General features: G+C 49.4%; 5 protein-coding genes across 48 annotated transcripts; 3 read left to right on the top strand and 2 right to left on the bottom strand.

Annotated features, from left to right (window-relative positions):
- Positions 1-20915: 20915 nt before the first annotated feature.
- Positions 20916-39005, top strand: KCNG4 (potassium voltage-gated channel modifier subfamily G member 4). The gene is made up of 3 exons (XM_003820866.4): positions 20916-21255; positions 23400-24195; positions 37886-39005. Exons 2-3 carry the CDS (start codon positions 23440-23442, stop codon positions 38687-38689), a joined length of 1560 nt encoding a protein of 519 aa, XP_003820914.2. The 5' UTR covers positions 20916-21255; positions 23400-23439; the 3' UTR covers positions 38690-39005.
- A 24764-nt stretch (positions 39006-63769) lies between these two features.
- Positions 63770-70808, bottom strand: ADAD2 (adenosine deaminase domain containing 2). 9 transcript variants are annotated; one of them, XM_055100519.2, is made up of 11 exons: positions 69272-70808; positions 69038-69094; positions 66345-66485; positions 65947-65994; positions 65734-65859; positions 65488-65638; positions 65237-65404; positions 64890-65119; positions 64565-64808; positions 64168-64288; positions 63770-64070 (listed from the first exon to the last, which is right to left on the bottom strand). In XM_055100519.2, exons 1-11 carry the CDS (start codon positions 69681-69683, stop codon positions 63966-63968), a joined length of 1803 nt encoding a protein of 600 aa, XP_054956494.2. In that variant the 5' UTR covers positions 69684-70808; the 3' UTR covers positions 63770-63965. The 9 variants fall into 9 exon arrangements, with proteins under 9 accessions (XP_054956494.2, XP_008972594.4, XP_008972595.4 ...); XM_003820868.6 differs by lacking the exon at positions 69038-69094 and adding an exon at positions 66706-66921 and having other exon boundaries at positions 63774-64070; positions 65488-65668; XM_008974346.4 differs by lacking the exon at positions 69038-69094 and having other exon boundaries at positions 65488-65668.
- A 2966-nt stretch (positions 70809-73774) lies between these two features.
- On the top strand, positions 73775-82539 carry TAF1C (TATA-box binding protein associated factor, RNA polymerase I subunit C). Of its 11 annotated transcripts, none has more exons than XM_055100494.2 (16): positions 73850-74013; positions 75330-75433; positions 75853-76062; positions 77134-77215; positions 77405-77502; positions 77579-77668; positions 77763-77836; positions 78476-78714; positions 78858-78974; positions 79053-79170; positions 79254-79325; positions 79454-79589; positions 79731-79874; positions 80573-80747; positions 80834-80971; positions 81067-82539. In XM_055100494.2, the coding sequence occupies exons 3-16, from the start codon at positions 75925-75927 to the stop codon at positions 81975-81977; spliced, it is 2532 nt and encodes an 843-aa protein (XP_054956469.1). In that variant the 5' UTR covers positions 73850-74013; positions 75330-75433; positions 75853-75924; the 3' UTR covers positions 81978-82539. The 11 variants fall into 11 exon arrangements, with proteins under 11 accessions (XP_003820918.1, XP_054956469.1, XP_063453859.1 ...); XM_063597789.1 differs by having other exon boundaries at positions 73852-74013; positions 75330-75603; XM_003820870.5 differs by lacking the exon at positions 75330-75433 and having other exon boundaries at positions 73775-74013.
- On the bottom strand, positions 81335-115902 carry DNAAF1 (dynein axonemal assembly factor 1). Of its 25 annotated transcripts, none has more exons than XM_055100503.2 (12): positions 115470-115848; positions 111900-112035; positions 110697-110788; positions 106264-106485; positions 105311-105477; positions 101273-101394; positions 95072-95238; positions 90574-91149; positions 88571-88686; positions 86225-86278; positions 84656-85022; positions 81335-82665 (listed from the first exon to the last, which is right to left on the bottom strand). In XM_055100503.2, the coding sequence occupies exons 1-12, from the start codon at positions 115591-115593 to the stop codon at positions 82505-82507; spliced, it is 2304 nt and encodes a 767-aa protein (XP_054956478.2). In that variant the 5' UTR covers positions 115594-115848; the 3' UTR covers positions 81335-82504. The 25 variants fall into 25 exon arrangements, with proteins under 25 accessions (XP_054956478.2, XP_054956477.2, XP_054956484.2 ...); XM_055100502.2 differs by having other exon boundaries at positions 86219-86278; positions 115470-115844; XM_055100510.2 differs by having other exon boundaries at positions 82055-82681; positions 115470-115844.
- HSDL1 (hydroxysteroid dehydrogenase like 1) lies at positions 115828-138551 on the top strand. 2 transcript variants are annotated; one of them, XR_612227.3, is made up of 7 exons: positions 115828-115953; positions 125270-125331; positions 129379-129604; positions 130270-130715; positions 130926-131153; positions 136097-137854; positions 137991-138551. XR_612227.3 is itself a non-coding variant. In XM_003820872.5 (6 exons), the coding sequence occupies exons 3-6, from the start codon at positions 129385-129387 to the stop codon at positions 136193-136195; spliced, it is 993 nt and encodes a 330-aa protein (XP_003820920.1). In that variant the 5' UTR covers positions 115828-115953; positions 125270-125331; positions 129379-129384; the 3' UTR covers positions 136196-138551. The 2 variants fall into 2 exon arrangements, 1 of the variants encoding a protein (XP_003820920.1); XM_003820872.5 differs by having other exon boundaries at positions 136097-138551.
- Positions 138552-139909: the final 1358 nt, after the last annotated feature.

Here is a 139909-nt window from a genome sequence, read left to right as displayed (position 1 = left end):
GGCTGAATGGCTTCTCTTCCTCTCCTGCAGCAGAGCCACAGCACATGCACACCTTACCACAAAGCTCCCGTCTTCACCACTCGCATTCCTGGCCACCAGAGAGGGTCCTGCCCAAGGGCACCCTGCAACATCATCATGCTTCATCGTTGCAAGGGCCACAAGATGCACCAGGGCTGAGATGACAACCAGGAGCAAAGGAGGGCCTGGTGAGGTGTACTCTGACATGGACACAAAGGTGATAAAAGACTGCCTGGTATGCCAGAGAGAGCAGGATACCTGGAAGAGATGGCCATCTGGACTTCCCAGGCCCACAAGTATGCTTAGTTCCATACTTTGAGCATACACTGGACATAGGGGTCTTTTGAATCTACCAGAGCTGTGTTTTCTGCCATGATCATAAAAGACCAGTTCCCAGGATGTACCAGAAAACTCCCCTGGACAGGTGGCATCACTTCTGCCACCTTCTTAGTCACATGGTATAAGCCAGTTAGGAAACACAAATCATCAGGCACCTCTGCACCTGTCAGCAGGCCACCATCCTCTCCTTTCCTTATTAAAAAAAATAAACTTGGCCAGGTGCAGTGGCTCACACCTGTAATACCAGCACTTTGGGAGGCCGAGGCGGGCAGATCACCTGAGGTCAGGAGTTCAAGACCATCTGGGGCAACATGGTGAAACCGTGTCTCTCTACTAAAAATACAAAAATTAGCTGGGTGGGGTGGCAGGTTCCTGTAGTCCCAGCTACTCAAGAGGCTGAGGCAGGAGAATCGCTTGAACTGGTGAGGCAGAGGTTGCGGTGAGCCCAGATCACACCACTGCACTCCAGCCTGTGTAACAGAGCGAGACTGCGTCTCAAAAAAAAAAAAAAAGAGAAAAATTCACATACAAAAAAATGAAAAAAACAAATAATAAATTCACCTTTAAATCACAAAAATATACTTGCATTTTAATTTTGCTAGGTTTATAAAGATGGAGCAGTCCAGTAGAGTATTTAAGAGTGTGGACTTAGAATGCCTGTGCTCAAATCTCACTCACATTCTCCTCACTGCTGTGTGACCTTGGACAAGTTGCTTGACCTCTCTGAGCTTCTGTTTTCTCATCTGTAAAAAGATACTATAAAGCGTCTCTATCTCAAAGTCGCTGGGAGGGCTCATTGAGGTTAAGATGGAAAGGATGCCATCAGCTCTCAACCATTTACTACTCTATGGGTCTGGAAATATGCATGACAAGATGGAAACAGGGATTGTTTGAGATAAGCGTGTGTATTCGAATATCTTCTGTAGACATAAATTTTGTACAAATATTCAAACCAATGGTTATGGACTGAATGCTTGTATTTCTCCCCACCTTCATTTATATGTTCTAATCCTAACCCCCAGTTGGGTGGTAGTAGGATGAAGGGATTTGGGGAGGTAATGAGGTCAGAGGGATGGAACACTCATGAAAGGGATTAGTGCCCTCATAAAAGGGACCCCAGAGAGCCCTCTTGCCCTCTTCCCTCAGGTGAGGTTGAAACACGAAGTTGGCAGTCTGTTGCCTGAAAGCTGGCCTTCACCGGAACCCAACCATGGTGGCGGGTTCCCTGATCTCAGACTTCCAGCCTCTCTAAAACCATGAGAAATACGTTTCTGTTGTTTATAAGCTACCCAGTCTGTGGTACTCTGTTGTACAGCAGCTCAAATTATCTAAGACAACACCACATGCTCATGCAGTGGGTGCACAGACCGGAGGAGGGAAGATGGGGCGACAGAGCGAAACACTCCACTCCGTTTTCATTGTCGTAGTATTTTTGGAGAGCCGGCATTTGGATTTACACATATACATATAAGAACATTGAGAAAATATGGAAGTTATCTGGAAAAAAAATAAATCTTGTTTTCTATAACCTACCACCCTATTCCCAAGAAAGAGATGGTGGGTCAGTAATAAATGCTCTCATTTTTAGCTAGGCAAGCCCTACTTGGAATGTAAAAAAATAAACAAAAAGAGTCCTTTCTGTTGGATTTTAGTCATAGTCTCCAATCTAGTGCCCAGGGGTTTGGAGGGTGTGGGGGTCTAGAAAGTTCCATCATTCAACTCTTCTCAAACTGTCAAGGTCCTTCCCCTGAACGCTCTCAGTTCTGTGTCACAAGGCACCATGACTTCTCCCTTTCAGACCCCCCTCTCTTCTCCTCTTCAAGGACCCTTGACCTCCTTCCCTACCCCAAGGGTTCTCCATTTCTCAGTCCTTCTGGGTCTGTGTGGACCAAAGGGAGGGGCTTCCCATCTGTAGGTGTGTCCGAGTTGGTTCCTTCTGGTGGGTTCGTGGTCTCACTGACGTCAAGAATGAAACCGTGGACCTTCGCGGTGAGTATTATAGCTCTTAAAGGTGGCACGGACCCACAGAGTGAACAGCAGCAGGATTTATTGTTAAGAGGAAAAGAACAAACCTTCCACACCGTGCAAGACGACCCAAGCGGGTTGCCGTTCCTGGCTGGGGGAGGCCAGCTCTTATTCCCTTATTTGTCCCCACCCATGTCCCACTGATTGGTCCATTTTACAGAGTGCTGATTGGTCCATTTTACAGGGTGTTGATTGGTCCATTTTACAGGGTGCTGATTGGTCCATTTTACAAACCTCTAGCTAGTTACAGAGCGCGGATTGGTGTGTGTTTACAGAGCACTGATTGGTGCATTTTACAAACTCTTGTAAGACAGAAAAGTTCTCCAAGTCCCCAATCGACCCAGGAAGTCCAGCTGGCTTCCCCTCTCACAGGGAGTTCACCAACACCACCTTCCAACCGCATTACTGCTAAATGGGGCTCCTCTTAACCCAGCTCTTGGTAATACTTTGCTAAAAGAATTTCTATCTCTTCCAGGCCAAGCACAGTAGCTCATGACTATAATTCCAGAACTTTGGAAGGCTGCGGTGGGTGGATCACTTGAGGCCAGGAATCCAACACCAGCCTGGCCAACATGCTGAAACCCCATCTCCACCAAAAAATACAAAAATTAGCCAGGCGTGGTGGTGGGCACCTGTAGTCCCAGCTGCTAGGAGGCTGAGGCACGAGAATCTCTTGAACTCGGGAGGCAGAGGGTACAGTGAGCCAAGATCGCATCACTGCACTCCAGCCTGGGCGACAGAGTGAGACGCTGTCTAAAAAAAAAAAAAAAAAAAAAAAATTCTATATCTTCCAGCATTTTGTCAAATTAGCAAATATTCTCTTTTTGGAACACGCCAGTATCCTGTGGAAGGGAGGAGGAAAAAATAACACATTCCATAACATTTCTTTTTACATAATTAACCTAGAAATACATTTTTGAATGCCTACTGCACACATTCAGGGAATGTGTTGTGTTGTGCTAGCTAAAAACATTTTCAAACATTTAAAAAATTACGATCTAATGACAGCCAAGAGCGTGCATATGGTTTTCTAACCTAGAGAGCGGGGGAGACTCCCTGAGGGAGAGACAGTGAAGCTGCACACGGTAGGATGAGTAGGAACTGGGGAAGGTGGAGGGTGGGAAGGAAATGACGTTCCAAGCAGTGGGAACAGCATGAGCAGAGATCCACGGGGGGAAAAGGGTGATGCAGTCTAGCAGAACACTCCACTTTGTCTTCTCGGAAGCTCATTTTGATAGTGTTTTGTGAGAGCCAGCATTTGGATTTATACATATACGTAGTTTTTCAAACCAAACAAGATTACACAACATTCTGTGCATGCTTTTTTTGGTCAATAAATTTCATCTTCTCATTCCAGTAAGATTTCACCTCGTCTAATACCCAGACCAAATTCAAATGATCTCAATTTACCCAAAAATGTCTCTCATGGCCAATGTGTCTCAACTGGTATTTAATTATCGAGCAGGCAATTGATAGCTCACAAGAAGATCCAAGACTCAAGACCTTCAGGCAGCCTAGGACAGTGGAAAGAGATCTACCCATTCGAACGTCTGTTCATTCATCCATCCATCCGTCCATCCATCCATCCATCCTTTCATCATCTATTCATCCATCAATCCATTAACCAACCGTCCATCTATCTGTTCATCATCCATCCATCCCTTCATCACTTATTGTATGTTCCTTCCATGCTAGCTCTTACACCAGGTGTATAACTGACAAACTTCCAGCTCTGGCTTAACCCTGACTCCTTAGATCCAGGCCAGCCCTGTTCCCACAGCGTAACACTGCTGGAGGGTCTCAGTCTCCTAGTTTTACTGGGATAAGGAGACCGTAACCCCGACCTCTCCACCACTTTTTGCTCATTCAGACTAAATATACAGTGGATAGTCTTGTCTGTCCTTCCTATTTACTTAGCTAGCAAAAGTGTTATGTGCAAAAGCCTAAATTTTTGCTGACAGCAAAACAAATTTTTAAAAATCCTTTTAGGATAAGAAATATGTTTGTGTTCAGGCAAAGAACAAAACTTCTGCACTTAAAAAAAATCAGGTCAATTATTCTATTGCTTTTAGCTTCTCAATCTTGCCTGATTAAATACTTACTCTAGAAAATTGAGGATCCACGGGAGGACAGCAGACTTTCCTGGTGACCTTCTTGCTCCCCTCTAAGGAAAATCACTGCCCTAGATTTTCAAAGTCATCATAAAAGCCGAGTATGTCTCGAGAAAATAGCTCTTAAAAGGTGTGAAAGCAAATTATGAGATATTTCCAGCAATAAAACCGAGTTTGTGTTTCTGGTAAAACACACAGATTCATTCACACGAAGTGCCATTGTCAAGATATTAGAAACAAGACTCATTTATCTCTTTTAAAACTTATTAATAAAACCACTAAAAATAATCCCTAACCTTGACTGCTTATTTTATGCCAAAAATTATGCGAAGTATTTACATACATAATTTTATTTAATCCTTAAAACAGCCCTTTGAGGTAGAAACTATTGATCTATCATTATCCCCATTTTAGAGATGAGGAAACTGAGTTTTAGAAAATCTAAGTAACTTGCCCAAGGTTAGAAAGCTGGAAATTGAAGGAATGGAGATTTAAACCCAAGGAGTCTGACTTCAGAGCCTACACGCTTAATTTCCATGTGATAGTTGGGCTTCATATAAAAAAGAAAAATACATATATGCAAAAGCAAAATAGAAATTACCTCTAAATCTTCCATTCAGAGATAACCACTTAGCACCTTGATCTATATTCTTCCACTTGATTTTTCCTTTGCTTTCTTCACTTACCAAATGTAGCAAGAACATTCCCTATGCCAACAGGCATATTTTCAGCTGTGTTTTGAGCTCTCTGGAAACACAAATACATTACTGGAAGCTCCACCCCTAAGACTGGAAGAACCAAGAGAAAGAAGATATCACGAATGGATAAAATCTCCAGGGACTCTGGTGGAAACTGGGAACAAAGGTGCAATTTGGAGGGCCGCTCTTTCCTTGGCTTCTGGCAAAGTCTTGTGGTTTATGATGAGATGTGGGTTATTAGGAGCCATCAGAAAGGACCAAAGAGGATGGAAATTGTAGAAGCAGCAGCAGCAACTTTAACATGACCACAGGTTCTTTGACATTCCTCCCACTGAGAAGTGGAGCCTGGGTCCCCTTCCTTTGAGAGTGGGCAGGCTTCTGACTGCTTAGACACAGCAGACATGACACTATGTGACTTTTCAGGCTGGGTCACAAAAAGCCATGCAGCTCCTACCTTACTCACAAGGCACTGACCTGCCATTTTAGAAGTCTCACTACCCATGGAGGCTGCCATGCTGAAGCAGCCACAGAGAGGTGCTCTGAGCAACTGTCCCAGCTGAGCCCAGCCTTCCAGCCATCCCTGCCAATGTGTCAGACACAGGACTAAAAAGAACACCTTAGAAGGGGATCCTCCAGCCACCGCCTCATATACTAGAGTCACCCTCAGCTCTGGGGCTTCTGGCTGAGACCCTAGACATCATGAAGTAGAAAAGCCTTTCTTGTTGTGGCTTGCCCAAAGTCCTGACCCACAGAAGCCAGGATTCTCTCTTTTTTAAAAATTTGTAATAAATAATCATTATTTTATGCCAGTGTTTTCAAGATGGCTTATTGCACAGCAAAAGATCACTGTGACAGAATTTGGCACCTGGAAGTGGGGACTGACCTATACGAACTTGGAGCAGGGCTCAGAGGTTGCTGTGCTTGCATCTGAGGCACCACCACGTGCCATGAGACCAAAAATCTCTCAAAGATCCCAATGATCCCAGTCTCCACCTTCCCTTCCTGGGCCTCCAGGAGATGTGTTCTACTAGGAAAGGGCATCAAAATATAATTTTCAAAACATTTTTTTAAATGGGGCCCAGCATGATCACTCACACCTGTAATCCCAGCACTTTGGGAGGCCGAGGCAAGTGGATTGCTTCAGTCCAGGAGTTTGAGACTGGCCTGGGCAACATGGTGAAACCCTGTCTCTACTAAACAAACAAACAAACAAACAACAAACTTGTCCCATGAATATAGAATGAGTGAATATGTGTCAAAAATCCCTCATTCTCATAAGTGAAAGGACCAAGAACACTAAAGCTGGTGACCATCCTGAGTATTCACAGGCATGGGAGAAGAATGCTGCGACAGGGATTCTGGGTGAGACACAAAACTGGTGAACATTCTTCAGGGCAATAAAACCATGACCTTGGAGGTTTCTTCACTAACAGACAGCAATCAGACTCATTTCTACCAGACAAAAATTTGCAAGTTAACATGTTAACATCAGACTCCGGGGGCCCTACTCAACAGTACAAAAAGAGTCAAACAAAGCCACAATTCCCCCAGAGAATTAAATATAAATAACTCCCGAGCTGGCCTGTTCACAGAAGCTACAGCATGACATTGAAAGGATGCACACGCAGCCGTCTGCTTTGCTCCCAAGTTTTAGATCCTTTTTCCTCAGGAGAGTCCTGGTAGCAGAAACTCTTCCTTGCCCAGGCACATCAGACACAAGGGACCCCAACACCCCTCTGCCAACACTCCTCCAATTCCAACATCCTGAACGTAGATGCCAATCTCTGCCTATGATCCCCTGTCTCTCCACCTTGCCCCTGTCTTCCTGGAGACCTCAGGCTCCCACCCCTCCTGGCTTTCCAAGACCCCCAGACCTCCCTTGACCCCACTAGGCACCCCAAGCCCCCAAGATCCAGGACCGTCAAGCTTCCCAAAGACCTACCAAAAGATGGATGATTCTGAAAACACGCAAAGTTTCCAAATCATGAGGAAAAATAACCTGTTATTAATATTGGTTTTGATATTTAATATATCCATTTGTTCATTAGTCAATTTTGTACACAAAATATTTCATTACATTGAAAAGCCACATGTCAGCTTCCTTGTCACATTGGAAGTGACCTCTCTAAAGCAGGTACAACGTCTGCTGAGGAGTCAGTGCCAGTCATCCATTAAACAAGGTCCTCATAGCCAAAAGATTTGCAAAGCAAAACAATAAATATGTACCCACATCTTTGCAGAGCAAACCAGTTTCTGGATGTGAAAAGCGGGTGCACATAAGAAGGTTGATAGGCTGTGAGGTGAGGCCTTCAGGAGTAAGACCGCCTGAAATGGGCCAGCTGCTCCCCATCACTGTGCCCTACCCCCAAGACTCCTATTCTCATCTCCTGCCATTTGGCCTTCTTGTCCCATCATTGTCACCCCTGAGTAGACTCCACTCCTGTGAACAAGGCTGGTGCAAAACGCCCTGCACCATGCCAAAGACTCCACTACGACCCCAGTGTTGCGCATGATGGACAAAGTGCCTTTTCCATCAACTTCTCAAAGGAGCTGAGCAGTTCCGCAAGAAGGGAACCTGCTTGGCCCTCCTTCCCCCAGACTTACTGGAACAACACTCTTTTCCTTGGATGGCTGGTGTCACTCATACTCAGGAATGGTTCAGCAGATGGCAGGTCATTGAGGACAGACGCACAGCACAAATGTTTCCCAGGAGGGCACCAGGGAGTGGGGGAGAGGAGAAAGATGAAGGGGGTGCGGAGGAAGAAACTAACACCCTCCCCCCCACACACACACACACACTCTTCTGCAGGAAATAATTAGCAACTGACAAGGAATAGTGGAAGGCAGTCTACTGCTCTCAATGCTGCCCCAGTGGGGTCTTCGTGTGCTGGGCTACACAGACTCACCCAGGCTGTTCTTTGGAAACCCTGGGAATCTTTAAAAGGGTCCCTACCCATCACAGTCCATGACACGCCTGGGACCAGCCCATTTCCGTATCCAACAAGACCCAGATCCTGGTTCCTTCCCTGCCTGTCAGCCAGGACCTGGCCTTCTGTGGGAAGTCCTCTTCCCGGGGTTCCCTCCAGGCCTCCCATCTCACAGGGCTGAGGGGAAATTCATTGCTTTCCCCATAGTTTTGCCTTCTGGATTGCCCCTCAATTGCCTGCGTCTCCCTCTTCCCTCTCCACTGGATCCTGCCTCCCCTCACCTCCTGGCCTCCACCCTGTTCCCCCCGCCGACCTCTCACCCTACCTTCCTTTTCATTCATTCACTCCCAAACTTCCAGCTTCCTGGGCTCCCCTCCCCTCCACACTGCAACTTCCCTCTGTTGCCATAGAAACCGCCCTGGAAGGTGACAACTGACCTTCCAATTACCCAGAGTCCTGGGCCGGCTGTGCCTCCCTGTCCATTCTTAGATGAACCCCATTCTGCACAGACCCCCCTTCTCACTGCACCTCTCTGAAGGTGAGTTCTGATCTGGGGACAAAGGTGCTGGGGAGACGCGCCTTTGAACTCCAGCGCTGTGCAATTCTGTGTGCTCCGGACTCCAAATCCCCACATCTCCAGTGATGCCCTGAACCCAGCATGCGCAAGGCCAACATCCTCTGCCCCAACTTCTCCTCCCCCACGGCTTTCTATGTGAGTGGCTGCCCCCTTCATCCACTCTGCCACACAGATGGGAAATCTTGGGGCCACAGCAGCCTCCTCTGGCCCTTCATTCCCTGCAGCCACCCAGTCCCAAGCCCTGTCAACATTTATTCTTCCTGAAACACCCCTGCATTCCTTCCACCACCTCCTTTGTTCAGGTTCTTATCTCACTCACACACTCTTTTTGTGGTCTCTTAACTGGGGTCGCTGTCTTGTCTCTGCCTTCATCTGGTCTTCAAATCCCACCCTAGATGTATCCTCCCCAAGGTACGTCAGATCTGGCCAAGTACTTCTTGAATTCTTTCCGTGATTCTGCGATGCCTTTGGAATAAGATCCAAGAATCCAACCCAGGATTCAGCGCCATCTTTGCTCTAACCCCATTTTCCTTTCTAACCTAATCCCTGGCTGTCCTGTGCCAGCCACACAGACATGCCCCACCCTATACACCTCAACCCTCACTCCTGCATTCCCCTCAGCCCAAATGCCTGCCCATATGTCCATGCCCAGCTCAATGCCCCTTCCTCCAAAAATCTTCCTTGCATTCTCCCAATGCAAACCAATCTCAGTTTTTCCCTGTCCTCCCCAGACTCAATGGTTACACTCCATCCTCATTACTCTAAATCCATCTTTGTTATGACGGACTTGGTTATGAATCTGTCTCCCCATGTGAAGGCCTAAGGCCAGGGATGTGTCTTGTCTTCTTCCTTTTTTCTTTTTTGAGATAGGGTCTCACTCTGTCACCCAGGCTGGAGTACAGTGGTGCAATCATGGCTCACTACAGCCTCAACCTTCCGGGCTCAAGTGATCCTCCCACCTCAGCCTCCTGAGTAGCTGGGACCACAGATGTGCACCACCAAGCTTGGTTAATTTTTGTATTTTTTGTAGAAACAAGGTTTCGCTATGTTGCCCAGGCTAGTACTGAACTCCTGGCCTCAAGCGATCCGCCCACCTTAGCCTCCCAAAGTGTTAGGATTACAGGCATGAGCCACTGCATCCAGCAGAACTGTGTCTTTCTCACCCTGAACACCCCTTGGGCTCCACAATCATGCTCTGTCCATGGCAGAACTCAGCAGGAAGTAGACATCCCGCAAGAGACAGTACCTCCAATGTGATTGTACAGGCCCAATAAACTAGCCAACTGTCCCAGCCATCAAACAATATTTAAAAGGCTATAACTTTATTATAGTTGCCAATATGTCCTATTAAATCATTATGATCATAAGCGGGTTTCAAAATGACACAAAAAGATTAAAAACAGGTTAAATTAAAAGTAAAATTCAGGATCTTAGTAACCTTAAGGTTACCAGTCGCAGCTCAGTCTATACCCCATCTTGTCTCGTGCTTCTTACTCAACCATGAACCCTTTTCCTGGCCTCTGCTGCCTCCTGAGGCAGGAACACAGCCCCAGAAATGTAGTCTTAGTGGAAGTTAAAATATTGGCGACATACAGAAGAATGGTTGGGAGCAGACCACCTGGTTTTGAATCCTGGGTGCCGTGGGCAAGTTCCTTAACTTCTCCAAGCCTCAGTGTCTCCATCTCTAAACTGGGAGAATAATCGGATTGACCTGAAAGCCTGCTGGAAGGGCTAATTAAGATGAGTATGAAGAAGCCAGGCATGGTGGCTCACGCCTGTAACCCCAGCACTTTGGGAGGCTGAGGTGGGCAGATGGCTTGAGGTCAGGAGTTTGAGGCCAGTCTGGACAACATGGCAAAACCCCATCTCTACTAAAGATACAACAATTAACCTGGTGTCGTGGTACACACCTGTAATTCCATTTATTGGGAGGCTGAGGCAGGAGAATCACTTGAACCCGGGAGGTGGAGCTTGCAATGAGCCAAGATCGCGCCACTGCACTCCAGCCTGGGCAACACAGCAAGACCCCATCTCAAAAAAAAAATGAGTATGCAGAAACAATGGGGCCACAAGAAGTGATAGTGATGCTGCACTGGACATTCTTGACACCCAACCTAGCAAAGGACAAACAGAGATGTGTTGTCTCTTGACTATGAGCGCTGGGAGCCAGCATCCTGTGGAGGGCACATTAGCACTCCTAATCCACGTACAAAACCCCCGAGCTCCTGTACCTTCTCCTCCACAGGACCAAAGAATCACGAGATTTAGGGCCAAATATCACCCCCAGCATACTTGCTCAGGGCAAAGAGAAAGCATTCCCTTGCAGTGGTGGCATCTGCTATGACCACCTTAACCCAGCCAGGCACCCAGCCTCACCCAGGGCAGACAGCCAGGCACACTGAGTTCCCAGCGTCTCCACCTAGGAAGCGTTCTTGCCAAAACTGCTGAAATGAAGTGCAGGCAACACTTTAGACCTCATTTCCAGACACAGAGGGGAGAGCGGGGCAGCTGACAGTAATTGGATAAATCCAGAAGGAAGAACAGTCTACCAGACAACTGACCTGATCTCTTTAAAAAGTCAGTGCCATAGGGGAGAGAAAGGAAGGTGCTGGAAAGAACAGAGGAGCGTTTGAGATTAAATGAGCAAAGAAACATAACCCTCAATTAATCCTTAATTGGATCTTTGTTTGTTTGTTTTTAAATAAAAAAAAATAAGAGACCTTTTGGAGACAAGGAAATTTGAATACGGGGTGGGTATGAGATGGTATTAGGGAATTATTGTGAATTGTGTTCAACTTGATGAGGATTTTGTAGTTATGTAGAAAGTCATCATTATTTTTCTGAATTTCCATGGGAAGAATTCAAGGGTAAAATATTAGTGTCTACAACTTACTTTGAAGTGCCTTGAGGAGGAAAAAAAATTATATGTATATCTATATGCATGTTTAAAGTCAACATGGCAAAGTGCTAGTAATGATGAGTCTGGGTACTGAATAGAGATATTCATTGCACTCATCTTATAATTTTTCCACTAGCTTGAAAACATTTCATAATAAATAGATATTAGGATCTGGGGGGCCGAGACCCCAGCCCTTGGTCCGCTTGGTAACCCTCCAATCAGAATCTAAGAATGTCAAGTCTCCTCAGAGAGTCGCCTTGCTCCAAAAGAAAGGACTCTGCCACTGCCAGAGCTTCAGCTGCCTGGCATTTACAGTTTTAACTCAACTACATGTCCCTTTGTAGCAGTGGCTGTCCCTAACAACCCACAACTGCCCGAGGACAGACTTGCTCTCAGAAAGAGCTTACACCTTTCAATGGGGACAATTACATCCTGAGCAATATTTTTAAACAGGAAGCTTACGTGGCTGTAAATGGTCCAACCAGATCCCTCTTGCTTCCCAGAAAAGGAAGACAGAACATGGGCAGAAGGTATCAGGGCCAACCTTGATCTCTGCCTTTCCTACGTCTTCAGGACCTCAGCATTCCACCAGGAAGGGAGGCAGAGGAGGAGGAAGGGCAGTCGCAGGTAAACAGTTGGACACAGAGCTGGGTATAGTTGCAGGCTTCAGTGGTGACTGATTTAAAAAATGGGGTTTCTGGGGTTCAAGAAGCTTTGAAGGCCCAGCCGCTTGGAAGCCACTCACTGTAATACCTGATCATAACCTGCAGCCAAGGCTGAATCAGCCCACTGATATGTCTTATTCCACCCTCCACAAAAAAAAAAAAAAAAACAACAACAACAACAACAACAACAACAAAAACCTTTTGAGTTGAAATATAACATACATACTAAAGTGCACGGATCAGTTGTACAAACTGAACACTGTGTCATCAGCCCCTAAAAACAACATGCCCAGCCCCCAACCCCCGCTCCTGTGTCCCTCCCCGTCATTATTCCCAAGGGAATCATCTTCCTGACTTGTATCACTGAGGAGTAGTTTTGCCTGGTTCTGAACTTCTCATACGTGGAATCAGGCTGGCTGTGCTCTTTTCGGGTCTGGCGTGTTCCCACAGCATGCTGACTGGGAGATGCTTCTGCATTGCTGCAAATGGCTGTGGTGCACACATTCTCATTGCCATGTGATATTCCATGGTGTGGCTCTGCTATGATTAATTTGTCCATTCTCCTGTTGGTGGGCATTCCAATCTGCGGCTGTCATGAAACAGCACTGTGACAAATCTCCTAACTGGTGAGCATATGTGCACGTCTCTCATGGGCATCCACCTAGGAGCAGAATTGTTGAGTCATCAGAAACACACAGGTTCAGCTCCATGGTGCCTTGTAAATTTCGGAGTTGGTTGGTAACGTTTAGAATTTGAGACATTTAGGCAGGGTGTGGTAGCTCATGCCTGCAATCCCAGCACTTTGGGAGGTCAAGGCAGGCGGATCACTTGAACCCAGGAGTTTGAGACCAGCCTGGCCAACATGGTGAAACCCCGTCTCTACTAAAAATACAAAAAAAATTAGCCTGGCATGGTGGCACGAACCTTTAGTCCCAGCTACTTGGGTGGCTGAGGTGGGAGGATTGCTTGAGCCTGGGGGGTGGAGTTTGCAGTGAGCCAAGATCATACCACTGCGCTCCAGCCTGGGTGACAGAGCAAGCCCCTGTCTCGATTACCAGAAAAAAAAAAAAAAAAAGAATTTGAGAGATTTAGCATAAAGATCAAGATAATATCTCTTCTTTCCAAATGGAAAAACATTGCAACACTAGATCCACATTCCACCTTCATGAGTTGGGGGTTTGGGCTCCCCATTTTGCCAAGCCCCAACCCAGCCTGCCTTGTGTCACTTCCGCAGCTCCTGGAGGCATCATGACTTTGGGACTCTCCATGGTAAATGATCTGAGTGTGCTTTTACTTCAAGTCTATAATGAAAATTACTTAGTTTCCCCAGTGAGTCCATTCTGAATGATCCTGGGGGCCCGAGGACTGTGCTCATGTTACTCCAGTGCAGTCTGAGGCCTTGAGCAGGAATCAATTGCCCCTGATGTATGCCGGGCACAGTGGCTCACGCCTGTCATCCCAGCACTTTGGGAGGCTGAGGCAGATGGATCACCTGAGGTCAGGAGTTTGAGACCAGCATGGCCAACATGGCAAGACCCCATCTCTACCAAAAATACAAAAATTAGCCAGACATGGTGGCACACGCTTGTAATCCCAGCTACTTAGCAGGCTGAGACAGGAGAATCACTTGAACCTGGGAGGCAGAGGGTGCAGTGAGCCGAGATTTCTCCACTGCACTCCAGCCTAATTTCCCCTGATGTGGTGTAACAGAAGCTGAAACAGCTGAGGGCAGGTCAGGGACCCCCCGCCCCATCTGATGCTATCTACTCAGTACCTCCTCCACCTTCCTCCTGTTTATTCCAGTTCCTCTCTCAACCTCTAGCCGCACAGATGGCCCCTATTTACACTCTCATCACCTCCAGCCTGGCCTGATACATAATCTCTTTCTTCCAGGCTGTCTCCTTCTCAGGATGCCTTTTAATTTCACTTAAGCAATATAAAACGATACAGAGAGAGAAAAGGAAATTTCCCTCTCACCTCCTCTCCCAAGCCCCTCAGTTTCCCTCCCCAGAGGCAACCACCATTTCTAATTTCTTAACCATTTTTCAGAAATCAAATGAACTCACACACTACCCTTGTCTATTTTGACGCAGGCTGGTGCATACAGTGAGGTCTGTTCTGCAGCTTGCTCTGTGTGTCTTGCTGGCCCTTGACGGTGGTGTGTATAGATTCTCCTGATTCTTTTGAACAGCTGCAGTTTTCTCTTGCCTTTATGACCATCATTTATTTAGCCAGTCCCTTAATGAGGGATATTTTGGTCATTTCCAACCCACCACTATCACAAACAACACCGTAATGTTATATACGTCTTTGTACACATGAGCAAGTATAGCTGCAAAATAAATCCCTAGACCTGTGACTGCAGGTCAGAGGAGGTCTGCATCTCTTACTTTGATCAATCGCGCCAAATTGCCCTTTAAAAGGACTGCACCCATTTACACTGCCTCCAGCAATATCTAAGCAGCTCAAATGAGCTCTTGAAAATGCCTATCTGATCACGATCCTCCTAATTGAAAGCCACCCGTCGCCATCTCTGACTGCACGGCAGAATTCCGAAGAGACATCAAAGCAACCCTATAAGTAAGGCCCCAACCCCTGAGGTTCTGACTGAGTTAAGACGTGGCCCAGTCATTGGAGATTTTTTAAAGCTCCCCAGGTGATTCTAGAATGTTCCAGGGTAGCAAACCACAGCTATAAATTCACTAGGGGTTCCCCATGCCTATTCCCACCACATAAAGTCCACGCTCCTCAGCAAAATAGAGGCCTTTCATTTTCTGATGCCCACCTGCCTCTCTGCCCTTCTTCTTGGTACTTGCCACTTCATGTCCAACTCTCTGGTCCTGCTGAATCTGTTTCAGCTTCCCAGAAGCACCGTGTTCTCCAGCCCATCTGCCTTGACTCAACCTGCCCCTTCTGCCAGTACCTGCTTCTCCACCTTGCTAGCTGCTGCTCACCCCTCAAGGTTTGATTAACCAGGGATTCTACCTTTAGGAGCCTCCGCTGACTTTCTTGGGGAGCAACAGTCACAGTGATGTACTAGGGGCCACAGGCACAGGCTTGCGAGAGCCGATCCTTAGCATCTCTTCCCAACTCCCTGTTCAATGATGCTGTTGTTGGTTCGACACTGGACATGACAGGGGTACTTACGCCACAGCAACTGGCAACCACCACACATCAGGAGCTTTTTTCTTTCCCCGAAAAAGCCAGCTATTATCAATTAATATCACGCAGGTGTTACAAAGCTCCTCTGCATGCTCATGGCGGCCTGGGATTTCATCGACTCCAGCTCCTCTCATGCTGTTATCAGGAGACTTTCAGCCCCTGTAATAATAGATAGCAGTGAAGATGGTGAAAATAATAATGGCTAACACTTACTGAGTATATGTGTTTGCCAGACACTGAAATGAAGGCCTTACGTGCATGTGTTCATTTGCTCCTTACAACAACCCTGAGAGGCGAGGACTATCCTGACCTCTGCTGTCCTGAGGCACAGAGAGGAAAGGTGACTTGCCTGAGGTCACACAGCCAGTGAACAACACAGCCATGACAGTAGATGGTCAATGTATGTCCTGTGGAGGGAGGGATCCTAACTTCTGCAAGCAGGTGCTGGGTGGCCTGGCTAGATAGACAAGGCAGGGCCTTATCCTCAGCAAATTGCAAATATCCTTGATGGTTTGTGACTGGCCTATCCCCTCCTTCAGGCAGGACTGTATTAATTAGTTATGGCTGCTATAATAAAAGCCATCAACTTAGTGGCTTAAAATAATGCAAATTTAATATCTTACAGTTCTGGAGGCCAGAAGTCTAAAATGAGTCTTACGGCGCTAAAATCCAGGTATCTGCAGGGCCATGTTCCCTCCTGGAGGCTCCAGGGGAGAATTTATTTGTTGTCTTTTCCAGCTTTTAGAGGTTACCTGCATTCCCTGGCTCATTGCCCCTTCCTCCATCTTCAAAGCCAGCAGTGTCCGATTGAGTGCTTCCTCACATCACTCTCTCACACTCTCTCTTTTCTGCCTCCCTCTTCCACATTTAAGGACCCATGACGACATTGGGCCCACCTGCTGAATTCAGGATACTCTCACTACTTAAGATCAGCTGATGAGCACCCTTAATTCCATCTGCAACCTTAATTCCCCTTTGCCATGTCAAGTAACACACATGCAGCTTCAGGAACTGGGACATAGACATCTTCTGAGGCTGATATTCTGCCTCTCACAGGGCTCCCCCTTTTCTTGCTCCATTTTGTGGGACAAAGACAACTCCCTCTTCTGAAGGACGCTTCAAGAAAGAGCCAGGCCTTGGTGACATCTGACTAAGAAGGTAAGAGCTAGATGTGACCACAACCACCAATTTGAGACTTGGGGTCCTCCTACCAAAACAGTACAGAAAGATACGCTCAGTCTAATTTTGATGATGATGATGATGATGACGACGACGACGACGACGATGACGACGGTGATGACGACGATGATGACGATGATGATGATGGTTGAGGTAGTAGGTACAGCAGGGCGAGTTCTATGGGCTTTACAGAAGTTAACTCTGGGTCAATGGGAACTCTTCTTCTTCCTGTGGCTTCCTCTGCTACTCCTCCTCACCCATAGTCCAAAGCAGCCACCAGCCCCACTTCTAGATGATGTTACAAGGCCAGCACCCACTACCATGCCAAAGTCTCCATGTCTTTGGGTCCAAATTCTCAGGAGAGAGAGAGAGCAAATTTGATTGGTTCATCTCAGCCTATGGGTGAAGCCCTCTTAGGGTAGGTGTCCTTCCTTTGTCTGATTGGACAAAAAAATCTTGGTTCTATCTGATTTGCTGGGGCCAGGAGGAGGTGTACTGGCTATAAATACATCTGTGATAGGCAGAATAATGCCCCCTCAACCCTGCAAAATGCCCATGCAACCTGTAAATATGGAAATAAGTTCCTTTGCCTGGCAAAAGGGACTTTGCAGTTGTGATTAAGAATCTTAAGACTGGAAGACAATCCCAAATTATCCAGGGGGCTCAATGTAATCACAAGTGTCCTTACAAGGGAAAGAGGAGGAGGAGAATCAGAGATGGAGATAAGAGCACAGAAGCAGAGGTCGGAGCGATGTAACTGCAGGCTTTGAAGATGGAGAAGGGGCTACAAGTCAAGGGATGCAGGAGGCCTCTAGGAGCTGGAGAGGGTACGGAAACACAGTCTGCCCTAGAGCCTCTGGGAAAATCCCAGTCTTGCCAACACCTTGACTTTATCCCTGTAAGACCCCTTTTAGACTTCTGGCCTCCAGAACTGTAAGAGAATACATTTGCTTTTTTTTTTTGAGAGGGAGTCTAGCTCTGTCACCAGGCTGGAGTGCAGTGGCGTGATCTCGGCTCACTGCAACCTCCGCCTCCTGGGTTCAAGCGATTCTCCTGCCTCAGCCTCCCAAGTAGCTGGGATTACAGGCATGCACCGCCACACCCAGCTAATTTTTGTATTTTTAGTAGAGACGAGGTTTCACCATGTTGGCCAGGATAGTCTCGATCTCCTGACCTCATGATCCACCCACCTTGGCCTCCCAAAGTGCTGGGATTACAGGCAGAAACCACCGCACCCAGCCAAATTTGCATTATTTAAAGCTTCTACATTGGTGTTATTTGTTACTGCAGCCATAAGAAGCTCACACGTAGTCACTATGGCTCATCCCTTGATCAGAAAAGTGTGGCAGAAGACATCTGGGTGGGGCATTTCTACGTATGCCTCAAGTTCCAGGCTTCCAGGACGCCAGGAGGATGGGAGATGGGTTACTGGCCCTGATTAGCTGAGCTCAAGTGTTCATACCCGGGAGGGACATTGGGTACAAGAAGACAGTAGCACTAAGCCAAAAGGTGGCTGGGACTTCACAAAGACCTGAAGAAGGGCTGAGTGGATGCCCTGGGGAAAGGGCTGACAGGACTGAACATCAGGCTGAGGGAAATGTCCTACAACCTGGCCAAAGTGTATTGACAGAAGGCACTGAGCTGTGGAAAGAGCACTGGACTGTGAGTCCACACTGAGCCTGGCAGTGCCATCCACTGGCTGGGAGGGCTCAGGCAGGGCTCTCCCCTTCACTGGGTCTGAGTTCCTCTATAGGTAAAATGAGGGACCTGCACTAGGTCAGTAAATCAAGCCTTCTTTTAGAAAAGTTTTTGAACAGCAGACTCCTGTATTTACACTAAATCTTTCTTGGGTAATTTGGAAAAAAAAAATTGCTAAGATGGTAATCATGGCCGGGCACTGTGGCTCACACCTGTAATCCCAGCACTTTGGGAGGCAGAGGCAGGTGGATCACTTGAAGCCAGGAGATCAAGACCAGCCTGGCCAACATGGGGAAATCCTGTCTTTACTAAAAAACCAAAAATTAGCTGGGTATGGTGGCAGGCGCCTGTAATCCCAGCTACTCAGGAGGCTGAGGATCAAGAATTGCTCGAACCCGGAGACAGAGGCTCCAGTGAACCACGATCTTGCCACTTCACTCCAGCCTGGGCAACAGAGCGAGACTCCGTCTCAAAAAAAAAAAAAAAGATAATCATAATAATAGCAAGCATTTGAATAGATAGGACTCACTTTTGTGACAGGCAGTCTTCTAAGAGCCTTATCAATGTAAATTGATTTGTTCAAAACTCACAACAAATCGATAGATGCTGTCATCTTCAGGTCACAGACAAAAAAATTTAAGGCACAGAGAGGTTAAGAAATTTGCTCAAGGTCACCCAGCAGGGAATTGGTAAATTCTTGATTTGAACCCATATACTCAGGATCCAGAGAGAACTGAGAGGAATGGGGATAAGTTAGGGGAGATTTAACCAGAAAGGCTAAATCCAGACAAATAAGAAACAGCTGAGAGAGGTGGGGAGACAGCTGGGGTAGGGGAGGAACCATGAGCTGGAAAGACAATTCTGAAGTCTCTTCTAGGAGCACCATTGGAGCAGCTGTGGGGTCTGAGGAACACGGGAGTCAGTGGAAGGAGGGAAGGAAGCTTCTCCATTACTGGCAGGTGCTCTGGGATCTCTTTGAGTGGCTCTGTGTGGACACTGGACCATGCTGGGCCACAGCCTTTATTGGGGTTACACTTACAGTCTTAGGGAGACAGATCAGAGTGCAGCTGCCATGGCTGAGGTAGCAGGTCCAGGGGTTCATCCTCCCCGTTGTCACTGCCCCAGGCCAGGCCCCTCAATCATTTCTGCAGAGCCCTAAGGCTTCAAGCAATACCATTTGAAAACCGCAATACCAGATGGACCTCCATTCAGTCAGTTCTCTTCTCTGCCTGGATTCGTTCCCATTGCCAAGGCCACAGAGAGCCCACCTAGGCCAGCAGCACCTGTCATCCCCTTGCAGGCAGCTGTGGAAGGCTCACCCTCTAATCTCCCTCACTCCTGGATCCTCCCATCAAAACTCAAGCGTCTGTTAAGTGATGGTTCTTTTTTTTTTTTGAGACAGAGTCTCACTTTGTCACCCAGGCTGGAGTGTAGTGGCGCGACCTCAGCTCACTGCAACCTCCGCCTCCTGGATTCAAGCAATTCTCCTGCCTCAGCCTCCCGAGTAGCTGGGATTACAGGCACCCGCCACCATGCCCAGCTAATTTTTGTATTTTCAGTAGAGACAGGGTTTCAGTACGTTGGCCAGGCTGGTCTCAAACTCCTGACCTTGTGATCTGCCCGCCTCCGCCTCCAAAGTGCTGGGATGACAGCTGTGAGCCACCACACCCGGCCTAAGTGATGGTTCTAACCAGCAAGATGACCTTGAGCAAGCCTCTTCTCAGGGCCTCAACTATCAAATGCAGTGAAGATAACTTAAATTCAGAAGCCAAGAGCCTGGGCTTCAAAACCTCTTAAGAAAGTGAAGAACAGTCAACGTGTAGTGAGCACCTACAAGATGCTGGTTTTACAATTGCAGCCATCGCTGGTTTCACTGTCCTCATTTGACTGAGAAACCCAAGGCCCAGAGAGGTGAAGTGACTGACCAAGAACACACAGCCAGGCAATGCAGAGTCCAAGTTCACACCCAGGCCCTGGACTGATGCCTCTTCCTTTTCACCCACCCAACCATCCAACCAGCACAGGAGCTTGCACTTATGGTTCTGACCTTCTCTGAATCCTCTCTCATTCCCATGTTTTAGAGACAAGACAATTGAGGCTCAGAAGCACTAACTCACCTGCCCAAGGTCACCCAGCCTTTCACATAGGAGCCAGGATCCAGGCATGTGTGTGAATTCCAAGCTCACAGCTCTTCCTATTCCTTTTCTGTAACACAGCCCCCCTGACTCCCACCCAGCGCTCAGAGCCTGGGCTTCTGTCTGAACCTGTCCCAGGCCTGGGCTGGTTAAAAGCAGCAAAAAGTTCCCCCTGCAGCTTCAACTTGAGCCTGTCACCATCATCAGCATACCCCGAGAGACTCTGGGGTGCCTGGGACATGTAGCTGCAGATGCCTCCAGCCCCAAGTTGCCCTCTGCTCCTCCCGAGTTGTGCTCCTCCATGCCAGGGGAGGGAGGACAGCTCCCCTTGCCTCCTAGGCGGTTGGCAGAGTGGCAGCGGCTGCTGCTTCTTCCTGCTACTGGCTGATGGAGAGATTATTTCTAAGCCCTTCCCATTCCACACCCCCCCCACACTGGCTGTCCCCGTGGGACTTGAAGTGCAGAGTCCACTGCTCAACCGGGACAGCTGCCCTGGCTCCCTCCCAGCAAGAACCCCGAGACCCTCATCTCTCATAAGGAAAGGGGCTTCTGGGTCCTTTAAAAAAAAAAAATCCCACCTCAATCCCCCAGGGCTCTCCTGCAGCTGCTGGAGAGAGAGATGCAGAATGAATGAACTTCTGGTTTCTGGAGGAGGCACGGGAAGAAAGATTGGAAACTAACTCTGCTAGAAACTGCTATTTTGGGGATTTTTTTCTTCCCCTTCATCTCCACCAGAAACCTGTCCCTTCCCTGGGCACCAAGAGATGGGCTCCCCTTGCCTGGCAGAGAAACAGCTGGAAACTGGCTCCCTGAGACAAGAAGGTGAGTTAAACTGGAGGGGAAGAGTTACTGCTTGCTGTAGGGCGGGCGGGGGCCAGGGGGGAAGTCAAAGCTGTTAAACATCCTTGGCAAAAGTGCTGGTTTGAGTGAATTCCTTTCCCGTGCTCCAGAAGGAGCTGTTTGCCAGCTGTTTGGAGAGCCGTAGATGGCAAAATTGGGTTTATTCAGTGAATGCAGAAAGGGCAGTTTTCAGGTTCTGGAAGGAGCCCCAGGCTGGGGGACAGAGTGCTGGGTTGGATTCGGATTTGCTGTGTGACCTTGGACAAGTTACTTCCGCTCGCTGGGTCTTGGTTTTTGCACTGGGAAAATGAGGAAGCTTGCAAAGGGTTCCCCGGATTTCAAAATACTCTTCTCTCTGCAGGCTCCTCATCCTCCTCTGGCCATTCCCTGTGAGCAAAGTAATGCATTCAGAGCAACAGAATGTTGTGTAGGGAGCAAGAGTGTGAAATAGGTTACGATTCACTCTCCACTATCCACCGGAATCCAACCGGCTCTGAAATTGAGAGGAACTTTGATTTCCGTTCCACTGCCAAGTTTTTCTCTTGACTGGAGTGGAGTGCATCTGAAAATGTAAACTTATAGATGCTTTGGAAATGGCTTTGGCTAGAATGAATAGCATAAGAAATGGTTGCAGGATCTGAAGGTGAGAAATATTATGGAAAGGACTTTTTAAATATGTGAATTGGCTAAATCTAAAACACTCACACTAAGTCAAGCACCTCATATAGGTCTGAAATGGAGACAGCATTAGAGGCCCCGTCATTTTTTTTTGTTTTTTTCTTTTTGAGATGGAGTCTCGCTCTGTTGCCCAGGCTGGAGTGCAATGGCGCAATCTCGGCTTACTGCAGCCTCCGCCTCCCGGGTTCAAGCGATTCTCCTGCCTCAGCCTCCCGAGTAGCTGGGACTACAGGCACATGCCACCATGCCTAGCTAATTTTTGTATTTTTAGTAGATACAGGGTTTCATTGGCCAGGCTGGTCTCGAACTCCTGACCTCAGATGATCTGCCTGCCTCTGCCTCGCAAAGTGCTGGGATTACAGGCGTGAACCACTGCGGCTGGAGGCCCCTTCATTCTGCAGATAAAAGCCTGCGGGCCCAGAGAGGGGGAGTAACTGGCTGGAGGTCACACAGCAAGGATGGCTGAGGCAAGCACGCAACGAACATGGAGGAGTACTGTGATTGCAAGTATGCAATGCTCCTCTGTCCCCTTAGCAAAGGCCTCCCCGAATGAGGAAGCAACCAAGAGGGATTAAGCGAGACTGGTGGAGTTCCTCCTGAGACCTAGATGCTTGGATGCTCGCTAAGCATAGTCACATTCCTGGGCTACTCGAACCTTTAATAACAGACCCTCGCTGAACCTTCCTGATGTCAGGTGCTTGCTAAACAGTAGGCAAGACACGCAAACCTTCCGTGCATCAGCCTCCTTATCTATAAAGTGGAGCTCTTATGTCTACTTCATGAGGTTGTTGAGGTGAGTTAGGGGAAGCCAGGCATGTCAGAAGCATCTAGAAGTATTATTAATACACACTTTCTTGTATATTACTGCATATAACCCTTGCCATGCCCTATGATGTGGGCACTCAAACTGCCCCAGTCATACAGATAAAGCAAAGGACTCAGAGACACTGAGTAACCCACCTGTGCTGGCAGTCCGTAGGGATCGGTCCCTGCCAGTGAACTTGAGAGCCTACATTCTTAAGCTCTATTTTTACTACCTGTACCTTGCAAGATTAGTATGAGTCTTGTCATTTGAATGAATGATGCTGAGATCAGAGAGGTTAAGCCACATACCTGAGACCACAGAGCCCAGAAGTGGCACCGCTCCGACTTGTCCAGCTCAGGACTGAATTACTCAAGCCCCCATCCATGCAACGTCTATTCTGGAGACATCCTTCTGAGATGTCGGTAGATATTCCACCAGGGAAGGGTTTTGTTCACTGATGTATCCCAAGCACATAGTAGGTGCTCAATAAATATGTGTTGAACTAAAGGTTAAAAGAACAAGCCATGCAGATGCAGTCACAGGAAAGCACACGTAAGAACATCTGCAGTCGTGACATCCAGGACTCTTTGCCCCAAGACTGATTTCCCTTCCTTTTTCTTGCTCTTTGTCCCTTGGGTTTCAGACTGGTAAACCCAGCGCTTCCTACCTGTTGGTCTTCAGCAATGCCCATGCCTTCCAGAGACCGGGGCCTGCATCCCAGACACCACCACTATGGTTCCCACAGCCCTTGGAGTCAGCTCCTGTCCAGCCCCATGGAGACACCATCCATCAAGGGCCTTTACTACCGGAGGGTGCAGAAGGTGGGTGCCCTGGACGCCTCCCCAGTGGACCTGAAGAAGGAGATCCTGATCAACGTGGGGGGCAGGAGGTATCTCCTCCCCTGGAGCACACTGGACCAGTTCCCGCTGAGCCGCCTGAGCAAACTCAGGCTCTGTCGGAGCTACGAGGAGATCGCGCAGCTCTGCGATGATTACGACGAGGACAGCCAGGAGTTCTTCTTCGACAGGAGCCCCAGCGCCTTCGGGGTGATCGTGAGCTTCCTGGCGGCCGGGAAGCTGGTGCTCCTGCAGGAGATGTGCGCGCTGTCCTTCCAGGAGGAGCTGGCCTACTGGGGCATCGAGGAGGCCCACCTGGAGAGGTGCTGCCTGCGGAAGCTACTGAGGAAGCTGGAGGAGCTGGAGGAGCTGGCCAAGCTGCACAGGGAGGACGTACTGAGGCAGCAGAGGGAGACCCGCCGCCCCGCCTCGCACTCCTCGCGCTGGGGCCTGTGCATGAACCGGCTGCGCGAGATGGTTGAAAACCCGCAGTCCGGGCTGCCCGGGAAGGTCTTCGCTTGCCTCTCCATCCTCTTCGTGGCCACCACGGCCGTCAGCCTGTGTGTCAGCACCATGCCCGACCTTAGGGCAGAGGAGGACCAGGTGAGCGGCGTCTGATGGGATTCACGGCTCCATCCCGCAGGGTGCCTGGGCGGAGATGTCTTTTAGGGGCCCAAGAAAATGTCTTCAGATCTTAAAATAAGAAGAAAAAAAATGAATATTATCCAACATGGGTTATATTCATTATTAGGCCATCAGTCATAAAAGATAATTTTCCGTCTTTTTTTTTTTTTTTTTGGAGTCCTGCAAAGGCAAAACTGCCTAAGGCTCACCATGAAAGTCATTACGTGGCCCTCAGCCATGCGTGGACTCAGTGGGCCAGACAGACACAGTGTCACCTCTCCCAGCTCTCCCGACTCTGTGACTACAGGCAAATCACTCCACCTCCTCTCTGAGCCTATCTCCCCCTCCATGAAATGGGTAACATCACCTCGAAGGTTTACTCACCCAGTGAACTCAACATGTGTTTACTGAACAGCACTCTGTGCTAAGCCCTAGAGCAGGTCAAAAACATAAAATCCCTGCCTTCTTGAGCTAACATTCTCCTGGGCATCCCCACTCCATTTTCAGATGAGGAAACTGAGGCACAGGCCATTTATTTTCCTCGGAGCTCCACAGTAAGGACGCCAATGATGCAAAGGTCCCCAGCCTCAGTTTCCCTGCAGTGCTCAGTGTCTGGGCCCGTCCCACTGGATGGGAAACTCACAGATGAGCTGATCTGTAAGTCACTCTGCCCCAGGAGGCCAGAGTAAAAAGTGCTGCTTGCCCACACCTTCGTCCCCTTTGCAGGGAGTTACAGGAGACCCCGAGACACCCTCCCTCCACTCGGGGGCCAGATGGTCTGAGAAGTGAAATAAGAACCTAGCATTTGGTTGAGAGGGTTATTGGAAAGCTTCAAACAGAGAATTAGATTGTTTCCTGATTTAAAAAATCACTCCTCTCCAGCACCGAGCTCCCCCAGGGCTGCCCATCATCTTAACGTTTGGAGCTTACCTTGTAATCAACAGAGAGAGAAACTAAACACATACGTAAGATGGTGCTTGCTCTATTTGGCTCCTAACAGTTACCAGCCCACCTAAGTTCTCTTCGCTTAAAGATATGTCCCAGGGCAAGACAACAGGATCAGAGAACTTGCCAGATAGAAAAGACTTAAATGGAGAACCAGCCCATGCCTCACAGACAGTAGGATCCCAGTAAATATGGGTTGAATAAAATGTGTCTTGTCTAACCTACAAAAGTTTGGCCCTAAAAAAACCCACAAAATATTTGGACCTTTAAACAGCTTGTTTTCCCACGGAGAAGATGACAATGCCAATCATAGGCATTTTTTTATTCTACAGCATAAAAGCACGAGATTTAAGAGCCTGCTTGTTCACATAAATATTTATGTGTGGACTCTGCAGTACAAAGATTAAGACAAAACAAGCGGCCTCCCTACCCCATTTCTTAAGGGTGCCCTGATCCCAGTTAATAAAGAAAGGCCCCTGGATGCTCACAAGGCTGTTCCTCTTAGAGATTTCCAGAGAAGGGAGAAATTGGGTAGGAGCCAGGATTTCGGTTGCGCAGAGGGCCAAGATCTTTTCAAAATCTAATGCTTTGAAAATTAGGCAGGGTATGAACCCAGGCCTGGCTTAACAGTGACTCAGGAAATCAAATTAGAGGGGAGAGGTGGGCCCGCAGACCCGCGCAGCCGAAGTTTCAGCCGAGGATCAGGCAGCCACGTCTGCTCCTGGGACAAGAGAGATTTATGCCCGGGCCCAGCCACAATATCTTTATGCTTTCTCCTTAGTGAAAGCGCCTTTGTGTGTGTGCCCAGAGACAGGCTGAGGTGCTGCCCGGAGAGTGTCTGTGTTTCCGTTTAGATAATAATTCAGAGAGCAGGGAGGCTGAGGACGGGACAGTCTTTGTTCTCCCAAGACGGTGACCTTACATTTACGTAAAAGGATGGTGCCCTCTTCCTGGACACACGTGCTTTGTATTCCTTATTTGCCCTCAGGGAATGTCAGTCTGAGAGGGACCAGCTGCTTCTGGGGACAGGCAGTGCCCATTGAGTGTGGGGCCAGTGTCCTGTAAATTGACCCTGATACCATCCACGCTGAAGAATTAATGTCACGATGGGGGGGGGAACAGACCCCAGGGCTATAACCCACAGAACTCTTCCATCAGAAACAGAAACAATGGATGGACATTTGCTGTAAGCAGTTTTCTGTTTTTCTGCCTTCTCATAGCAACGTCCGTTGGCATAAACCTGACAGTGGGGTAAAAGGTCTGTGCCAGAGATTGCAAATTACAATGGAGGCTGGGTGCAGTGGCTCACGCCTGTAAGCTCAGCACTCTGGGAGGCCGAGGTGGGTGGATCTCCTGAGGTCAGGAGTTCAAGACCAGCCTGGCCAACACGGTAAAACTCCATCTCTACTAACAAAAAAACAAAAAAAATTAGCCAGGTGTGGTGGCATGTGCCTGTAATCCCAGCTACTTTGGAGGCCGAGGCAGGAAAATCACTTGAACCCTCAGGCAGAGGTTGCAGTGAGCCAAGATTGTGCCACTGCACTCCAGCCTGGGCAACAAGAGCAAAACTCCATCTCAAAAAAAATTACAATGGAGAAGGGAAGAGGCAGTGTAGACAGGAAGGACCAAGCCAGCACCTGAGCTCTTCTAAGGGGCACCGGATTTTAAAGTTCTGGATTTCCCAGGGGGGTCTCTTCCCCAAAAGGATGAAAGAACCGATGCCTCCTAAGTGCTGCTCGTGAGGCTGGCATTTGACACCATGGACTGATTTCATCCCTGTGGCAGCATGGGGAAGTGAATACCACTTCTACCCCCATTTTACAGATGAGGAAACCGAGGCTCAGAGAGGTTTTATCACTTTCTTAAGCTCACAGTAAGTGGCAGAGCTAAGATTTGAACTCACCTCTGATTGGCTCTAAAATCTGACCCCCTGTGACTACACAACACTGATACCATCTTTCTTTCCTTTCCTTTTCTTTTGTTTTCTTTCTTCCTAACTTCATTTTCTTTTTCTTCCCTTCTTTCCTTCTCTTTCTTTCTCTGTCTCTTTCTTTTTTTAAATTTGAGACAGGGTCTCACTTTATCACCAGGCTAGTGTGCAGTGGCATGATCTTGGCAGCTCACTACAGCCTGCATCTCCTGGGCTCAAGTGATCCTCCCACCTCAACCCCCCAAGTAGCTGGGACTACAGGTGTGTGTCACCACACCCAGCTAATTTTTTGTATTTTTTGTAAAGACAGGGTTTCCCCATGTTGTCCAGGCTGGTCTCACACTCCTGAGTTCAAGCGATCTGCCTGCCTTGGCCTCTCAAACTGCCAGGATTACAAGCATGAACCACTGTGCCCAGCCCTAAGTTTCAATTCTGGGCCACTTCGCCTCTAGTCTAGAACCTCAGCCTCAGGGGCCTTTTGTGCTTCTAAGGCAGCCAGACTTTGTAAAACAGCTCTCAGGCCAGCATAATGGTGCGAAGGCCAGATGCCCTGGGTTTCAATCTTGGCCTCACCCATGACTAACCCAGTGATCTTGGGAAAGTCACTTAACCTCCTTGAGCCTCAGTTTCCTCCTCTATGAAATGGGGGTGCTCTAAGCACTTCCCTCAAGGGGTCATGTGGTGCATAAAGCAGCTGGGACAGTGCCGACACACAGAGGTGCTCAGCGAAAGTCCGTCATACTGATCATCATTCATTCATTCATTCATTCAGTAGTAAACAGGAAACCCAACATTCATCCTTTACCATCCTTCAACAACAGTCATTGACTGCCTACTAAAGTCCATTCTTCTGGGTGCTGGAGAGAAGACAAATTTCTTATTTCCTTGGAGCTTAGATTCTGAGCAGCCCTGCTCTATTTTTTTTTTTTTTTTGACAGGGTTTCACTCTGTCACCCACGCTGGAGTACAGTGGCACAATCTCAGCTCACTGCAGCCTCTGACTCACAGGTTCAAGCAATCCTCCCGCCTCAGCCTCCTGAGCAGCTGGGACCACAGGCAGGCATCATCACGCCTGGCTAGTTTTTGTACATTTTGTAGAGATGGGTTTCACCATGTTGGCCAGGCTGGTCTCAAACTCCTGAGCTCAAGTGATTCTCCCACCTCGGCCTCCCAAAGCGTTGGGATTATAGGCGTGAGCCACCACACCCCAGCCCCCTGCTTCATTTTTCTGAGTTGACATTTACATAACATGAAATTGAGCACCTTAAAGGGAACAATTTAGTGGCATTTAGTACAATCACAATCTTCTGCAGCCACCATCACCTCTGTCTAGTTCCAAAGCTTTTTCTCAGCATTCCAAAAGAAAACCCTGTCCCAACTAGGCAGTCTCTCCTCCTTCCTCTCCCACAAGCCCCTGGCAACCACCCATCTGCTTTCTATCTCCATGAATTAGCCTATTCTGGACATTTCATAGAAATAGAATCATGCCAGGTGTGGTCTTCTGTGACTGGCTTCCTGCTCCAGCATCATGTCTTCAAGGTCCATGCACTGTGCCATGTGTCAGACCTTCATTCCTCTTCATGGCCGAATACTATTCCACTGTATGTATATGCCACTATTGCTTAATCCATCCAGCACTGATGGCCTGCTCCATGTTGATAGCTGAAGATAGAAAGACACATTCCAAAGACCGACCCCCACCTCCAAGGAACAAGATGGGTTTGAGACATGAAGCCAAGATTCTGTTCCCACAGCTGCCACAAAGACCCCTTTCAATAGGCAGGATTCGAGATCTAGTCCTGACCCTTTTTTTTTTTTTTTGAGGTGGAGTTTTGCTTTTGTCACCCAGGTTGGAGTGCAGTGGTGTGATCTCAGCTCACTGCAACCTCCTCCTCCCGGGTTCAAGCAATTCTCCTGCCTCAGCCTCCCACGTAGCTGGGATTATAGGCACCCGACACCATCCCCAGCTAATTTTTGTATTTTTAGTAGAGATGAAGTTTCACCATGTTGCCCAGTCTGGTCTCGAACTCCTGACCTCAGGTGATCCACCCTCCTCTGCCTCCCAAAGTGCTGAGATTACAAGCTTGAGCCACCACGCCCGACCCCGACTCTCACTTGAATGCACTGGGAGATCCAGGGCAGGTCATGTCTACCCCTGGACCTCAACCTTCTGCTGGTAAAATGATGGTCTGGACTTGTCATTTTACAGGCTGACTGGTCCCTAGTGTCCTTCCAGCCCTGGGCACCTGCAGCCTCATGTCCTGGTCTGTTTGCTGCAGTTTCCCAGGTTCTTCCTTTCCCTCTGCCTTCATTGTCCTCCCTGCCATGCATCCCTCGCACCCTCTCCATGTGGCCTCAGCCCTGGCCGGGCAGCTCTGCCTTTCCCTCCCTCCTGGAAGCCTGAACACCACTGGCCACCTGCAGTGGACCGTCTGTCTTCCTCTTTCCTGCTACTAAGACATCCCAACCACTGCAGATAGTATCAGGTCATGGTAAGGGCCAGCATCTTTAGTTTGCTCGTCCTGGGTCGAGTTCCAGCTCTCCCACTCCCTGGCTCTGCCCTTGGACAAGTCCTTTTCTTTCTCTGTGCCTCTGTTTCCTCACCCAGCAAAGAGGACAATCATAACACTATTCAGAGGGCAGTGCTGAGGACTGAACGAGAGCCTGTATATCAGGGGCCAGCACAGAGTGGACGCTTGTTGTTCTGCTCCCCCTTGGGGCTGGGCTCACACCCCTGCACCTGCTCTGCTGCTCTGCTCACCAGCCTCCATCCCTGGCTACCTCCAACCTAATAGCAATGGCCAAGTCAGGGGCCGGTGGCTCCAATGTCCTCTCCATCGCCTTCCAGTGTGTGCCCTCATTCCTCCTCTGCTCCAGCTGTCGGCGCGTCTTTTCTGAGAGCCTGCTCTGGCTGGAGACCCGGTGAGAGAAGCAGGCGAACTCCCCACGCTCAGGACCAGCCCTGCCGGCCTTCCCACTGTTCTCCTCCCATCTTGGGTGCTACGCCTGCCCCACAGCATTGCCTGGGGCTTTCAGGGATACTGTCAGAGGGACATGCACACCCTATGGCGACCGAGTAAGGTGCCCTTGGTGATGTCTCTGCAGAACCATGGTGGGCTTAGGGAGCAGAACTGCACGGGCTCTTTGGTCCTCGCCTTCCCTCTCATCCTGGACTGTAGACATTTCAGTGTCTTACTAAGGTGGAGGGCAGGGGAAGGAAGGCACAGAGAGAGTTTTGTTTGTTTGTTTTGAGACGGAGTCTTGCTCTGTCACCCAGGCTGGAGTGCAGTGGTGAGATCTCGGCTCACTGTAAGCTCTGCCCCCCGGGTTCATGCCATTCTCCTGCCTCAGCCTCCCGAGTAGCTGGGACTACAGGCGCCCACCACCATGCCTGGCTTTTTTTTTTTTTTTTTTTTTTTTTGAGATGAAGTCTCACTGTCACCCAGGCTGGAGTGCAGTGGCGCGATATCAACTTACTGCCACGTCTGCCTCCTGAGTTCAAGCGATTCTCCTGCCTCAGCCTCCCGAGTAGCTGGAACTACAGGCGCCCACCACCATGCCCAGCTAATTTTTGTATTTTTAGTATAGACAGGGTTTCGCCATGTTGGCCAGGCTGGTTTCGAACTCCTGACCTCAGGTGATCCACTAGCCTTCGCCTCCCAAAGTGCTGGGATTATAGGCCTGAGCCACTGTGCCTGGCCCACAGAGAGAGATTTTTCAAAGACCAGGCGGGACTCCTGGGGCCTCCTCCCTGGGATGCAGCTCACCTTTTGGGGTGCCATTTCCACCTCCCTGCCTCCTCACCCTTTAGTAAGAGGCCCTGTACAAGAGCCAGCTCCTGCCTCCTCATCTGTCCCTTTCTCGGACCATGAATCAGCTTCCTAAAGAACTGGCCTGCTCTCTGGAGCTTCTCTGTGCTTGGTGGCATTTGGTAATTGCTCTAGCGAATGCTTCTTATCCTAGTTTTGTTGCTTTTGTTTTTTTCCTGCAGCTGTGCCTCTCCCTATATCCCAGCCAAGAAGCAATATTCCCTGTTTCCTGGCCTGGGGCCTCCTTGATGCTCTGCAGGTGACACTGTTTCCTCTGCCTCCTCACAGTCCCCCCACCTCTGCAGGTCCAACTCCAGCCCCCTCAAACGCCCCATGCAGACGCCACCACCCACACTTATTCACGAGTCGTTCAGGAAGGGCCCCTGGAGGCCGGGCCTGTGCTGGACACTGGGAGAGTCCCTAGGTCTCTCCTTCAGTGACTGCTGAGGGGACACCAGCACAGAGGCGATGGGATGGCGGCCCGCCTTCCCCACACGGGGAGAACCACTGTGAGATTCAGAGTCAGTGGATACTTCTTAGACCCCTGCTGGGCTCCTGGCCCCGTGCTAGTCACTTCCCTGTTTCCTAATTTAATCCTCACCACAACCCCATTCTACAGATCAGAAAACTGGGTCTCAAGAAGTTATGCAACTTGCCTGACAGCAGCTAAGCTAGTAATGCTCCCTCAGTGGCAGCTGCTTTTTTTTTTCTTTTTTTTTGAGACAGGGTCTTGCTCTGTTGCCCAGGCTGGAGTGCAATGGTACAATCTCGGCTCTCCTCCAACCTCCTGGGTTCAAGTGATTCTCGTGCCTCAGCCTCCCGAGTAATGGATTACAGGTGTGCACCACCATGCCAGGCTAATTTTTGTGTTTTTAGTAGAGACAGGGCTTCCACACACTGGCCAGGCTGGTCTCAAACTCCCTTGCCTCAAGTGATCTGCCCACTTCAGCCTCCCGAAGTGCTGGGATTACAGGCGTGAGCCACCATGCCCAGCCCAGTGGCAGCTGCTTTCTAGTAAGAATTTGCTGGAACCTCTAGAAGAGAAGTCAGCCATCCAACCCGCCCAAGGTGAAGGCCGTGGAGAGCCCGTGATGGATCAGCCACAGGGCGTGAACCGGGGGGCAGCAGCGGGAGAGGACTGAGGAGAAAGAGAAGCAGCGTAGATTTGGGAAGCTCCTACACCGCAGCATCCCTGAGCAGGTCTCCCCGGTGCCCACAATCGCCCTGTGGGATGAGAGTTACCTTCCCCACTTCACAGAAGGGAAGACGCCTTCAGAGAGATGACTCATGGGCCAGGTCCCATGGTGGGGCTGACCCCGTCCGGTTGGTTCCAGCACTCTCAGAGCCCTTGTGTCCCAGGGTTGGGAAGTGGGGACAGCTGCTAGAAAGAGTGGGCGGGGGGGGAGTGGGGGGGAGACCTGGGGAGGAGGGATTGCGGCTCAGGGTGAGTAGTGCCTGGGGGGAGGCCCACGGGAGCGGAGTAAAGGAGGGGAGGGTAGCGGAGGGCACGGCTGGCTGAGAGAAAAGTGGCTAAAGGAGTGGGCAGAGGAGTGAGTCAGCACATCCAGGCCCCAGGAGAGCCTCAGAGGAAACAGCTCAGGGCCTCGGGCCAGGGCCAAAGGCACAAATGGTGAACTCACAGCAGGAGGGAGGGGAGGCCGAGCTGCAGAATGGACCAGCCCTGACTAAGGAGCTGCAGAAGTGAGAGGTGGCCACGTTCTGAAGTGGGGCTGGCAGGATTTTGCTGGGAGGGACAGAGGGGGCGAGGAAGTCTCCAAGGTCAAGACTGTGGGCCCTGAGCCCCTCCCAGATGGAGCTTCCAGAACTGGCCCTCATTGCATCTGCAGGGCCCCCAGGGCAGCGGCTTTGCCCTCAGGAAGCCCTGCTCTGCTGCTGCATGAAACAGGTGCGGGCCAGGCTGTGGGACCCCCACTACTTCCACTTCCTGCCTCCCCCAGGGGTGTTCAACCAGCTCAGACTCAGACGATAACTCCCATACCACAATATTGGCCCTTTTAAAGTGCACAGTTCGGTGGTCTTTAGTATGATCGTGGAGCTGTGCAGCCATCACTGCTACCCTCCTCCTCCATCCAGCCCCGGACACCCACCCCTCTGCTTTCTGTCTCTGTGGATTTGCCTGCTCTGGACATCTCACATAAGTGGAATCACCCAACATGTGGTGTCTGTGTCTGGCTTCTTTTCACTCAGCATCGTGTTTTCAGGGTGCATCCATGTTGTAGCACGATTTAACCCTTCATTCCTTTTCATGGCTGACTACTATTCCATTGTATGAATAGGCCGCATTTTATGTATTCAGTCATCAGTTTATGGATGTTTAAGTTGTCTCAACTTTGGGGCTATTATGAATAATACTACCATGGACTTTTGTGTACAAGTTTTTTTGGGTTTTGTTTTGTTTTGTTTTTTTCTGAGACAGAGTCTAGCTCTGTCGCCCAGGCTGCAGTGCAGTGGCACAAGCTTGGCTCCCTGCAACCTCCACCTCCTGAGTTCAAGTGATTCTCCTGCCTCAGCCTCCCGAGTAGCTAGGATCACAGGCGCCCGCCACCATGCCTGGCTAATTTTTGTATTTTCAGTAGAGATGGGGTTTTACCATGTTGGCCAGGCTGGTTTTAAACTCCTGACCCCAGGTGATCCACCCGCCTCGGCTTCCCAAAGTGCCAGGATTACAGGCGTGAGCCACCACACCCGGCCTGTGTACAAGTTTTTGTGTGGACATGTGTTTTCATTTGTCTGAGCTATACACCTAGGAGTCGAACAGCTGGGTTGCATGGTAATTCTGTTTAACCTTTTGAGGACCTGCCAAACTGTTTCCACTGCCGCTGCCCCATTTTACATCCCCACCAGCAGTGATGGGTTCCAGTTTCTGCACAATCTCACTGACACTTGGCTGTTGTCTGTCTTTATGATTTTAGTCATCCTAGTGGATGTCAATTTGTGTCTTATTGTGGTTTTGATTATCCTTTTTTTTTTTTAACTTTTCATCATGGAGAACTTCAGACATTTACAAGGTAAATAGAATAATATAAGGAACTTCTGGGAAACCATGACTCCATGACTTAGCTACACACAATGGTCAATATTCTGCCGCTTTTGTGTATGTTTGTCTTTGAGACGGAGTCTCGCTCTATCGCCCAGGCTGCAGTGCAGTGGTGCAATCTTGGCTCACTGCAACCTCCGCCTACCAGGTCCAAGCCATTCTCCTGCCTCAGCCCGCCAAGTAGCTGGGATTACAGGCATGTGTCACCATGCCTGGCTAATTTTTGTATTTTTAGTAGCGACAAGGTTTCACCATATTGGTCAGGCTGGTCTCGAACTCCTGACCTCAGGTGATCCACCCACCTTGCCCTCCCAAAGTGCTGGGATTACAGGCGTGAGCCATTGTGCCCAGCCAATATTCTGCTATTTTGTTTCCTCTCTTTCCATCCCCTCTCCACCTGAAATCACTTATCATCATTTGTTACTATTTTTCTTTTACAGTTTTACAGGTGAAATGTACATACACTGAAATGCACAAATCTTAGGTGTAGAATTTAATAAATAGATGCACCGGTGTCAGCCTCTCCCCTGTGAGTATAGAATATTTCTGTGACCCCAGAAAGCTCCCTCATGGCCCTTCACAGGCCATCCCTACACTACCCAGAGGCAGCCACTGTTCTGATCACTTTGTGCACCCTAGATGAGGCTGCCTGTTCTCGAGCTTCCCGCAAATGGAAACACACACCCGGCTTGCTTTGCTCCACCTCATGCCTGTGGGATTCATCGGTGTTGTTTCATCATTCACACCCTGGGCCTTCTCCGGGCTGACGCTTGCTCTTCTTCATTGCAGGAAGGAGCCAGAACACACCTCGCTCTGCCTGTGACAAGGGCTAGGAATAGGGTGACCAACCATCCCGGTGTGCCCAGGGCCCAGGGGGTTCCTAGGACCTGGAACTTTCTGGGTTTAAGCACAGAACTTCCACAAAGGGAGAAAGGAAAACTTTTTTCTTTCCTTCTTTCCCCTTTTTTTCTTTTCTTCGAATGTTTGCTAAGCTGGGAGTTATTTCCTCTGCCCACACTCCATAAACACCCCCTGCCCCAATGCCAGCATTTCTGAGGAACCAGTGCTGGGAGGCTGGATTTAGGATGCACAGCAGAGCCTGATGCAGGTGCAGTGACGCGGCAGAGCAGAGCCCTTGCTGCAGTCCGGAGAGGTGGCCAGAGGGCCAGGCCGTGGGAGGGCAGGAGCCGGTGTGCATGGCTTGAGTGTCCAAATGCCAGCCCCACAGGCAGGAGGAGGACCTGGCAGCGCCTTCTCGGCCTCTCAGGAGTCACCTTCCTGAGCTATCGGGTCATCAGTATGGAAAAGTTATTCCCAGGCTATAAGTATTTTAAGCCTAGGGAGAAACTCCAAGGATGTCTGCAAAGAGAGAGGCCTTGTAGGCAGAATCTAGCTCAGAGTCTGAAAACTTTCCAGGTGCCTCAGAGTGAATGGGGGGCAGTTACCAAAATGTAAATTCCCGGGCCCCACCCTAAGGTTTGGATTTTGTGATGGGGTCCCAAGAATCTGCATTTACAACTAGCACCCTGGGGGCTTCTGGGGCCAGGGTTTCCAAATCAGCTTTCAGAAATACCAATTCTGTTCCAAACTCTGCATTGGAAACTGAAGCACAGAGAGGGCCAGTGGCCGCTGCAAAGTCACACAGCAAGTTTGTAGCAGGGCTGGGGAATCAGAACCCAAAACTTCTGAGCCCTTCAGGATCCTGAAGCAAACCCTGGGCAGTCATGGCAAAGACCTCTCGGTGGGCTGGAGAATCCCCTCATCTTCCTGTAATATCCAGCAACAGGAAGAAGGTATTGCTACCCTTACACTGACCAGGAGACTGTGGTCCATGACCAGTGTATGATTGGGTTAAAATGGCTACAGTGCATCCTGTGCCTGCTGGGTGCACGGTCCTGTTAATGGCTTTATATGCATTATTTCCATTCATCATGACAGCCCTCCAGAGGTTAGACAACTGAAAGTACAGAGGATACAAGTGATTTGCCCAAGTAAGTGGAAGAGATGGGATTTGAAACTGCGCTAGGCTCTGAGAGTATTGTAACTAGACAAGCAGACATGGTTTCTGGGGGGCTTGAAGGCCGGTAGGGCACAGAAAGTTCCTGATTCTCCAGTCTTGCTAAAAACTTGCTGTGTGGCTTCGCAGTGGCCACTGACCCTCTCTGCGCTTCAGTTTCCAAAGAAGAGGCTGGAACACTCTGGACTCCACCCCTTGGCAGTGCTGCCTCTGACTCCCACCCCTGCAATAGTCCACACAGAAGTCCAGCCAGAAAGGTGCCCTGCCCTGGACAGGCAAATAGAGACTGGCGTGGTTCAGTCTCTTTCTCTTTCTCCAGCAGCCAGGCATAAAGAACATTTCAATTTATGATTTCTGTGGACACTGGAAATAATTTCTTTTTCCACTTCAGAGCATTTTAATCCAGAGAAAACTGTGGTTGTCAACACCTTGCCTTTTACACAGAGAAGTTGCTTTGGCCATTCATCCATTCATCCATCAAGTATACATATCTGTGTGTGTGTGTGTGTGTGTGTGTGTGTGTGTGTAAATATGTATAGCAAAGTTTTCTACCCTGGCTCCACATTTGAATTATCCATGGGGGTTCTGGAAAATTCTACTGCGCAGCTCAAACCTAGATTAATTAAATTAGAATCTTGGGAGGACCCTGCCCAAGCAACAGAATGTTTCAAGGAAACCCCAGGTGATTCCAACATGCAGCCAAGGTTGAGAACCACACACTAGAACAGTGCCTGTCAAACTTCAGTTTGCATGAGTCACCTGGAGACCTTGTTAACTGCAGAATATGATTCCGTGGTACGGGGTGGGGCCTGAGATGCTGTGTTTCTAACAAGCTCCTCGGGGAGGCTGATGCTTTTGGCTCAAGGTCCACACTTCGAGTGGCAGAAGGGCTGGTGGAACTACCCTGAACTACTGGGGAGGAAGAACAAAATACAGAACTCAGAACGGCCCCCACCCAGCTGGAACTGCTGAGCTAGAATCCCGCATGTCGAAGGCAGCAATCACACATCCCAAGGGCTGTCTTGGGGATTCGGGAACCCTCTCTGCCCCACCAGCCTTCAAGCCATCAGAAACGATATCTGTTTGTCTAGTCACAGAATGCCCGGGGTTAGCACCATGCCTGGCACAAAGTGGGCCCTCCATACATTTCTGTTAGCTAAATGAATGAGGGGTGGTAAACAACAAAGTTACAAAATAGCCAACAGTGGCTAAGAGACCCTGGTACCGCCTCCTATGTATGTGAGCTCAGGCGAGTCACTTCACTGCTGTGACCAACTTCCTGGGCCATCAAATGGGGTCACACTGCCTGCTCATAACATTGCTATGTGGCTTCAGTGACAGCAGGAGAGCAGTGCGTGGTCCCCCAAGGTACTTAACGTCACTAAGGTAGAGGCTGGCAGCTATAACAAAGAGACCCCAAACTAGAATAGTTTTAAGCCAAATTTTTCTCTTGTGCAATAGTCCCAAGGTGAGGGATGTAGGTGAGTATCGACAACTCTTATTCCAGATTCTCCCGCCTTGATGTTCCCTCCTCCCCTGGGGCGCTGGTCCAGTCCTCTCTTCTTAGCTGGGTTGCAGGCCCATCTGTGCTGTCCCGGCTCACAGGAAGGATGGAAAGAGTGTGCAAGAGTTAGATCCAGAGGTGGTTTGCATCACTTCTGTTTCCAGTCCGGAGGTGAGGACTTAGTCATATTTGGCCACACCTAGCGGCAAGGGAAGCCAGAAAGAACAGTCTCTGACCTAGCCGATCTGCTGTGTACCCAGCCACAACTGGAAAACTGTGTAAAAGAAGGTTCTAGTGGACGACTAAGTTTACAGCACAAAGCTCATGGGCATGAAGTCGTCCCCCGATTTCCAGCACTGTTGCGGGTCCACTCTCTACCCCGCGTTGTTGCCTCTTCTCCCCGCAGGGCGAATGCTCTCGGAAGTGCTACTATATTTTCATCGTGGAGACCATCTGCGTGGCCTGGTTCTCCCTGGAGTTCTGCCTGAGGTTTGTCCAGGCCCAAGACAAGTGTCAGTTCTTCCAGGGGCCCCTGAACATCATCGACATCCTGGCCATCTCCCCATACTACGTGTCGCTGGCGGTGTCTGAGGAGCCCCCGGAGGACAGCGAGAAGCCGAGTGGGAGCTCCTACCTGGAGAAGGTGGGGCTGGTCCTGCGTGTGCTGCGGGCGCTGCGCATCCTCTACGTGATGCGCCTGGCTCGCCACTCGCTGGGGCTGCAGACGCTGGGGCTCACCGTGCGCCGTTGCACACGTGAGTTCGGCCTGCTCCTTCTCTTCCTGGCCGTGGCCGTCACCCTCTTCTCCCCTTTGGTCTACGTGGCCGAGAAGGAGTCCGGGCGGGTGCTGGAGTTCACCAGCATCCCCGCCTCCTATTGGTGGGCCATCATCTCCATGACAACAGTGGGCTATGGGGACATGGTGCCCCGCAGTGTGCCAGGCCAGATGGTGGCCCTCAGCAGCATCCTGAGCGGGATCCTCATCATGGCCTTCCCGGCCACGTCTATCTTCCACACCTTCTCCCACTCCTACCTGGAGCTCAAGAAGGAGCAGGAGCAGCTTCAGGCCCGCCTCCGCCACCTCCAAAACACTAGTCCGGCCAGTGAATGTGAACTCCTGGACCCCCATGTGGCCAGTGAACATGAGCTCATGAACGATGTCAATGACCTAATCCTGGAGGGCCCAGCCTTGCCTATCATGCACATGTAACTCAGCACCCCCCATGACTACATGGTAACCTCAACCCATCACCCTGCCTGAAACACACTCAAGGGTACCCCGCATAGACCACCTGGTGGTGTTTCTAGAGCCCAGGGAAGACTTTCAAAGCTGGAGGGGCATAAGGCCACAGAGGCTGTGTGTCTGTGATCCTTGTCCCTCAGGGCCCCGATGTCCCAGGCTGACTGTGTCCAGCCTGCTTGCCTTTTCCGCTCTCTGCCCATCTACTGAGCATGTCCAATCTTGCTGGAGTAGCTCAGTCTCCTTTCATTCTCTTTTCCTTCCCAGCAGAGGCTTTAACATCCCAGGCTGGGTTCTGGATGCCCACAGAACTGGTAACCATTGGTATTTGCATACTGAGCCTATGGAATTTCATGATTTCCCTAAGACCCTCCTTCCTGGGCCATGCCCCTACTGGAAATCAAAGGTCCAGTCGCTGCAAACCCCTCTAATCAGATCTCCCCACCCAACCTTTCCACGGGTTCCAGAGGGATCAATATGTTCTCCTTCTGCTCACCACCACCAGTGATATTTCCCTAATGCTGCTACCTCCCACCAGCTCTGAACACTTGTAGCTAAGAAGGCAGAATCAGCCTTTTTGCAGTAAATCCCATGTTGAGGCTGACGCCCCCAAGCCTGCCATCCCTTACCTGGAGCTCAAGAAGGAGCAGGCATCCCCAGGCATGCCTGGGATCTGGGACCTGGGACCTGGGACCTGGGCAGAAACTCCACTTGCCAGCACAGCCAGGCCCTCCCTAGCCGCCTGGACTCTTGGTGTGGTGTTCTCCAGTTATCCAGTCCTTAGCCTTGACAGAGACAAACTCTTTCAGGGTCCATGTTGTCCCTTGAGAGGATCGTTCCTGCTGCTGGTTGCTCCCACACTGCAGGGGACCTTGGCTTTTCAACCACAGCTGAGCCCCCATGGACTCAATGTAGCTTTGGCATAGAAACAAGGGGTATTGTAGGTGCTGTCCCTTGCTGGCTTCCCAGACTAGTCATCTCCATGCTGGAAGATAGACATTCTTAGCTCACATTTCAATGTATTCATTTCTCCATTCATCTGTGAACAGGGTCTGTCCTTTGCATCCAGGGGAGGAGGCAGATGGAGGTCTGAGTCACTGGAGATAAACCAGCATATTCTGAGAGCAGGCAGGAAGGAGCAATGACTTCCAAGCAGTGGGCTCCCAAAGGCCTCACAGAGACATGGGCAGGGCTGGAGAGTAGAGGTGTATTTTAGGAGATGAAGCTGAACAGCTGGGTTGGGATGAGAAGGCGTGGGCCTTGAATGCTTTATGGAGGGCAGAGTGATGTGCACAGGCTGTGGGTTAGGGAGATGATGAGGCTGGATTGGGTGTGAGAAGCCCAGTTTGGGATGAGGAGCCACTGAGCCATTCAGGCAAGACAGCCCTCCCTCTTTCACGGGTTTAATCCTGCAAGATTCTGTCAAATCCTGGCTTCTCCCAGCAGGACACACCTTGGAGACATCCTGATGGCACTTCCCCAGAGTGGCATGGCCCACACAGGAGTTTGCTGTTGGCTCTAGGACTCCTGAAGAAAGTGCACAAGATCAAAACAGGTTGACAGTGAAGTGGTTTCGGCCCTGCCAATCTGATATCGTGTACGTATGAGAGTGGTCAGCATTTTACCACTGGTAACAAGTTCCTTGCTGTTCATTCATTCTGCTAATATTTTGCGATTTCCCGCTGTGTGCCAGGCATAGTCCTCCACTGATGGCAATGCCAGACAGCAGCGTGGCAGAGGGCTCTGGCCCAGGAAGCACCCTGCACCAGCATCTAGTGTCCAGGGAGCCTTGGCCTCCTGGGGAGTCCGCCTTTCCTTGGAGTCCTCCAGGTGTCCCCCCAGCTGATACGGGCACATGTCCCCATTTTTTTAGACCCTAATCTTTCCCAAGCTGACATGTCACCAGGTCACATAGTGGTCCAGTGGCCATGACACAAGGAAAGCCCCTGCACCCTATAAAATCCCCAGCCTGGATGGCCACTCCACTCCACAAAGTGACAGGCAGATTCCCATAAGCGCTGGCTAGAAATTCCATGTCACAGGCACGTTGGACAGTAGCCACAGAAGTGTTTCTGTTCCAGACTAACATTTATTTATTATTTATTTATGTATTTATTGACAGAGTCTTGCTCTGTCTGCCAGGCTGGAGTGCAGTGGCTTGATCTCAGCTCACTGAAACCTCCGCCTCCCGGGTTCAAGCAATTCTCCTGCCTCAGCCTCCCAAATAGCTGGGATTACAGGCACCCACCACCTGTAATCTCAGCTATTTGGGGATCAAATGCTCAGCTAATTTGATATTTTTAGTAGAGACAAGGTTTCACCACGTGGCCGGGCTGGTCTTGAACTCCTGATGTCAGGTGATCCGCCTGCCTCGGCCTCCCAAAGTGCTGGAATTATAGGCACGAGCCACCACGCCCGGCCCAGACAAACATTATTTATTTATTTTTTTTTTTTGAGACAGAGTCTCGCTCTGTCACCCAGGCTGGAGTGCAGTGGTTCAATCTCGGCTCACTGCAAGCTCCGCCTCCTGGGTTCATGCCATTCTCCTGCCTCAGCCTCCTGAGTAGCTGGGACTACAGGTGCCACCACCACGCCTGGCTAATTTTTTGTATTTTTAGTAGAGACGGGGTTTCACCATGTTAGCCAGGATGGTCTCCATCTCCTGACCTCGTGATCCGCCCGCCTCGGCCTCCCAAAGTGCTGGGATTACAGGCGTGAGCCACCATGCCCAACCCTGACTAGCATTTTAATAACTACTCTTAGGCAAAATAGTAAAAGGACAAAGTCTCCCACTTACTCTCTTTCTGGGGGCTGACTGGCTTGGGCGCTGGCTGAAACCCAGTGTCTTCACTCCCTGTGTGACCTCGGGCAGGCCCCTTCCCCCTCAGTTAGCTGCAGGCAGGTGTTGGACTAGATCTGTGGTTTTCTGACCTGGGTTCCACAAAGCAAGCTCAGGGACTGTCCTGTGCATGAGGAAGACCAGCAGCAAAGCAGGCAGAGCTCTGCCTCCTGGGGCAAAACATTTGCAATTAATGACACTGAAAAGAATGTGCAAATCCCCAGTCTCCTCTCCTTCCAGTCAGTGTCCAGCCCAGCCCTTTGAACTGAGTGGTAAACTCATTCTGGAACCAGAGACAAAGCCTAAACAGCCACTGGAAGGTCTGGGACCCACATCAGCCCCCACATCTGCCCTGCCTTCTCATTGAAGACATATTTTGTGCTGCATGCCTGGTGCAAAACTTCTTAATGACAGCTCTGCCCATCCCTGTAACGGGCTTTTACCCAGGCATGTCCCTTCTCCTCTGCTTCACCTACCAGACCTCTTCACCAAAGTGTGCCAGCACTAAAAGAAACATTTAAAATCAAAATTAGGTGAAGCACCACCACCATTATGAGATTCTATAGTGTCTGAATGTTCACCCAGTTGAGACTCTCCGCTAAATTAGACATGGAAAATTGGAATTGATTGCTCGCATGTGGGGCTTAATTAAACGCTCTATTTTTTCTCCCTGGTAATGTCCCAGGAGACGCGTCTAAATTGTTTTAGTCTAGCCTTGCCGAACCGCCTTTCCTTCGTGCTGATTGAATGGGGTGGAAGTCACAAGCAAGTTACCGGCAGTTTCTTCACCGCTGTTGGCTGAAAGGTCCCTTATGTTACCTAGAAGCACTTGTTTTCTCTGAGGCCAGTGGGCATGACTGTAGCCAAAGGTGGACATCTTCCAGCTGAAGGCAAAGAGAAAACGGCCCTTTACGGCGAGCCATTTTCGTGTTGTATTGTCGACGTGGTTGCCAGAGGTAACTGGGAAACTTTGACTCAGCGTGTCCTAGCCAGACAGAGTTGAGCCCAAGAAGTGAGACGGAGAAGGGTGAGTTAATTCTTCATAGCATGAAAGGGATGCAAGACTGTACTGGGGACCCGTTGACTCTGTTTCGATGGTTTTAGGACTTTAGAATATGGTAACTGGAAGTCTCATTGGAAGACAGTCAATCCGAGCAGGGAGTTTCCACGAGGGTCCCGTGCACCTCTGCAGATGACGTGCATGTCACAGTGCAAAGTGTCCAGTGATTCCATCGGATTCTCAAGGGAATCAATGACCCCTCCAGAAGGACAACAAATTCTTAAGTAAATCAACTCCCTCATTTTAAAATGGAGAGATGAAGCCCCGCCCAGTGGCTCATGCCTGTAATCGCAACACTGTGGGAGGCCAAGGTGGACAGATCACTTGAGCCAAGGAGCGCAAGACCAGCCTGGGCAATATGGCAAAAGCCAGTCTCCACAAAAAATACAAACATTAGCAGGCTGTGGTGGCACGTGCCTGTAGTCCCAGCTACTCAGGAGGCTGAGGTGGGAGGATCACCTGAGCCTGGGAGGTCGAGGCTGCAGTGAGTTATGATGGCACCAATGCACTCCAGCCTGGGCGATGGAGTTAGACCCAGCCTCAAAAAAAAAAAAAAAAAAAAAGATGGAGAGATTAAGGCTCAGAGAGGGAGGGCCACCAACCCAAGGCCACACAGCCAGTTCATCTAGTTAGATCCAAGTATCTCAATTTCCAGCAGAACACTCTGTCATGCTGCTGCTCTTAGGCTCATGTAAAACAGCGTCCAAGCCCTCAAAGAAAAGATTGAAGATGAGATGGTAACAACACTTTGCCACGCTGTCCTGAGCAGATGTCTTCGGGTGTCCCATGTACTTTGTGTTACACAAAAGTTACACAAATCAGTTTTACCAGACTTTCATTTTCTCATTTATCCCAGGGAAAGTTTAGATGAGAGGATTAAAGTCCTTCCCAGTTTGGGCAGTCTATGACTCTGGGAAGTAGGGCTCATTGCCACAGTTGATACTACGGAGAGGGGCAGATAAGAACACGGAGAGAGGTGAGAAAGAAAAACAGACTCTGTCCCTTGACTATCCACAAAATTGCTCCCTTGGCAAAAATTGGCAAGTAGTCCAAGTTTGAATGTAAGTTCACTGAGATCTCTTTCCACTTCCCGCCCACCACATCAGGGCACCTCACCCACCATGAGGCCTCATTCTGGAAGCACCTGGCTACCTGGCTACACACACTCAGTGGCCTGCCTTTCTCCAGCAGCGTATAAAACTCCCTGCCTCCTCTTCCTCACAGTGACATGCTAATCCTGGGGATCACCTAATGAAAGGTTACTAGTCACCAAGCAATTGATTTTTTAACATTTTACTTGGATAATATGTCAAACCCACAAAAAAGTTGCAAGAACAAAAATAGCGCATAAAACACCTCAACACCACTTTTTTTTGTTTGTTTGTTTTTGCATTTTGTCCATCTGCTTTCTCCTTTGCTCCATCTTTTTTTTTTTTTTTTTTTTTTTTTGAGACGGAGTCTCGCTCTGCTGCCCAGGCTAGAGTGCAGTGGTGCCATCTCGGCTCACTGCAAGCTCCGCCTCCCGGGTTCAAGTGATTCCCGTGCCTCAACCTCCCGAGTAGCTGGGACTACAGGTGCCCACCACCACACCTGGCTAACTTTTTGTATTTTTAGTAGAGACAGGGTTTCACCGTGTTAGCCAGGATGGTCTCGATCTCCTGACCTTGTGATCTGCCCGCCTCGGCCTCCCAAAGTACTGGGATTACAGGCATGAGCCACCGCGCCTGGCCTGCTCCATCTATATTTTTGTCATACCTACATGGTATTGTTAATAATATGTTTATTGAACCATTTGAAAGTAAGTTCCCCACATCATGGCCCTCAGCTTTCTAGGTGCACCTTTATTTTTGATTAATTGATTTTTTTTTTTTTTTGAGACAGGATCTTGCTCTGTTGCCCAGGCTGGAGTGCAGTGGTGCAATCGTAACTCACTGCAGACTTGACCTCCTGGGCTGAAGCAATCCTCCTGCCTCAGCCTCCCGAGTAGCTGGGACCACAGGTATGCACCACCGTGCCTGGCTAATTTTTTTATTTTTTGTAGAAATGGGATCTCACTATGTTGCCCAGGCTGACCTCAAACTTCTGGGCTCAAACAATCCTATTGCCTCAACCTCCCAAAGTGTTCAGATTACAGGTGTGAGCCCACCATGACCAGCCTAGATGTCACTTTAGAATGTGGTGACCAGAAGGCTTAGCAGAAGACTCTCAGCCCCAGGAGGCTTAGCTGGGAGTTTCCATGAGGTTCCAGAGGTCTATGAGCCTCTGGGGCTTAGGTGCACTTTGAAGTGTTAAGTGTCCAACAATTTCATCAGCTTCTCAAAGGAATCCTTGACTCCTCTCCCTGCCCCTGCAAAAGGGTAGGAAGCTCTAAAGTAAACCAGTTGCCTCATTTTAGGATGGAAAGCCCAAGGAGACCCTAAACACATCGGTGTATAGATACTTAGAAGAAGGAGATTCTTACAGAACCACAGTTCAGTTCTCAACTTCAGCACAATTAACTTCCATGCACTACTTTAATCTAATCTACTGTCAGTTCCAATTTTGTCGGCTGACCTAACAATATCCTTTGTAGCATTTTTTCCTCCAGTACAGGGTCCAGCCTAGGATGGGATATACCAGATATATGTACGGATCCTATCTCTGTAGTCTCCTGTAATCTGGACAATTTCCCCAGCTTTTGACTTAGATGGCATTGAAATTATGAGTCAAATATATCATGCACACAAGGACGCTCATTTTGTGTTTGTCCGCTGTCTCCTGGTGCTTTGAGGCCATGCATTCCTGGCCAGGACATTACATAAGTGAGGCTGTGTCCCTCTCAGGGCATTGTGTCTGGGAGTGCCATGTCCTACGAGTCGTTTATTTAGGAGGTGAGCCCAGGAGTATTGGGGAAGTGACCCCAGGACATGCTCGCGGGGGAGTGGAGATTGAGAGAGGGGAGGAAAGGGGGACTGGGGGAGTGCCAGCCTGGCCTAACGACATTCAAATAAAAAATGAAATTAATGTGCCTGCCCCTACTCCAGCAGGCAGATAGAATGTGACAGCAGGCCAGGTATGTGCCAGCCATCCAGACCATCTCTGAGGAGGACAGCATGACAGCATGTCCCCCTTGCAGATGAACAAGTCCCCAAGGCTCAGAGCACACATCATCTCTCTCCAGCTGTGACAAGGAGGGGACCCTCCGTTGTCCCTCCGGACCCTGGCCAGCTTAGGCACGACCTGCCTCACACATTCTTAGAGCTAAAAGGACCTTAACGGTCACCGGCTCCATCCTGCCCGTTTTACAGGTGTGGGTGTGGAGGCCCAGGGAGGAGGCATAATTTGGCAAGCCACACAGCCAGGGGTGGCCATGCCAAGACTCAAAACCCAGTCTCTGAACACCTAGCCTGGTGTTCTCAGCTCCGTGCCACCCAACCCCCGCCCAGCGCCAGCCTCTATCCAGGGCTGAGGGCCGTACTTGATGTCTAAGCAAGGGGCACCTCCAGGAATCTAATGTTTGTTAAAAATAAAGCAAAGGGAAGCCTCTGTCCCCGCGGGCCCTATGGCCTCCTTGTCATCCACAGCTGTCCGTTCTGAGGCGGACTTTGCTGAGTTGAGCAGAGCACAGCCCTGCCTCCACGGCAGCCTACTTCTAGATGACACTTGGAGAGCCATGGAGTCAGTGACTCCGCTGCTGCACGACTTTCGTAACTCACCTTTGCCATAAGGGGAACAAAGCCGAGGGGAACACTGGGGTCCATGTGACGTGCATTGGAATGAATTCAGGTGCCCTGAGCTAAAATTAGCCAATCTTGCCGCTTCCAAAGGCTTCCATTGTACTTGGCCAATGACCAGCCTGAAATAAGATCCCCTTTGGGAAGTTCAGAGCTTCACCTTGCACCTTCCTAACTAAGCATTCAGGGCCCCCACCTCCCTGCAAATCTCAGAGAAACATTAAACGATATTAAGAAGTGATGCTGTGGCATCTCTGGTATACTGAGGTGGGGCCACTCATGAGGCCTGCTGGGGTTGACCTTGAGGATGTGAGAGATTCTTCCTAGAAAGGGGGTGGCAGGGGCCAGCTATCACTCACCTCAACCCACCACCAAGACTTGAGTCAAAAGTTGGGCCTATAGGCCGAGCACAGTGGCTCACGCCTGTAATCCCAGCACTTTGGGAGGCCGAGGCGGGCGGATCACGAGGTAAGGAGATCAAGACCATCCAGGCCAACGTGGTGAAACTCTGTCTCTACTAAAAATACAAAAAAAAATTAACTGAGCGTGGTGGTGCATGCCTGTAGTCCCAGCTACTCAGGAGGCGGAGGCAGGAGAATTACTTGAACCCGGGAGGCGGAAGTTGCAGTGAGCCGAGATCACGCCACTGCACTCCAGCCTAGTGACAGAGCAAGACCCTGTCTCAAAAAAATAAAAATAAAAATAAAAAAGTTGGGCCTATAATCCCTATAATCCTAGCACTTCAGGAGGCCAAGGCAGGAGGATCACCTGGGCCCAGGAGTTTGAGACCAGCCTGGGCAACACAGCAAGACCCCCCTCTACAAAAAAAAAGTTATTTCTAATTAGCTGGGCATAGTGGTGCCCAGCTGTACCTGCAGGCCCTGTGGCCTCCTTGTCATAGTCCTAGCTACTCAAGAGACTGAGGTGGGAGGATCACTTGAGCCCAGGAGTTTGAAGCTGTAGTGAGCTGTGATCATGCCACTGCACTCCAATCTGGACGACAGAAAGAGACCTTGTCTCAAACAAAAAAAAAAGGTTGGTGGGGCAATGGTTGGTTTCTGGGGTAGTATCTCTTAAGTACCCACCATGCGCCAGATATTCTCACACTTTGGAGACCATAGTGAGCAAGACAGATGCCTGTGTGGACCTCGGGTGGCAGATGGAAGGGAGGTAGGAAGGCAGGGCACAAATACATAAAGAAGGCAATGGCTGGACGAAGTGACTCACACCTGTAAGCACTTTAGGAGGCCGAGGCAGGAGGATCACTTTAGCCCAGGAGTTGGAGACCCACCTGGGCAACATAGCAAGACTCATCTCTATTTTTAAAAATCTTTTTTTTTTTATTTTAAAAAAGGCAATAAACAAGACAAGCAGCCAGGCATAGTGGTTCACGCCTGTAATCCCAGCACTTTGGAAGGTCGAGGACGGATCATGAGGTCAGGAGTTCGAGACCAGCCTGGCCAACATGGTGAAACCCCGTCTCTACTAAAGATGCAAAAATTAGCTGGGCATAGTGGCATGCACCTGTAACCCCAGCTACTTGGGAGGCTGAGGCAGGAGAATCGCTTCTTGAGCCCAGGAGGTGGAGGTTGCAGTAAGCTGAGATCACACCATTGCACTCTAGCCTGGGTGACAGGGCGAGACTCTGTCTCAAAAAAAAAAAAAAGACAAGCATAACTAGTGACAAGTCCTAGGAAGAAAGGAGGCCAAGTGATTAGGCAGAGTCATCATTTGTGGGGGCACAGGATTGCCACATTCGCACGGGCTCCTGAGGAGGTGCTTCTTGGTTCTCCCAGATCTTGGGGTTCCCCAAGAGGCAGACCCTGGGGCAAGGATTTGAGTGCAGGCATTTCACCTGAAGATGATCCCAGGAAACACTAGTAGGGGAGAGGGAACTGAGCCAGGTGTGGTAGTCTGTTCTCACATGAGACATACCTGCTAATGAAGACATACCTGAGACTGGGTAATTTATGAAGGAAAGAGGTTTAATTGACTCACAGTTCAGCATGGCTGGGGAAGCCTCAGGAAACTTACAATCATAGCAGAAGGGGAAGCAAACACATCGTTCTTCACATGGAGGCAGCAAGGAGAAGTGCCAAGCAAAAGGGGGAAAAGCCTCTTATAAAACCATCAGATCTGGTGAGAACTCACTCACTATCATGAGAATAGCATGAGGGTAACTGCCCCCATGATTCAATTACCTCCCACCAGGTCCCTCCCACAACACATAGGGATTATGGGGACTATAATTCAAGATACGATTTGGGTGGGAACTTAGCCAAACTGTGTCAACAGGGCAAGGAAGGCAGTCAGGACACAAGGGGTGTGATCAACCCTGTAGACCACATGCGCAACTACAGTTCAAGCTCCTGTGAGGACTCTGGGAGACAGAATACACAGGAGAAATGCCAAGGGCTTGTGGCACAAAAGTAAATTTCACTCTCATACAAGACTCCCATTCCGACGTCCAAGGGTAATAGCTCTAAGAACTTTATTTCTAAAATACACCTGTAAATATCACTTAGGAATGATTTGTTTCCAGGTTGAAGAAACTCTATTCAGACTTCATTAAACAAACAAATGAACAAACAAACAAAAGAATTATTGGCTCTTGTAACTGAACATCCACATGGGAGTTCAGGTGTGGTTTAATCCAGGAGTTCAGCCAATGTCATCAATGTCAAACAAGCGAGCTTAGATTTGCCTCTTTCCCCTGCCTCCCTGGGTGTGTCAGCTTCACCCCCAGTTTCTCCTCATGGCCACAAGATCACTACACAAGCTCCAAGTCTCACAATCTCACTCCACAAACACTTCTGGGAAGAGAAAGTCTCTCTTTCCAAGAATTCCAAGCATGTGATTTTGGCCTGATTGGTTCTGCAGTGGGTTACGAATACATCCTTGAACCAACCACTGTTGCTACACTGATTGATTTCTGGGAGTCAGCATTCACCCTGGAGCAGGAAACAGCTTCAATCCCACCTAAACCCTGTGGTTAAGGATGGAGAGGGTGAGGCTGGGCGTGGTGGCTCACACCTGTAATCCCAGCACTTTGGGAGGCTGCGGCCGGTGGATCCCCTGAGGTCAGGAGTTCGAGACCAGCCTGGCCAACATGGTAAAACTCCGATTGTACTAAAAATACAAAAATTAGCCAGGCGTGGTGTTTCACGCCTGTAATCCCAGCTACTTGGGAGGCTGAGGTGGGAGAATCACTTGAACCTGGGAGGCAGAGGTTGCAGTGAGCTGAGATTGCACCACTGCACTCCAGTCCAGGTGACAGAGCGAGACTCTGTCTCAAAAAAAAAAAAAAAAAAAAGGAGAGAAATGGAGAAGGTGAAGTTTCCCAGTGGAAAATCGAGACATTGTCCCAAAAGAGACGGAAACGTGCAGGGCAGCAACCCGGGGCGATGATCACAGAATCTGTGGAGCGCTGGCGGCATGTTGGGCCCTGTCTCATGGCTTCACAAGCATCACTTAATCCTACCAGCACCCGTCTGAGGAAGGTACTATTATCCCCACTTTACAGATGAAGAAACAGACACAGGCAGTTTAGGTAACTATCCCAAGGTCACCTGGCTGTCAGTGATGGATTCAGGATTCAAACCCAGCCTGTCTGGCCCCACACTCCCCACTCTTAACCTCTACTTCCTACTCCCTTTCAGAACCCCCCACCTCATCCACCTGTACTCCCCAGCGGGCTCTTTGGGGTTCTATCTCTCACTACAAAAATGATGTTAAGATTGGCCAGGCGTGGTGGTTCATGCCTAATCCCAGCAGGCAGGCGGATCACCTTAGGTCAGGAGTCCAAGACCAGCCTGGCTAACATGGTGAAACCCATCTCCAATACAAATGGAAAAATTAGCCAGGCATGGTAGTGCACACCTGTAATCCCAGCTCAGGAGGCTGAGGCAGGAGAATCGCTTGAATCTGGGAGACAGAGGTTGCAGTGAGCCGAGATCCCGCCACCGCACCCCAGCCTGGGTGAGAGACTGAGACTCTCTCAAAAAAAAAAAAATCCACCAGCCCAAAGGCATTGAAAACTTCTATCCACACTAAACGTTGCACGCAGATGTTTATAGCAGCTTTCTTCGTAATTGCCAAACTTGGGAACAAGGATCCTTTCGGTTGGAAGGATGTTCTTCGGTCGGTGATGGATTTAAAAACTGTGGCACATCCAGACAGTGGAATATTACTCAGCAATAAAAAGAAATAAGCTATCAAGCCTGAGAAGACATGGAGGAAACAAAAATGTGTTAAAAGATAAACTTGGGCACGTTAAAATTTTCATGTGTGTATTTGAGGAGACAATGATTCAGGAATCAGGCAGTTCCAGACCCCAGGTGGCTCAGGGCTCTGCCCAGGGGGCGCTGTGGGTAGGAAATTTTTTAGAGATGTTCACAGAAGCAAAACAAAGAAAATATTTGATTGGCTAAAGTGGAAAGTCCTTAGTTAGAGGTTACTTGGAGGCATCTGATTGGTAAAATCTCCAGTTAGAGGCTAATTGGTGGTTTCTTATTAGTTAGGCCTGAGTTTCATTTTACTGTTTCCATTGAGTCAGGGTTTGGTTTGTTTATGTAGGAACCCCAAGCGCTGGAGCTGACTCGGCCTAGTGGCCTCACAATTAATTATTTTGACAAATGTGTTTTACCAAGTGAAAGAAGCCACTCTGAAAAGGCTACTACTGTATGATTCCAACTACAGGGCATTCTGGAAAAGGCAAAACTATGGCAACAGTAAAAAGGTCAGTGTTGGGCCAGGCCCAGTGGCTCATGCCTATAATCCCAGCTTTGGGAGGCCAAGGCAGGTGGATCACCTGAGGTCAGGAGTTTAAGACCAGCCTGGCCAACGTGGTGAAACCCCGTCTCTACTAAAAATACAAAAAATTAGCTGGGCGTGGTGTGTGCCTGTAATCCCAGCTACTCAGGAGGCTGAGGCAGGAGGATCGCTTGAACCTGGGAGGCGGAGGATGCAGTGAGCGAGACTCTGTCTCAAAAAAACAAAAGGTCAGCGTTGCCAGGGGTTGGTAGGAGGAAGGATGCATAGGCAGAGCACAGAGGGTTTTAGGCAGTGGAACTGCTCTGGAGGACACTATAATGGTGGGTCCATGTCTGTAGGTATTTATCCAAACCCATAGAAGGTACAACACCAGGAGTGAACCCAATCTCTGGGTAACAATGATATGTCAATGTAGGTTCATGGATTGTGACAAATGTACCACCATGGTATGGGGGTATATGGGAAATCTCTATACCTGCCTGTCAGTTTTGCTGTGGACCTAACACTGCTCCTATAAAGTCTTTTTTAAAAATGACCAATCTCTGAGAGTCTCCCATGCATAAAGCCCCAACACAAGACCTTTCACACGTTATTTCATTTCATCCACAAAGCAACTCTTCAAGGGAGGCCCTCATTTTACAAATGAGAAAATCGAGGCACAAAATGTTCCACCGATAGTAAGAGAAAAGTCAGGTTTCGAACCATGTTTGCTGGTTCCAGGGCCTGTCCTCTTGTTATCAAACTGCACTGATGTATTAGCCCGTTTTCACATTGCCGATAAAGACATACCCGAGACTGGGTAATTTATAAAGAAAAAGAGGCTTAATGGACTTACAGTTCCACGTGGCTGGGGAGGCCTCACCATCATGGCGGAAAGCAAAAGGCACGTCTTACGTGGCAGCAGGCAAGAGAGAGAATGAGAACCAAGCGCAAGGGGAAACCCCTTATAAAACCATCAGATCTCATGAGACTTACTCACTACCATGAGAACAGTATGAGGGAAACCGCCCCCATGATTCAATTATCTCCCACCAGGTCCCTCCCACAACCCATGGGAATTATGGGAGCTATAATTCAAGATGAGAGTTGGGTGGGGACACAGCCAAACTGTATCAACTGCTATACACTGTGAGGCTGTTCTCTTCCCTTCCTGGTGGCAGAGACTGCAATGGGTTTGCCAATACCTGGTTCTTCTTCCTCTGTCCCATCCACTGGGCCACGGTTCCAGCCTCCCTGCAGGTAGGGGTTCTGGTCAGTGGGGTGTGTGGAAAGGGCACAGGGCACTGCCAGGTCTGGCCGCAAACATCTCTTGCGTGACCCTCAGCCCTCTTCCTCCCCTCCACACCCCTTAGCTCAATGTAGAAGATCCCCCCCAAATGCTCCAAAGCCCTAAGGCAGAGAGAGGTCAGCAAACTACCTCCCATCTGCAACCTGTTTTTATAAATACATCTTTCTTGAAACACAGCCAGGCTCTTCATTTGGGTATTGTCTCTGGCTGTGTTTGCACTCCATTGGCAGAGCTGAGCAGTCACAACTTAGAGTCTTGCAGCCTGCGCTGCAAGCTGAAAATCTTTACTCTCTGGTCCTTTACAGAAACATCTGTGGGCCTGCCCTAAGGGAGGAGGGCTGCAAGAGGGAGGCAGCAGCCCCGCTGCTGATCCCCTGCACTGGTAGGTGGCCTGAGCAAGACGACACCTGTAGTAAGTCCCTGAAACTGTGGGCTGTCTGCTCCAGCAGCTGGTCCACCCTGACTAGCATGACCCTGCATGTCATGGATAAAGAGCTCACGTCCCACAGAGGCTCCAGGTGCTCCCAAACCAAAGCAAGGGTTGGGCTGATTACTTCTCGTGGCCCAATAACGAGATGCAGATGAACTGGAAGAGAAGGGAATTTTTATTTCTGTCACTGATCACAGGAAGAAGGCCTGGAAATTATCGCCATACCAACTCAAAATTACAGTTCCCAGAGCTTATGTACCTTCGAAGCTATATGTCTTTGTGTATGTGCATTCGTCTAAAGACATAAGTGATGAACTTCTTTTCATTATAACTAAGATCTGAGTCCTGAAGCTCTTCCTCTGGAGCCTCAGTAAGTTCACTTAATCTAAATGGGCCCAGGTGCTGGGGTGATTACCCTTATCTTTCCTGCTAGATCATGGAGGTTTGGGTAGTTCATTTAGTCCCCAGGAAGCCTTGTTTGTGGAGGCCTGGGGAGCTAATTCAGACCCGCAGTAAAACTTGCTTGAATCTAAATGGGTCCCGTTAAGAATTCCTTCATGATCCTGTCATGCTTCAAGGCCCAGGCAAAACTCTTCGTGGGCTTTTGTGACATTCCAGCCTTTGCAAAAGGGCACTGGCTCTCTCAGCTTTTAATATTTCACTGAACCACTCGGTCAGTGCTGAAACCGTTGTTATGGAGGCCTGCGTTAGTGAGACCCGGCCTGCCACACAGAGGCATCCAGACCAGCACTGGCTTCTGGCCCTGGTGGGGGTGAGGAGCTTGGTCTTTCCAGCTGCCTTGGCCGGCCCTGCTGGTCTGCCCTTCTGGGAGGGAGAATCTGCACCCAAAGTGCATTAGCAAATACTCACAGGGAGAAACACACACTCAGACCCAGTCACCACCTCACCCTGACATCCACATTTGATGTCTTCTCAGCCAACACCTCCTCTGCTATGCAGTGAAACGTCTCCTTTTCGTAGTGACCTTGGGAATCATTGTTCAGCCCTATGTGTGTGTCCTAAAGCCTTCTCCCTTCAGGGCCCGATGTGCATGAGGTGTGCTGTGAATGTGAGTGCCCATCCCTTCCCTGGAGCGGTACCCGCTTCCCTCATCTTGCCAAGTGCCACTGTGCACCAGCCCCGTGGTCAGCAGCAGGGACAAGACAGGGAACAGGGGAATGGACACAGTCTCGCTCACAAGGAGTGTTTGGCCCCTGCCTTCCTACCCACCTGCCTAGGAAGCCTCACACATGCTCTTGCGTGCTGGATACCTGTGTTTGAGTTGGAGACCCTGGGATCTTTGGAAAATGAATGAGCCAGCTCCAGGGTCCCTGGGAGAGTGTCAGGACTAGCTGGCAAGAGGACTCCAGATTGGGAAGAGGATACTGGGCATGGGTGAGGCTGCAGAAAGTGGCTGGGGTGCCAGGCTGTGGCCACTGGGCTGCAGCATTCCCGGAACTGCTGGCTGGCATTGCTCCCAAACATATTCTGCATTCGTTCACTCAGAGTCTTCAGTGTGCCAGACACGGTTCCAGGCCCTGGGTGGTCCGGCCAGGAACAGAAGAGACAAGTAACCATGAGGAAGAAAGCAGGGACACGTGGGGGTTGCTAAGGAGAGGTTGCAATTTTGCAGAGGGTGACCCTGGAAAGCCTCACTGAGCCATGACATTCAAGAATTCCTGGAGGAGGGAGGGCAGTGAGGTGTGGGGGCCTCTGGAGGACACACTTTGGAGAAGGAGGAACAGCACATGCAAAGGTTCAGAGGCAGGAACGTACTTGGTCATGGCGGCCATTGTGTCTGGAGTAGAGAAAGTGACAGAGCAGAGTAAGGAGATGAGGTCAGGGCAGGAGGGGATAGAGGGTGGCACTCCCCAGGGTGACGCTGGGCATGCGGCCGGGGTCCGTGCAGCCAGAGGGCTCTCTTGCCATGGCGAGGCCTTTCTCCGGGGTCCAGCAGGGTAGGGCCTGGCAGTCCTTCCCAGCACCCTGTGAGAAAGACCACTGACCCTGCCAACACCATTCCCCAACACCCTGCACGGTCCTGTTAATAATGAAACGTACGGAGCTGCAGTTAGACTCATTTCCCAGCCACCTCTGCGGCGAGGTATGGCCTGTGACTAAGTCTGGACCAACGGGAAAGTGAACAAGGGGGGATGAGGAACCTGTGGTCAGCTATAAGAGGAAGCCACCTCCTCTCAAGGTGATGGCGGCAGATACCCGTCCAGTCCCAGGCCGTCTACTCCGGACTGCCTTGTGGGGAATAAACTCCTATGAGAGCCGCAGCACCTGGCTTTTGTTGCCATAGCATCCGAGCATGCACCCAAGGCAGGCACAAGGACATCAGGAAGATCAGGTCTTTTTTCAATTTGAGACAGAGTCTCACTCGCTCTTTTGCCCAGGCTGGAGTGCAGTGGTGTGATCCTGATTCACTGCAACCTCCGTCTCTCAAGTTCAGGTGATTCTCCTTCCTCAGTCCCCAAGTAGCTGGGACTAAAGGGACGTGTCACCACACCTGGCTAATTTTTGTACTTTTAGTAGAGATGGGGTTTCGCCACGTTGGCCAGGCTGATCTCAGGTGATCTGCCCACCTCGGCCTCCCAAAAGTGCCAGGATTACATGCGTGAGCCACTGCACCTGGCCAAGATCAGGTCTTTCAAGACAGCAATGGGTGGTAGTAGGAACCCTGGCTTTCAAGAAAATGGAATTTTAAGATGTTTTACATAACCACTTTACTGAGATATAATTCATATACCATTCACCCAAGTGTACAAATCAATGGTTTGTTGTTGTTTGAGATGGAGTCTCGCTATGTCACCCAGGCTGGAGTGCAGTGGCATGATCTCAGTTCACTGCAACCTCCACCTCCCAGGTTCAAGTGATTCTCCTGCCTTAGGCTTCCGAGTAGCTGGGATTATAGGCACCTGCAACTGAGAGGTGACAGCGTGCTGGCAGTCCTCACAGCCCTCGCTCACTCTCGGCTCCTTCTCTGCCTGCGCTCCCACTTTCGCGGCACGTAAGGAGGCCTTCAGCCCACCGCTACACTGTGGGAGCCCCTTTCTGGGCTGGCCAAGGCCGGAACCGGCTCCCTCAGCTTGCAGGGAGGTGTGGAGGGAGAGGCGCGAGCGGGAACCGGAGCTGCACCCGGCGCTTGCGGACCAGCTGGAGTTCCGCGTAGGCGTGGGCTTGGCGGGCCCCAGGCAATGAGGGGCTTAGCACCCAGGCCAGCGGCTGCGGAGGGTGTACGAGGTCCCCCAGCAGTGCCAGCCCACCGGCGCTGCACTCGATTTCTCACCGGGCCTTAGATGCCTTCCCGCGGGGCAGGGCTCAGGACCTGCAGCCCACCATGCCTGAGCCTCCCACCCCCTCCATGGGATCCTGTGCTGCCGGAGCCTCCCCGATGAGCACCACCCCCTGCTCCACGGCGCCCAGTCCCATGGACCACCCAAGGGCTGAGGAGTGAGGGCGCATGGCACGGGACTGGCAGGCAGCTCCACCTGCAGCCCCAGTGCGGGATCCACCAGGTGAAGCCAGCGAGGCTCCTGAGTCTGGTGAGGACGTGGAGAACCTTTATGTCTAGCTCAAGGATTGTAAATACACCAATCGACACTCTGTATCTAGCTACTCTGGTGGGGCCTTGGAGAACCTTTATGTCTAGCTCAGGGATTGCAAATACACCAATCGGCACTCTGTATCTAGCTCAAGGTTTGTAAACACACCAATCAGCACCCTGTGTCTCGCTCAAGGTTTGTGAATGCACCAATCAACACTCTGTCTAGCTACTCTGGTAGGGCCTTGGAGAACCTTTGTGTCCACACTCTGTATCTAGCTTATCTGGTAAGGACGTGGAGAACCTTTGGGTCTAGCTCAGGGATTGTAAACGCACCAATCAGCGCCCTGTCAAAACAGACCACTGGGCTCTACCAATCAGCAGGATGTAGGTGGGGCCAGATAAGATAATAAAAGCAGGCTGCCCCAGCCAGCAGTGGCTGCCCACTCAGGTCCCCTTGTGCACTGTGGAAGCTTTGTTCTTTCGCTCTTTGCAATAAATCTTGCTACTGCTCACTCTTTAGGTCCACACTGCTTTTATGAGCTGTAACACTCACCACGAAGGTCTGCAGCTTCACTCCTGAAGCCAGCGAGCCCAGGAGCCCACCAGGAGGAACAAACAACTCCAGATGCGCCACCTTAAGAACTGTAACACTCACTGCGAAGGTCTGCAGCTTCACTCCTAAGCCAGCGAGACCACGAACCCACCAGAAGGAAGAAACTCCGAACACATCCGAACATCAGAAGGAACAAACTCCAGACGCGCCACTTTAAAAGCTGTAACACTCACCGCGAAGGTCCGCGGCCTCATTCTTGAAGTCAGTAAGACCAAGAACCCACCAATTCCGGACACACAACCATGCCCAGCTAATTTTTGTTTTTGTTTGTTGTGTTTTGAGATGGAGTCTTGCTCTCTCAGCAGTTTGGAGTGCAATGGCACAATCTCGGTTCACTGCAACCTCCACCTCCTGGGTTCAAGCGATTCTCCTGCCTCAGCCTCCCAGGTAGCTGGGATTACAGGTTCGTGCCACCACACCCAGCTAATTTTTGTATTTTTAGTAGAGATGGGGTTTTACCATGTTGGCTAGGATGGTCTCGATCTCTTGACTTCATGGTCCATCCGCCTTGGCCTCCCAAAGTGCTAGGATTACAGGTGCGAGCCACTGCGCCCGGCCTGTTTGTTTTTCGAGACAGAGTCTTGCTCTGTCACCCAGGCTGGAGTGCAGTGGTGCAATCTTGGCTCACTGCAACCTCTGCCTCTCAGGTTCAAGCTAATCTTGTGCCTCAGCCTCCTGAGTAGCTGGGACTACAGGCGTGTGCCACCACACCTGGCTAGTTTTTTTTGTATTTTTAGCAGAGATGGGGTTTCACCATATTGGCCAGGCTAGTCTCCAACTCCTGACCTTGTGGTGCGCCCGCCTTGGCCTCCCAAAGTTCTGGGGGTTACAGGTGTGAGCCACCATGCCAGGCCAATTTTTGTATTTTTTAGTAAAGACGGAGTTTCTCCATGTTGGTCTGGCGGGTCTTGAACTCCAGGTCAATGGTTTTTGCATATTCAGAGAGTTGTGCAGCCATCACCATGTTCAATTTTAGAACATTTTTCATTACTCTAAAAAGAAATCCCAGATCCATTAGCAGACACACACACACCATTCTTCCATTCCCCCCAGACCTAGGCCACCACAAATCTGTCTACTCTGAATATTGTATGTAAATGAAATCATCTAATACATCGCCTTTTGTGTCTGGCTTTCTTCACTCAGCATGAAGTTTCCAAGGTTGACCCGTGTTGTAGCATGTGTCACTATTTCATTCCTTTTATGACTGGATAGTTTCCATGATATGGATGAACCGCATCTCCTTTTATCCGTTCATCAGTTGATGGCACTTGAATTGTTTCCATTTGAGGGCTATTATGAATAGTGCTTCTGTGAATTCTGGTGTATAGATCTGTGAGTGGACATATATTTTATTCTCTTGGGTTTACACCTAACAGCGGAATGGCTGGGTCACATATTAACTATGTTTGATCATTTGAAAAACTGCCTAAGTCGGCCGGGCACGGTGGCTCACGCCTGTAATCCCAGCACTCTGGGAGGCCGAGGCGGGCGGATCACGAGGTCAGGAGATCAAGACCATCCTGGCTAACACGGTGAAACTCCGTCTCTACTAAAAATACAAAAAATTAGCCGGGTGAGGTGGCAGGCGCCTGTAGTCCCAGCTACTCGGGAGGCTGAGGCAGGAGAATGGCGTGAACCCCCAGGGGGCGGAGCCTGCAATGAGCCGAGATCACGCCACTGCACTCCAACCTGGGCAACAGCGAGACTCCGTCTCAAAAAAAAAAAAAAAAAAAAAAAACTGCCTAAGTGTTCTGCAGAGGCTGCCGCATTTTGCATTCCTACTAGCAGTGCACGAAGATTGTAATTTCTCCATATCTTTACCAACACTTGCTATTATCTGCCTTTTTTATTATAGCCATCCTAGTGGGGGTAAAGTGATACCACATTTTATTTAAGACAGGAGGTCACTTTGTCACCCAGGCTGGAGTACGGGGTGACAGAATCATAGCTCACCGCAGCCTTGACCCCCTGGGCTCAAGTGATCCTCCTGTCTCAGCCTCTCATGTAGCTGGGACCACATGTGCACACCAACACCCCCAGCTGTCATTAGCATGGTGATGTGCATTTCCCTGATGGCTAATGGTGCTGAGCGTCTTTGCATGTGTTTTATTGCCATTTGAGTATCTTCTTTGTTAATATTATTTGTTTTTGAGATGGAATGTTGCTCTTGTCACCCAGGCTAGAGTGCAGTGGCACGATCTCGGGTCTCTGCAACCTCTGCCTCCCAGGTTCAAGCGATTCTCCTGCCTCAGCCTCCCAAGTAGCTGGGTTTACAGGCACCTGCCACCATGCCAGGCTAATTTTTTCTTGTATCTTTAGTAGAGATGGGGTTTCACCAAGTTGGCCAGGCTGGTCTCGAACTCCTGACCTCAGGTGATCCACCTGCCTTGGCCTCCCAAAGTGCTGGGGTTACAAACCCGAGCCACCATGCCTGGCCTCAGTATCTTCTTTAGAGAAATGTCCATTCATATCCTTTGCCCATTCATTGGGCTGAATTTATTACTGAGCTGTAAGAGTTATTTATATATTGTAGGTATATGCCCCTTATCAGATATATGATTTGCAAGTATATCCTCCCATTCTGTGAGTTTTCTTTTCACTTTGTTGATGGTACCCTTTGAAACACCAAGGGTTTTATTTCGATGGAGTCCCAATTTCTCTATTTTTTCATTTATCATGATGCTTTTGATGACATATCTAAGAAAGTTTTGCCTAACTCAAGGTCATAAAATTTTACTATTATGTTTTCTTCTGAGAGTTTCGCAGTTTTGGCTCTTGCGTTAGGTGTGTGATCCAATTTGAGTTAATGTTTGTGCATGGCACAGAGGGAAGGGTACGTCATCCTGCTGCCTCTGGATACCCAGGAAAATCGATTTTAAAAATATCTTTTAGGTCGGGCGCGGTGGCATATGCCTGTATTCCCAGCACTTTGGGAGGCCGAGGTGGGTGGATCACTTGAGGCCAGGAGCTTGAGACCAGCCTGGCCTACATGGTGAAAACCCATCTCTACTAAAAATACAAAAATTAGTCAGATATGGTGGCGGGCACCTGTAGTCCCAGCTACTCAGGAGGCTGAAGTAGGAGAATCACTTGAACCCGGGAGGCTGAGATTGCAGTGAGACGAGATCGTTCCATTGTACCCCAGCCTGGGCGACAGATAGATAGATAAATCTCAAATATATATGTATCTTTTAAAACTATAATTTTTAAAAAGGTAATTTCACCACTAAACCATGAGGCAAGGTAACAATTTACTTTCCTCTAGACTCTCACTAATTTTTCTCTAGGTTCTCACTGACTGCTCCAGGGCATAGGAAAAGGGCTCAGAGCACAATGGAAATTTTCAAAGTGTCTTCTACAGGGTTTTGAGGACAGGGTTTCTGGTCTCTCTCTATACAGGGGTAGGTTACACTCCTGCAAGTGATCCTCTAACTAATTTTCCATTCAGTGCTTGTTTGTTGGGCACCTTCTATGTGGGAGACCCCCCCCAGGAGGAGATGGAGGTAAATGCACAAGGCCCCATGCTGGGAGATGATGGCAGATAGGCCTGATGACAGTCACTGCTGAGGGCTGCCGAGAGAGCCACGAACAGTGCCAGGCACGCTTCCCCCCTCATCTCACCATGGCCCTGCAGGCTGCATGTCTGTGATCCTGTCTCAGTTGGCAAGTGGGGAAGCTGAGGACTGGGGAGGCAGAGTGGCGCCTTGGCCTCCCAGAGACTTCCCAGGTCCACACTTCCACTCGGCACACTCTGTCCTGGAGTGAAGACAACACATGGGTCAGCACAGAACAGAGGGTGCCCTGAGCTGCAGGAGGAAGGATGGAGTGACGGGATGGCACTCGGAGGAGGCAGCACTTGTGCCAGGTGAGATTACATCACTTCCCAATTCAAATATGCTACTGTTGGTAAAACTTACACCCAGAGGAGATACGGCCAACTAGACATCAACAGATCCGCATTTCAAAAGTAGCTCTCATCATCACCCCGCAGTAATGAACAAGCTGAGTCAAAAGAACTGAGCGGCTCTGATGTCATGAAAAGACTGTCTTGGGAGGAAAGCATTGGCCAAGCAGATGTATGCAACGTGGGATATTACTGATTTGGCAGAACACAACAGAGTTAATGTCGATTTGAAAAACTTGTTTACCCAGTGATTATGTGATTAATGAACACCAAAAGGCTCATTGCATCAAACTGAAATTGGAAATGGCTGGTATATTTCCGGATTTGGTTGTAGTTACTACTGCAGTACAAAAAGTAAATCAATTTAAACTATTTCTTGGGGAAAACAATGTGTAATACACAGGCTAATAGGCTTGGGTGTTTTTAAACCCCCGCTCCATCCCTGAAAAAAAAGAGCCATGAGAAATCATTATTTCAAGGTTGGCCTGAGAAGTGTTTTCTGTTTTTTTGTTTTTTAAAAAAGCAAAAACTAAAGGTAAAAATCCTTGTCTTCTCAAACAAGAAATCGGTGCTTTCCTGGCTTTCCCGGCCCCGCGGACCCTTCCTGCTGGTGCAAACGCCTCTCTCTGTAGTCCTCCTCCCTTAGCAAGGGCTCACCTCCTGTCCTTTGCACACGTGAATTGCAGCTCCTCCTGCCTCTCAGCTCCCCTCTCCGGCCCTCCCGCCTGCCATTTTCCCAGCCTGATGCCCCCAGCTCCAGCCTCGCCTCCCCGCAGCCTGCCAGCTTGCAGCTCTTCCCTGTAATAGCATTGGGCATCCTCCTGACCTCCTGCAGCAGTCGGGATAGAGCAGAGCAGAGAACGCGAGGGAACCTTAGGAAGGATATCACCTAGTCCTTGTTTTATAAATGAGCAAACTGGGGCTCAGAGAGGTTCAGAGTTTCATCCAAGGTCATTTAAGGAAATCCAGCTGCAGCCCTGGGTGGTGGCTGCAATTGAAGGGCTTGGAAGCCTGGCGGCCTGCACATTACCACAGCTCCAGCCCACCTCAGGTGCTGGGTGTTCTAGAAGTTACCTAACTGCACCTTGCCAGTTTCCTCACCTGTACACTGAGGCAATGATCGCATCTATCATGGCGAGCTGTGGGAGGTTAAAACAGAACAGATACACCACGCTTCAGGCATGCTGGAGTTGTCTAATCTGTCCACTGGTGCTGTTTCCTCTACCCCACCTCCCTCAGATTCTCCCATTTCATCGTTACTGTGGGGAAAGGAGACAGCATGAGCCCAGCGAAAGCAGACGGAAAGCCCAGGCCTGCAGACGGGCAGGCTGGCCAAGAACATACCCCTGGGACCAGCCCTCTGATTATTTCTCTAGATGAGTCAACCCACAAGCACGGAGGTTAAGTGGCTGGCTATGGCCACGGCCACACACACGCAGTGGCAGAGACAAAAGGGGGTTGGAGGGAGAGGACCCAATCTCACGACTTCAACATTAGGCCTGGCCCTGAGTGACAGCTCTGGAGTGAGCTGTCTGCATTGGTCAGGGTTCTCCAGAGAAACAGAACCAACAGGATATATAGAGATGTATTGCGAGGCATTGACCCACACGATACGGAGTCGAAGCAGTCCCACCATTTGCTGTGTGAGTGCTGGGGGCCCACGTGGTGGCGTTCTAGTCCAAACTCGAAGGCCTGAGAACTGGGAGAACCAATGGCGTGAGTCCTGGTCCAAGTCTGAAGGCCAGAGACCCAGGAGTTGTGATGTCCCAGCTCAAGGGGAGAGAGCGAATTCACCTACCTCTGCTTGCTTGTTCTTTGCAGGCCCTCAGTGGATTGGATGGTGCCTGCCCGCACTGGGGAGCGCAATCTTCTTACTCAGCCCCATGATTAGATGTTAATCCCTCCCAGAGGCACCCCACATGGGAGAGCAGCCTGTGGTTCTGAACCCTGCAACTGCTAGGGATGCAGGGAGGGAGTCACAGGGTGGGGGTCATAGGGCTGGCCATGGTCCTCTACTGTCCCTGGCCCCAGGTCCCTGGACTCCAAAGCTGTTGTGCTCCTGGCTCAACGGCTATAGTGCCCATGCTGGCGAGGTTCCAGGTGTGTGTGTGTGTGTGCATGCGTGCACGTGTGGGTGTGCGAGTGTGTGTGCATGCATGCTTTTAGTGTTACCATCTTCTCTCCCCATCCAGAGTCAACAGAGTGCCTGATTGCCATATGGGCTTACTATGCTATCCTGGGGGAAACTGAGAGAGAACTGCCGAGCCCACACCGGGCAGGAGCACTGTCCCTCTCCATGGTGGAAGACGCAGGCTCTAGCGGTCCAATGCCTCGCCCAGGTCCAACAGCCGGGCGGCCCAGGGATAGCACTGATGCTGCTCATGCCCTCCCCACGCCCTTCAACATGGGGCTGCCCAGACCCCACAGCACCCTCGAGGGCCAGGGCAGCTGAAGCTCTGACCAGCGAAGGGTGTTCTCTGCCCTCCCACACATCCTAGGGGCCCAGAAAGGCAAGGATTTGGAGCCCCAATAGCGGCCAGAGGACAAAATGCTCACACACCCAAGCAGCCTGCCCTCCCACCCTTTACAACACCCGCAACCCATGGCCTCCGTGGTCTCCTCCAGCACACAGGCTGGAAAACAGGAGGAACCAGGGGAGGTCACCTCCCCTCCTAAACCTGCCTCCAGCCCTGTTAACAGGGGCTGGGGTGACAATTCAGTGGCTCAGTGAGAGGATCCAGATGGGAACCCAGTGAACACATGGCTTCCCAAAGGAGGAGGGGCTCTCCCCGCAAACAAAGGGCCCCTGGCCACCCCAACACATAAACACACACACACACACACACACACACACACACACACAGCCAACTACACACACAGGAACCAGAAATACTTCTTTATTCAAGCCCAAACGTGCAGCAGCCGCCTCCCAACCACAGCAGGCTCCTCCTTCCCTCCAGCCCCAGTTTCACCCCGCACAACCCATGTTCTCCCCACAACGCTCCTCAGATAGGGCACTCCCCAAGCAGGGGTACAGCTTGGCTCCGGGACCGTGGTCCCGCGGAGGCCGGCTTCAGTTTCTGAATTTGCCCACCAGTGGCTTCGAGGGCCAAGCCCCCAGGCCCTGCTGGTCCAGGAGAAGAGACAGCTGCCGGCGAGCCTCCTGGTAGGGCCCAGCCTAGGGCGGGAGATGAGAGGTGGGGTGAGAGGAGGTACCTGCAGGGGGCAGGGACTGCAGGGCTGGAGAGGGACCGGGATCGGGGAGGGGGACCGACCTTGGCAGCCTCGTAGGTCTTCAAGGCCAGGAGGTAGGGCTTCCCCACAGCCCTGGCCGCCTGGTGAAAGGCCCGGAGAAAGGAGGCCTTGCAGAGACGGGAGGGAGGCCCCAGGGCGGCACTGGATGAAGAGAGGATGCCACTGAGATCAGAGAGATACAAGCTGGACCAGCAGGCCTGCTACACACCTCACACTACCTCCTCTCACACTGTGACAATGTCACAGGACTCACAGGGCAGGCAGAGGTGTGGCCACCACTACGGAGCTAGTAAGGGGTTAAGCGAAGGGGTTGAGCTAAGGGGTTGCGCTGGGATTAGACTGAGGTGAGGAAGCTCATGCATGAGCCCTCCATCACCAGGACCGCTCCACAGCCCGGCCCCAGGGGGCCCTTCTCACTTGGCCTTCACACGCCCGGTGGCCACATCCACAACCTCGATGCCAGGGTCCCCCAGGCTCCAGTTGAGGCTCAGGCCACGGCAGGTGTCAGGGGTGGGTTCGGAAGGGGCCACCGGGGGCCCTGCAAACAGGTGCAGGGCAGTCCGGACGTAGGGAGGTGGCAGGCATGGCCCCAGGACACTGTCCAGGCAAGGCCGGGTGTGGATGGCCCTGCTCAGAGTTGGAGGGTCATGGCATGAGTCAGCTGCAGGGCAGAAGGGACAGGACAAGGTGAGTGACCTCCCTGCCCTCCCTTCTCACCCCCCAACCCTCACCACGTGCTCACCGAGGATGAGGCTGGTGCTGTAGAGTGGAGACACCAGGTGGGCCAGCAGGGCACCACCCAGCCCCAGCACGGCCCAGCGTGCCAGCTTGTCGCTGGCTGACAGGCAGCCCACGTGGGTGTCACAGAGCGAGGGCGCCACGTAGCACACAGGCTTCAGCTGCCCGAGCACATGGGCCTGCAGGCGCATGGGTGGGCTGTGCGGGAGGCCACCTTCCGAGGTGGGGGGCAGGCTGCGGGCCGGGTGGGGACAGACATCAGCGTCAGGGCCGCTCTTCTGACCCCGGCCCCCACCCAGCAGCCCAACCGAGGGAGCCCCATCCCCCGCCTGCCCCAGGGGCCCTGCATACTAGATGTCACGGGCCGCGCCCTTGGGGGTGTTGCTGATGTAGAGGTGCAGGAAGACGCGGGGCTTGAGGGTGAATGGGGGTCCGGGCCCTGGCTGGGGGGCCAGCACGGACTGCTCCTTGCCCTTGGGGCCCCCCTGTGTGGCCAGCAGGAGCTGCCGGAACAAGAACCTAGGAACGACAGGCATAGGGTGGTTGGGAAGACCTTGTCCTGGCGAAGGCTGCTATCAGGCGCCCACCCCACTGCCCCTCACCTCAGCAGGGCCCTGCGGGCGATGACCAGGCCATGGCAGTCGTGGAGCTGCTGGCCCGAGAACTCCAGCCAGCCAGCACAGCAGCTGCTGCCAGTACCCAGAGCCACCAGCTTGTAGATCTCCTTCACGTGGCCCCTGGCACGCGGGATCTCTGTGCAGGAAGGGGCAGAGACGGCCCAGCCTAAGGCAAGGAGCTTGAGGGGGCCCTTCCCAGGGGGCCAGGGTCAGGGCTAGGGCGATCCTTACCCCTCTCCAGGATGACTCCAGCCACAGTCCCCTTACAGGCCCAGTATGGCGAGCGCTCATCCAACAGGAGGTCAAAGCCAGCGCTCACCAACGCTGCGCAGCGCTGCTCATGGGTCAGGATGTTCTCTGCGCCAGGGCGAGAGAGTGCAGGTAGAAGGGGGCCCACGCCTCTCCCCTCAACACTACAGCCTGGGTCCGTGAATGCTCACCTACCTATGCTCAGGGGGGCCAGTGGAGGCTGGCTGGAGGTCTGGGGGGACTCTGAAAGAGGCAAGGAGGGCAGGCTGGTGTGGGTGCCAAGGCCCACCCTCCATCCCTCAGGAAGCCAAGGAGGTGGGGAGAGGAAGTTTTCATCTTCCAGACACCGGACATTACACGAGCTGCTCTTCTAGCAGTCCCTACACCCGGTGTCCCCAGAGGACATGAAAGCAGGGACCGGCACATGTACCCCGCCCCAGCTCCCTGCAGGTGATGTCCTGATGCTCAGATGGTTCGTGCAGCAACCCACCTCCTGCTCACACGCACAGCCACTTCCGCCTCCCCACAGGACTGCCAGCCTCAGGCCTCTTGTCCCCAGCTGCGGCTCAGCTGCCTGGCCCTCCCTCCATTACCTGGGTTCTCCAGCTGACTCCGGATGTAGCAGAGGGCAGACAGCGCTGCCTGCTGTTTGGCCTCTGTCTTGCTATTCGCAGTGCCCGCAGGGCAGACCACACCATCCAGTTCCACGCTCACAGAGAAGGGGAAGCAGGGACCTGGGGAAGGAGCCAGGTGAGGAAGCAGCTCCCTGGCCTTCGCCCTGTGACAGGTACCACCTCTGCCTCCTCCTGACACCTGACATCGAGGACGGCCAGAATAATGAGACCCTGACTGCCCTTCCCTTCCTCCACCAGGCTCCATCGCCACCCCATGCTGCGCACACCCTTGAGTGCCTCTGCAGGCTGTGACCCATCGCTGATTCAACCAAGTCCTCACCCAACTCCTCCACAACAGGGATGCGTGACTCCATTTCACAGATGAGCAGAAACGGCAGGCGGTTTGCCCAACTTGTGTCAGGACCCAAATCCAGGTCCCCTCTCCAGAGCCCACGCCACCCTGTTCTCAGGAGGAAGGCTCTGAGCACTTCCACCTGCCACAGACACAGTGCTTTCAATTTCTCTCCTCCAGGGGCTCTATATTTGAACACTTTTTCTATGAAACAGTATCATTTTGGGTGTTACTTATAACACAAAAGAGAGATGAAAAATCTGGAACTGGGATCACATGGTCAAAGGTGCAGGGTTAATTTCACAGTACTTGCTGCTAAATTGTTTCTCCCAAGGACTGCCCCTCTGGGGGTTTCCCTTTTGGAAGGGAACCCATTTCAGCACTCCCCACTGCGCTGAGATCTGTCTGCTCTAAACAGGCATCAAAACCAGCAACCACAGACAGACGTGGAAGGGATGTTGGCCTTAGAAAGCCAGCACGTGGCTGCCATCCTAACAGCGACGGAATCTGGGGAGAACCATCAAAGCATGATTTTCTAAAACCACAAGTGACAATGTTATAGGGACAGGATATCTACATGATCTCCAAATGCCTCCCCTGGATGACTTATTCAGCACAAAGGAGAAAGTGAAGACACCTGGTAGATGCCACCCTAGTCAAATCCCCACAGCTCGCATCGCCAGGGGACAAAGCAAGATCGCACACTTCCTGGTGAGATGCGTGCCAAAGACTCGACATCACTTCAATAACACATCACCTGAACTCAGTTCTGAGGAAACAGACAAACCCAAGCTGAAGGACATTTGCAAAACTACTGGCCCTTACTCTTCAAAGACATCAATGTTGTGAAAGACAAAGACAGGAACTGTTTCAGGTAAGAGATTAAAAAGGCATGACAGCTAACTGTAATGTCATACTGGGGTGGGAAACAATGGCCATGAGGTCATTACTGGGACAACTGGCAAAATTTGAATGTGAATAGAAATTAGAAGACGGTATTATATCAATGTTAAATTTCCAGGATTTGATAATTGTATTGTAGTTACATAAGAGATGCCCTTGTTTTTAAGAAATATAGATGAGGCGGGGCACAGTGGCTCACTCCTGTAATCCCAGCACTTTGTGGGGCTGAGGACAGGAATTCAAGACCAGCATGGCCAACACGGTGAAACCCCATCTCTACTAAAACACAAAAAAATTAGCTGGGCATGGGGGCACAAGTCTGTCATTCCAGCTACTCGGCAGGCTGAGGCGCAAGAATCGTTTGAATTTGAAAGGCAAAGGTTGCAGTGAGTTGAGATCTCACCACTGCACTCCAGCCTGGGCCACAGAGCGAGACTCTGTCTCTAAGAAAAAAAAAAAAAGGGCTGGGCAAGGTGGCTCTAACCTATAATCCCAGCACTTTGGGAGGCCCAGGCGGGTGGATCACCAGAGGTCAGGAGTTTGAGACCAGCCTGGCCAACATGGTGAAACCCCATCTCTACTAAAAATACAAAAATAAATTAGCCGGGCTTGGTGTGGACACCTGTAATCCCAGCTACTCGGGAGGCTGAGGTAGGAGAATCACTTGAACTTGGGAGGCAGAGGTTGCAGTGGGCTGAGATAGTGCCACTGAACTCCAGCCTGGGCCACAAGAGTGAAACTCCATCTCAAAAAGAAAGAAAAAAGAAAAACAAACAAACAAACAAAAAACACGTGAATATATTTACAGGTAAGGAGCATAATGTCTGCAATTAACTTTTAAATTAAAACTCTGGGCCAAGTGTGGTGGCTCACACCTGTATTCTCAGCACTTTGGAGGCCCAGGAGGTCAGATAGCTGGAGCCCAGGACTTCAAGAACAATCTTGGCAACATGGTAAAACCACATAATCTCTACAAAAAAAATACAAAAATTAGCCAGGTGTAGTGGAGTCCACCTGTAGTCCCAGCTCCTCGGGAGGCTGAGGCGAGAGTATCACTTGAGCCCAGGAGGCGGACGCTGCAGTGAGGCAAGCTTGTTCCACCGCATTCCAGTCTGGGCAACAGAGTAAGACCCTGTCTCAAAAAAAATCCAAAACACAAAACAACCACTCTGAGTTAAGGGATTTGAGGGGTATTATTGAAGAAGAGGAAATAACGGTTTACCTCTGTATCATGTACACGGTATTACCCTTACCAAACTGTGCTTAATAACGTCTTTAAGTCAGGGGAGTGGCTCCCATTCCGGTATCTCCAATGGTAGCATGGCAACTTAAATTGCATGTAAGTGGCTCTAAAAACGTATGCAGAAATACCAAGGGGCCTTAACCTCCCTGGAAGTCAGGTGGGAAGAATGTTCACCTGTCATGACTCTTTCACAGTTGAGCATCTGGTGTGGCTGGTGATCCTTGGAGATCGCTGCTCACAGCAGGGTCCACCCCAAGGTCCCAAGCTCAGGCCAGGTCCTGCTCTGGCGGTGTCTCTGAGCATAGGGACCAAGGTCCACCTTCCCCAGACCCCCTCCTCCCCACGTCCTGGGACCCAGCCCTCCGTGGCTCTGCCCTCTGGCACACCCATGCCCCGGCCCGGCCTCACCTGGTGGCTGGTCCTCCCGGAAGAGCAGGAAGATGCCCAGGCTGGCCGCGTACTCCGTGAGCAAGGACACGGCCTGGCTGGCAGGTGGGTCTTTGAGCGGCAGGCTGAGCCCTGCTGGGGGCACAGGGACCCTCGGGGCCTTCCCCATCTGTTCCCCCAAGTTTTCCCACGCCCGGGCTGCCCCCAGTTCCCCGACTCCGGCCCCTGTCCCAGGCCCACTGTCCCTCAACACCGAGACCTGGGGCCACCCGCCCTCCGCGCGATACGGCGCGGGCGCGGGCTCCCAGGCACTTTGGGCCTGGGCGGGTAGCGGTCGCCAAGGGCGGGGCTGGGGGCTGATCTGCAACGATGCAGCCAGGCGGGGCTTCCTACGACTGCCGTCGTCGTCAGCGCCCTGAGAAGCCGAAGCCATGGCCGCCAACGAAGATCTGAGACGCTAGGCCCTATCTCGCGCTGCTCTCGCCCTTTCACACGCGCAGGGCGGGTGCCTTCACGTGGGGAGCACGCGGACAAAGCGTGGGGAGCTCCACCCCTGCCATACGATGGCCAATGAGAGCCCTGAGATCTGTGATGGACAGTGCACCCTGCCAATGGGAAGGCCAGTCTCCCAACGATGGCGGCTTGGATGCTTATGGCTGAGGCCAACGTCCCACTGCCTGGACGGAAGTTCCGGCTGAGACCAACGTCCCATGGCCTGGAGGGAAGTTCCGGTGGGTGGGTGAGGGGTTGCTCTAGCAGCTGCTTCTTTAACCGTGGGTGGTCGCGGAGCCTGCAAGGCGGGGGAGGAGGATCTGGGGGCGTCAGGTCCAGTTTCACACTCTAGCTCCTGCCCTAGGCCCCTAGGCACCTCCACATCACAGGCTGCTCAGCTGCTTCACTGGCTGAGCCTGGAGACTTCAACACAGGAATTAGGGGTTCACACTGTCAGCAGGATCATTGGATATAAAATTTCACTGCAGGCCTTTCTGAAGCCAAACATAAGTGTTCCCCAGCCAAGAATTAGCCATTTGATGCAAAATGTAGCTGGGCGTGGTGGCGCACACCTGTAGTCCCAGCTACTCAGGAGGCTGAGGCAGGAGAATCGCTTGAACCTGGGAGGAGGAGGCTGCAGTGAGCTGAGATTGTGCCACTGCACTCCAGCCTGGGCAACAGAGCGAGACTCTGCCTCAAAAAATAAATAAATAATTTTAAAAAAAATAGCCATTTGATACTCTGCCTTTTTCCCCCCTAAGAAGGGATTTTGAGTTAATTCATACAAATACTACAAGATAACAATTGTTTAAAGTGAAGAGCTAGAGATCAAGAGACATAGGAAAAATAAGATAAAGACAGGGATGAAGACAATTTACACAAGGCTTACTGTGATGCAACGCGTATTTGCTTGAAGGAGGCTGCAAGTTTAACGGAGTCTTAAAGTAGCCACTAACTTGGGAAAGCATGACCAGTGTCTGTAAGATTTGTCACAGTGCTTGCTGCTGCTGCTGCTGAAGCTGGGCCTGGCAGCGCTCTCCAGGATTGTGACAGTGAGGATGCTGGGGCATATGAGGACCAGGTGGTGGAGTCCTCCCAGAACCTTTGACTTGGAAGAAGCAGGTGTGGTGGGCTGGGTAGTCAGCCTCCCCAACATGTCAAGGATTGACATCAGGAAGAACAATTCCATTTTGTGTGTGTGTGCAGCCCAGAGAGTGGGATGAGGCCCAGGAGAGTGAAGGGACAGCACAGCAGATGTCCAGAAATGGACTGAGGGCTGCACATATCCACAGAGAGGCTTCCACAAAGTCATCAAACCCAGTAACGCCCCAAACGCTCACCAACAGGAGGTTGCGTGAGCAAATCAATGGTATATTCATACAATGGAACACGACTCACTAATTTAAAAAGGAACCAACAGCTGCGTACACAACACAGGTGAATCTATTAGGCACATGGCGTGGAAGAAGCCAGACACATCCTCTCCATGATTCCACTTATGTAAAGTTCTTGAACTGGCAAAACTAATCTATGGTGATAAGAGTCCAAATAGTGGTTCCTTCTTGAAGGAAGTATTGACTGGAAAGTGGCACCAGGGAATTTTCTTTTTAGAAAAAAATTTTGTAGAGATGGGGGTTTTGCTCTGTTGACCAGTCTGGTCTTGAACTCCTGGACTCAAGCAACCCTCCCACCTCGGCCTCCCAAAGTGCTGGAATTATAGGCATGAGCCACTGTGCCTGGCTGGAACTTTCTTGAGTGATAGAAATGTTCTCTGTCTTGATCTGGGTGGTGTTCATGTGGGTTTCTATGTATGAATAAAAATTCAATGAGCTGTACATTTAAGACTTGTGTGCTTTACTGCATGTTAAGTATATGTCAGTTACAAAAGCAAATTGATAATGGCTTATTCAGAGAAAGGAGGAAAGGAAGAAATGGAACTGGCCTCGCAGTGCCAAAGCTGGATAGGCGTTTTACAAGGGTAATGTAGAATATTAGTGTGGTAGGCAAAATAATGGTTCCCCCAAAGATGTCTACAGCCTAATCCCCAGAACCTATGAGTATATTATTTGGCAAGGGGGCATTAAGGTTGCAGGTGGAAGTAAGGTTGCTAATCAGCTGCCTTTAAAATAGGGCTCTCACCTATAACCCCAGCACTTTGGGAGGCCGAGGTGGGAAGGTAGCTTGAGCCCAGGAGTTAGAGACCAACTTGGGCAACATGATGAAATCCCATCTCTACAAAAACTACAAAAATTAGGCCGGGCGTGGTGGCTCATGCCTGTAATCCCAGCACTTTGGGAGGCCAAGGCGGGTGGATCACATGGTCAGGAGTTCAAGACCAGCCTGGCCAATATGGTGAAACCCCGTCCCTACTACAAATACAAAAATTAGCTGGGTGTGGTGGCAGGCACCTGTAGTCTCAGCTACTCGGGAGGCTGAGGCAGGAAAATCATTTGAACCTGGAAGGTGGAGGTTGTAGTGAGCCAAGATCACGCCACTGCACTCCAGCCTGGGTGACAGAGTGAAACTCTGTCTCAAAATAAAAAAAAAAAAAGAAAATTAGCCAGGCATGGTGGTGCTTGCCTGTAATCCCAGCTACTCGAGAGACTGAGGTGGGAGAATCATCTCAGCCTGGGAAGTTGAGGCTGCAGTGAGCCATGATGGTACACTGCACCCTAGCCTGGGCGACAGAGTGAGACCCTGTCTCAAAAAAATAAATAAAACAAATAAAATAGGGAGATTATCCTGGATTACCTGGGCTGGCCCACTATAATCACATGGGTCCTTACATGGGAAAGAGGGAGACAGAAGAGTCAAAACCAGAGAGATGGCCTCATGAGAAGAATCCGACTGGCATTGCTGGCTTTGAAGATGGAAAGGGGTCATGAGCCAAGGAATGCAGGCAGCTTCCAGAAGCCAGAAAAGACAAGACAGTGGACTCTTCCTTAGAGCCTCTCAAAAGGAACACAGCCCTGCTGGCACTTTTAGTCCAGGTAAAAACTTCCAGATAAAAACAATATAGGCCAGCCGTGGTGGCTCATCCTGTAATCCCAGCACTTTGGGAGGCCTAGGCAGGCGGATCACTTGAGGTCAGGAGTTCAAGACTCAGCCTGACCAACATGGTGAAACCCCGTCTCTACTAAAAATACAAAAATTAGCCGGGCATGGTGGCGCAGGCCTGTAATCCCAGCTACTCGGGAGGCTGAGGCAGAAGAATTGCTTGAACCCAAAAGGCGGAGGTTGCAGTGAGCCGAGATTGTGCCACTGCACTCTAGCCTCCATCTCAAAAAAATAAATAAATAAAGACATAGATGACAGCTGAGAATTTGGAAATTGATTCTTTAAAGCAACAGTTCTCAAAGTATGGCCCCTGGACCAGCGTCATCTGGGAACTTGCTAGAAATGCAGACTCTTGGGCCACATCCCAGATCTACTGAATCAGCAACTCGGGGCGCAGAGGTAGGGTGGAGCCTAGCAAACTTGTAACAAGCCCCCCAGGTAGTTCTAAGGCTCACTGAAGTTTGAGAAGTACTATGTTAGGATAACGGTAAGGTTTATGACTGGACGGTGGTTCTTAAAGTATGGCCCCCAGATAAGCAGTATCAGCATCACCTGGGAACTTAGGCAAATCATCAGGCCCCACCCCAGACTCACCGAATTGGAGACTGTGTTTTAACTAGCCCCCCAGGTGCTACTGCTGACGCACGCTAGCTAGAGTTTGAGGACCACTGCCTAAAGCTCTCCCTGCCTGACCACCCCTGGAAAAGCTTCACTCTCAGTAGGTATTTGTACCCTTATTTGTGAAGCCCGATTCTTGGAATTTAAGGACAATCAGTAGGATACCTACTGACCAATACAGGTCTGGCTTATAGTAGGTGTTCTGTGGGAGTTCGTTAAATGATAAATTTAATACAACTCTGAGGAAATTGGTGAAGTGGATGTGGGATTCGAACTTAAGTCCACCCGGCCTCCACTATTGGGACTCAAGGGAGCTTTATTTCCGCTGCCCACGCGCCGCCTGCACGCCCGTTCCCTCTCCTCCCGGGAGGGGGCGCGCCAGGACCCTAAGAGGCCTGGCTGGGAGGTGGGACTTCCTGCCTCACCAGGAGGCACTTCCGGTCCAAACCGGAAGACCGTGGGTAGCTGCGGCGGGGCTGACCCGTCCCGAGTGCCAAAGCTGGGGTTCTGCTTGAGATTTCCCTCGTGGTGCCAGGGTCCGGCGAGCGTCACGCCGAGGCCCATTTTCCAGACGACCACGACGACGCCGGGGTCACGTAAGTGCACGCATGCGCCCCCTCCGCGCGGACTGGGCCTGTTCGAGGAGTGGACCCGCAGATGTAGGAGGGGAGGGACGCCCCCAATCCCCAGTCCCCGCGGCAGGCTCACGTTTCGCAGTCCCCAGCCTGTCGTTATTGCGGATCCGACTGAGTTCTGTAGCCTTGGAGGTCTAAAGGGTCCTGGAGAGCCCGCAGCGAGGGCGGGAAGCCGGCCGGGGAAGTCGAGGCTGCCTTGTCTGAGGGCTTTTGTGGGGTCGTGCTCTCCACCAGCGCCCTCCGCCTGTCTAGGATCGTTTCAGGTTATGCGGTTCCAAGAGAAAATATTTTTGTTTCTATTTTATTTTTGAGATAGAGCCTTGCTCTGTCACCCGGGCTGGAGTGCTGTGGCATGATCTTGGCTCGCTGCAATTTCTGCCTCCCAGATTCAAGCGATTTTCGTGCCCAGCCTCCTCGGTAGCTGTGATTACAGGTGCACACCACCACGCCCGGCTAATTTTTGTATTTTTAGTAGAGACAGGGTTTCACGGTATTGGCCGGACTGGTCTCAAACTTCTGGCCTCAGGTGATCCGCCCGCCTTGGCCTCCCAAAGTGCTGGGATTACAGGCGGGAGCCACCGCACCCGGCCAAAGGGAAACGATTTTTGTTTAGCGAGACTCTAATGCTAGCGTTTGCATTTCGGTGCATGCGAGAGCAGTGGTTCAGAGCTCTGCCTCTGAATCGGATGGGAATCAAGTCTTGGCTGTGGCAGCTAAGAGCTGTTTGACTAAAGTTCTTGCTGAGCCTTCGTTTCCTGAACTCCGTAACAGGGACGGCGATAGAAGAGTGCAGCATTTGGCATGCGCCTGGCAGATAGATGCTGGCGCTTGGTCAGTGAGCGCTGCTGTTATTTTTGCCCCTGTTATTTTTGTTAATTAAAAAGGAGGGATGCTATGGCTGCTCATACTTCTAGAGGACTGTATTTACCAAAGCCTTGTGATGTAATTTTTTTTTTCTTGAGATGGAGTTTCGCTCTTGTTGCCCAGGCTACAGTGCAATGGCGCGATCTCAGCTCACCGCAACCTCCGCCTCCCGGCTTCAAGGAATTCTCCTGTCTCAGCCTCCCGAGTAGCTGGGATTACAGGCATGCGTCACCACACCCGGCTAATTTTGTATTTTTAGTAGAGACCGGGTTTCTCCACATTGGTCAGGCCAGTCTCGAACTCCCGACCTCAGGTGATCCGCCTGTCTCGGCCTCCCAAAGTACTAGGATTACCGGCGTGAGCCACCGCGCCCGGCCCCTTGTGATAGAAATTTATTTTTATTCAACCCCTAGTGCATTTTCTGGGAGGCACTGTGCTTGACAGTAGGAAGACGATGCTGAGATGCAGTCCCTGGCTGTGGAGTAATTTGAGCGTCTTGGGGGTGTAGTCTGTAAATGTATGATGACGGTACTTACGAGCTGGGAGAGAGGCTGCCCCTTGCCGTCTTTCTGACTCCATCTCCACCGCTCTCCACCTCGCTCACTCTGGCTGCCTCATTTTCTCACACACTTCACTGCTCTAGGATTTTCACAGTTGTTGACCGTTCCGCCTGGAACCCTCTTCCCAGTTGCGTACATGGTTCTCTCCTTCACCAGGTTCAGGCTGTGCTCAAATGCCACCTTCTCAACGAGGCTTTTCCTGGCTGGCTTTGCTGAAACCATGCCCTCAGCCCATTACCAGATCCCCTTCTCCTGGACGGGTGGTTGGCTTTAATACAGTTCTCATTACTGCTTGGCCTTGGGCTACATATTTGTTTTTTGTTATCTGCTTCCTCAAAGAACATATGCTTCCCGTAGTGCACTTTTCACTCCTCAGGAACTCTGGCGCCCCTTACCAGCTTCCAGTCTCTCGAGGTGGCCTGTGTGGTGCTTGGTGCTTGTTTCCAGGATGGACTTCCCCGGCTCCCTCCGCCCTGCGTTGTTTCTGACCGGCCCCCTTGGTCTGAGCGACATCCCTGACCTCTCTTTCATGTGCAGCTGGCAGGACGCGCTGACTCTGCCAGAGGCCCAGCCCCAGAACTCAGAGGTGAGGATGGAGGCAGGGGCCCTGGCAGCTCCAGGGACATCCCTTCCCTGGGTCCCCCGTCTCACATTCACATCAGTTGACAAGGCCACAGAGTGGTGGCATTCACACGAGTCTGCTGAGACACAGGCTCTGCCACCTCCTCTGGGGTACATGGGCTACCCTGCCATCCCTAGACGGATGCCCCCACTATGCCGGGTCCCTTATGAGACCCTGAGAATGCTGCCTGAATCAGTCGGTTGACCCCTCCCTTCCTGGAACGGAGAGCTGAGTTGAGCGAGAATAAACAAGTGAACTTTATCCAATGGATAAGGTGTTTACAAAATGTGATCAGAGCTTGGAATGAAACCAGAAGGATGCTGAAACAGCATAGTAGGGTTGGGAGAGGGGAGGATAGACCTGCAGGGTTTCTGCTGCCTCTGGAGGGACACTGGCCCTTTGCTTGGAACCCTCAGCCGCCTAGTTCCCCTTGGAAACACCCTGTCTGGGAATGAAGCCTGGCAGAGGCAAGTGGGTGAGCAAATAAAAAGAGAGACAGTGGAGCAGAGGCTTGGGGAACGGGGGTCAGGGATGGCCTCCTTACGAGGGAGGGTCTGGCATCAAATTGGTGCTCCTCTGGGAGTCTGGTTTCCTAGCTCTTTTGTCCCCTGAATGTCTGGGCCGAAACATCTCAGGCCAGCCCAGCAAAGGGAGGTGGAGCCGCCTGCCGGGCTCCCAGAGTGACTGCAAGGTCTCCTGAATGGAAGTGAGGTTACGTGAGATGTGGACCAGCCACTGGTGGCATGAGGGGCTTCCTTCTTTGAGAGCCAGCACAGGTGGAGGTCGGAAACAGGAGCTCTAGGGTCAGGCTGCCTGGGTTCACATCCCAGCTCTTCTCTTTACCGGCTCTGTCTTCTGGGGCAAGTGGCAGTGTGCCTCAGTTTCTTCAGCAGTAAAATGACAATGCCAGTCATCCCAACTTCGCAGGATTGTTGTGAGGATTGGATGAGTTGATAAGAGATGAATGCCTGTGCACAGCCTGGCCCAGGGAGGGCATTCATCATGATACTGTCCTTGCGATTGTCCTCCCTTCAGAATGGGGCACTGCATGTGACCAAGGACCTGCTGTGGGAGCCGGCAACCCCTGGGCCTCTCCCCATGCTGCCTCCCCTCATCGGTAAGGGTCTCATTCCCCCGGGCTCACTCCACACTGCTCCACCTATTCTTCCCACTGCTCCCGCTCCTGAGACCTTCCTCTCCCTGCTAAGCCTGTGCCTGCTCAGGACCCTTGGATACCTCCAGTCGCCCAGGGCATCTGGCCGCACTCCTGTGCCCTCCCCAGCCCTTTCCGTAACCTCCTTCTCAGATCCCTGGGACCCTGGCCTGACTGCCCGGGACCTGCTTTTCCGCGGAGGGTACCGGTATCGGAAGCGGCCCCGAGTCGTGCTGGATGTTACTGAGCAGGTGAGTGGGCCCACGGGGGACAGTGCTGCGTAGCCTGGAGACTGTGCTTAGTGACCTGGCCTCCTCTTCTCCCCAGATCAGCCGGTTCCTCTTGGATCATGGAGACGTAGCCTTTGCGCCCCTGGGGAAGCTGATGCTGGAGAATTTCAAGCTGGAGGGAGTGGGGGTGAGTGGCCCGTGACTCCAGGGGTGGGGACTCCCTGCTGTCCTTCAGGGGTGAACTCGAGGGTGTGTGAGCCTGACAAGGCCTTTCCATGCAGAGCCGCACTAAGAAGAAGACAGTGGTCAGTGTGAAGAAGCTGCTCCAGGACCTCGGTGGACACCAGCCCTGGGGGCAAGTGGCTGATGAGAAAGGAGGAGATGGATAGGCATAGCTAGCTGGTGGTGGGGATGTAGGAGGTGCTAGGACGCACATACAGCTTTCCGTCATACCCACTTCCCCCCTGCTCCATGCAGTCTGAGCTGTACTTTCTTACACCAGACTTCCAACTCCAAATCATCTCAGGGGAAAGCAAGATTTACATTTGTGGACTTAAGGCACAGCTGCATCCAGATGTTCAAATAATGTTCATAGAGCTGTGTCTCTCTTTCCTGTCTCGTCCACTTGCCTCTCCCTGCACAGTTCCTAGACAGGCTGTCTCTAGGTAGCAGCGAGATGGCTTGTGATCTAAGGAAAGAGCCAGTGTCCTTCCTGTGGCACCAGAAGTCCCAGAAAGGACTTTGGTTGGCTTGGCTTGGGTCTCACACCCATCTGTGAACCAGTCACTGTGGCAAGGGCAATGGAATATTGTTGGTGGCCAGGGCTGGGTCACATGATTGCTTCCGGGGCATGCGAACAGGATGGGGTGGTTTCCCAAAGGAAGAAATTCTAGGTAAATAAGAAATGTGTCCACTGCACTTGGCCTCCTTGGGATGGGACCTGTCCTCCCCTGAGTGCCACTGAGTGATCCTCCTGCTGTTCTCTGGTCCCCAGGTGTCCCTGGGCTTACCTCAGCAACCGACAGCGCCGCTTCTCTATCCTCGGGGGCCCCATCCTGGGCACGTCGGTGGCGAGCCACTTGGCAGAGCTGCTGCACGAGGAGCTGGTGCTGCGGTGGGAGCAGCTGCTTCTGGATGAGGCCTGCACTGGGGGCGCGCTGGCCTGGGTTCCTGGAAGGACACCCCAGTTCGGGCAGCTGGTCTACCCTGCTGGAGGCGCCCAGGACAGGCTGCGTATCCTTTCTTGCGAGACAGGAGATTCCAGCGGGCTCGCCTCTGGTAGAGGAGGTGCTCTTGGCATGGTCCAGAGAAGGGCAGGAATTTGGGGGGCTTGCAGTGACCATAGCTCGTGCACTGATCCTTAGTGAGAGGCCCAGATTTCCAAGAGGTCGTTCTGACCCCAGGTGACAATCCCCAATTCCTTGGGAAACCTGGACGCATCCAGCTCCAGGGACCTGTCCGGCAAGTGGTGACAAGCACCGTCCAGGGAGAAAGTAAGGCCCTTACATACACTTTCCTCCCTCAGTGGCTGACCTGCTACCTGACCCCTGACCCTTTCCATCCCTCCTCAGCTCTGCTGGCCGTCCGCTCTGACTACCACTGTGCCGTGTGGAAGTTTGGTAAACAGTGGCAGCCAACCCTTCTGCAGGCAATGCAGGTGGAGAAAGGGGCCACAGGGATCAGCCTCAGGTGAGGGGGAGTCAGGTTGGTCAGTGAGGAGGGGCTGGGGGCAGGGGTGAGCAGCCCGATGTGAATGCATTCCTGCCCTGTAGCCCTCACCTGCCCGGGGAGCTGGCCATCTGCAGCCGCTCAGGAGCCGTCTGCCTGTGGAGCCCTGAGGATGGGTATTGCCGCTTCCCGTGAAACCCCCCACCCTAACCAACTGAACTCCGCCCTGTTTAGCATGTCACGACCCTTGAGCCCCTTCCCCATCAGCCTGTCCCCCTGCCCATGGCTTGCCTGTCTCCCCAAGGCTGCAGCAAATCTACAAGGACCCTGAGACCCTCGTGTTCCGGGACTCCTCTTCGTGGCGTTGGGCAGACTTCACTGCGCACCCTCGGGTGCTGACCGTGGGCGACCGCACCGGAGTGAAGATGCTCGACACTCAGGTATGGGCTGGCGACAGAGGACCCACCCCGACTGCGGGAGCGGCCGCAGAGCGGTGAGTCCCAGGCTGGCTGCGGCCTGGGCGAGGACAGCGTCACGGGCCTGGGACTGTGGGGAGGGCTGACCCTGTGTTTATCTTCCAGGGCCCGCCGGGCTGTGGTCTGTTGCTTTTTCGTTTGGGGGCAGAGGCTTCGTGCCAGAAAGGGGAACGTGTCCTGCTTACCCAGTACCTGGGGCACTCCAGCCCCAAATGCCTCCCCCCTACTCTTCATCTCGTCTGTACCCAGGTGAGTGGCACACAACACCGCCCCGCCCCACCTCTGCTCTGTCTCAGATGGTCACTAGAGGCTGCTGCTTACCAGCGGCTCTGCTGGGCCCAGACAACCACCCAGCAAACCAAACTCAACCCTGGATGAATCTGTGGCCCAAACACGCAGTGGATCCCACAGTGGGTGCTAACAGGCAGGTGGGGAAGCTCTCCCAGGGCCTCCCCTTAGTAGAGCTTCGAGGTGCAGCCAGGGGTGGAGCAGGGGAGGAGGGGCCTCGGGGTGGGGCTTCCGTGCAGAGCTGGAGAGTTTCTGCTGTGCAGGAGGCGGGGGCTCTGAGGAAGCAGGTCTGTCCTCCACCTGCCCTCCCGGGGACATTCGTAGGCGTGCCTCGAGCACAGGCTCCCAGGTCAGGAGAGTGGGGGTGGCTGCGGGAAGGCCAGGCAGGTTTCTGCTGGCAAGGCTCCCCCACACCTCTTCTGAGCACCCCTTTCCCACTTGTTCTGTCTGTCCACCGGACTGTCGGTCAGAATTGGTGAAGGAAGCGGCACCTGTTCAGGGCTGGCAGGTGAGGTCTGAGAGGCACGTGGAGGCTGATGGGAGATGCTGCTGCCCCTCAGGGCTCTGCACTCACCTGGAGAGCCACATGGGGCCTGGAGGGCCACTCCACAGCTCAGCTCCCAAGTTCGGCCACATCCCCCTTCTTTCTCGGGCCCCAGTTCTCTCTCTACCTAGTGGACGAGCGCCTTCCCCTGGTGCCGATGCTGAAGTGGAACCATGGCCTCCCCTCCCCGCTCCTGCTGGCCCGACTGCTGCCTCCGCCCCGGCCCAGCTGCGTGCAGCCCCTGCTCCTCGGAGGCCAGGGTGGGCAGCTCCAGCTGCTGCACCTGGCAGGTGAGGGTCCAGGCCAGGGTGGGCGGCGTGTGGGAGATGGGGCGGTCGGGGCCTGGACAGGGCCTCAGCTGTCTGTCCTTCCTCAGGAGAAGGGGCGTCGGTGCCCCGCCTGGCAGGCCCCCCCCAGTCTCTTCCTTCCAGGATCGACTCCCTCCCTGCATTTCCTCTGCTGGAGCCTAAGATCCAGTGGCGGCTGCAGGAGCGCCTGAAAGCACCGACCATAGGTGTGCTGGGGTGGGGGAGTGAGCTTGGGGGGCGCAGTGGAAAACATCCCCTCCCCCCGCTAGGCCCTGGAGGTCACTGTCATTCCCGTCACCAGGTCTGGCTGCCGTCGTCCCGCCCTTGCCCTCAGCGCCCACACCAGGCCTGGTGCTCTTCCAGCTCTCGGCGGCGGGAGATGTCTTCTACCAGCAGCTCCGCCCCCAGGTGGACTCCAGCCTCCGCAGAGATGCTGGGCCTCCTGGCGACACCCAACCTGACTGCCATGCCCCCACAGCTTCCTGGACCTCCCAGGACACTGCCGGCTGCAGCCAGTGGCTGAAGGCCCTGCTAAAAGTGCCCCTGGCTCCTCCTGTGTGGACAGCACCCACCTTCCCCCACCACCAGATGCTGGGCAGCACAGAGCTGCGGAGGGAGGAAGAGGAAGGGCAGCGGCTGGGTGTGCTCCGCAAGGCCATGGCCCGAGGGCGGCTCCTGCTGCAGAGAGACCTGGGCTCCCTCCCTGCGGCAGAGCCACCCCCTGCACCCGAGTCAGGCCTAGAGGACAAGCTCAGTGAGCGCCTGGGGGAAGCCTGGGCAGGCCGAGGGGCTGCCTGGTGGGAGAGGCAGCAGGGCAGGACCTCGGAGCCCGGGAGACAGACCAGGCGGCCCAAGCGCCGGACCCAGCTGTCCAGCAGCTTTTCGCTCAGTGGCCATGTGGATCCCTCAGAGGACACCAGCCCCCCTCATAGCCCTGAGTGGCCACCTGCTGATGCTCTGCCCCTGCCCCCCATGACCCCGCCCTCCCAGGAGTTGACTCCGGATGCATGCGCCCAGGGCGTCCCATCAGAGCAGAGGCAGATGCTCCGTGACTACATGGCCAAGCTACCACCCCAGAGGGACACCCCAGGCTGTGCCACCACACCTCCCCACTCCCAGGCCTCCAGCGTCCGGGCCACTCGCTCCCAGCAGCACACACCCGTCCTCTCTAGCTCTCAGCCCCTCCGGAAGAAGCCTCGAATGGGCTTCTGAGGACACAAGGTGGGCTGCCCTCAAGCCCCAGAGAGCCCCTCATCCTTCCTCCGGGACCAGATGTGCCTTCCACAGTTGAAACTTGAGAAGCAGAGCTCGCCACCTTCTGGAGGCCACTGTGATGATGAGCCAAGCAATTTGGAGCCAAGTTGAAGGGACAGGGCAACAAAATACAGTAGTAGTTTCTTTTGTATTTTGTATATTCGCCTGAAGATCATCCCGCAAGGCAGGCTGGAGGTGCCGGTGGGCCTGTGTTGCTGGGATTTTAGTCTGTGCTGGGAGGCAGGGCTCCGCTGCGCCTCAGCTGTGGGGGCCTCAGGCAGGTCCCTCAGTTCTCACGCCTTCCTGTCCAGTGGAATGGGGGCCAGTAGTGCTGGCTCCTCGTGTTTGGTGAGGGTGGAGTGAGGCCCCTGCAGAGCTGCTGATGAGGTGGGCACAGCGGCCGTTGGCAGCTGCTGTTTTGGGTTGCTTTGTCAATCTCTGCCCCGGTCTGATGTTTTCTACAGGGAGATGCCTTGGATCCAGGTTCAGGGATGAAATAAACTTGTCAGCTGAAGATGAATTGGAATGGTCACATTTTTTAGGCTGGACAGCGTCCCACCACAGCAACTATCTGACACTGAGCTCATGCAGAGAGATGATGGCTGATGTTCCTTCTCCCTTGGGACATGGGTCTGGCACCTGTGGGCTGTCGATAGTGCCCTCTGAGCAGAGGGTCACGGTCATGTCAGTTTGGGGGAATTCTCTGTGGTGCCTCACAGACTCCCCCCTTTCTTTCCTCCCTCCCCTTCTCATTTTGATGTCTAAAGCATCAAGTCCCTCTTCCTCGGAGTTTCTCTAGCTGCAGTGGAAGATTCTGTTTTCCTGTAGGGAAAATGCTCACTTGAGATTTTGCAGGGACCCGGGTCTGTCTGGTTTCTGATGACATAGTAAGAGAAAGGTCTTTTTTCAGGTTGGCTGGTGAAAGGAATTGCATGTGACTCACACAAACAGGAGCTAGCCCAATCATACACTGACTCACGTGGGTGTTAAAATGTTTATCATGCCTAAGGGAGACATTTATAATTAAACCATTTATGCTACATATAACTGGGGAAAACTATGATGCTTTCGGTGCTGGGAATGCAGTGAGGTCCCACGTGGGCAGAGCTTGGCTGGGCTGGGCAACTCCGACACACGTCTCTGGGGGTGTGGCGGTGCTCTCAGTCGGCACTGTGGAAGGAAGGGTGACCTGTGCTTTCTCCCTGTCACTGTGACTCCAAGGACAGGGGGGCAGCCTTGGGGTTCAGTCCAGGCCAAATTCAGTGTCCTCAACTGGGCGTGGTGGCTCACACCTGTAATCCTCAACGGGGCGTGGTGGCTCACACCTGTAATCCCAGCACTTTGGGAGGCCGAGGCAAACAGATCACCTGAGGTCAGGAGTTGGAGACCAGCCTGGTCAGCATGGTGAAACCCCATCTCTACTAAAAATACAAAGATTAGCTGGGCGTGGTGGCAGGCCCCTATAATCCCAGCTACTGGGGAGGCTGAGGCAGGAAAATCCCTTGACGGGTGCCTGTAATCCCAGCTACTTCAGAGGCGGAGGCAGGAGAATTGCTTGAACCTAGGAGGCAGAGGTTGCAGTGAGCCAAGATCACATGACTACATTCCAGCCTAGGCCACAGTGCGAGACTGTCTCAAAAAAACAAAACAAACAAAAACAAATTATTCAATGTCCTCCAGGCCTGCCCCCGCCCGAGGCTGCACGGGCTCCAGCCCAGACTGCACTTTTCTGTGCTGGTTCCTAGAGAGGAAGAGAAGGCCACTCAGTGTTCCTGGGAAATGCACTCAGGCCGCTCCCTGCTTCCTGCCTGCAAGTCTGGAGTCAGCCAGGCAGCTGTCTTCAGAAAAAAGCCTGGCCACCGATGCGTGCTGGATGAGAGTAGCACGGTCTGGGCTCCACACAGCCCCCAATTTGGGAGTGCACCTGAAGGCAGATGCTGAATGAAAAAACAGTCCCAGCTTGCTTGTTCTCAGCACTAACCAGCTGCTCCCCAAAACCGCATCTGCCAGGCACATGTGCCAGCCTGCAGTATGAGGGGAGGCCCCGGTACATTCAGCATGTTTTTCTGGGTCTTCTGCAGCCAGGCCTCTGGCTGCCATCCCTGCCTGGTGCCCCTTTGCCCCTTTGCCTTCCCTGCCTTGAAGGCCACTAGGACTGGCCTGTGATTCACCCGGGCCTGGGTCACTGTGGAGCAGCCACACCCTTGTGTGGCTGTCACCTCGCTTGCCCCACACTCCCCAGCAGTGGTGTTGGTGGTCCCCTCCAAAAGCCCTGGTCTAGAAAGGCTGAGGCCAGGGATGGTGAGGAGGGGGTGGAAATGCACGGTCATTAGGCCCCCGCCCCAGGAGATCTGCATGACCACAGGGGGCTTGTGACCCCCACACACAGTCAGACTCGGCTGCCCAAGAGGAGGCTGGCTCGGTGGCTTCCTGGCCCAGGCTGGCTACCAGCAAGTGGCAGCTTCAGAGCCGTGAACTCAGGAATGGGACCTTCAGAGGATCTGCGTGGTCTGTCCTGGGTGACCCCTCCAGCAACATGAAAGCTCAGGGTAAGGCTGAGTGACTGCCCTGCCCCACCCATCCCAGGCCGGGGAGCCAACATTGTCTCCACTGTGCTCTCGGCCCCATGCTCTTACCCGGAGAAGAGGCTGCAAGGAAGTCGCTGTCCCTGTCTCCACTGGAAGTGAGTGGTGCAGCATCTCTTTGGCAGGTGGGGGGCATCAGTGGCTGGCCAGAGGGGTCCTCGTCGCTGAGCTCCTGGATCAGGGGTCTTGGGGACTTGGTGTCTTGTTTTCGGATTTCCAAGTTCCTCTTAGCTTCTTTTTTAAAGATGTCTGTGAAGGGCACCCGAGCCGCCTTTGAGGTGTCTTTAGAGACTGCAAATATATTTGACAGAGTGTCTGTGGGCAGGTTTTCCAGCACAGGGAGTGACGTGTAGTCCAGTTCAGGGTCACTGTCATCACTCAAGCTCGAGATGACCTCAATCTTCGGAAAGCACATATTCTATTTACAGAAGAAAAGGTGTCTGAAAGTTTCTGTTTTCACAACAGAATCGCTCTACAATGCACCACGCCAGTTCTGCTTTTTCACCCAATGTCACAAAGTATTCTGTTGCCACATCCAAGAAAGGCCCAAGGGAACACAGGACTCTGAAAGTTAGGCCTGGGGGTGGCCACTCCCTGGGCACAGCTCATGTCTATGCCCTTCTCTCTGCCCTCTGCTCCCCCAGCCACTGGCTATTCCTCACCCTCCTGGTACCTGAGAGGGCGCACCCCTGAGCTCTGCTTGGCATGCCCCTGAACCCCGTTTCCTTCACAGACTCTCTGGGACTTAGCTCCTTGGACAGCAGCCCCCCCACAGTAACTGTGTCTGTTTTCTTTGCTGCTGAGCTCGTGCACAGAGATGATGGCTGATGCCTCCTTCTCCCTCAGGGTACGGGTCTGGCACGTGTGGGCTCCTGGTAATGCCAGTAATGGCCTCTGGGTAGAGTAGGGTCACGTCACTCTGAGAGAATTCCCCATTGTGCCTCACAGACTCACCCCTTTCTTTCCCCTCTCCTGTTTTCATTTCCTTCCCCTATATTCAGACAGACATTCATAGGATGGACATAGAAATACATCTTAATGACAGAAAGTACTTTCAGGTAACTATGCACTGTACTCAGCTGTTACAAACCAGCAACAGATTTTCAAGTGGTTCATCATAAAATCTTAAAGACATTGAACAAGAACAAATGGCATTTCCTTCAGTAAGGTGAAAATATGGGGGATGTGGGCTGGGTGCGGTGGCTTACGCCTGTAATCCCAGCACTTTGGGAGGCTGAGGCGGGTGGATCACTTGAGGTCAGGAGTTCGAGACCAGCCTGGCCAACATGGAGAAACCCCATCTCTACTAAAAATACAAAAATTAGCTGGGCATGGTGGCACATGCCTGTAATCCCAGCTACTTGGGAGGCTGAGACAGGAGAATTGCTTGAACCCAGGAGGTGGAGGTTGCAGTGAGCCAAGAACACACTATTGCACTGCAGCCTGGGTGACAGAGCCAGACTCTGCCTGAAAAGAAAAGAAAAGAAAAAGAATATGGGGGATTCAATGCTTTATGCACAGGGAACATTTTACTTTCAAGTTTAGGAGAGAAACTGTAAACGACAAGAACGAAGGTGGAATTAAGCTGCCTGTGGGAAAATGGTTTCTAATGACCTTAACCTGGTCTTCCAGAGATTTGCCTGTTTCATCATCATCTTCCAAGTCAGGTAGGTCCTGAAAGAGCAAGTGAGCCGCACATCACCAGGGAGGTACACGCACTGTCAACGTTCTGATAGGCACGATAAAGGCAAACACGCAGTCAACCCAGCCTTAGTTACAGTTACTCAAATCACTCAGGTGACTCCCCTGCCTGTTCCCCACCAAAAGGAACTCTAGATACACACAAAACAAGCGTTGCCACCTCAGGTGTCTGGATCTAATAAATGAAAGGGAACTTGCAAGGTGTGACATGTTTAAAGAATTTCCGCATCTTTTTTCTGCTTTTTTATTAAGAGACACAGCCAGTTCATCTTGGGGGAAATAATGGGACCCAAACCAAATGCACCTCTGTACAAACTAGTCCGAAAATTCTATGTGGTATAAAAGTAATATATTTTGTACCTCCCCAAAACTTGTAGGACTTTTTTGTTTTGTATTGTGGGTGTTTGTTCGGTATCTTTGTCCATAACAACCAGTGCGTGGTTGGGGAGGCAGCATAGTGTGTGGTTGGATGCATGAACTGGAGCCACAGTGCCTAGGTTGTTACTCCCCCACCACCATTTTCTAGCTGTCTGGCTTTGGGCAAGTTGCCTAACTTCTCTGTTTCTCATTTTCCTCATCTGGGAAATTGGGATGATAATAGTATGTACTGCTTAGAGTTGTAGGAAGGGTTACATCAATCAATACAAGTCATGCTTAGAATGGTGTCACCCATATAATAAGAAACCAATTAATATTAGCTATTAGTGTTGTAGTTATCTATATGGTCAGTTCTCAAATGTGAGAGATAAATTGCCCAATTATGTCTCTTTCTTTTTCTTTTTTTTGAGACAGAGTCTCGCTGTGTTGCCCAGGCTGGAGTGCAGTGGTGAGATCTTGGCTCACTGCAACCTCCGCCTCCCAGGTTCAAGCAGTTCTCCTGCCTCAGCCTCCCGAGTAGCTGGGATTATAGGCACCTGCCACCACGCCCAGCTAATTTTATTTTTTTTATTTTTTATGTTTTTGTATTTTTAGTAGAGGTGGGGTTTCACCATGTTGGCCAGGCTGGTCTCAAACTCCTGACTTCATGCGATCCACCCACCTTGGCCTCCCAAAGTGCTGGGATTACAGGTGTAAGCCTCCACACCTGGCCTTTGTTTCTTTTTTTTACATAGCTCCAGAAAACTAGAAACCCACTGTGAATTCTGACCGTGATCACTTTAACTCTTTTTTTCTTTTTTGAGATGGAGTCTCGCTCTGTCGCCCAGGTTGGAGTGCAGTGGCGTGATCTCGGCTCACTGCAAGCTCCACCTCCCAGGTTCCTGCCATTCTCCTGCCTCAGCCTCCCACGTAGCTGGGACTACAGGTGCCCATCACCACACCTGGCTAATTTTTTTCTATTTTTAGTAGAGATGGGTTTTCACCATGTTAGCCAGGATGGTCTCGATCTCCTGACCTCGTGATCCACCCACCTCGGCCTCCCAAAGTGCTGGGATTACAGGCGTAAGCCACCATGCCTGGCCAATCACTTTAACTCCTACTGGGCCATGTGAAATTCTGAAGTTTGAACATTAGAAACACCAGTTTAGAAGAAGTTTAACAAGGAAGTGGGCAGGGGGCCACCTCTCCAAGGTATAAGGTCAGAGGTACCCAGAAATGCCTCTCCTATTCGTGCCCCATCAAAGGACAGTTCTTGGGGGGTTGTGAGACAATGTGTGAATTCCCATGGTACCATTCTTGTGGGCCTAAGCATTTGAAACTGTCATCAAAATGGGAAGAGCTTCAGGGAAGAGTGACAGGCAAGGCTGCGATCAAACATTCACTCAAGGGGATGGGACACTGAACCGTCACACCTCCATGAGCCAGAAGGCCAGTGAGAGCCTAAGCTACCTGCTGGGCGGTGTCCACGGAGGGGGGAAAAGATACAATGTATAAAGATACAATGTAACTGATGATACAATGTAACTCTCACCACAAATTTGGATAAGGCAACTAGTCAGAACCACTTAGCAAGATAGCTTCTTTGGCAAAAAGGAATCAAGAGTTTGGTAGACATGGTTCAAGGGTAGCGATTTGGGTCAGGGCTCCCCAAACTTGAGCATGCATGTGTACGAATCACCTAGGGCGTGCATGAAAGTTGGATTCTAATCAGTGGGCCTGGGGTGAGGCCTGGGAGTCTGCATTTCTAACCAGCGCCCCAGCAATGCCAGGCCTGCCGGCCCAAGGACCACACTTGGGGTATCGAGGGTCTCCAAAGTCTGCATCTGATTACCTATTTTACTAACAGTAAAACTGATACTTATCTCCAAGATTAAATACTTCACGTACATCAATGCAGAATGTCTCCTTTGTCTCCAGTCTAATGGTTTCTAAATCTTCCTTTCTCGTTCCATCAAGTTCTGTAACGAATACACCCTCAGTGGCCACAGCCTGGGGAGTCGGTTCTAAAGAGCAACAAGAAGTCTTGGAGTTAGTTTAACACACAGCGGGCAGATGGACGAGCCTACGGTGAAGATGGGCTCCCAAGGGCCAGGCTCGGTGGCTCATGCCTATAATCCCAACACTTTGGGGGGCCAAGGTGGGCGGATCACAAGGTCAGAAGTTTGAGTCCAGCCTGGCCAACACAGTGAAACCCCCATGTCTATTAAAAATGCAAAAATTAGCCAGGTGTGGTGGCGGGCACCTGTAGTCTCAGCTACTTGGGAGGCTGAGGCAGGAGAATAGCTTGAACCTGGGAGAGGGAGGCTGCAATGAGCCGAGATTGTGCCACTGCACTCCAGCCTGGGTGATAGAGCGAGACTTCATCTCAAAAAAAAAAAAAAGACAAAAGCCCTCCTCAGGGCCCAAAGGCCAGCCTCCATGACAAACACGGCAGCTCACCACAGGCTTCTGTCTGCTGGAAAAAGAACAGAACGGCTACCCTTTTCTGTAATCTGGAGGCGAATCCCATGAGATGAAGAGCACCGGCCAGGAGTCAAAGCAGCAGCCGCAGGAATCTTGGAAATGGCAGCCGACTGCAGGGTGACAAGGGATGCCAGCAGGGGCGACTCGCTCAGAGACGGAGGGGCAGGCTTCACAGCCCACCGCCAGCCTGTCCCTCAGCCAGGCACACGCCCCTCCTGCTGCACCAGGGTCAGGGCTTGTGCAGTTTCATAACTGTGAGATCGCCTGAGGAATGCGGAATTGCGAGGAGCCCCTTCCTCATCCAGGCCCTACTTTTCCTTTTTATTTACTTATTTTTATTTTGTTGATACAGGGTCTCACTCTGTCACCCCGGCTGGAGTGCAGTGGTGCAATCTCAGCTCACTGCAGCCTCGACCTCCCATCCCCTTCCCCTCCCACTTCAGCCTCCCAAGTAGCTGGGACTACAAGTGGTCACCACTATGCCTAGCTAATTTATTGTTTTTTTGTAGAGGCTTGGGGGTTGCGGGGAAGGGGGCTTCTCACTATGTCGGCCAGGCTGGTCTCGAACTCCTAGCCTCAAGCAATCTGCCTGCCTCGGCCTCCCACAGTGCTGGGATTACATGTGTGAGCCACCTCGCAAGGCCTGCCCCTACTTTTCCCCCGGGCTGTATCCTTGGGTCCTGTGCTCTGATCCCTCCATTGCTCTCGGGGCTTCGTTTATGTCAGAGATGAATGGCCTACCTTTCACCAGTAAAAAGTTACCGTTCAGCCATGTCAAATACATACTGGATTTTGATGACTTAATTTTTGAAAAAAGTAAAATAGCTCATTGATAATTTTTATATTGATTCCATGTTAACGTGATTATATTTTTTATATATTGCGTTAAACATGTCATTAATAGTTTTACTTTTTAATTTTTAATTAATTTATTAATTTATTTATTTTTTGAGGGAGGGTCTCACTCTGTCACCCAGGCTGGAGTGCAGTGGCGCAATCTTGGCTCACTGCAGCCTCAACCTCTGGGGCTCAAGCAATCCTCTTGCCTCAGCCTCCTGAGTAGCTGGGACTACAGGGGCATACCACCATTCCCAGCTAATTTTTGTAGTTTTGGTAGGGATGAGGTCTCACTATATTTCTGAGGCTGGTCTGAAACTCCTGGCCTCAATCAATCCTTCTGCCTTGGCCTCCCAAAGTTCCTTTTACTTTTTTAAATAGAGCTATTAGAGAATCTAGTAGTGGCTCCTGTTCCATTTCTGTTGGGCAGCCCTGTTCTAGAAAACAAGATAACTAGTGTCCATTATCTTCTAGAAACAGCAATACAGAAGAAGTGAAACTCAGGCCCCAGGTCCCACAGAGACGTGAGTCGAAGGCTGGGGCTCCCTGAGAGGTGTGTGTGTCTGTGTGTGTTTCTCCGCTCACATTACCTTCCCTGGAAGCTCCCAGGGGCGGTGGTGGTGGGGCCTCAGCTGGGAGGGTCCCCTCTGGCTCTTGATCTCCATCCTCTCCTTTAACCTTCACAGGCGGTGACAGTAGCAGGGTCTCAGCTGGGAGGGTCCCCTCTGGCTGTCGACCTCCATCCTCTCCTTGAGCCTCCACAGGCGGCAACAGTGGAGGGGCCTCAGCTGGGAGGGTCCCCTCTGGCTCTTGATCTCCGTCCTCTCCTTTAACCTCCACAGGTGGCGGGGGTGGTGGGGCCTCAGCTGGGAGGGTCCCCTCTGGCTCTCCATCTCCGTCCTCTCCTTTAACCTCCACAGGTGACGACAGTAGCAGGGTCTCAGCTGGGAGGGTCCCCTCTGGCTCTCGACCTCCATCCTCTCCTTTAGCCTCCACAGGCGGCTCCTCTCCACTTGGCTTTTCCGGGCAGAGCTCGTCCTTGGCCTCAAAGCTTTCCTTAACAAATAGCTCCATCTTCTGCCTTGTTTCTCTGTCCCCGGGAGGCTCCTCCTTGCCTTCCGCACTGGCGGGCACGTTCTCACCATCATCTGAAGATGTCATTTCCCCTAATGGCGGAAAATGCAAAGGTGAATGTGGGAGTGTCCTGGGAGGACAAGGGTGTTTGTGGGTACATCAAGGGCTCACAGCAAACTTCTGAGACCAGGGAAAAGGTCAGGAACACAGTTAAAAAAGTGTTCTCAAGGGGCTGGGCGCGGTGGCTCGTGCCTGTAATCCCAGCACTTTGGGAGGCCGAGGAGGGTGGATCACTTGAGGCCAGGAGTTCAAAACCAGGCTGGCCAACATGACGAAACCCCATCTCCACTAAAAATACAAAAAATTAGCAGGATGTGGTGGCACGCGCCTGTAGCCCCAGCTACTCAAGAGGCTGAGGCAGGAGAATCGCTTGAACCTGGGAGGTGGAGGCTGCAGTGAGCCGAGATCGCGCCACTGCACTCCAGCCTGGGAGACAGAGCGAGACTCTGTCTCCAAAAAAAATAATAAATAAATAAGGAACATAGTTTAAAAAGTGTCCTCGAGGGGCTGGGCATGGTAGCTCATGCTTGTAATCCCAGCATTTTGGGAGGCCCAGGCAGGTGGATCATTTGACATCAGGAGTTCAAAACCAGCCTGACAAACATGGTGAAACCTCATCTCTACTGAAAAAAAAAAAAAATACAAAAAAATAATAATAGCTGGGCGGGGTGGCACATGCCTATAATCCCAGCTACTAGAGAGACTGAGGCAGGAGAAGCACTTGAACCCAGGAGACAGAGGTTGCAGTGAGTCACCGCATTGTAGTCTGGGTGATGAAGCGAGACTCTCTAAAAAAAAAAAAAAAAAAAAAAAAAAAAAAAGTATCCTTGAGGGATGTTCATTAGTGTTGTTTATAATGGATAATAATGGGAGCCAATTGCCCACGGAAGGCACTGCCAAGCACAGCCCTTTAATGGAACAGGTCACAGCCATCAAGAAAATAGAACGCAGGCAGTTCTTAGGAGATGCACGCTGAAGCACTGGGGGTTTAAGGGCTGTGACGTTTGCCTTTATCTTCAAATGGTTCAGGGGAAAAGCAGTGTGCGTGTGTGTGTGTGTGTGTGTGTGTGTATGTGGCAAATGTGTAGCAAATTATGAAAAACCACAGAATCTATTAATAAATGCAGACATACAGCTATCCGTTTTACTATTCTTTCAGCTTTTCTGAAAATTTTTAACATTTCAAAACAAAAAGTTAGGAAAAGACAAAATATATGTAGTAAGAAAATGTCTACTGTATGGAAAATAGTTATAGTATGCTAATTCAAAAGACTAGACAGGAAGCAACATATTTCTGCCATTTTTATATAAAATGGCATATATAAAAATGTATGTGTGGCCAGGTGCAGTGGCTCACGTCTGTAATCCCAGCACTTTGGGAGGCCGAGGCGGGAGGACTGCTTGAGGCAAGGAGTTTGAGACCAGCTTGGCCAACATAGCAAGGCCCTGTCTCTAAAAAATAAAAATAAAAATATTAGTCAAAGGTGTTCACACCTTAATCTCAGAATATGAATATGTTACCTTACACGGACAAAGAAACTGTGCAGATGTGATTAGGATCTAGAACCCTGAGATCAGGAAATTGTCCTGGGTTATCCAGGCAGGTTCAAAAGAATCACAATAGCCCTCAGAATAGGGAGGCAGGAGTGTCAGAGTCAGAACGAGGCTGGAAGATGCCGCACTGCTGGCATGGAAGTTGGAAGAAGGGGCCACGAGCCAGGGAACGCAGGCGGCCTCTAGGAGGTGAGAAAGGCAAGGAAGCGGGTTCTCCCCTGGGGCCCCCAGAAGGAGCACAACCCTGAGACACCTCAATTTTAGCTCAGTGAAACCCATTTTGGGCTTCTGACCCACAGAGCTGCAATAGGGTAAAACAGATTTGTGGGTTTTTTTTTTTTTTTTTTTGAGATGGAGTTTCGCTCTTGTCACCCAGGCTGGAGTGCGATGGTGCAATCTCGGCTCGCCGCAACCTCTGCCTCCCGGGTTCAAGCAATTCTCCTGCCTCAGCCTCCCAAGTAGCTGGGATTATAGGCATGTGCTACCACGCCCAGCTAATTTTTTCTATTTTTAGTAGAGACGGGGTTTCTCCATGTTGTTCAGGCTGGTCTCCAACTCCTTACCTCAGGTGATCCACCCGCCTCAGCCTCCCAAAGTGCTGGGATTACAGGCATGAGCCACCACACCCGGCCAGATTTGTATTCTTTTAAGACACTAATTTTGTGGTAATTTGTTGTGGCAGCTGTGAAATTACAAGATACATAGATCTCTGAAACAGAGCTCCTAAAACCCCTGTACATAGGGGTGCTAGGAGGCTCTTTTGTTCTAATATTTGGTCTTCAACCCCAGTTTCCTGACACAGAGCTCCTAAGACCTGCATCCAGAGTGACAGGCACATCTTTTGTTCGAATGGGGCGTCTCTTGGGGGTGGGGTGGCTTCTGGAGCACAGAGACCAAGCCATGATGAGAGGCTTGGAGCTTTCAGCTGGGGCTTCAGAGAGGGCAGAGGGGCTGGAAATGGAGTTAATGATCCATCATGCCCACGTGCTGGAGCTTCTGGAAAACCCCCTAAACTGTGGGGTTCAGAGAGCTTCCAAGTTGCTGAACACTGGAGGTACCTGGAGCGGGGTGTGGCCAGAGAGGGTATGAAGCTCCGCCCCTTCCCTCAGACCCTTCCCTAAGCTCCACTTCATCTTGCTGTTCATCTGCATCCCTTATTTTATCCTTTATTAATATAATAACCCAGAAAATATAAGTGTTCTCTGGAGTTCTGTGAGCCATCATAGCAAATTATCAAACCCAAAGAGAGGGTCGTGGGAACCCTAATTTTATAGCCATTCTGTTAGAAGTATAGGCGACACCCTGAGACTCGTGGTTGGCATTGGAAGTGGAGAGTAATCTTGCGGGACCGTTGCCCATCACTTGTGGGGTTAGTGTCAGGATTGAAATGAATTGTAGGACAGCCGGCTGGTGTCAGAGAATTGGTGGGTGTGGGGACACCCTGCACATTTCATGACCACAAGTGTGCTGAGTGTTGAGTGTGGTAGAAGATAACAACCTATTTGAGTTTTCCTACTTTCAGCAGCCGCAGAAAACTAATACATCATTTATTTTGAAAAACTGTTCCATCAGTAAAAGTGGTTTGAAACAGCTCATGACTGTTTGAGGTTCTCACTGGTGCTGGCAGGTGGGTGAGGCCAACTGCAGATGGATCTGCAGGTTGTGAGGAAATGGTTTTAAAAAAATCCCTGGCCAGGTGCAGCAGCTCATGCCTATAATCCCAGCACTTTGGGAAGCCAAGGTGGGTGGAGCACTTGAGACCAGGAGTTTGAGACCAGTGTGGGCAACATAGTAAGACCCCATCTCTACAGAAATTTTTTTTTTAATTAGCTAAGCATGGTGGTGCACACCTGTAGTCCCAGCCACTTAGGAAGCTGAGGTGAGAGGATTACTTGAGGCAGAGGTTGCAGTGAGCCAAGATTGTGCCACTGCACTCTAGCCTGGGCAACAGAGTGAGATCCTGTCCCAACCAAAAAAAAAAGAAGAAAGAAAAAAAGAAAATCCAAGGCTGGGCACAGTGGCTCACACCTGTAATCCCAGCACTTTGGGAAGCCAAGGCAGGCAGATCACTTGAAGCCAGGAGTTCGAGACGAGCCTGGACAACATGGCGAAATCCCATCTCTACTAAAAATACAAAAACTAGCCAGGCATGGTGGTGCGTGCCTGTAATCCCAGCTCTGGGGAGGCTGAGGCACGAGAATTGCTTGAACCCGGGAGACAGAAGTTGCAGTGAGCCAAGATCACACTGCTGCACTCCAACCTTGCAACCTCAGTGACAGGGCGAGACTCTCTCTAAAAAAAAAAAAAAAAAATTCCCAAGATTAAAGACTGGGTTTGACAGCTTAGACTCGCCTAATCTCAAAGGAACTCTGGGGCTGTTGTCTTTGGCCGAGCGCATACCTCTCTCTTGACTCTCTCTCTGTCTTTTCCTCTCCTCTGCCCGCTGCTTGATCATGGCCAAGGCTTCAATGCTGTCCGTGATCTTCTTCCGCTCCCTGCTCTCCCACTGCTGTCTCTCCTCCTTTTCAGCTGCGTACCCTCCCCTAGCCCAGGCCTCCGCACAAGCTCTGTTTAAAAAAACAAAGAAACATAAATAGGGGAGGTGAACTCCAAACATACACTGTCTGATCAACTTGCTCATTTTCTTCAAAATCAAAGCAAAGTGAGCATCAGACATGTGACTGCAAGGATAAAAGTTCCACATGTAAATTTTATTATTTAAGGTGGAACAGTCTGCAAAGCCTTCTTAGACATGGCACCAAAAGCACAGTGACAAGAGAAAAAATAGAGAAATCGGACTCCATCAAAATTAAAAATTTTTGTCATGCAAAGTATACCATAAATAAAGTATTATTTAAAAAAACCAGCAGGGCACAGTGGCTCACGCCTGTAATCCTAGCACTTTGGAGGCCAAAGTGGGAGGACCACTTGAGCCCAGGAGTTCGAGATCAGCCTGGGCAACATAGCAAAACCCTGTCTCTACTGAAAAAAAGTAAAAAGACAACTCAAAGAATGTGAGAAGATACTTGCAAATCATATATTTGATAAGGGTCTTGTACCTGGAAAATATAAATAAGCCTCACAACTCATTAATAAAAAGATGACACAATTTCAAAATGAGCAAAGTTTTAAAAAATGAAAAGGCAGGCTACAGAGTGGGAGAAAATATTTGCAAAAAAAGATAACAGGGAAAGGGCTTGGATCCAAAACATACAAAGAACTTTTAAAATTCAAAGATAAGGAAACAACCCAATAAAAAACTGGGCAAATGATCAGGATACCTCACCAAAAAAGATACACAGATGGCAAATAAGCCTGTGAAAAGATGCTCCACATCACGTGTCCTCAGGGAAATGCAAATTAGAACAATAAGATAACATGATATGGCTACAAGATGGCTAAAATCCAAAACACGGCAACGCTGTGCTAATGAGGATGTGGAGTGCGGGCAACGCTCACTTGTTCTAGGTGGGAATGCGAAATGGTACAGCCACTTTGGAAAATGGTGTGGCGGATTCTTACAGGACTAAAAATACTCTCACCATATGATCCAGCAATTGTGCTCCTAAGTATTTACTCAAATGAGTTGAAGACTTATGTCCACACGCAAACCTGCACATGGATGTTTACAGCAGTTTTATTCTAATTGGCAAAAAGTAGAAGTGACCAAGATGTCTTTTAGTAGGTGAATGGATAAACAAACTCTGCCACACCCAGACGGAGGAATATCACTCAGCAATGAAAAGAAACAAGCTGTCAAGCCACACAAAGTCATGGAAGAAGCCTAACTTCCTTGCTAAGTGAAAGAAGCCAGTCCATAAAGGCTATATGCTGTAGGATTCCAGCTATATGACTTTCTAGATAAGGCAAAACCACGGAGACAGCAAAAAGATCAGTGTTGCCAGGAGTTGGGGCTAAGGAGGTAGGAGGGATGAATAAGCAGAGCACAGAGGGTTTTAGGGCAGTAAAACTATTCTGTGAGAAACTGTGATGGGGGATACATGACATGATACCTTTGTCCGAACCCATACAATGTAAAACACCAAGTGTGAGCCCTAAAGAAATGATGGACTTCAGTCAATAATAAGGTACCAGCATTGGTTGATCGTTTGTCACAAACTTACCACACGAATGTAAGACGTTACAAATAGGAGAAACAGTGAGGGTGGGTGGTATATGGAAACTCTCTCTACTTTCTGCTCAGTTTTTCAGTAAATCTAAAACAGCTCTGAAAATAAAGTCTAGGCCAGGTGCAGTGGCTCATGCCTGTAATCTCAGCACTCTGGGAGGCCAAGGTGGGCAGATGGCTTGAGCCCAGGAGTTCCAGACCAGCCTGGGCAACATGGCGAGACCCCGTCTCTACAAAAAGCACAAAAACTAGCCAGGCATGGTGGTGCACACCTGCAGTCCCAGCTACTCAGGAGGCTGAGAGGTGGGAGGGTTGCTTGAGCCCAGGAGGTCAAGGCTGCAGTGAATCATGATTGCGCCTACACTCCAGCCTGGGTGACAGAGTAAAACGCTGTCTCAAAAAAAAAAAAAAAAAAAAAAAAAGAAGTCTATTAATTTTTAAAAAATCAGCAAAGAAACTGAACAGGCATTTCTCCAAAGAAGATATAAAAACTGCCAATAAGTACATGAAATATGCTCAACATCATTATCTACCATGGAAAAGCAGATGGAAACCACAATGAGACACCACTGCATACCATCCAGGGGACTAGAAATAAAAAGACAGGGCTGGGTGCGGTGGCTCACGCCTGTAATCCCAGCACTTTAGGAGGCTGAGGTGGGTGGATCATGAGGTCAAGAGATTGAGACCATCCTGGCCAACATGGTGAAACCCTGTCTCTACTAAAAATAGAAAAGTTAGCTGGGCGTGGTGGCAGATGCCTGTTATCCCAGTTACTAGGGAGGCTGAGGCAGGAGAATTGCTTGAACCGGGGAGGCAGAGGTTGCAGTGAGCTCAGATCTCACCACTGCACTCCTGCCTGGGCAACAGGGCAAGACTCCATCTTAAAAAAAAAAAAAAAAAGAGAGAGAGAGAGAAAAAGACAGGCAACCTGAAGTGTTGGTGAGGATACGGGAAAATTGGAACCCTCCTACACTGCTGATGGGGATGTAAAATGGTGCAGCTGCTTTGGAAAACCATGTGGTGTCTCCTCAAAAATTAAATGTAAAGTCCCTGTATGACCCAGAAATTTCACTCCTAGATACATACCCAGGAGAAGACAACAGCTGTCCACACAAAAACTTCATCATTCACAACAGGAAAAAGTGAAAACAACCCTAATTTCTGAAAGTTGATGGACAAATACAATGTAGTGTATCAAAATGCAGTATCATTTGGCAATAAAAAGGAATGAAGTACTGGATGGAACACGCTGCATCGCAGATGAACCTCGACAACAGGATGCTGAGTGGAAGAAACACAGGGCCACATGGTGAGTGACTCCATTTACATGAAGTGTCCAGAACGAGCAAATCAACAGAGAGGGAAAGCAGAGGAGTGGCTGCCAGGGCCTTCAGGGAGCGAGAAATAGGGGGTTGGCTGCTAATGGGGATGGTGTTTCTTTTTTTTCGTTTTTTTGAGACAGTCTCCCACTGTCACCCAGGCTGGAGTGCAGTGGCGTGATCTTGGCTCACTGCAACCTCTGCCCCCCGGGTTCAAGCGATTCTCTTGCCTCAGCCTCCCAAGTAGCTGGGACTACAGGCGCCCGCCACCACACCCAGCTAATTTTTGTATTTTTAGTAGAGATGAGGTTTCACTGTGTTGGCCAGGATGGTCTCAATCTCTTCACCTGGTGATCCGCCCGCCCCCGCCTCCCAAAGTGCTGGGATTATAGGTGTGAGCCACCATGCCCATCCAGTATTTCCTTTTTAGGGTGATGAGAATGTTCTAAAATTGATTGTGGTGATGGTTGCACAACTCTGTGAATATACTCAAAGCCATTGCATTGTACACTTTGTTTTTTATTTTTATTTATTTTTTTTTTTGAGAGCGAGTCTCCTGACCTCAAGTGATCCACCCACCTCAGCCTCCCAAAGTGCTGGGATTACAGCCGTGAGCCACCACATCCAGCCACATTGTATACTTTAAATACGTAAACTGTATGGTATGTGAATTATGCCTCATCAAAGTTGTTATTTGAAAAACAAAGTCTGGTGGTTTAAAAACAGGAGGCTTACCTTCAGAGAGAAGAAGCAGATCCCTGCTGTAAAATCAAAGGTACAGGTGTTTGGAAATAGTCAGACAGGGTGTTGCAAAGTATACTATAGCAGAGAAAGACCACGAGTCACTGAGACAGAATATGCCAAGGAGAATAAACCATGTTCCAGTCCATTTACCACACAGTGAGAAAACCTCAGACCCTTTGATCTCAGAGCAGACAGCCAGCAAAGGCCTATCTGTTGCCTGCTACATGCCAGTCACCGTTCTAGAGGCTGGGGACCCAGCAGTGAATGTAAGAGCTGATCTCTGTTAGAGGAGCCCTTTTAGTCGGGGAAGACAGACCCTAAACAAAGAAATGAGTATATGTCAGAGGCTCATGTGTCCTAAAAGGAAATCAAATCAGCCGAAGATACATCGAGTGGAGAAGGTACTATTTAGATAGGTCATGGAGAGTGCTCTAATAAAACGACAGGTGAGCAGATACCTGCTGCATCCTAGATGACAGCAAGTGCCCAGTGTCAAACAATTAGTCAGTGGCTGGATTAAGATTCAATGCCAGGGGTGTGGTGGCTCATGCCTGTGAGGCTTTCGGAGCCTCAGAGCTTTGGGAGGCCAACGCAGGAGGATCACTTGAGGCCAGAAATTTGAGACTGGCCTTGACAACATAGTGAGACCCCCATCTCTACAAAAAACTTAAAAATTAGCTGGGTTTGGTGGTGCACGCCTGTAACCTCAGTTACTTGGGAGGCTTGTGTGAACCCAGAGTTTGAAGCTGCAGTGATTGCGCCACTGCACTCCTGCCTGGGTGACAGAGTGCAACCCTGTCTCTAAAAAGAGACTCAAGCCAGGTTAATCTGACTCCTGAGCTGGAGTCTTGGGCTATGCTGTAAAGGGCGGTGGCTCCTTTTGCTAACATCCATGTTACTTTCCTCAGCATGGCCCCTGGGGCGGGAGCAGGATCTTCAGTGGCAGCTGTTCCCACTGGTTCACTCCTAGGAGCCCAGCACCTGCTCGGAGTCCTGCAGGTTGCTCACAGGCGCTCACAGGGACCCTGTGGCAACAGTATTCTCATCCCCACGCTGCAGATGAGGAACGTGCTCCCAGGGAGGTGAGGGAGCTCCCCCAAGGTTGTAACGTAGCTCGTGGCTGCAGAGCTGGCTTGGGAGTCAGACCCCTGCACACTGGCTGCTCTCCCCATCCTTACCACCCCCCAGACCTGGGGCCCAGGGAGCTGGGTCAATTTCTGTTGAACCTCCCAGGAGCAGGCCTTCTGGTTTTCTTTCTTTTTTTTTTTTTTGAGACGGAGTCTCGCTCTGTCGCCCAGGCTGGAGTGCACTGGCGCGATCTCGGCTCACTGCAAGCTCTGCCTCCTGGGTTTATGCCATTCTCCTCCTCAGCCTCCCGAGTAGCTGGGACTACAGGCGCCCACCACCACGCCCGGCTAATTTTTGTGTACTTTTAGTAGCGACGCGGTTTCACCGTGTTAGCCAGGGTGGTCTCGATCTCCTGACCTCGTGATCCGCCCGCCTTGGCCTCCCAAAGTGCTGGGATTACAGACATGAGCCACGACGCCCAGCCCTGGTTTTCTTACCTGGCTAAAGTGGAAGCTCTATTTGAAATATTTGTTAGTTTGATTTAAATTTGTGAGTTTAAAAACACATTACAAGCTACATTTATTTTAAATGTTGTATAATGCAAAATTCGGATTATACTTCTCGTCAAGTAGCCTATATGACTGATATTTTATTCTAATTAGAATTACTAAATTGATCTAAATTTAAAAGTAAGTTAAAAACACAGATAAAAGCAGTGACGATAAACATGGCAGTCCAGGGTACGATGTTCCTGATATTAAAGAAGCTCTTACAAATCGGTAAGAAAAGCACTTCAAAAAGAAACTTGGAAAAAGTCACTGACAGAATATTCATAAAGGAGGAAATATAAGTGTCTAATAACAATGAAGAAAATGCCCAACTTCATCAATTATCCAAAAATGGCAATTTAAAACAATGGGGTACGATCTTCACCCATCAACAAACTTGGCAAAGATTTCCTTTCATGGTTATGTTATGTGAGGTTGTAAATTGGTACAAACTCTCTAGAAAACAACTAGAAAATATTTGTAAGAGTTTTTACAAAGTCTGAAACCACTTTCTTCAATGCAGTGATACTACTCCAAAAATTCCATTCCAAGGAACTCATCAGCAAAGAGGTAAACGACTGATACAAAGATACTTATCAAAGGAATATAAAAATCTATGAATAAGTGCTCAAATTCCCATTATAGTCAATGATATAGCCATCAAGCCTATTTCCAAAGAACATTTTTGATATGTGAAATTTCTCAAGAATCAGAAATTTAAAAAGTTTAACATTAAGCATGGTCAACTACGAAATATTAAAATGTGATCAGAAGGTTTTTCTCTTCTTACCTGTCCTTTGGAAACACCGGTCTATCATCCAGGTATGTTAAGTGCTTTAGTCGTACAGTGACTGTCCTTCTGTAATTAGGAATGTGTCTGATAACCGGGTTTCCCATCAAATTCAGTACACGCTGCAAGAAGACAAGCAGAACCAAAATGATTACTGAAAGATGCGATTGAATTATTTTATATGTGCTGTGCACTAAGAATAAATGAACAAAATCTATTTTTTGAGCAAAATAGAAGTGCCAATATCCCGTCCTGGTGACTTGATGGGAGAAATCGGAAGGTTTCCATTGCTGTCACGCTATCAGAGCTGTCTAGATCATTCAGCAGCCCTTTCTTCCACATGAACTTCAGATCTTAGATCTCATTGCCCCTCCAGAACAATATTGGAAAACATTTCCTGAGGCTTTTTCTGAGTGCAGTTGATTATATCAGTTTTGCTACCCAACCTCTTTTACTGAAATGAATCTCTGCCTAATTGATTGTTTTCTTTTCTTCCCAGCCAGGATCCATTTTACCAAAACACACACAGCCGCTAGACAGAGAAGCAGCAGTGACTAAGGGAAAGGATGGGGAGTGCCCGCTTACCTCTGCTGAGTGCCGCAAGATGGACGGCCCTTCTCCCTCGGCTTACAGCTCTCCCTGCTGTCACTTAGGACCAGGGAGGAGGAAGGGGCTCAGCAATCTGACCTGCCATCCTCCCCCATCTTTAAATACTGTCGCTTCCTCTACTGCCTTAAGAAACTCAAAGAAGTTTAATGCTTAGGGGGGCTGGGCATGGTGGCTCACTCCTGTAATCTCAGCACTTTGGGAGGCTGAGGTGGGTGGATCACTTGAGGTCAGGAGTTTGAGACCAGCCTGGCCAACATGGTGAAACCCCATCTCTACTAAAAATACAAAAATTAGCTGGGCATCGTGGTGAGCACCTGTAATCCCAGCTATTCATGGGGCCTGAGGCAGAAAAATCACTTGAACCCAGGAGGCGAAGGCTGTAGTGAGCTGAGATTATGCCACCGCACTCCAGCCTGGGTGACAAAGCGAGACTCCACCTCAGAAAATAAAAAAAGAAGTTGAATGCTTAAGGCAACATGAGGGTGAACCATTTCAAAATGTGGTTACCCTGCACAGGGTGGGGTGGTGGGAGCAATAAACCCAGGCAGCAATAAAGGGGTAAACGGTGTGGGGAGGATTTAAAAGCAGTCACAAAACAACTATTAACATAAAGCAACCTGCTTTCGTTCTGGGCTGAATTGTGTCCTAATCAAAATTCACATGGTAAAGTCCAAACCCTCAGCACCTCAGAATGTGACTGTATTTGGAGATAAGACTTTTAAAACCATGATGAAGTTGAAATGAGCCCATTAGGGTGGGCCATAATCCAATCTGACTGGTGTCCTTAGAAGAAAAAAGTAGGACACAGAGAACACACGGCACAGAGGGAGGGACCATGTGAGGACCCAGGGAGAAGACGGCCATCTACCAGCCAAGGAGATGCCTCAGGAGAACCCAGCCCTGCCCACACCTTGCTCTTGACTTTCAGTCTCCAGAATCATGAGAAAATAAGTTTCTTCTTTTTTTTTTTTTTTTTTTGGAGACAGAGCCAGACTCTGCCTGTCTCCCAGGCTGGAGTGTAGTGGCGCGATCTCGGGTCGCTGCAAGCTCTGCCTCCCAGGTTCGAGCCATTCTCCTGCCTCAGCCACCAGAGTAGCTGGGACTACAGGTGCATGCCACCACGCCCGGCTAACTTTTTGTATTTTTAGTAGAGACAGTTTCACCGTGTTAGCCAGGAAGGTCTCGATCTCCTGACCTCGTGATCCGCCCACCTTGGCCTCCCAAAGTGCTGGGATTACAGACATGAGCCACTGTGCCTGGCCACGAGAAAATAAATTTGTATTGGTTAAGCCACCCGGTACTTATGGCAACCCCAGCCAAAACAAAAACGAACAAACGGGGGGATTATAATATAACAGAGCTTTCTATTCTCACCGTGCGCTGCAGTTTTAAACTAGTCTTTTGATAGTACACACTACAGATTGTTCCTGAACTATGATTTGCTTTCAGTTGACTCACTTTTCTGCTTGTTTATCAATAGCCTAAGCGGTATACAATAAACTCAAGGGTTTTGTGTGCTAGTTTTAGTATTTTTTTCCTAGTACACACGACAACACATAGACACTAAGAAGCAAGGAGGCTGTCAAAGGCTACTAGTGAGGACTCAAAAGGACATAGGAAGCAACCTGACGGGTTCTCAAGCCCAAAGGACGGGAATTTTTTTTTTTTTTTTTTTTTGAGACAGTGTCTCATTCTGTCTGGAGTGCAGTGGTGAGATCTCGGCTCACTGCAATGCCTCCTGGGTTCAAGCAATTCTCATGCCTCAGCCTCCCAAGTAGCTGAGATCACAGATGTGCACCACCATGCCCAGCTAATTTTTGTACTGTTAGTAGAGATGGGGTTTTGCCATGTTGACCAGGCTGGTCTCAAACTCCTGGCCTCAAGTGATCTGCCCACCTGGGCCTCCCAAACTGCTGGGATTACAGGTGTGGGCCAACATACCTCACCTGGATGGGAAAATTTGAACATGAAAAATTAAAGTGATAGCGAGAGTTAAATCATGTCAAATACTGTATATATAAATGTATGCGTTCATAATGATACTGAAAAAAAGAAAGGTTTCACTGTCACCATGAGAGGTTGCCAGGTTTCAATTCATTTTACTGAAAATTGATAAATAACCAGCCTGAGCAATATGGCAAAACCCATCTCTACAAAAAATATAAAAATTAGCTGGATGTGGTGGTGCACACCTGTGCTCCCAGCTACTTGGGAGGCTAAGGTGGGAGGATTGCTTGAGCCCAGGAGGTTGAGGCTGCAGTGAGCCATGATTATACCACTGCACTCCAGCCTGGATGACAGAGCAAGACCCTGTCTCAAAAAAAAAAAAAAAAAAAAAGAAAGAAAGAAAAGGAAAGGAAAGAAAAGAAAAGAAAAATGATAAATAAAAGGGTCAAACATTGATCCTGGCCTTTTCTGCATGAACTGCATGAACCACTAGTTGGCGAATGAAAGCTCTTTGTAAAGTGTAGAAGCATTCTAGCTAACAGATGCTGAGAGAGTGAGAGAACTGGAAAGTTGTCGCTGTGTGACTCATCATTAAATAATTACTCTAGGCAATGTTCATCAGTGACTGCTAAAATAACTGGGAGAAGGACTGACGGGGAACTTCATAATGGCTGGACCAGGCTGACAATATCTGAACCCACTAGTGAATCTTAAAACAACAAAAGGAGAAGCAAGCAGGCATCACACGCTCCCTGATGTGAGGAGCTGGCAGTGGAAGGACCTGACACACCTCAAGGTGAAATATGGAACCTGGATACCATCCAGCCTCTGGCTCCGATATCATTTTACAGGAAATACCAGGGCCAGCAGAACATGTTAAGTGGCACCACAAGGATGCAATCAGCTAAATCCAGAATGTGGGTAACACCAGACAGAGGACCTGGTTTCCTTGAAAAATTAATTGAGTGGTGGCTGGGCACAATGGCTCTTGCCTGTAATCCCAGCACTTTGGGAGGTTGAGGCGGGTGGATCACTCAAGGTCAGGAGTTCAAGACCAGCCTGGACAACATGATGAAACCCTGAATCTACTAAGAATACAAAAATTAGCTGGGTGTGATGGCAGGCACCTGAAATCCCAGCTACTCGGGATGCTGAGGCAGGAGAATTCCTTGAACCCAGAGGCAGAGGTTGCAGTGGGCGGAGTTCATGCCACAGCACTCTAGCCTGAACAAGAAGAGCGAAACTCCGTATCAAAAAAAAAAGTCCTTATCTGTTAGAGGTACACACTGAACTATTTGTGGGTAAAATAATACGATATCTGGCATTTCAGATACTCCAGCTAAAAATACAAAGAGGAAAAAAGTGTGAAAAAGGGAAGGAAGGCAGGAAGGAGAGAAAAGACAAAAGGACTTGATATTTGATGAAAATAATAGAAGCGGTTTCCTGTGGTGCTTTTTCGTTGTTTTTGTTTTTGTTTTTTACCAAATCGGGCATGCTTTCCAGAATGCTCAGGATCTCCGGGTCACTCAGCTTGTTGTGCGAAAGGTCAAGGACACAAAGCCTCAAACACTCTTGTAGATGCTGAATGTCCTCCACGGTCTCCAGGTGATTGTGGGCCATCTGCAATGTGTTCAGGACTGGGAGGCAGGCTGGAAGGTAAGGTCAGCAGAAGTCAAAAACAAAGGCATAAAAATGCTTCTTGGGCCAGGCACAGTGGTTCATACCTGTAATCCCAGCACTTTGGGAGGCTAAAGCGGGAGAATCTTTCGAGCCCAGGAGGTTTGAGACCAGCCTGGGCAACACAGTGAGACCCCATATCCACAAAAAGTAGAAAAACTTGCCAGGTCTGGTGGCACATGCCTGTGGTCTCAGCTACCTGGGAGGCTGACGTGGGAGGATCGCTTGAGACCAGGAGGTCAAGGCTGCAGTGAGCTGTAACTGCACCACTGCATTTCAGCCTGGGTGACAGAGCAAGACCCCATCTCAAAAAGAAGCAAAGCAAAACAAAACCAAAAACACTTCTTGGCTGGGCGTGGTGGCTCACGCCTGTAATCCCAGCACTTTGGGAGGCCAAGGCGGGTGGATCACGAGGTCAGGAGATCGAGACCATCCTGGCTAACACGGTGAAACCCCGTCTCTACTAAAAATACAAAAAATTAGCCAGGTGTGGTGGTGGGTGCCTGTAGTCCCAGCTATTTTGGAGGCTAAGGCAGGAGAATGGCATGAACCCGGGAGGCAGAGCTTGCAGTGAGCCGAGATCGCGCCACTGCACTCCAGCCTGGGCGACAGAGCAAGACTCTCTCTCAAAAAAAAAAAACAAAAAACAACAACAACAAAAACCACTTCTTGCCCATAGTATAAAAGCTTAGAACATCCCTCAGGGGAAGGTGATGGACATATGGCAAACAGACACACTGCTTGCTGGGTACCCTTACAGAGGTTTTCAATGGTCTTGATGTAATTGTTGCTGAGGTTAAGAGCATCCAGTTTCTGCAGAGGTTCCAGGTTCTCAATTTTATGGAGCAAGTTCATTTGCAAGAAGAGGCAACGCAACTCAGTTTGCGCCTCCAGGTTTTCGATTTTCTGTATTCCATTGCTCTGCAGCCAGAGACAGCGCAGACCTGTGTACTCTTCCAGGTTCTCAATGCGATCAAAACCTAACAAAAAGGAAGCACGTGGGAATTAAGCTCCTACTCACAGGGCAGAGGAGTCACGGTCACCCTTGTTTTTGCCTACTATTAGGGACTGAATGTCTGTGTCCCTTCAAAATTCATACATTGAAATCCTAACCCCTAATGTGATGGTATTAGGAGGTAGGACTTTTGGGAGGTGATAAGGTTATGAGAGAACCCTCAGGAATGGGATTAGTGGTCTCATAAATGAGGCCCCAGAGAGCTTCTTTGCCATCTTCACCCCATGAGGATACAGCAAGAAAGTGCCATCTGAGAATAAAACAGCAGGCTCTCACCAGTCACCAAATCTGCCAGTAGCTTGACCTTGGACTTCCTAGCCTCCAGAACTGTGAGAAATGTATTTTTGTTGTGTACAAGTCACCCAGGCTATGGTATCTTGTTACAGCAGCTCAAAACGGACTAAGACACCTGCCTACCTGGCATCCACACCTCCTTCCTCCAGTAACAACTTTTCTTGGAGGAACCATCCTTTTCCTAATATCACCCGACGGCTCTCTGGCAGCCTATCAGAGTCACGGTGACTCATTTGGGGGTGGCCACACTTAGCCAAGCAAGACCAACTTTGATGAATCCTAGGGGGTCTTGCTGAAAAGACTGGTAGTCTTTCTGCTGGAATCACCCACCTGGGAGGGTGGAGCCTACTGCTGCCTTCATGGTGGGGAGTGGGTGGAGGTGGGGGTGCAGTAGGGGTAACCCTGCCTTGAAAATGTTCCCACCAGGCCTGACCCTAGTGCAAACTGTGGGCCTTGTTTTGTTCTCTTTTTCAGTTTTATGAGCCAAATTTAGGGTTAGGAAAACAAATCTTTTAGTTTCCTTTAGTAACTCATCATCAATGTGTAATTCATGCCTTGACCTACTATTACCAACACTTTTTAAAGTTCTTTATTTTGTTGCCTGAAAAAGTTTTTATTAAAAAATTTTAATTTCAATGGTGAGCAAAATCAAAAGAAATGCACCCATGTTCCTGCCAACAGATAATCCGTTTTCATTTTTCTCTCTCGCCTTCCAAGCTTGCTATAAGCACAAGTAATATTTAACATAGTTATAGAATATACTTAAACACAGGCATTGTATAGATAGGCTTTTTAAAATCCTATCTTTTTTCCACGAAAATTTTGGTTATTTTATTTCTTCAAGTTTGATTTTAAGTTGATGGGTTCCTGTGCCGGATGTGCTGGTTTGTGGCATAGGTAAATGTGTGCCATGTGGTTTGCTGCATAGGTCATCCCATCACCTAGGTATTAAGCCTAGCATCCATTAGCTATTCCTCCGGATGCTCTCCCTCCTTGCAAACCCTCTCCACAAAAATTTTTATAGTGGAAGTATTTGCCATATTGCTCCAAGGTCTTCATGCTGAAGTCAGTATCTATAAAAGATAGGATTTTTTTTTTCTTTAAGATAGCCACAACACCACTGTGACGTCTAAACAACAGTTCCTCAACGTCATCATCAAACAGCCAGTAACTGGTCACATTTCTTTGTTGTCTTTGTTTCCAAACTGTTTACTGTCTGAATCAACATACAAATAAGGTCCAAACCTTGTAATTAGTGGATGTCTTTTAAGTCACTTTTTTTTTTCAGATGGAGTCTGGCTCTGTTGCCCAGGCTGGAGTGTAATTGCACAATCTCGGCTCACTGTAACCTACACCTCCTGGGTTCAAGCAATTCTCCTGTCTCAGTCTCCTGAGTAGCCGAGATTACAGGCACCCGCCATCACCACATCTGGCTAATTTTTGTATTTTTAGTAGAGATGCGGTTTTACCATGTTGGCCAGGTTGGTCTCGAACTCCTTACCTCAGATGATCCACCTGCCTTGGCCTCCCAAAGTGCTGGGATTACAGGTGTGAGCCACCACGCCCAGCCAAATTTTTTTTTTTTTTGAGACAGAATCTTGCTCTGTCGCCTAGGCTGGAGCGCAGTAGCACAATCTTGGCTCACTGCAAACAGCCTCCTGGGTTCAAGCGATTCTCCTGCCTCAGCCTCACAAATAACTAGGATTACAGGCATGCACCATCACACCTGGCCAATTTTTTTGTGTGTTCTTTTTAGTAGAGATGGGGTTTCACCATGTTGGCCAGACTGGTCTCAAACTCCTGATCTGCCTGCCTTGGCCTCCCACATTGCTGCGATCACAGGCGTGAGCCACCACGCCTGGCCTTAAGTCACTTTTAACCTAAGAGTGTGTGTATGTCTCTCTCTCTTTCTTACATTGCAATTTTTTGTTGAAGAAACTGGATTATTTGTCCCCTTGGGTTTCTGACATTCTGGTTTTTCTCCCTGGTCTTTGCTCTAGCTCTTACCCCATCTCCTCCCCCTTTGCTGTTCAAGCCATCTCCAACTTGCTGCTCTCCCCTGGATCCCACCACCACTGCAACCACCTGGCTAAAGTCTCCCTAAGATCCTAACTGCTACACACTACGGTCAGTCCTCTTAGCCCTTGACCATTCCAAGGCATCTGGCCCACAGGCCCTGCGCCCCTTTCCCAGCTTCCTCCTCAGGCTCTCTGGATCACCCTCCTAGTCGATGCCTTCATGTTAGCGATGCAGTAAGACAGGAGTGGATCCAGACACCAACAGCATACAATGGAGTGATGAAGTGTCACCTCCACTTTTGTCTTGGCCTTGCTTCCTTTCTTGGGTAACTTGCTCTGAGGGAAGCCGGCTGCCGTGGGGAGGCTCATGTGGTGAGAAATTAAGGCCTCTGGCTGACAGCTATGAGGGTCTGAGGCCTAGAGCCTGGAAGTGGATTCTCCAGCCCCCGTCAAGCCATTGAATGAGTGAGGCCGTGCTGACAGTCTGGCCACTGCCTCATGAGAGACCCTGAGCCAGAACCGCCCAGCTAATGTCTCCCGAGTTCCCGGCCCTCAGAAACTGGGTGAGATCATGAGTTGAAGTTGCTAAGTTTCAGGGAAGTTAATTATGTAGCAATAGATAACTAATATGGGCACCTCTCTCTCCCAGCTCTTCTACCTCTCTGACTGTCTCTACTGAGTCAAACTTACTGGTTCCTTTTTTCTTCCCGCCTCTTAAGTATCAGTCCCCCGGCAGTCTGTCCTCCTACATCATCTTACTCACTGCTACGCTTAGATGCTGGGTGGGGAATTTTGGAGTGGGCAAAAGTGGAGGTGAGGAGACCCACAGGAGTCGTTCCAACCCCTTAAGGCATTTGTGCTCCTGGATCCTTTTGGGCGTCTCCCTGGCATGGCACCGTCCTCATAATAGCTGCTCCCATCCCCCAGGACACCAAAGGCACCTTTGCCGGTTCCCTCTGTGCATTTTCAGCACTGAGCAGTGCTGGGCACACAGTAGACTCTCAGCAAACAGCTACTGAAGAAACAAATGAACAATGAGAGGACTGATGAGGAAGCTGGTCACCCCATCAGCACAGACTGGAAGCCCTCAGGCTGGGAAAAGCCCTGTCTGTGTACCTGAGCTTCCATTGATATGTGATACTGGCCTCCAACCCTGGCTCCTGCTCGTGCCTCTCCATTCTAAGAGGCACCCAAAGATCCTCATCATTTGTTTCCAACATCAAGCTGCAATCCTTCCCAACATATACCTCCCAACCCCAAAGTACTTACAAACTAACTTTCTGGTATGAAAAATTAAAGTCCTGGCTGGGTGCAGTGGCTCACACTTGTAAGCCCAGCACTTTGGGAGGCTGAGGCAGCTGGATCGACTGGGTTCAGGAGTTTGAGACCAGAATGGCCAACATGGCGAAACCCCGCCTTTACTAAAAATACAAAAATTAGCAAGGCGTGGTGGTGGGCACCTGTAACCCAGCTACTCAGGAGGCTGAGGTAGGAGAATTGCTTGTACCTGGAGACAGAGGTTGCAGTGAGCAGAGATTGCACCACTGCACTTCAGCTTGGGCAACAGAGCAAGACACCATCTCAAAAAAAAGAAAGAAAAGAAAAAAAAATTCCTTAGGAAACAACAATGAAGATAATGTGTTTCCTTGGTATTCCTATAGCCAGTGGCTCCTTTGTAAACTGGTCAGGCAAGACTTTTTCTTGAAATAAATGTTATTCCTTTTCCATAAATCTCCACTAAACTTTGAAATTTCCTGCTTAGATACATTCTGAGAACTAAAGGTGATCCCTGCAAGTAATTTTTTGTACGGCTAGACAGAATCTTTCCACCTGACGTGAAGCACTTCCTCTCTTAGGTCCTTACCTTTAAAGTGTAAATACAGCGTATCATTCAATGCTGGGGTAATATAAAGCTTGTGCTGCTTGCAGAGTTTTTGCAGGGAACTTTTAGTCATTCTGTTAAAATGGAAAAATATGAATAAGCTTATTGCAAATTGTCAGCTGTAAAATATATTCTCACAGTTCTTTACCACATCCATTCCTGCCCAAGATTCTATAACATCCTATATCCCTAATATCGATTTTAAGTTCGTCTTTTTCTCTTTCTCCTTTTCTTTTTCTTCTTCTTTTTTGTACAGATTTTAGGGCCTCATCGAATATTATTTTCAGCATTTTTTTTTTTTGAGACAGAGTCTCACTCTATTGCCCAGGCTGGAGTACAATGGCACAATCTCAGCTCACTGCAACCTCCGCCTCCCAGGTTCAAGCGATTCTCCTGCCTCAGCCTCCCAAGTAGCTGGGATTACAGGCATGCGCCACCACACCTGGCTAATTTTTGTATTTTTAGTAGAGAGGGGGTTTCACCATGTTGGTCAGGCTGGTCTTGAACTCCTGACCTCAGGTGATCCACCCACCTTGGCCTCCCAAAGTACTGGGATTACAGGCAAGGGCCACCATGCTTGGCTTATTTTCAGCATTCTTAAAAATTGCAATGTATGTTCTTTTTTTTTTTTTTTTTGAGATGGAGTCTCACTCTGCCGCCCGGGCTGGAGTGCAGTGTTATGATCTCGGCTCACTGCAACCTTCGCCTCCCGGGTTCAAGTCATCCTCCTGCCTCAGCCTCCCGAGTAGCTGGGATTACAGGTGCCTGCCACTACGCCCAGCTAATTTTTTGTATTTTTAGTAGAGATGGGGTTTCACCCTATTGTCCAGGCTGGTCTCGAACTCCTGACCTTGTGATTCGCCCACCTCAGCCTCCCAAAGTGCTGGGATTACAGGCATGAGCCACTGTGCCCGGCCTAAAAATTGCATTGTATGTTCTAATAAAAATACTTTAAATGGTGTCATCAGGAACTACTGCTGTTCCTCTCTGCAGGTCTGGCATTAAAGTTTAATAGAATGTGCACTCAGCTGTGCGGCAGAGGCAGTGCCATCCTCACTCCATTCTCAGACACCGGGCAGGCAATTCAATCTCTACCAGCCTCTATTTCCTTATCCATACAAGGGGGTGATTATGCCATCTACCTTACTCCATAAATGTGCACTAATTAGGAGTATGCCCACATACCTGGGGCTCCGATCTTCCCTGTCTTCTCTTGGGTGTGCGAAGTGACCAGCTGACCCATTATCACCACTCTGTTTCTGCTGGCTGTGGTAGGATGTGTCAGAAGAACCCACACATATTTCCTTAGGATCATTAATTTCTGTAAAATAAAAGAGATCAGCTCTGTAGAGATCAAGATACATACCAAAAAATACCCCCAACTTCAGCTTGGTTAATGACCATCCACTTTTAGTATAGAACACCAGTATTCTTTAGTGGCTGGGTATGGTGGCTCAGGCCTGTAATCCCAGCTCTTTGGGAGGCTGAGGCAGGTAGATTGCTCGAGCCCAGGTGTTTGAGACCAGCCTGAGCAACATGGCAAAACCCCATCTCTACAAAAATTAGCCACATGTAGTGGTGTGTGCCTGTAGTCCCAGCTACTTGTGGGGCTGAGGCAGGTTGATCACTCGAGCTTGGGAAGTCAAGGCTGCAGTGAGCTGTGTTCACACCACTGTACTCCAGCCTGGCAACAAAGTGAGACCCCGTCTCACCAAAAAAAAAAAAAAAAAAAAAAAAAAAAGAGAGAGAACAGTAATCTTTAAATGTGTAACAATTTTTAAAGCATTGGCAAAGACTATGTAAATTTCACTTCTAGGTAGATCCTCTATAAAAACTCTTGTACAGGTGCACAAGAAAACATGGACAAAGAGATTTGTTTCTGCGTTTTTTTTTATAAAAGCCAAAAACTGTTAACAACGTAAATGTCCATCCATAGGGGCTGGTGACATAAAACAATGACTTGCTTTTCTACCTTTGAGAAGAATGCACTAGAACTACATCTATCCATAGGGATAATTCTCAGAAACGTATATGGAGTGAAAAAAGCAAGTTTCACAATAAGCACAGGATACCATATATAAATTAAAAATATGCAAAGCAATACTATACACTGTTTCAGGGCATACATGTATAGAGAAGTGCTTGCAAGAATCCATATGAAATCCTGGACAAGGGAGGAAAGGAAAGGGATTAGAAACGGGGTGGGGTACAGGGGACAAAAGGAACACCAACTCTATGTGAAATGTTTTATTTCTTTTTTTTTTGGAGCCGTCTTGGTCTATCCCCCAGGTTGGAGTGCAGTGGCGGGATCTCAGCTCACTGCAACCTCCGCCTCCCGGGTTCAAGCAATTCTCATGCCTCAGCCTCCCAAGTAGCTAGGATTACCAGTGCCTGTCACCATGCCTAGCTAATTTTTTTGTATTTTTAGTAGAGATGGGGTTTCCCCATGTTGGCCAGGCTGGCCTCAAACTCCTGACCTCAGGTGACCCACCCGCCTTGGCCTTCCAAAGTGCTGGGATTACAGGCGTGAGCCACCATGCCCAGCCTTATTTATTTTTATTTATTTTTTGGGGGGGGGCTTATTTCTTTAATTAAAAAAGACTTCAAGTAAATATGATAAAATGTTACTCATTTTCAATTCTTGCTGGCAAAACATGGGTATTTGTTTTAATGTTCTTTGTTCTTTTGTCTTTTAAAAAATTTCTCAAGCCAGGTGTAGTGGAGCATGCCTGTAGTCCCAGCTACTCAGGAGGCTGAGGCAGGAAGATCTAGCCTGGGTAACATAGCGAGATTCCATCTCTTAAAAAAAAAAATCATCAAAAGGAAAATCACATGAAAAGAAACAAAAATAGTGAGAATATCTTTGATAACAATAACATGAGCACATTCAAATGAATAATTTTTTTAAAGGTCATTCAAAATTGGCCAATTCAACCGCACTTAACTTTAAGAGCTGTTGTCTGCTGCTTTCTGTGTTTGTGTGGTCTATTGAACAAGACTAAAGGCTGTGTGTGTGGGGACTGGTTCTTAAACTCATCAATTTCGCATAGAATGTCCAGCCACAGGAAGCAACAGATAAATGTTTGTGGAAAAAATAAAGAATAAGCGCTCAATATATAAATATTAATATGTGATTAATAACAAGAGCTACCATTTAATAATGGCCCACTGTATGCTGGGACATTTAATTATAATTCTCTCCTTATACTCCTGTATAATTATCCCAGCTTACAGATGAGGAGACTAAGGCTCCGAGAGGTTAAGCTCTGGGCCAACAGCCATAAAGCTGGCCAGCTGCTGAGCCTCAACCTGAACCCAGTGTCAATGGCTCCAAGACCAGGGTCTTTCCACCGAGCAATGCCAGTTCCCTATGGCTCCTCATACAAGCTTCATCTGGACAGTTGATGCTTAAGATATATTTGTTGCCTGGAACACAAATCAGCTGGTTTATTTGTTGCTTGGGTTCAGAAACTGGAACACAAATCAAGTGGTTTTTTAATGTAATCACTAAAAGGTTTCCTTTAGGGCACCAAGTCTAGCGGGAGCAGAAGCGGAAGCCAGGCTTCCTTCCTTTTTTTTTTTGAGACGGAGTCTTGCTCCATTGCCCAGGCTGGGGTGCAGTGGTGTGATCTTGGCTCACTGCAGCCTCAGCCTCCCCCTTGGCTCACTGCAACCTCTGCCTCCGAGGTTCAGGGAATTCTCCTGCCTTAGCCTCCCAAGTAACTGGAATTACAGAAGCATGTCACCACGCCCTGCTAATTTTTGTGTTTTTAGCAAAGACAGGGTTTCGATATGTTGGCCAGACTGGTCTCGAACTCCTGACCTCAGGTGACCCACCTGCCTCTGCCTCCCAAAGTGCTGGGATTACAGGCGTGAGCCACTGTGCCTGGCCATGAAGGTTATCTTTCAAGTCCATTGTGGCAAACTTTGGTGAGGGGATCACACACTGACCCCAGAACCAACTCTTCATTCGGACTCTCTACCCTAGGTCAGGCACTGGACTAGACTCCAAATTCAATCAGGATGTCTTGCCCTGACACAACATGCAGTCTGGAGGGAGAGAAAGCCTTTGATCTTACATAGTGATAGCAATAAAGGGACACATTTAAAGCATCAAAGTTGGGAGCAGGGAGAATGGCGTTGGTGGGTTAGGGCTGGGGCTCTGGAGACCCAGACTGTCTGGGCCTGAGTCTGGTGGGTTTTGTTTGCTTGTTTGTTTGTTTGAGACAGAGTCTCCCACTGTCGTCCGGGCTGGAATGCAATGGCGAGATCTTGGCTCACTGCAACCTCCGCCTCCCGGGTTCAAGCGATTCTCCTGCCTCAGCCTCCCAAGTAGCTGAGACTACAGGCGCCCGCCACCACGCCCACCTCATTTTTTGTATTTTTAGTAGAGACAGGGTTTCACTATGTTGGCCAGGCTGGGCTCGAACTCCTGACTGACCTGATGATCCGCCCGCCTCGGCCTCCCAAAGTGCTGGAATTACAGGCGTTGAGCCACCGCACGCGGCCGAGTCTGTTCTGTCACTGACTAGCTGAGGGTTATCTGTTTGGTGCAAGTTTTGTAACCTCTTAAGTATGTTTCCTCCTCAGTACGAAATGGCGAGAGAAGCCCCTACTGCAGAGCGTTGGTGGCTACCATTATTATTATTGTTATTATTTGGCTGTGAAGATCGGGTATGCGGTGTGGGAAGGGGGCTGGAGCGCCTAGCCGTGTCGGCCCCTCGCCCACCGCCCTCCCTGGGGGGCAGTCGGCACCTTCCTTGCAGCTCCCTCGGCCTGCGCTCCCGTGGTCACCCGCAGACTCCTCCACGCCGGGCTCCTGCGCGCAATCCAGCTCTGCTGCACCACCTGCCGCAGGCTCCGAGGGCTCAGGGTGCATGTTTACTTCGGCGACACCGAACGCCCCGCAGCTTTGGGGGGCCCAGGTTCGAGGCGGACGTCGCTACGGCCCCAGCCCAGCCAGACACTCCCCTCTTTCCTTCTTCGCCAGCCGCTGGCGCCCTACTCTTTACAGCCCAACGCTTCCCCTGTCGCCAAGGCAACCGCTGCGCACGCGCACTCGGGGCGGGCCGGCGCGCTGGGGACGCCGGGGGTGGGGGCGGGTCTGAGACGGCTCCACCCCCGGCGCGTGCGCGGGTCACGTGAGGGCGCGGCGCGGCAGCAGCTGCGGCGGCCGAGACGGGGGCGGCGGCCGCGCGGGTCTGGCGGGACCGGTTTGGAAGACTTTGCCGCCCTGCAGGTACCGCGCCCCCCGCGCCCTGGGCGCCCTCTCGCGGCCCTTCCGCCCCAGACCCCTCCTCGGTCCCCTCAGCGCCAGCCGGCTGCTTGGCGAGACCCCTCTGAGCTCTCACCACGCCCCCCAGGCCCCGGGCCCCCTCCGCTGCATCCGGCCCCGAATCCCCTTGGCGCCCCTGACCCCAGGAAATCTTCGTCCCTCCGTCCCGTGAGACTCCTTCCTTCAGACCAAAAAGCCCCAGCCCCGCCCCTTCACATCTCAGAGCCCCCCTTCCCCCGGCTCCATCCTCACGCCCCCCGCCGCGGCGCTGCACCCCTGTTCTCTCCCTTCCCCCGGGCCTTGCCCCCCAAACCCCGAACCCCGTTGTCGCCGGCGCATGCCCTGCCCTCCCTGCAGCCTCTCACCCGGCTCCTCCCCCGAGCGGCCCCAGCAATCGCCTCCTTTGTCGGTGCTTCTTTATTCTCATTTCTGAACGATTTGGTTTGAGTTGTTGTTGCCGTGTTTTTCTAAAATGGAAATATGCAGCGGTCGTGGGTTCAGCCAGGATTTCCGAGTTTGCTCGTGTTGACTGGGCCTTGCCGGGTGCTGGAGGGGAAGGGCTGGGAAGAAGAACCAGGCAGGTCCCCGTTCTGAACGTGCCTCCCAGACGCAGCCCCAGAAACCGGATCGCTGCAGCGCCCCTCGGCCATCCCAACATGATGTGTACAGGTGACTGCGAGGCAGTCGGGGGGTCTCACAGTGGGCTCCCTGGACAGGACTCTGCGCCTTGCTGTACCTCCATGTGAATTGCAGGTAGCCCCTTTCTGAGTTGTGGGGTCTTGGGTGTGCTACTTTACATCTGTAAGACTTAATTTCCCCATTTATAAACGGGATAGTCTGACTGCGCTTTATAAGGTTAATGAGAGAATAAAGTGGGACAATAGGAATAAAGCACTTAGCAGAGTCTTTTGCATAAAGTGAGCTCTCAGTTTTACTCTGACCGCCACAGATATCCAGTGGCTAACATCAAACACAATAATTGTGGCTAATAGCTTAGGTCTGTTGAACACTCATGGACCCGCACTGTTCTGAGTGCTTTCTATGGACCACCTCATTTTATTCCTCTTGTAGTTCTTAGGCAGGAACTGTTAATGCGCTTTCGTACAGGTGATGTGAGCAACGTGCAGAGGCAAAGTAACTTCATTCAGGACACACAACTCTTAAATGGAGAGATGGATTCCAACCCAGGCAGGCCCCTTTCAGAGAGAGCGAAAGAGAGAGAGAGAGAGAGAGAGAGAGAGAGTGTGTGTGTGTGTGTGTGTGTGTTGATTGATTGATTGAGACAATCTCGCTCTGTCGCCAGGGCTGTACTGCAATGGTGCCTGCGATCTCACCTCCAGCTACCTCTGCCCGCCAACCCGCACCCCGGGCCCAAGTGATTCTCCTGCCTCAGCCTTCCAAGTAGCTGGGATTACAGGCACGTTCTATCACACCCAGCTAATTTTTTTTTTTTTTTTTTTTTTTTAGTAGAGACAGGGTTTCGCTGTGTTGGTCAGGGTAGTCTTGAACTCCTGGCCTCAACTGATCTGCCCGCCTTGGCCTCCCAAAGTTCTGGGGTTACAGACATGAGCCACTGTACCCGGCCAAGTTTGTGGTTTTAATCACTGCTGGAATATTCCAGGGCAACAGAGTTGAACAAATTGGTGCTACTTTTTTTTAAAGTAGGTTTTTAAAAATCGAAATGAATTACGCATGACATAAAATTTATCATTTTAGCCATTTTACAGTGTATAACTCAGTAGTTCTTGCTATAGTCACAATGCTATGCAACCATCACCAGTAACTAATTCCAGAACATTTAATCACCTACAAAAGAAACCCCAACCCCATTAACAGTCATACCTCTTTTCTCCCCCTGTCCCTCAGCAGCCCTAAGTTATCTTCTATATGGATTTGCTTACGCTGGACATTTCATACAAGTGGAAACATACAACATACGGCCTTTTGTATTTGGTTTCTGTCCTTTAGCATAATGTTTTCAAAGTTTATCCATGTTGTAGTATGTATCAGTACTTCATGCTTTTTTATGGCTGAGTAATACTCCTTTGTGTGGATAACACCACATTTTGCTTGTTCATTCATTTGTTGATGGACATTTTGTTTGTTTCTGCCTTCTGGCAGTTGTGAGTAGGCCACTGTGAACCTGCAAGCAGGAGTTTTTATGTGAGCAAAAGTTTCTAATTATCTTGGGTATCTGCCTAGGAGTGGGGTACTCTAAATATTTTAATTCTTACTGCATAAATACAGACATGACAGTGAAGAGTGTTGGATATTGGATGAGAATCCAGGTTTCTAATTCCATGTTGCTGCCCTTTAGGCTCAGCTTCCTTGTGCGTTTAGTCCTATACCAAAAATTGGCAGTGAAGGTAAAGACATCCCAAAAAGTCATGATACACCAATGCTAACTTTGTCAAAGTGCTGACGCAGAGTATGAAAAGCTTAAGTTTTTTTCTCAAGAGTGAAATTTGAGCTTTGAACACAAAGCAGTATTTGATTCTGTTTATTAAATGTAATTGTCTACAGCAGCATGTCAGGTGCTGAGGAGGAATATTAAAGATGTGTGAGATCCGGCCGGTCGCATCCCAGTGCTTTGGGAGGCCAAAGTGGGCGGATCACAAGGTCAGGAGTTCAAGACCAGCCTGGCCAATATGGTGAAACCCCCGTCTCTACTAAAAAAAAAAAAAAAAAATACAAAAATTAGCCAGGCATGGTGGCACATGCCTGTAGTCCCAGTTACTTGGGAGGCTGAGGCAGAAGAATTGCTTGAACTTGGAAGGAGGAGGTTGCAGTGAGCTAAGATCGCGCCATTGCACTCCAGCCTGGGTGACACAGCGAGACTCTGTCTCAAAAAAAAAAAAAAAAGATGTGTGAGATCCCAGCCTCTCACCATCACAAAACGCCAGGAGGATTAAAGACTTAAACTTCGGTGGCTCACGCCTGTAATCCCAGCACTTTGGGAGGCCGAGGCGGGCGGATCACGAGGTCAGGAGATCGAGACCATCCTGGCTAACACAATGAAACCCCGTCTCTAATAAAAATACAAAAAATTAGCCGGGCGTGGTAGCGGGCGCCTGTAGTCCCAGCTACTCGGGAGGCTGAGGCAGGAGAATGGCGTGAACCCGGGAGGCGGAGCTTGCAGTGAGCCGAGATCGCGCCACTGCACTCCAGCCTGGGCGACAGAGCGAGACTCCGTCTCAAAAAAAAAAAAAAAAGACTTAAACTGAAAAAGCAAAAGTGTAAAATTTCTAGAAAATAATTCGAAAAAATTTCTTCATGACCTGAGGCTAAGGAGGGATTTCTGAAATAAAACAAACCCTAAAGCAGAAAGATTGATATATTTGTCTATTTCAAAATTAAGACATTCAGCCGGGTGCAGTGGCTCCCACCTGTAATCCCAGCACTTTGGGAGGCCAAGGCAGGTGAATGGTTTGAGCTTACGAGTTCGAGACCAGCCTGGGCAACATGGCGAAACCCCATCTCTACAAAAAAAAAAAAAAAGTTTAACTGGGCTTGGTGGTACATGCCTGTGTCCCAGCTACTTGAGATGCTGAGGTGGGAGGATGACTTGAGCCCGAAAGGCGGAGGTTGCAGTGAGCTGTGATCATGCCACTGCACATCAGCCTGGGCAATAGAGCCAGACCTTGTCTCAATAATAATAACAACACATTTAGTTCATCAAAGACACTATAATGAGACACAAAACATACAGAGAGCTAGTATCTAGAATATTTAAAGAATTCTTACAAGTCTGAGAGAAAAAAAGGGAAGGACAAAAGATAGGAACGGGCATCTCATAGATTACAAAACACAGAAAGCACATACATATAAAAAGGACTGCAGCCTTACTAGTGACCAGGGAAATGTAAATTAAAACCATAATGAGATAACATTTCACAGCCACCCTGTTGGCAGAAGGTGAAGCTTTGGACGCTACCAGCCAGTGACATTGAGGAGTGGCACGAACCTGCTGCTGGCGGGAGTGTGAATGGGTTCTGCCGCTTTGCAAAAGCATTTGGCAGTGGAATGCATGTGGCCCAGCAGTTAAACCATGGGCAAATCCCTTTGCAAACTCTTGCACAGGTGTGCAGGAGATGGGGACAAACGCTCCCTGCGGTGCTGTTCCTAACTGTAAAGTCAAAACCAGCAGAAACAGTTCACCTGCCTAGCACCAGCAGCAGGGGGACCTGTGAATTGTGGTGCATCGGAACCAGCAGCAGGGGGACCTGTGAATTGTGGTGCATCGGAACCAGCAGCAGGGGGACCTGTGAATCGTGGTGTATCTGAACCAGCAGCAGGAGGACCTGTGAATCGTGGTGTATCTGAACCAGCAGCAGGGGGACCTGTGAACTGCGGTGCATCTGAACTGTGAAATACTGTGCAGCTGCAGAGGAGGGTGGACTGCAGCTGCAGGGGCATGGATGAGTCTCGGGAATAATGTTGAGTGAAAGAAACAAGTCACCAAAGGGTCCATGTGGTGTGGTTCCTTTATGTGAGGTTCAAAACCAGGCGAAACTTAGCAGTACTGTGACTGTTTCAGAATACATGCTTGGGGTATACATTTGTTTTGTTAAAAGAGTCAGGGAGTGACTACCCCAGAATTTAGGAGAGAGGCTGCCTCCAGGATAGAGGAGGGGCTGTAATCAGAGGAACAGCATACAGGACTCCCACGACACTGGTTTTGTTAAGTAGGCTGGTGGCTAAGTGGCTGTTTTATTATTCTTTGAACTGTGCATAATAGGTTTTGCATACTTTTGTATATATTTAAACATTTTTGCCAGGCGCGGTGGCTCACGCCTGTAATCCCAGCACTTTGGGAGGCCGAGGTGGGTGGATCACTTGAGGTCAGGAGTTCGAGACCAGCCTGACCACCATGATGAAACCCCATCTCTACTAAAAATGCAAAAATTAGCTGGGCATGGTGGAGGGCACCTGTAGTCCCAGCTACTTGGGAGGCTGAGGCAGGAGAATCGCTTGAACCCAGGAGGCGGAGGTTGCAGTGAGCAGAAATTGCACCATTGCACTCCAGCCTGGAAGACAGAACAAGACTCTGCCTAAAAACAAAAATTTCTTTTAGTTACAGAAAAATTCGTTTTCTATACATCTCCTGCCCTCCAGAGGCCTATGCTCTCCTTGGACAACCAAGAAACCAAGATATAAGCAAGTTGAGTGTTTAAATAGAATCCAAAGCATTGTGTGCTAAGTGCCACATGGGTAAGAGAGGTGGAGAGGAATTCAGAGGTGGGGGCAGTGCCACGGCCTGGGAAGGGAAGGGACAGGAAGGGAAGTTTCTCCCTAGGGCTGACATGTTGTTGGTGCTTGTCAGGAAGTGATTGAACCGAGGAGAAGGCATGGGACTTGAAAGGTCAGGAAGAACAGAGGATTTGGAGTACTGAGTACAAGACAGATTCACACTCTGAAAAAAGTAAGATTTATTTGGAAAAATGTTTTCAATGAAAACAGCCATCGCCCTGGAGCCTTACTGAAAAGCCGGACAATCCCAGCTGGTGAGGAGGAGGACCTCAGGTCTACCCTGGTCAGTCGAAGATGGCAGGAACCTCTGAGACTTTCTGGCTCCTGAATACACGTAGTGGTTTTGGCTTAAGGGAGGTTGCAGAGTTTTCAGCTTGTCTCTTCGCTGTCCTGAAAGCTGAACTGACTGTTCATCCATCCCTTCCTCCCACTGTTTATCCTTATCCCCTGTGGCTGATGTAACAAATTGCCATAAAGGTAGTGGCTTAAAATGACACAGATGTCTCTTCCTTCTGGAGATGGGAATCTGAAGTCATTCTGACTGCGCTAAAGTCAAGGTGTCAGCAGGGCTGCGTTCCTCTGGAGGCTCCAGGGGAGAATCCTTTTCCTTGCCTCTGCCAGCTTCTAGAGGCCACCCCCAGTCCTTCACTGGTGACCCACCCCTCTCTCTATTATCGAAACCAGCAGCACAGAGCACCCTCAACTCGAGCTCTCTCTGACCTCTCCCTTTGTAGTCACATTGCTCTCTCTCTTTGATCTTCCTGCCCCCCTTACAAGGACACATGATGACATTGGACCCACCCTCCCCAGCTCAGAGTCGTTAACTCAGTCACATCTACGGAGTCCCTTTGGCCACATAAGGTGACGTATTTACAGGGTCTGGGGATTAGGCTATAGATATCCCTGGAGGCCATTACTGTGCCCACCACACTGTCGTTCGCTAATGCTTTGATTGTCTTTTTTTTCCATCCTACTTGCTTTGTCTTCTTTAAAACCCTGGCCAGTCTGCCTTGTGTTCTTTTACCACCCGCCCCACATCACACGCATTTGGATAGCTTGGTGATGTCCATGTTTCAGCCAAGACTTTCCTCCCAGAACTCTTGGTCCATGAAGGTTTTTGTATTTGATTTGATTGCCCTTTACACTGCTAGGTGGAGTCCCCTTCACTGTGGAGTGGGATCATGTTACAGGCCACAGCAGTGGTGCTTTGAAGAGGTGACTTTGCTCCTTGCAGTTTTGACCATAATTGTCCCGTGACGCTTTTGTAGTTGTAACGTTTCCTGTAGGTTTTTGATGACTCCTGCCCTGTAGAAGTAGAAAATGCTTAAAAGATAATAGGGACTTGCTCTTCTTTTCCTAGTTTGGGGACAGTTCTGGTTTTGTTTTGTTCACAGATGTTTTAGTTTTCTGCAGAGATGAGAAAACAAAGCTTAAAAATTTTTTTAAATTATTTTATATTTTTCCAACTTCATCGAAGTATAATTGACAAATAAAATTATATAAATTTAAGGTGTACAACATGATTTGATATATGTATACTTTGTGAAATGATCACCACAACCAAATTAGTTAACACATTCATCACCTCAGTTACTTTTTTATTTCTTTATGGTGAGAACACTTGAGATCTATCCTCTAAGCAGATTTTAAGCCTGCAGTTTGGTATTGCTCACTACGGTCACTGTACTGTACATTAGCTCTCCAGACGTATGCATTTTATCTAGTAACTAGTCAGATACCTAAAGTAACTTTGACGAGGCTTGATATCTACATATGCCTTAGTGGACTTCTAGACTTAAATGTGTGATAAATTCCTTTGAAAGTTTCAGTGAGAGGCTATGAGCTTTTGAAATTTGGTGGCTTTGGGGAAAGTACTGATTTCTTTTGTCATGAGAAAAATGTTATTTTCCATCATGTACAGAAGGGTGGGGAAGAAGATTGAGAGCAGGGAATGAGTTTTAATTTCCAATTCTCTAACATTTTTGGCCCATCAGGGTGTGAGTGAATGTGTGAAGTGTCTGGCAAGGCTGAGAAGCAGCAGAGGCCACAGAGCCTTGGCTCTCCGTGTGGCCCTCCTTCATCCCCAGCTGAGTGACCAGGGCTCAGGAGCCCCCCTCCTCCCCTGCTGCGTTGCCTTCCTAAACAAGCCCCACCAGCTCCCTCCCTTGGTGCTCAAGGAGGAGGCCCATGCACTCCAGTCTGGCGTGAAGGCATCTCCAGTCTGCCTCTCCCAGTCTCCTTCACGCCTGTGCGCCTGCACACATGGGGCGTCACACAGGACAGCACAGCCTGTGCTGTCCATGCGGGGGACTTCCTAATGTTTCCCGAGTAGGCCAGACCCTTGACGGTGCCGAGCCTTTCTCCATGGGCCCGGGCCAGGGAGGCCCCTTCCCTCCTCTCTGCCCAGAAATTCTGCTCACACTTCAAGACCCATTTCACCCCAGTGGCACCCTTGCCACCTCATGTTACAGTTGCTCCGTTTATCTTTCTCTGACTTCTGTGTATACCGGGTGGCACGGAGTCCTGGTTTATTCATGATGGTGTCCTCAGTCTCTGACACTTTGTATTTTTCATTGCTGTTCTAGAAGTTTGGTTTTCCGTGTAGATCTCGAGAGACTGTAGGACCAGTGACCATGTGTGTTTAGGCCTCTTCGCTGTGTTGTTCACTATCCATTCCTAAATTGGCATTTGAATGTATCAGTCTTCTGTGGGTTTTGTGGATGTGAGTCAGATTTCTTTGTCTTGAGCTGCCTCTGAGGAATGAAAAACTTGCGTTTCTATCCATCAAGGCTGAGGACCAGACCTTGAATGCCATCAGCCCCCCTGATGCTCTGTGATTTTTAAAATATACATAGCAACAATAATATTAACACACGTTTAAGGTACTTGCACATGATGGTGCTCCCCTGACAAGAGGTGAGGGGTGTCTAGTGGGGGCGTTGAGAAGCTGGGCCATGATGGGCTTGAAGCCCCTCAGCCCCAGGTTCCTGTACTCACCTCTGCAGTGGGTGCATCTCCTCTGCTGGCCTGAGTGGGAGGTCCCTGGTGGGTTTAGCACACAGGCTTTTCTTCCTGTAAAGGATCAAAGGAATTTGTGGGTGGTCCGCTCCTGAGCTGGGGGCTGAGCGCTGGACAGGAAAAGACTGCCTGTGAGCTGCAGCCAGAGACGTGGTAGTGTTGAGCTTCTTTGTGCCAGGAATTGTGGAAGGTGCTGGAGAAACAGAGAGGAGTAGAATTTGGCCTCTGCCCTGGAGGACTGTAGCCTGCTGGGGTGGTCAGAGACAGAACAGTTGCAATGCAGTGTGTGTGGTGGAGGAGAGGGAAAATGTGGACCAGGGGTTTCCTTTCATTTCCTCCTTAAAGCATCTGACCCACTCACAGCCTAGGGGGGCTGCCCCCAAACACTGTAGGACACCTTCCTCCCTGCCACCCTGCCAGGAGATTAGACAGGTGGTGGACACCTGAACTAAGGTGGGCCAGCCAGAATCCCTGCCAGGAATTTGGAAAGAGAGGCCAGGGCAGCCTGTGGCAATGTGGATGTTCCAGGGAACGCTGCAGGTGGAGCTGAAGAAGGGGTGTGCAGAGTGAGGCAGCGGGAGGCCCAGGTGAAACCCAGACAGGCACCAGGCAGAAAAAGGCACCGAGGGCAGCTGTGGCTGCTCTCTTCCCCGATGCCGGCCTGGTGCCTGGGCGGTGTTTCCCCAAGGGCTCCTGGGATTGGAATGGGCTTTTGTCCCATTTGTTGAAATGTTCCCTAGGAAAAAAGGCATAGGAAAAGGGGGGCACCCTCCAGCTGTGCCTGAGGACGCGTGGACTCTGCCCCCAGCAGACGCCAGGCGCTTTTCTTATTCTGAGAGGAGGGTACTTGGTGCTTAGTACATGGTTTGCTGCCTGTACAGAGATTCATGGCGTAAGAATTTTTGTGTTTTCTTAATTTTTGAGCACTTGGATGTTAGTTTAATGTAAAGTTTTCCCAGCTGAACTATGAGGAAAAGGAATGGCATTTGTTTCTTGTTGGTTTTATTCACAGATTGGCCTTAAGAGAACGACGGAGCCACGTACTGCTGACGGCCCAGAACTGGCAGACAGAAGGTAAGAGACCCCAGGGCAGGGAACGACCACAGCAGAAAAACTGGGGCCCGCTTTGTGGTCAGGCGCCTTTTGCTAGACATTTACTTCAAAAAGGTTCAGATTCTTGAAAAAAATCGGGCTTAAGGAGGAAGCTTCTATCTGTGTGGGTTCCTCCATGAGGCAAGCCTGACCTCCTTTTTGTAGCGAGAGCCTTACTCTATAGGCTTGGAGCAACTCATTTCCCCACAAATACTGCTTTGGCTACAACCCATTGATCTTGATATGTAGTATCTGTTTTTTCTTTCTTTTTTTTTTTTTTTCTTTTTTCTTTTTTGAGACAGAGTCTCCCTCTGTCGTCCAGGCTGGAGTGCAGTGGCGCGATCTCGGCTCACTGCAAGCTCTGCCTCCCGGGTTCATGCCATTCTCCTGCGTCAGCCTCCCGAGTAGCTGGGACTACAGGTGCCTGCCACCACGCCCTGCTAATTTTTGGTATTTTTAGTAGAGACAGGGTTTCACCCTGTTAGCCAGGATGGTTTTGATCTCCTGACCTTGTGATCCGCCCGTCTCGGCCTCCCAAAGTGCTGGGACTACAGGCGCGAGCCACCGTGGCTGGCCTGTAGTATCTATTTTTTCATTGAAAACACTTGTTTTAACAGCCTAGATGTATGCCTACCTGTTATTAGAAGAATAAGCTTAATATTCCAAGTGTCTAGGTTTCTTTAGTCATAGCTTGTTATTCCCAATTTTATTACATTTTGCTTGAGAGGTCCTGGTACATACAGGTAATTACATACAGGTAATTGTTTTTGCATTTACTTTCCTCATGGCCTTGTGTTTGATTAGTTATGACAAAAGGCACCCACACTTTTTATGAGTTATTTCCGGAACTCACAATTTAGGATGGTCTAACATAGAATCTTGGTTGTTTTTTTTGTTTGTTTTTTGGGGTTTTTTTTGAGATGGAGTCTAACTCTGTCGCCCAGGCTGGAGTGCAGTGGTGCAATCTTGGCTCACTGTTACCTCCGCCTGCTTGATTCAAGTGATTCTCCTTCCTCAGCCACCCAAGCTGGGCAGTCACCACCATACCCGGCTAATTTTTGTATTTTTAGTAGAGATCGGGTTTCACCATGTTGGCCAGGCTGGTCTTGAACTCCTGACCTCAAGTGATCTGCCCACCTCGGCCTCCCAAAGTGCTGGGATTACAGGTGTGAGCCACCGTCCCTGGCTGGAATGTCAGTTTTTAATGTTCTTATAGGATATTAATGTTTTGGGCCTGTCTTTGGGAGTCCAGTACTTAACGACTGTTCAAGGGCTACAGCCAGTGTGAAAACTCTGATACCGTGCCCGTCATCAGCATATCCAGCAGCAGGAGGGTTGTGGGAGGGGTGGTGGCGCGGCTTCCTCTCATGCAGATCTGGAAACAGGTATGCTCGTTCGCTACACTGAAGGGGGGCCCTAACTTTGAATATATTTCAAAGGATTGTCAATCAAAGGATTTGGGAGCAGTAAGGGGTATTGGTGACTGCTGTACCGAAGATTGCTCAGAAAAAAGAAAGACTTTGTTGAACTAGACAGCTCATATTTTAGGTCATCTCAGCCATTCTGGTTCATAAAGAAAAATTACCCCAAAGGAGCATTTATTTTAGTTGTTTTTAGCTTAAGTATTTGGTTTATGTACTTAGTCAAATTTAAAATGTTTCCTTTTCGTGATGAACTTTGGCATTCTCATTGTGGGAGGTGAGTTTCTGTGCACAGAGCCCCAGTGGACAGCATTTTACCTGTAGGGAATAAAGGGGCCCAACTTTTCATTTGAGGAAAACTTTTTTGTTTGTTTGTTTTGAGATGGAGTCTCACTCTGTCGCCCAGGCTGGAGCGCAGTGGCATGATCTCGGCTCACTGTAACTTCCTCCTCCCGGGTTCAAGCAGTTCTGTGCCTCAGCCTCCCAAGTAGTTGGGATTACATGTGCCCCCCACCATGCCCAGCTAATGTTTGTATTTTTAGTAGAGACGGGGTTTCACCATCTTGGCCAGACTGGTCTTGAACTCCTGACCACCCACCTTGGCCTCCCAAAGTGCTGGGATTATAGGCATGAGCCACCGCGCCCGGCTGTGGAAAACATTTTTTAAACTTAAAGCCGCATTAGCTTAATTTGGTAACTTAATATAGCAGCAATATCAACTTAATACGGTACCAGTATGAAACTTTCTTTTTTAGAGAGATTGTTTCCTTATCGTAGGGCATTTAGGAATCCTACTGCTTCTCCATTTCTTCAGTTTTCAGTCATATTTCTTGTGTACGTTTTGTTGATTTGTAATTCACACTACACATTTATATATATTTATTCAACAGTTTTAAAATTATTTTATATGCCTTTTATCACAATATGGTGCCATTCTTATATGTGTTCCGTTTCAGTGGTTCATTTGTTTTCTTCTGCTTGGTTCCTTTTTTACTTTGCAAAACTTGGTTGAGCTCAGATTACACTGCAGTGGAGTAGGAGGGAATTCCCCATTCTTTCTCAAACTTAGGCTAATTTGTGCTGCTATTGTTGGGTATTTTCTTAGTTTCCAGACTTTTTTTTTTTTTTTCTATTTTAAAGGGATTTCTTCAAAAGTTGCCACCCCCAGAAGTTTTATATTTCTTTTTCTTTTGGCTTAAAATCATGTTCTTTTTAGAATATAAGCTGTGTTCTTGGGTTTGTGTGTATCTGAGTTCCCTGTAATATAAGTGTAGTCTATTGCAGTTGTTTTGATATTTTGTCTTTCGCAGGATGCACACAGTTGGTTAGGCTGATATGAAGTCCACTCACTCGGTCTGTGGCCAGACCCCCCATGCCTGGCCTTTGTCTACTTCTGCAGGGTTATCTCTGATTGCAGGCACACACCTACCAGATCACGTGGCATTTTACATTATTTTGTTAAATGTCTGCGTCTTCACCTAGGGACGGTCATTTAGTTCATCTGTGAATCCTTTGAATCACAGTACATAGAACATAGTAGGTGCTTAGTATATACTTGTTATGTGGACACTCAACAGAGTTGTGTTGGACTTTTCTTTCCTCAAATGTAAGAGACCAGGCAACATAATGGTTACAAATTAAGTTAGAAGATGGAGGAGTGCTCCCTCTATTGTCATTTGAGAAGCCATTTTTCCAAGCTTGGAGGGTATCTCTTTAAAAAAAAATTTTTTTTAATTGATGTAAAGGTTTTTGAAAGCTGAGTTTTGTCTCCAGTGGATTGTAAGCTTTTGAGGCCAAGGACATGTCTTAGTGCCACCTCTGTTTCATCTCCTTTGTCCCTACACAGGTAATAGGTCCTCCATTCTTGCTGATTATGAATAAAGCAAATACATGTACCTCTGCTATATGAATTAGAAGCTTTCTGTTTGTTATTATTAGACTAGGAGCATGTTACAGGCGCAGAGCATATTGTGTTTATCTCTGTAGCCACAGCATGTAGTGTAGTACCTGAATTTTAGTGGGAATTTGGTAACTTCTGGTAGTTATGTTGATTAGTCTCCTTGGAAGAAAGTAACTTTATAAGCTACAGATGTTAAATGGTGAGGTCATAAATTGGCTGAATCTCCAGGCATGGTTGCTCACACCTGTTATCCCAGCACTTTGGGAGGCCAAGGGTGGCGGATCACCTGAGGTCAGGAGTTTGAGACCATCCTGGCCAACATGGTGAAATCCCATCTCTACTAAAAATAAAAAATTAGCCGGGCGTGGTGGCATGTGCCTGTAGTCCCAGCTACTTGGGAGGCTGAGGCAGGAGAATCACTTGAACCCGGGAGGTGGAGGTTGCAGTGAGCCAAAATCGCACCACTGCACTCCAGCCTGGGCGACGGGGTGAGACTCTGTCTGATAGATAGATAGATAGATAGATAGATAGATAGATAGATAGATAGATAGACTGAAACCGTGCGCCACGTACATTTGAAAAGTTAGTGTTATTTGAACGTACAGTTGACAAGATCTGATGCCCTCAGCTGGATGTCTTCACTCAGACTGTGTATGTTCCTTTAATTTATTAACCAAAGAGGCTCTCTCTCTTTCCCTCTCCCTGCAGGTTGCCATGGCTGCTGTTGACAGTTTCTACCTCTTGTACAGGGAAATCGCCAGGTCTTGCAATTGCTATATGGAAGCTCTAGCTTTGGTTGGAGCCTGGTATACGGCCAGAAAAAGCATCACTGTCATCTGTGACTTTTACAGCCTGATCAGGCTGCATTTTATCCCCCGCCTGGGGAGCAGAGCAGACTTGATCAAGCAGTATGGAAGATGGGCCGTTGTCAGCGGTAACCTACTTTATAATCAAAATAATCTTTTCTGTGAAGTCGGATGCATTATTCAAGGAGCTCTTGAATTTAATGTGGTGTTTTTATGGGAACATGCTGATAAAAAAATAAAACTTATGGCTCCTGCCGTGATTATGTTCACGTTTCATTTTCTTACTGCTCTCATCTTAGGAAGAACTTGCCTCATGATTGGTATCCTTCCTATTCTGCTCTCTCCTGTTCCCAGGCCTCCTCCAGACCCACTTCCTACTACGTGCTTTTCCTTTTTGTTCTCTGTTTTAAAATTGTCTCGAAAGTGTTACCACTTTCAGAAATGCTTCACCTATTTTGAATTTCATTTTATGAAGATTTCCCAGAAAAGCACCTCCTGCCACTCATTCAAGCCAGATAGTAGTTTGAAAACAAATTCCTACTGTGTCTCCTAATCAATATGGTGAATGTAAAATAACTCCCTGTCCTTGTGTCAGGATGTCTGGGAGAGTGTATAGCATGCGCCCTTCACATTCCTGATTCAGCAACAGTGTCCTTGACTCGTAGATACTAGAACCGACTTGATTTCTTGTGTGAATTTTTCTCTGACTAAACCTGACAGGGGGTACTTTGGGTCCATTTTAAGGGTCACACCGTGAAATACGCATGCTCACTTTTCCTGACTTGCATCCTAGGTGCAACAGATGGGATTGGAAAAGCCTACGCTGAAGAGTTAGCAAGCCGAGGTCTCAATATCATCCTGATTAGTCGGAACGAGGAGAAGTTGCAGGTTGTTGCTAAAGACATAGCCGACATGTACAAAGTGGAAACTGATATTATAGTTGCGGACTTCAGCAGCGGCCGTGAGATCTACCTTCCAATTCGAGAAGCCCTGAAGGACAAAGACATTGGCATCTTGGTAAATAACGTGGGTGTGTTTTATCCCTACCCGCAGTATTTCACTCAGCTGTCCGAGGACAAGCTCTGGGACATCATAAATGTGAACATTGCCGCCGCTAGTTTGATGGTCCATGTTGTGTTACCGGGAATGGTGGAGAGAAAGAAAGGTGCCATCGTCACGATCTCTTCTGGCTCCTGCTGCAAACCCACTCCTCAGCTGGCTGCATTTTCTGCTTCTAAGGTCAGATATTACTTACTGGAAGATGAAATCCTAATGCCACAGAACATTTATTAACAATTGTTTGGTCTGATTTGTTGAACTCTTTGTCAGCAACTCACATATGCTTATCCTGTATTTTTTCCTGAATTGATAATAAGCAAGTCTTTTTTTCTCCTGAATTTTCAAGTTCACCCAGAATTAAAAGTCTTTTCCTCCCCTCTGTCTCAACAGGCTTATTTAGACCACTTCAGCAGAGCCTTGCAATATGAATATGCCTCTAAAGGAATCTTTGTACAGAGTCTAATCCCTTTCTATGTAGCCACCAGCATGACAGCACCCAGCAGCTTTCTGCACAGGTGCTCGTGGTTGGTGCCTTCACCAAAAGTCTATGCACATCATGCTGTTTCTACTCTTGGGATTTCCAAAAGGACCACAGGATACTGGTCCCATTCTATTCAGGTAGGAGTGTGCTTCAGGTCTCATAATTAGATTAATGCATCGTTAACCTATCTCAGTGATACAGAGAAATCTGATTAAAGCCTAAGATGAGAATTGTAAATTCTGACTCTTAAGCCTGACACTTAATAATTTTGGTTAAGACACTAAATTTTCTTTTTTTTTTTTTTTTTTGAGATGGAGTCTGGTTCTGTCGCCCAGGCTGGAGTGCAGTGGTGCGATCTCAGCTCACTGCAAGCTCCGCCTCCTGGGTTCATGCCATTCTCCTGCCTCAGCCTCCCGAGTAGCTGGGACTACAGGCGCCTGCCACCACGCCTGGCTAATTTTTGTATTTTTAGTAGAGATGGGGTTTCACCGTGTTAGCCAGGATGGTCTTGATCTCCGGCCTCATGATCTGCCCGCCTCAGCCTCCCAAAGTGCTGAGATTACAGGCGTGAGCCACTGTGCCTGACCAAAGACACTAAATTTTCTTTTGTGAGATTATTACATTAAGAATTTTCAAAAGTTCAATCTATGTGGCACCTTAAAGTGAAATATACTACTTTGGCTGGGGTGTGGTGGCTCACATCTGTAATCCCAGCACTTTGGGAAGCTGAGGTGGGTGGATCATGTAAGGTCAGGAGTTCAAGACCAACCTGGCCAATATGGTGAAACCCTGTCTCTACTAAAAATATAAAAATTAGCTAGGCTTAGTGGTGTGTGCCTGTAGTCCCAACTACTTGGGAGGCTGAGGCAGGAGAATCGCTTGAACCCTGGAGGGGGAGGTTGCAGTGAGCCAAGATCACGCTACTGCACTCCAGCCTAGGCGACAGAGCAAGGCTCTGTTTCCAAAAAAAAAAAAAGAAATATGCTGCTGTAAGTGGATGTTAGGACTATAAAAATACTAAGTATTTACATGGGAATTTCAAAGTAAAAGATTCTAGTACTGCTTGAGGGTTACCTCTCAGTGAAAAATATAATGCAAAAAAACCACAAAACCACAAGATAGGGCTATATTTCATGCAACCATTTTATCAAATAATATCTCTGTATAGTCTTAGACTAATTTTTTCAAGAAGCGTAGAATTTTTATTTTAAGCTTATTGTTTAGGCATGACAAAGGATTGGTACCTTTTAGTACTGTAGAAAGTAACTTTCTTAGATATTTGAAATTGTGATCGTAAGTATTAATTTGAGAATGCATAATTATCTATTACAATATATTTGAGTTCCTTTATCTGGTGTAGTAAAGAGATGTGCCCTAGTTTAGAATTTTTTTTTTTGAGATGGGATTCCGCTCTTGTTGCCCAGCCTGGAGTGTAATGGTGCGATCTTGGCTCACTGCAACCTCCACCTCTCGGGTTCAAGTGATTCTCCTGCCTCAGCCTCCGGAGTAGCTGGGATTACAGGTGCATGCCACCACGCCCAGCTAATTTTTGTATTTTTAGTAGAGATGGAGTTTCACCATGTTGGTCAGGCTGGTCTCGAACTCCTGACCTCAGGTGATCCACCTGCCTTGGCCTCCCAAAGTGCTGGGATTTACAAGCGTGAGCTGGCAGGGCGTGGTGGCTCAAGCCTGTAATCCCAGCACTTTGGGAGGCCAAGGCGGGCGGATCACGAGGTCAGGAGATCGAGACCATCCTGGCTAACACCGTGAAACCCCGTCTCTATTAAAAATACAAAAAAATTAGCTGGGCGTGGTGGTGGGCGCCTGTAGTCCCAGCTACTCAGGAGGCTGAGGCAGGAGAATGGCGTGAACCTGGGAGGTAGAGCTTGCAGTGAGCGGAGATCACACCACTGCACTCCAGCCTGGACGACAGAGCAAGACTCCGTCTCACAAAAAAAAAAAAAAAAAAAAAAAAAAAAATACAAGTGTGAGTCACTGCACCTGGTCCGAATTTTTTTTTTTTTAATATTCGGAGTTTTCTTAATTATCAAACAGATATTTTTGGGACTGTTTGCATAAAGAGTATTAGATTTGCCACTACCAAATAAACATATAAGTATATCAACAGTTAATTATTACTTTTATGAAAAGTGAGAGATTAATAAGAAGCAGTTTTGGTCGGGCGTGGTGGTGGCTCACATCTCTAATCCCAGCAGTTTGGGAGGCTGAGGCTGGTGGATCACCTGAGGTCAGGAGTTCGAGACCAGCCTTGCCAACATGGTGAAACCCCATCTCTACTAAAAGTACAAAAATTAACTGGTCATGGTGGTGCACGCCTGTAGTCCCAGCTACCTGGGAGTCTGAGGCATGAGAATCGCTTGAACCCAGGATGCGGAGGTGGCAGTCAGCTGATCACACCACTGTACTCCAGCCTGGGTGACAGAGCTAGACTCTATCTCAAAAAAAAAAAAGAAGAAGCAGTTTTATTTAAGTAGTTGTTTCCAGGTCCTTTAATTACTTGAGAAAAGCAGAGAAACCTAAAAAGTAGTCTTAGAAGTCACTGACCATAAAATTTTTTTAGAAATAAAGATATGAGGATCAGGTTTAGGTGCAGTAGATGTTTTGACTGTGTTTATAAAACACGAACATTTTACTCAAAATTAAATTTTGTTCACATTGATAAACTTTCCTTGAGAATGTATTTTTCTGCCAAGAAATTCTGTTAAGCTGATTTAATTCCTGGAGTAGTTTTCTATATAAAGTTGTTAAAACTTTCTGTTTTCATTTTATGTTACTCAAATTATTTTCAACACTATCATTTTTTATTTCCAATTTTACATCAAAGATTTGATTCATCCTTTGCTGTTTTGTCCATGGCATATTTCTCTGATAGCTTTTGCTGCTGTAATTTTGTTCACAAAGTGCCTGAGTGTGTGTGTGTGGGTGTGGGTGTGGGTGTGTCCTCCCTGGAGAGTAAGCTGTGTCCATTTATTGACAAAAGGATTGAATGACCTCTATTATCATTCATCAGTTCGGTTCAAGACTAGAATGTCAGTACTTGCCAAGGGCCTGTCTCTCTTCTCGTTCGTATACACGGTAGTAGAACTTTCATTCGGTTCTGAACAAATCTGTTAGAGGAGTGTAGGCTTTCTCCACCTCAGCACTGTTGGCATTGAGAGCAGATAATTCCTTGTCATGGGGAGCGTCCTGTGTATTGTAGGATGTTGAACACCGTCCTGGGCCTCCACCCACTAGATACCAGTAGCATCCACTCCCAGTGTGACGACCAAATTTGTTTTCAGACATTGCCCTATGTCTGCTGCTAGCACAAACGCCCTGAGTGAGACCCTGAAGCAGAGCAGCATCAGCAGGACTCCCTTCCCTGGTCCCCTGAGCCCCCCCATCATAGGTCAAGATACCATCCCAAGGTCCTGGTGTTTCTGACCTGTTTTCTTGTTGAACTTTGTTCCATACTACCCCTCAAGCCCCAGTTTTCTCATAGACTACTAACCACGTATGCGTCTGTCTGTTCCAACTGATATATTCCTATAATGATTTTGTGGTGTTTTTTTTTTTTTTTTTTTTTTGAGACAGAGTTTTGCTCTGTTGCCCAGGCTGGAGTGCAGTGCCACAATCTCGGCTCACTGCAAGCTCCGCCTCCCCGGTTCACACCATTTTCCTGCCTCAGCCTCCTGAGTAGCTGGGACTACAGGCTCCCGCCACCACGCCTGGCTAATTTTTGTATTTTTAGTAGAGATGGGGTTTCACCCTGTTAGCCAGGATGGTCTCGATCTCCTGACCTCATGATCCACCCGCCTCGGCCTCCCAAAGTGTTGGGATTACAGGCATGAGCCACCGCGCCCAGCCGATTTTGTGGTTCTTAACCAGTGAACATTTTGTTCATATCATGTTAAGTAAAGACAGAATTGTATTTACATGCAGGACAGTCCAGCCTCATTACAGAAAGTAGGGTAGGTGGGTGGTGGTCATGTTTCTATTCCATGTAGAATCTAGGGTAAGATCTTAGGCAAAAATAGGTATTCAATACAGTCGTGCCTGCAGGCTTTTTCCTTTGTTGTATTTAATGTGATTGGTGGGTATTTGTTGTGACTGGTGGGTATTTGTTGTGATTGATTGGTGGGTATTTATTGTGATTGGTGGGTATTTGTTGGGATCGATCAGTGGGTATTTATTGTGATTGATTGGTGGGTATTTGTTGTGATTGGTGGGTATTTGTTGTGACTGGTGGGTATTTGTTGTGATTGATCGGTGGGTATTTATTGTGAATGATTGGTGGGTATTTGTTGTGATTGGTGGGTATTTGTTGTGATTGATCGGTGGGTATTTATTGTGATTGATTGGTGGGTATTTATTGTGATTGGTGGGTATTTGTTGTGATTGATTGGTGGGTAATGTGATTGGTGGGTATTTGTTGTGATTGATTGGTGGGTATTGTGATTGATTGGTGGGTGTTTGTTGTGATTGGTGGGTATTTGTTGTGATTGATTGGTGGGTATTTGTTGTGATTGGTGGGTATTTGTTGTGACTGGTGGGTATTTGTTGTGATTGATTGGTGGGTATTTGTTGTGACTGGTGGGTATTTGTTGTGATTGGTGGGTATTTATTGTGATGATTGGTGGGTATTTGTTGTAATTGGTGGGTATTTGTTGTGATTGGTGGGTATTTATTGTGATTGATTGGTGGGTATTTGTTGCGATTGGTGGGTATTTATTGTGATTGATTGGTGGGTATTTGTTGTGATTGCTTGGTGGGTATTTGTTGTGATTGGTGGGTATTTGTTTGATTGGTGGGTATTGTGATTGGTGGGTATTTGTTATGATTGATTGGTGGGTATTTGTTGTGATTGGTGGGTATTTGTTGTGATTGATTGGTGGGTATTGTGATTGGTGGGTATTTGTGATTTATTGGTGGGTATTTGTTGTGATTGGTGGGTATTTGTTGTGATTGATTGGTGGGTATTTGTTGTGATTGGTGGGTTTCATGTGCTGGTCTGTGTACTTGTTCCTTCAGTGTTGATTTTGGGTTCTAACCTTACAACCTTTTTCTCTTTCATTTTTAGTTTCTTTTTGCACAGTATATGCCTGAATGGCTCTGGGTGTGGGGAGCAAATATTCTCAACCGTTCACTACGTAAGGAAGCCTTATCCTGCACAGCCTGAGTCTGGATGGCCACTTGAGAAGTTTTGCCAACTCCTGGGAACCTCGATATTCTGACATTTGGAAAAACACATTTAATTTATCTCCTGTGTTTCATTGCTGATTATTCAGCATACTGTTGATTCGTCATTTGCAAAGCAGACATAATACCGTCAGAGTGCTGTGAAAAACCTTAAGGGTGTGTGGATGGCACAGGATCAGTAATGCCTGAGGCTGATTGACGACATCTACATTTCAGTGCTTTTTCCCTAAGCTGTTTGAAAGTTACGCTTTTCTGTTGTTCTAGAGCCACAGCTGTCTAATATTGAAATATAATATGATTTGTCAGGTCTTATAATTTCAGATGTTGTTTTTTAAGGGAAATCGACCATTTCACTAGAGGAGTTGTGCTGGTTTTTAAATGTGCATCAAGAAAGACTACTGAAAAGTATTATTTTATAACTAAGATTGCTGGTACTCTTAGGAGAAATCTGTGTGTATTGTATAGCTCTAGCTGTGTGACTATCTGTAATGAAAATGCTGCACTTCAACTGGTATTTCATTAGAGAACCGTGTGTGTGCGTGTGTGTGTGGTGCCTTTGAGCAACTTTATTTATGGTTACCATATTTTTAAAAAGATTTTTTGTCAGGATGACTTAACATGGACTCTTATAGGGTATTAAAACAATCTAGATTATTCCTTTTCATCCTAAATAAGCCTACCAAATTTCATGCTGTTGGTTTGCCATGAATGATATTACTTCCTACATTATATTTTTGTTTTTTCAAATCTGCTGTGGAATGAACTTATTCCTAGATTTGGATATGTAAGAGAAACCTGCAGTCATCTTTTGATTTATAAGGCAATTCTTGTGGATAAATAGTGATTTCTCAGCCTCTGACCCATTTTATAACTGAAATTTAGCCCTTTAGAGCTTGTTATATGTGGTTTTCCTACGTTTTTCTATGTAATATTATTCCATTCCAGTAGCATTATTGATAGAAATAATAAGTATTTATGAAATAGTAAAATATGGACAAATTACGTGTGTGACATATCTGTCAAAATAAGTTAGAAGCTTATTCTTGGTTTGTGTAATGAATTTATGTATTGTAGTGAATACCTTTACTGCTGTGAAGATAATTATGCACAAACCCTCACAATACGCGTTAACATTGAAACCTATGAAATGTCCTTAGTTTGGGTCGTATAAAGCCAACCATTTTTGAGGACCATGTACCTAGTGCTTTGAAAACTTTAAGTCACTATATGAATATGACAATATGTGCACATTTAAAATTCAGAGCTCGGCATTGTGATACTGATGCAGAAGCTAGTAGATTAGTTAAAAGTCTGGACTTCTGTGGCATTTTTTTCGTGACGTGATAATCTATCATAAGCAGACCTAAGCACAGTTTTATGAACACAATTTTGCCCATGACATTGCCTACAGGATTTCCAGATGTGACTTGCACTCAGAAGATCAGTGGTCAACTTCAGGAGCTCTTCCACGCTTAGATCATGTCTTCAGAACTTAGATGTGAAAATCTACACACTGGGAGATGCTGTGAGCCCCAAGGTTTTGATGGAGTTTGCTTGGAATCCTCTTGACTTCATGCCACATTGACGTGAACTTTGATGTATAATAAGCAGCAGCAACTTCATGTGAAAATATTGTCAGGTAGTTATATGTAAGGTTACGTGGTCCAGTAATGTCTTAGATTGATAAATTAGGTATGGAATCAGAATCAGTGTTACGTGATGAGAATAGGTGAACACACCTTGTCAGTGATGATGTAAAATTCTCTCCTTGGCAGGACATGGGCAAACATGCTGATTGGTGCAAATGTGGTGCCGAGCTGTCCATAGCTGCAGTGAAAGATGAAGAGCAAGACCTTCTCTAGGTTTTCTAGCTTTCATTAAATGTATTTTTTCCCCCAGAGCTAATTTGAAAGTTGATTGGACCACTGTGGATGGGGTCTCATTAAGAATGTGGGAAATAGGGGCCGAGTGCGGTGGCTGACACCTGTAATCCCAGCAGTTTGGAAGGCCAAGGCGGGTGGATCGCTTGATCCCAGGAGTTCGAGACCAGCCTGGGGAACACATCCTGTCTCTACAAAAAATACAAAAATTAGCCAGGCATGGTGGTGCATGCTTGTAGTCCCAGCTACTTGGGAGGCTGAGGCAGGAGAATTTTTTGAGCCCGGGATGCGGAGGTTGAAGTGAGCCAAGATTGTGCCACTGCACTCCAGCCTTGAGACAGAGCGAGACCCTGTCTCAAAAAAAAAAAAAAGAACGTGGGAAATATGAACCTTTGAAAGTTAATCTGTGAATTGAAAGTTTAACAATAAAAGTAGTTGTTTCTGTTTCCTTTGGAAGAGTTTTGTTCCAGATATTTGTAATTTGGTTGTTTGTAATTTGGAATGAGAGAATTTTTTTTTCCTTAGGCGTGATTGCAAGAAATTAACATGAACAACAGTGGTCATAACTGATTAAAAGCTGACACGTCAGTAACAAAATTGTTTATAACTATGTGCCTAGTCTTTGGAAGCTACTGGGTTGACTTCTGGATCTCTTTCTCTTGGTAGGTTGAGTAAGGTGAAGATTGATTTGATCATGGAATTTGGCTGTGTGGATGGAGATCATTGGTGATTTTTTTCCATGAGCCATTTCAGTCTTCAAGCTAGAATTGTAATGGATTCAAGAGAGAGTGGGAAGAAGAAAAAAAGGGAAGAGAGCAGATAGAGACAGCTCCTAGGAGACTTTCCTGTGTTTTCCTAACCTCGATTACTTAAAATCTAATCACATTTGGGAACCAGAGGGTTAGGTGGTTATGTCCTCAAAACCTATTCCAGTCAATCTATGTCTCAGTCTCAGTATTGGCTTGTGTGTTATTTATCTTTTTAAAGATTCATATATGTTTAATGAGTATAAAGCCAAGCATAGGACAGTCGTGAAATCAGTAGAAATATTCTGTGTTATTCCTGGCCGCGTGCAGTGGCTCACGCCTGTAATACCAGCACTTTGTGAAGCTGAGGCGGGCGGATCATGAGGTCAGGAGTTTGAGACCAGCCTGACCAACGTGGTGAAACCCCGTCTCTACTAAAAATACTAAAATTAGCCGGGCGTGGTGGCGCGCCCCTGTAATGCCAGTTGCTCAGGAGGCTGAGGCAGGAAAATCACTTGAACCCGGGAGGCGGAAGTTGCAGTGAGCTGAGATCGCACCACGACACTCCAGCCTGGGAGACAGAGCAAAACTTTGTCTCAAAAGAAAAAAAAAAAGAAATATTCTGTGTAATTCCTATGGTGAGACTGAAAGGGAAGGGAGGCGGCTCTAGAACCCACTCTGGAACGTGCACAGATAGAACTTCCACTTCCACAGCAAGCCCCCTGCGAGGGCGATGTGCTCTGGCCAGCCCCGCACAGCGCCACTGTTGAGGGCGGGATGATGGTGCCGCGGGCATGGAGCCAGGTGCTCCGGGGGGAGGGGGTGGGCAGGCTCATGGCCTTCCCGTGGCGTGACGTTGACACCCTTCTTCAGTAAGTGTTTGCTTAGGTGGTTGTGGAAATACTTAGGGGGGTGACCTCCATCAGTGAGTTGGATGGGAACTCACAGTGGGGCAGGACTTGTGTCATCATGCTTTGTGGACAGTAGTTTCCGCTTATCCATAGTTTTGTTTTCTGAGGTTTCAGTTACCTGTGATCAATCAAGGTCCGAAAATATTCAATGGAAAAT

The sequence above is a fragment of the Pan paniscus genome, chromosome 18 (assembly GCF_029289425.2).
Source record: "Pan paniscus chromosome 18, NHGRI_mPanPan1-v2.0_pri, whole genome shotgun sequence".
Lineage (NCBI taxonomy): Eukaryota > Metazoa > Chordata > Mammalia > Primates > Hominidae > Pan > Pan paniscus.
The sequence above is the reverse complement of the archived record's forward strand: the minus strand, read 5'-3'. Positions and strand labels throughout refer to the sequence as shown.

Coding starts and splice junctions, on each gene's coding strand:
- KCNG4 (XM_003820866.4), top strand. CDS start 23,440: ATGCCCATGCCTTCCAGAGACCGGGGCCTGCATCCCAGACACCACCAC. Junction 24,196..37,885: donor TTAGGGCAGAGGAGGACCAG/GTGAGCGGCGTC, acceptor TTCTCCCCGCAG/GGCGAATGCTCTCGGAAGTG.
- ADAD2 (XM_003820868.6), bottom strand. CDS start 69,683: ATGGCTTCGGCTTCTCAGGGCGCTGACGACGACGGCAGTCGTAGGAAG. Junction 65,120..65,236: donor GGCGCGGCCCGTGACATCTA/GTATGCAGGGCC, acceptor CCCGGCCCGCAG/CCTGCCCCCCACCTCGGAAG. Junction 64,071..64,167: donor AGACCTACGAGGCTGCCAAG/GTCGGTCCCCCT, acceptor CTCCCGCCCTAG/GCTGGGCCCTACCAGGAGGC.
- TAF1C (XM_008974351.5), top strand. CDS start 75,925: ATGGACTTCCCCGGCTCCCTCCGCCCTGCGTTGTTTCTGACCGGCCCC. Junction 77,837..78,475: donor GGTGGACACCAGCCCTGGGG/GCAAGTGGCTGA, acceptor TCTGGTCCCCAG/GTGTCCCTGGGCTTACCTCA. Junction 80,748..80,833: donor CCAGCTGCTGCACCTGGCAG/GTGAGGGTCCAG, acceptor GTCCTTCCTCAG/GAGAAGGGGCGTCGGTGCCC.
- DNAAF1 (XM_055100495.2), bottom strand. CDS start 115,593: ATGCACCCTGAGCCCTCGGAGCCTGCGGCAGGTGGTGCAGCAGAGCTG. Junction 101,395..105,310: donor TGGAAAGCATGCCCGATTTG/GTAAAAAACAAA, acceptor GTCTTCTTGCAG/CGTGTACTGAATTTGATGGG. Junction 86,279..88,570: donor AGGAGACATTCTGCATTGAT/GTACGTGAAGTA, acceptor TTGCTCTTTCAG/GACCTACCTGACTTGGAAGA.
- HSDL1 (XM_003820872.5), top strand. CDS start 129,385: ATGGCTGCTGTTGACAGTTTCTACCTCTTGTACAGGGAAATCGCCAGG. Junction 129,605..130,269: donor AAGATGGGCCGTTGTCAGCG/GTAACCTACTTT, acceptor CTTGCATCCTAG/GTGCAACAGATGGGATTGGA. Junction 130,716..130,925: donor CTGCATTTTCTGCTTCTAAG/GTCAGATATTAC, acceptor CTGTCTCAACAG/GCTTATTTAGACCACTTCAG.